Below are 144,179 nucleotides of genomic sequence, written 5' to 3'. Positions count from 1 at the left end.
TGCAACCTCTTTCGAGACTAACGAACAGAGAGGTGGATGTCTGCAGTGGCTGAGCCATCATGAGTGTTACAGCACCAAACAGCTGCACTTCATTGTGGCACAGTTAGACAAGAATGCCCTCTTAGGGTCATTAGCCCCCTTGTGCCCAGATGCTACATCAGCAACTGGGTGCCAGGTGTGAAAAGATTAATAATGCATCTTTCAAAATGCAAATAATAAAGGATCTGTCTCTGCAAGAGCACGGCATTATCATGAAATTGATCAGTTTGTGCTGTTTGTGTTCTTTCTTTGTGCTGCCTGCTCTGCCCTGAAAATCGGCCTTCATGCAAGTGAGCACCAGGGCATGACAGAGGGAGGTGTGTGCTAAGTATTATCTTGTGGCACAGTCAGGCCCATTCTATGTTCCAGTAAGAGATTTTGAACTATTCTGCTAACCGTACAATAGGCTATCAAAGTATTGCATTCACTGAAGAAGGAGGATGAGAAGGGAGTAGTTCCAGACCTGGAATATTATTGTATTCCATATCTATCTGTACCCAAAATTGTTACCATCTCTTAAGACCTGGCGGCCGGAAACAGAACCACAATGTCAGCAAGGGGTTGATGCTCTTTTAATGTCAGTGTCACTCAGGCAGGAGCTCTCTTGCCTTTCCCTCTCGTTCTTGCCAGGAGAGCTGAGACAGAGCATGGCAGACAAGCAGCTGCAGCACCAAGTAGAGGAAAATGAAAGAGTCCCGCTCCATACAGCCACCCCAGCCCACCAGCAGTGCCCAGTTGAAGCGGGAGGGCAGGGAGTCCAAGTTACCCCAGCCAGCTGCATGCCGCTCTTGCCGAGGAGAAAATGAAGTCCCTCCAAAAGTTCCAGCTGCTGACCCAGCTCAGGCTGCCAGAGAGATAAGAGGGGCATTTGGCTGGTTTTGGACTCCAGGTTTTCTTTTTGTTTTGTCCTTGTTCACCAAGGTTGGTTGTTTTTAGAGGAGAAGAATGAGTTTTTGTAATTGTGGAGGTTCACGGGTTGTGTTGTTTTTCTCTCTTTGTTCTCTCCACTCTACACAGCCACATGTGGAGGGCACCATCTTCGGGGGAGTGTTTGTCCGTCATTTTTGTTTCTCTTTTTTCTGAGTCTGTGAGATTCAGGAGCTTTGTAGCTAGTGTTTACCACTTTTCTTTTTCTCCTGTTGCTATTCCTTTTTTTTACTAAACTGTTATTTTTTCATTTATATCTTCTCACATTTGTTTCTCCTTATTGGTGAAAAAGGAGGGGAGGTAACTCATTTGGGAGAGTCTGCCCCCTTAAATTTTCTTAAACCAAGACAGTCCAAAAGGTAAAAAAATATTTTAATTAACACTTTGCTTAAATACAGACCACATTCATGTTTCTCCTGGGTGTGATCACAGCCAAATAATACATATGTCACCATCTTCATTTCATGCCTCTGCATTATTAGATATTCCATGAAATTCTAGCCCAACAGGCAAGGATCACAAAAAAAAAGGTGAGAGCCTGGATACTGCTGTATCAAGCTTTGCAGTTAAATTCCTTACTATTGCCCTTGCCTGGCACTGACTTCTTTGGGGCAGTAGTATTTCATGTACCAAGTGGAACTATCTGCCAGCTGAAATACAACTTGTAATGCCTTGGGCCTTGATTGCTTTATATGCTATGAAAATATTAATTGTCTGGTAGCTATCTTCTTTCATTTTTTAATTAAACATTTTCCTAGGAACATTTTTATTCTTGCAGTGTGCCATGTATTGAATATTTTAAATAACCTTCTTCAACTAAAAGTAATTGTCTTTCTGGCTTTTTCCCTTTTCTCTTATTTCTAAATTTTATTTCTCTGTTCTGCAATCTAGATAACACTGATGAACAAAAAAGAATTGTTGTAATGCTTTTCGGTCCAGCATGATTTTTGGCTGAACCTTATTATGATGTTTAGAATGTTCATTCTTGTTCTAGTTATGTGAATATCTTCATATAGGCAAATTTTAATGAAAGCAAGACTGTTTCCAGTATCTCCATGAAGTCTTTGTTCTTTTATTCATTACCCTGAGAGAAAAGAAAATGTTATCTAAAAAACCAAGTAAAGAGTGCAATGAACATGACAAAGTTTCCTGTGCAGGCTTTTCTGGTTTTGATAAGTGACACAAATAATTATAGAGTGCAGAACCCTCTCTACTCCCCTCAAAGTACAGGTGCTCCACTTTAACCAATTCAAATTTCAGAGAAGTCACTGCTGCTTTCAAGCTGCATGCAAAAATATAACCAAACCATACACATGTGCTCCAGGATGATTTTTGGTGTAACATATTCCTTTGGCATTTGGAAGTCTAATTATCCCAAGATTATGCACACAGACAATCATCCTGAAAAGTCAACTCATGCTACAGATGGAAAGAATTATGCCATCATGTTCCTATGCAATAACCTACCCCAGAACAGGACCTGCATAGAAGATGAAGAATGACTTGCACTGAAAACAAAGTTCAAGACAGGAATTGTCAATTTTCCTATGCCTTGCCCTTCCAGCAGCTCTCAAGAACTGCATTGAAAAATGTGTTCACTAACATGTCACAGAAGTGGGAAAGAAACTGACATCTCAAGATTATCCCTAACCGCAGTATGTAGCAACAACAGACCAGTTCAGTTCCACAGAATTAATGAGTTTAAGGAGAAAAGGCACTTTCCTCTTGTGTATAATTACAAAGACCTAACTTAATATCTTTGTGATCATATTGTAAGTTTTAATAAAGTAACAGAAGTAATTACAGCTGATTAGTGGTCTTGATGTAATGTTCTTAGACTACTGTAAGGCCTTTGACTTAATACATTTTGCTTACAAAATTAGATCAACAGAAAGCGAATATGAAATCTACCAAAGGATTAAAACTGATAATTTCACAAATGGGTATGAGCAGCTCCCACCTTCAGGAATCCACCTCACCTGCTAGTTGTTTGGTTCTCTTGGTTCCTTCTGTAGGTATCAGAGAAAATGAAAGAGAAACTTCTTCAGAGGGAAAAATGTGATTTACATGCTCAGAAATAGCCTTGGAAAGAATTACCTCAATTCCATTAGGAACTCTGGGAGATTGATAACTGAGATCACTAAAGATTCAATCCCCCAGACAGAGAAGGTAAAATAAATATCATTATTTGCTCAAGAGTGGACAGCAGCTATTATTTTAATATATGCTGCGTGATATATCTGTGATTACACAGAAGTAAGGACTTAGAGAGGACATAAAATAAGGTACTGTATTTCTAGAAGACATAACAGTGTGTGAAAGGCAAACAATAAGAACAGGTAACTAACACTAAGGGTAGATCACATGCTAAAATGAGCACCAGTGCAGACATTCAGTATGGCTTTGAGTATTTTTTAATGTATTTAGTACATCCAAATGTAGCCAGTGCTTGCAAAACAGAAGAATTTGTCTCTTATTTTTTATCTGAAGATATAGGTATTAAAAGACCTATTCAGCTAATAGCTAATTCAACCTCCAAATGCAACAGCAAGATCAAAACCAGTCACATAAATCCTGTTTCACTAAACAGGATATTTATCGGGAATAGATAAGGTATCTGTATTTCTGTACTTGGCAGTGGTGCAAGACCTTCCAGCTCCAAGGCCTGCAATATTAGAAGAGTGTTCATCGTGTAGAAAATGTTTATACAAGTTCTATTGATCAGAAACTACCTCTCACAATACATGTCCTTCAGTAGCTAATTCATTCAGTCTTCCTTAATAAAGGAAGGGTTGGGTTATTGCATGCCTTAAGTCTCTGTACCCACATGACAAACAGATACTTCATAATAGCAGATTCAGCAGTGCAGCAGGTAATTCTCTAATGAGATCAAATGATCTAGATGAAGTAAGCCAAATTTGGATCAACTGTAAAGCACTATAGACTAATAAAACATTAAAATAATTTGCTACTGATTATGGCAGACATCTCTGGAAACACTTTCAAGATTGGCTATTTTTCTAAATGGAACACTTTAGTTCATATGGGAATTAATTCAAAAATCTCCAGTGGACTGTGTTATGCAGGAGGTCACAGAAAATGGTCACAATGGTTCCTTCTGGCTTTTATGATCTATGAATCTCTGAACTTGGTTCAATAAAATGAGTACAGCTGCCTAGCTGCAGGCACACCAGATAATGGACTGAGCTTTCTCCTCACCACTGATACGTAAGCTCACATTTAGAACTCCCAGCAAGAAGTCCACTGAAATATATTAATATTCCTCTTGATACAGGTGGCTGGTGCATAATTCCAAAAAATATGTGTTGACTGTTTTATATTTAGACAACTTGGGCCTGAATTAAAAGAAAATTTAAGTACCTAGAAGAGGCAGTCTCCAGGGATGGGAAATGGTTCAGCAATGACTTGTAGTCAGTTCCAAACCCAAGAAATTCATGTAACCTTTCTCTATAATGAGATGAGAGGTGTAGGCAGCCCAGAGAGGTGACTCCAAATCCAAGTTAGATGTCCAGGAGAGTTGGAATGAGTGAGGCCTGATGGCACCTTTCTCCCTTGCTGACTATGGTGTACCACAAATGCCTTGCATAGACTAAATAGCCAACGTGCAGACAGCTAGGTAGGTGAAACCTGAGAATATGTGATTACAGGTAGAATTCTCTGTCCCACTCTCAGTGACTGCCTGACAACTGCAAATATGGGAGAGTGTATATATATGTACACACACCAGACATAAAATTAGAGATCACCATGACAGAAATATTTAAGGGACTGATAAGCCATGCCAGTTTCAAATTTCAAAACAAGGCTTGACTAGATTGCTGCTCATTAACAACACACAGTCACAGTGGTTGCTTCACAATCACTATGAATCATTATCAGGACATAGTCACAGCTTTCAATCCTTACCAATCATATCTTCAATTAACTGTGCCTACAGAGTGCAGCTGAACTGACACAGTACAGTTACCTGGCTGACAGCTATGGGCCTTGACAGCCCATCTGGCTGTCAGACCAGGATGGCCATATCTAAGAGCTCCTCAATAAATCATAGAATCACAGTCATAGAATGTTAAGGGTTGGAAGAGACTGTAAAGTTCTTCATGGACAGGGACACCTCTCCCTAGACCAGGTTGCCCAAGGCCTTATGCAACTTGGCCTTGAACACTTTTAGGGTTGGGGCAACCACAACATCCCTGCACAACCTGTTCTATACAGTATCTCACCACCCTCATAATGATGACTTATGGCTCTAAATAGTCAACAAGTATCTACTGAGATTTCAATATACATAAAATCTTGCAAAAAGCATTAAATTGGAAGCATTTAACCTAGAATTTATATAAAATAATAACTGCTATTTATTATAATTTCAGTTTTACTTATGTATAGTCAAAATATCCATATGAGCAAAAATGAGACATCCCTTGCACATGGAGGCAGAAATTTCTTTTTAGGCTAAATAAAATCTTAAGTTTGTTTGTGGTGACAGGGACTCCTTCTTCCTCAGATGTCCCAAGGTAGGTATAATTTTACCATTCCTAGTATATAACCAAGAGGTTATTTAAGCAGATGTTTCAGTTTTCTGCATTTACTACATGGTATTGCTTTATGTTGAACCACATAAGAAAAAGCTTTCCAAACAGATAGGTGGCTTCCGTGTACCAGCACAGATGCTATTGCCAATCCATTCTTGCTCACTGAAAGAGCTTGACTGTAGGGATGAAATTCCTTCTAGATACAGTTTGCTTGTCAGCAATCACGACAGCTCTCCTGCTGAACAGAAAGATGCTTCATTTCTTCAATACCTGTGAGAGTCAGGGAAGATAAACCTTAGAGAGCAATGAAAATTGTGGAGTACTAAACACTTTAAATCCAAACCCATAAAACTCCAATCAAAAGAGAACTCAAGAATGACTGTTTCAAGGTTGTGGAAGGACAACAGCGTATGAGTACAGATATGTGTGGCAACTTTTCTGCTGAGTTAAAAGAGAGCTGCTCACTGGCTTGATGAAGGAAAGGAGCAGGTGAGCTAGAGCAAAAGGAAGAATGCACTCAGTATTTAACATATCGACATCACAATGACAGCTCATACTGATAGACTCTGTATCTGCATCTGGTTATCACAAGAAACCAAGCATAACACCAGATAAGGAACATGGTAAAGACACATCCCCTCAAAATGGTACACCTTCAGTTATAACACTGAGGTTCAGTTTTGAGTACAAATGACCTGAGAAATCATAGAATCACTTTGGCAACCAGCTGAATAAACCCCTCTGGGCACTAATTCAAAATGTAAATAACATAGTGTGACTAATTCCTTTCAGTTTAATCACTTTTCCTATACTTACTTAATAAAGAAGCAAAATCAGCCTTTCACATTCACTTTTCTGATGCTCTTGGGTCACTGACGAGAAAAAGTTAAAGATGAAAACCTTGCAAGGTCTATTGTTTATCCTGTATTATAAGAAATTGCTCTTAAACTGGATGGGTGAATGGTTGTGTGGATGGATAAATGGAAGGAAGAATGGAAAGAGAAAGATGATGTATATGTGAACATACTTATGCGCACACTGCTTTCATGTGAATAGAAATGTGTGTGTACACATATACCAAAAAGTGAATTTGCTACAGACAAAGCTTAGTTCAGGCAGACCCTGAGGGAATGTATTCAAAAAGAAAAATATAAAAGGCTCTCAGTGAAGTTAGCTGACAAACATCCACTCCAAACAGATACAAACACTGTGGCAGACATTTGTGTAAAATAGAGCAGTTTTCAGTAGTATGAAAATCTGATGCTATGCAGTAGCTAAGGTAACACTTTTGAATTTAACAATCAAAAACAAAGAACTTAAAAAACCCAGAAGTTAAATAGATGCAGTACAGCATATACAGCTTATTAAGTCAGTCACAACATTTCTGGTTTGTGCTGCTGTTTTAACCACAGACTTCTGATTTTTAAACAAAGCTCCTGATCTCATGCAGGGTTAGCCTAGATTTTAAATTCTGATAGAAGCACTTTCATATGTTAGAGAACACTCATTGGATGGAAAATAGATTGTTTTTCTTCTGTGATTATTTTGTTCCACAGATCACGGAGTTGCTTAAGGCAGTGGGACGCTCCCCTGCGGTGCTTTTTGCTTGGTGTTTGTCAAATGAGTTGCAGAATTGTTCATCCGGTACTAATAAACAATCTCATTAATGCTGTCAGAACCCTGCTGCCTGTTCCAGCAAATCTGTCCAAACCTACATAGACTAGTCACCTTTACTGCAACACACTCTCTCCCTTGTGTGCAGGGAGAGCTCCTCCTCCCTGCTGCATTCCTTATCTCCCCAACTGTCTCTCTATGGTCTAGTGATTAAATTAAAATTTTAAAAAATGATGTAGCAAAACTAACGTACCAATTTAACAGGTGTGTATTGCTTTCACAGTTTACAATACAGTAAGGAATACAAACCATATGATCCAGGGGACTGATCATTTTTCATCCCTCTATTATTCATGGACCTTTTTTATTCACTGCAAACAGTCCATTAAAACTGTAGAGAAATACGATTAACCAGCAAAATTTCAAATCTCATTTAACGGTACCTTGGATCTCAGTCCTCCAGGAAAATCATATTCGTTTGCTCTGCTAGAGCTTAAAGTCCCTCAAAAAGCAAATAGGTGTCAGCATTCATTCCTATTGTCTGGTTAGACACTCTTCAAAATTCCTAAACTTTGCCCATGAGGACATTTGTGTGGTGGATCCCTGGGAATTTCCACAGGTAGAAGGAAGGTGAAATAATAAACTACACTTAACCACACAACTACCGAAGCATCCAAGGTTTTTTGTTTCACTAAATAAAGATGTGGGTAGATAGTTCTGTTTTTCTAAGAGCAACGTTTTTGAAAAGTTTAATTTGGGTTTTTCTTATTTGGTTATTGGTTTTGTCCCATGTAGAGTCTTTATATTGTATTTGTGCAATAGGCTTACAGTTCAAAAATATATTTCTCTGAGTTATGAGAAGAGGAACCATTAATGACAAAATGACAAGTCAGACTATCCTTATAAGAGAAGGTCTGCAGATGTAAAAGTATAGAAAAAAGATGTACAGAGCATCTATACAATGCAAATATGAGATCTGAAGGCTCTTAAGCCTCCAGAGTGAACAAACTCAATGGAAGAAACATGAAAATAACAAAAGGTCGTTACGAAGAATGTTTCTGAACTGCCAGAAATATCAGCTGCTGTACTGAGGGCAGACCTACTACACAAAACGTCCACATGACAGATTTCTTTGGGATCAGAGGAAAGCATTCATATGTGTACATGTCAATATCATCCTTCTGCTTAGTCCATTCAGGTAGTGAAACATCAGGACCTTGCTCTTACAAAATTTTGATGAGAGTCGTTCCTTTCTGACTATGCTAGAGTGAATTCACAAAAAGTGATAGTTCTTTCCAAAGGATCAGGAAAATAAATGCTTAATGAGCAGTCAGGTAGCCTAGTTTGCCCTTCAGAACTTGCTCAGAGCAATAAGGGCATCTGGATTTTTGCAGGCTGCCTCAGAATTATTCATGTACATTGAAAAATCTCATTTATTTTATTCTTGTAAAATACGCTTGGCAATTTACTCATGTCAGACTGGGGTAAGAAAAATGGTTCCTTACCTTTAGATTCAGATGCTGCTTCAGAACTGAAAAGCAGAGATTTAAAACTGGGCTGAGTTTCATTAATGATGTTTCATAAACTTTCCTCTTACGTTCTCATCTGAAACTGCATCCTGACTGGCACAGCAAACCAAGGAGCTGTCATAGGACACCTAGTCACTGCCATGCCTAGGTCCACCATGCAAGACGGATTATTACTGTCCCTGCCCGGCTCCGTGGGGTCCCGCGTGCCCCCACAGACGCACGGGTGGGTTCAGTGTTACAGTCGGTAGCAAAGAGTCGAGAAGGGCATTTGCCTGTGTTCTGCCAGGAGCATTTATTGCTGCTACACTGTCAAAGGGTGCAGAGGCAAATATGAACATGATCCCGAAACTCACAGTTTTATCTGGGGGCGGGGAAAAGGCAGGACCAGGGAACAGGGACCAGTGGGGCAGCTCTGGGGGAGTGACGAGGGGTAGAGGCTGACAGCCAACCAGGGAATCCAAACTGGGATAGATTAGCACAACAGAACAAGTATCCTGGGAGAAGCCTTTTTGGTCACCCTAACATGAAGTGGTTGTTGTGGTACTAGGGACTTGTCTTTCTGAGAACTCTCTGTCCCTTGTATGTTCACCAGCCACCACAATGGATGAAATAGGAAAGGCCTCATATCCTGCTGTCTCTGCTTTCTAACATGTTTTTTTTACTAAAAATATATTAAACATAGAGAGGTTTTCAATATTGCTATGTTTTAAAGGAGCGATAACAAGTGTAAACATTTTTACTAATTAGTGAATACGTCTCCTTGAGATAAGAGAGAGATTTTGACTAAACCTAAAATATTTCTTCAGTGCCTTCATGAGTGGAATTCATGAGGGGAATTCATCTGCATAAAAAGTCCATGAAACACAGGATGAACCCCAGGAAAACAATCCAATAAATCTTGTGTTCTTAACTGAATCAGATACTTCTGATATAATTTGGTGATTAGTTGATCGCCTTGTTTGCTACACACATGCAGTTTCTATCAGCTATCAGGATGAAATAATCCCAGTGCATGACTCTGCTGAATATTCACTCAGCTAAGCTATTTCAATACAGCCTAATACATAACAATTTACCAAAAGGAGTCAGAAATTAAGAAACAGACTTACCATCAAATAAAACCAATTTATCCCTCACCAATTTTCTTTTTATTGTCATTGTCCATGTTCTCTCTCACCATTCCTGCTCATTTTGCCAAATCCAATTTTGTTTTTTTAAATCTCTTCTTCCATTTCTATGTTTTGTCTTTTCTAGTTTTCACCCTTTTTACATCGTCTCTATTTTCTTTTTTGCCTTTGCAATTCTAGTTTAAAGGCCTTCCTACACGCTTCATTTCTTTTCTATATAGTGATTCATTCAATTTCTGCAATCTGCTGCCTAAATTTTCTACACAATCTTATGTTTTGACCATCCACTTCAAGTATTTATTTTTCACTTTTTTATACTGAAATACATTCACCCATGCTCATGCTACATTTTTATGCTTTCTACTTTTTAATTGCTATAGACATTAGCAATGTACTGCAGATTTGTTGTTAAGATCACACAATCACAGAATATTTTGAGTTGGAAAGGACTCACAAGGATCATCAAGTTCAACTCATAGGTAAATGGCCCATATGAGTATCAAACCCATGACCTTGGCATGATTAGCACAATGCCAACCATTTCATAACTAAAGAAAAAACCCAAAAACCAAACCAAACCAAAACATATTCAGATAAGGAAGTCTAATGTTTGATACGAATGTTTGGTAATTAATATTAATATTTTCAGCATAATTAAACAACAGAGGGGAAGACCTCAAACTTAACCTAATCATCACCTACAACTTAAAAAAAAGATTGCATTCTCTATTAATACACATGTGCAACTGCATTTCTTTCAGTTCTGGACTGCACACACATGGCCTTGACAACTTTGAAATATGCAGGACTCCACAGCATGTCAGAGCCCAGCACGAAGCTCTCTGCTTTTGCAGTGACTGCCACATTTCAGTGAGGGGACATGCAAATAAAACAGCCTAGGTCTGGAAGCAGTAAAACAACTGGTCGGTTCTTCATCTGACTAACTGAAACCCATCTGCCCTTGCATGACTGAGCTAGAGAATAATGCAGCTACACTTCACTCCTTCTGGGTCCCAGGATCCCCTTTTCCACACTGCCACAAGTCTTACCTAAGCCAAATGTCTCGGTACTCACAATGAAATTGGGCTCTTAAAAAGACAAGGGACATGCTCTACTATAGCAGTATGGCTGATGGCTTTTGTAACCTCAAAAGAAGAAAAGTTGAACCCATATCAATAGCATTGATGCAATTTTGCAATATTTTAATAATATATATTTAGGTGTTAGGTTTATTTATTTATTTATTTATTTATTTATTTATACCATTGAATTAATTTTGAGGGACCCTGAGAAATATGTCCCTAAATAAAGATGTTAGTGTGATGAGGAACATACCAGAACTGTATTGAATTCCACCTGGATAAATATCACTGAGGTGCCAAGGATTGGAAAATATCTTAAAATATCTGTCTCTGAAGAAAATTCACTAAGTTATCCTCATAAATACCTAAAAAGCTTTAGCTGCCTATGGAGGGTTATCCACAGCCAAGGCATCACAGCATATCACATTAACGCAAGCAGGAATCTTTGACAGCAAAACCAACTATTTTGACAGTGTAGATGAAATCACCTCTGAGTTGCATATGCAGGACTGTAGCAAACACTGGAGAAATTTGTAGGTACCCCTTCTCTTCAAAACTACTGTGCAGAATTGTTTATTGTTATGTGAGGTAGGGTACTGCTGCTTATGTTAGGTATTACCATATCATGGAGGGGAAATCTAAGTCTCATGTTTTGGTCTCCACTTTATGTTCAGTCAGTCTGATTCTGTCCTTGAGATTTAGACATAAAATTTTGATGCAGAAGATTGATCCATTTCTGGATAATATGTAAACTTCTGTGCCTCAGCCTCAAGACTCATCAACCCCATTCAAAAAAAGGCAGTATAATTTGCAACATCTTTCTATGTCAGGAAGCTACTCTAGCACATCAAGCACAGGACTACCTCCCAGGCTTGTGCTTCACCACAGTGCTGACTATCATGTAATGCCTATCCAAGCATAGTATGTATGTCAACACAGCACTGCCCCACGGGACAGGAGAATATCCCTAATTCAGCACTGACTCATATAACAGCTGTATCTTTATTCACATAGAAGAAGCACAATCACAGAAACATTCCTCTGTGTGGCAGACAACGGGCAGCCCTGATAGGAGTGTATCTGTGTGACTCCACCACTCCGGCACCTGCAGCACTTGGCAGCCTCTGCTGTGTTTTTGCAGTGGGCTGACCTTGTCCATCTGCTGCTCACTGCCCACCCAGCTGCACTCTCACTGCTCTCTCACTGCCTTTCCTCAACAGGATGGGGAGAAATAGGATGAGAATGCTCATAGGACGAGATAAATACAGGGAGGTCACTTACCAGTTACTGTCATGGGGAAAATAGACCTACCTTGGAGAAAACTAATTTAATTTATTGACAACTGAAATAGATTCGGAAGTGAGAAACAATGATTAAAACAACAACACCCCAGCCCTTGAGCAGCACCAGGGGACGGGCAATGGGGACTGTGGTCAGAACAGAACAGCTCCTTTCTGATGATCCTTCCTCCTCACGCTTCTCCCTTGGATTATTCCATGGGCTGCAGTCTTGCAGGATAAACCCCGCTCCAGCGGGGTCTCCCCAGCAGAGTGTCTGATTGAGCACCTGGGGCACCTCACCCTACTTCTTCTTGTCTGACCTTGCTGTGGCATGTCTTTCAGTGCTGAGGAATTGACCTTTGTGGCATTTCTTTGCCGTCCTTTAAACGCTTTTTCACCACGTGGCCGTGCCCTGGGGTGCGTGGGCCGGGACGAGCACCCGGCAGCCCGCGCAGGCCCGCCTGGGCACCGACAGCCGCCACGGGAGGCCTGAGGGGCCGCAATGGTGGCCATTTGCTGGCCTGTGGATCTGAACACTAAGGCACTGACAGGGTGAATGAGTTGTCCCAGCTCCTGACTTCGGCGTGTGACGGAGCAGCCTCAGCCGGGCTTTTGCCACTCGCTCTGTGCCTCTGCCAGAGGATGAGCAGCCACCACCGTAGCTCACGATTATGCACGAATGCAGCTGAGCAGAATTTTCTTAACATTTATTTAAGCATCTTTAGACGTTTTTGTCACTTTGTCCATGACCAGAGAGATATACTTATTTCATGAAATGTTGCATTTTTTACATTTTGATTCCTTTGATCTGTTTAGCTCGCTACAAGGTCAGCAGCATGTTTTAGCTCACTGTAGTGTCTTAGATCAGAAATACACCCTGGCGTATTCTGACAAATGTGCCACCAAAACTCTTGCAGCTTTCCTTACTGTAACAGCCAAAAGGCTTGCAGTAGTGATGGCATTTACACCATTTTATACTTTAGGCCATACAGATTTCTATGTTTTTAGGAGCTGTACTGTGTAGCTTCTGAAGGATCAGATCTGTACAGGTTAAGATGTATCTTTAGGGAGTCCATGCATATCAATGCATTCTTCAGCAGCTCTTCAGTAAGTGTTTTGCTTCATATGTTCCCATGAAGAATTAACATAATAAAGACAAAAAAAGTTACAGGAAAAAAATAAGAATGGAAATACATTTAAATGAGGGGAGGGGAGGGGAGGGGAGGGGAGGGGAGGGGAGGGGAGGGGAGGCGAGGCGAGGCGAGGCGAGGCGAGGCGAGGCGAGGCGAGGCAAAATATAAAATAGTTGCTGACTATGTCGGTAATTCACACAGATAAGGGAGAGCAATGCCCTCTTACCCAACCAGAAGAAAATCCTCACATTTTATCATATTTTTATATACTAAAAATAAAACATCATTCATTATTTATATTTACATCTGTTGTGTGTAGGTGTATCAGGTGAAAGGTGAGTTAGGTGTACAAGAGATGGCCACAGTGGTCCCTGGCCTTCAGTGAAGAAGGCAGGACCAGGATGGTTTTAGATCTCTGCAAGCCTCCTTAAGCAATGCTGCCCCAGGGACATGAAGAAGTTAATACAATGTAAAGCAATTTTAGCCCTAATTTCCACCATTTGGTGCCAGCCCATCCCCTGGATTGTAAGACCATAGCCCCCTCAACACAGCTTCTTTGTACTCCAGCAGATCACCTCTGCCACAGCAAACTCTTAGGTACTTGGAGAAGGAGGTATTTTGTCCCTTTGAACCACTCTGAGAGAAGATCAGAAACTAATCTAGACTATTCAAAAATGTGCATTTGTTTGCCCTCTGAAACTAGCTCCAGACACTTGAAGTCACTTAGCTGAGAGAGGTATTTCCATGGTACTAGAATGGTTCAGAAATGTATTGTAGTTGAAATAAGTCATAAACTGTTATTGAATATATTCAAGAATGATATGCTATGGATTCTTCAGTGAACTGTACTGATAATAACAATGATTTTGAATGTAGAAATTATAGCTTTCTGCAGATGTAGGAGTTATACTTTTCTGCATCTTTACAGATTTCAAATATTTTCATTTATTTTCCTCATCTAAGATTTACACAAATCCTCCAAAAACCCAAACAGAATCCTTGAGTTGGTTTTCCACTGCTGACATTCTTTGACTAAATCTGTATATTGGATAAGATGCCATTCACTGCCAAAGGATTGCAAAAGGTCTTCTCTGAATATAGCAACCTTCAAATGTCTGTATAATACTTTAACTGCCCTTAATTTAGTAGCTGGACTGAACTAATTATCATGAACATCAAAAGGTTTCCAGAAATACAGTCATTAAATATTTTTTCTTTTTCATAGCATTAAAGAGCAACTCCTGGCTTTATTAGCATAAGTTTTCTCTATAATTGGGTGCTAATGATGGTGCTTTTTCAAGGATTTTCACAGCTAGTACCTTGGGGTGAGTAAACATATAAATAGCTCTGGTAAGCTTAGGGGCTGAAATCTCAGGTTAACAGCATCATTATAGAGAGGATATACAATTACAACTAGAAGTACTTCCTGAAATTATTGCTGGGGCTTTACATTTCCAAATGACTCTTAACATGACTGAAGTCATTAATATATGCCCAACCACTAAAGAAATAAAAGTTATTTTCTTGCAGCTTCAGTAAAATTTTAAGTAACTATTTACTGAATTTCAGTTATCCTTTTTTTTTTCTTTACAGTGAACATAAAATTGGAAGGACTCCTCCAGCAGCAGCATCCTCTCAAACAATTGGAATGTGAAGAAACAGGATCTCAGAGGAACATTCTTAAATACACACTTTCGTTTTCCATGTGTTTAATTAAAGACCATTTGCTCACTATAGTCACAGCTGATATTGGTGTCTTGAGTCCTATAATTTACATTGCATTCTACTTTGTACCCAAAGATTTCAGGGAGGTGATCAAGCTCCTGCCCTTCTTCATGACTTAAATGCATTGAGGGTAAGGCTCTTTCTTGTGACTTTTCATTCTGGTAGTGCAGGAGGGTATGGAGGAGTGAGGGCTGTCATTGATGACATTTAATGTGCAAGGTTTGTCAGTGATGGACCACTGTAAGCACTGGTCCTACCCTCCCTCAGTCTAATGGTAACACCAGCCATTATTCTTTAGGAAACCCATAACAGCCTGCTGTCACCGACCTCCAGTGTGCAAAGCACTGTCTTACACCAGAGACCCTCTCTGTCCTTGTTCTCAAAACATAATGACTTCTGCTTTGAGATTTCGGGAGAAGAACAAATCAAAATGTTATTAATGTGTTTTATGCACTGACCTTAGCAGTGACTTCAGCTGGGAAAACATTACTTTTTAGTATACGTTCTTTCCTACAAAAATGCTTCATTCTCTATAGCAGACTTCCCCCCACTCAGATAAGGAAGAAAAGAAGCAGCAAGTGACCTACAATTCAGCTATTCTCCAGACATCATAGGTCAGATTTCCGTTTGTAATGGAATTTTAAATGCAAAATAACTGCCATTCATGTGAACTAGAAACTCTCTATTCTTCAGGAACTCTAACTTTTTTATCTAGATAGTTAACTGGTTAGCCTATGAAATAGGAACAGTGGAAAAAGTAAATTAGAAAAGTTAATACTTAAAAAGTTCACCTTCAAATTTTCTATCTGTTTAGAGCATTTTATAGTGTACTTAAAATTCTTAACATTTTCTTCATTAAATGAAAACCTGAGAATGATTCTTTTATTTCTCATCAAAAACATCACTGAAAGGAGTAAGTTCAAAGGAAACATCTGACAGGTGACTTGGTGACTTGTTTCTCAACACATCATGAGGTGTTGGCAGGTAGGGGAGTACTCAGCATGTACATGGACTGACATTAAGGCAGCCTTCACCAGAAAAGAAACAATGATACTTTCTTTGCACTGTGGAGTCTTGGCATTTCCAAGGTTGCTGCAGAATGTTTCCTGTGGTATTGAATCACAAATAAAGCATGCAAACTTACACTTAGTCCCATGCAACTGTTTTAATAAGCCATATAAATATATAATTTTTGCAGGTCATTTTCTTAACATTACCATGAAACTACTAACTTCTACCTCCCAATGCTGAAAATCTCACCATTCTAAAGCTTTTCTAGGGACCAAAAAAAAAAAAAAATCACAAATTTTAATTATTTTACTAAGCAAACTCATGTTGTGCTTTTTTTTTTTATTTTCAGTGTTTAAACAAAGCAACATTTCATTGTGACTGAAAAAAAAACCCTACTTCAAACCAATTGCCCTCTATCTTTGAATAAGGTGCAATGATAACAATTTGCCAGACTGAGACCTAAACCTCACTCTTTACAAAGGAAAAGTTTGCTCATTAGAGTCTTTGTGCTTTTAGCTATAGGAATGCATCACCTTCTTTAACAATGCCCTCTGGTCAGCTGGCTTTCTGCACAAGGCATTCTGCTCCAGACAGATGTGGGGAATATTAATCATGACAGTGTTTTACCTCCTACTGCCCTGACCTTCACTGGGCAAAATGAAGATCTCAGAAACAGAATAGCTGAAAAAGTAGATTAATTTGGGATGAGCCCTTACCATTTTGGGCCAGACCCCAAACCAGAATCAATCTAAAACCTCTGCTGAAGGCAACAGAATTGAATGTCTTCTGCCACAGCAGTCTCTGCAGGAGAAATTTACTTTTCAGTTGATTCTAGGATGCCTAAAGTATTAAAACCACTAAAGCAAGTGTATCAATATTATATGTAAATGTTACAATTTAGATTCTTTGGGAGTCAAACTATAACTCTCATGATTGGCACCTTGCAAATTTGTCTGTAAATAAGGATTAATTTGATTCTTGCAGGCTAGTTCTCAGATAATTTTGCAAACTCTCTTCTTCCTACAATTGCTGGATTTTTTCAGCACCGTACTAGTAAATATTGTGAATATATGAAAATATCCAGTCTTGATTTTTATTTTCAAGGAAGGTTCTAACTACAGCAAAAAGCACAAAAATATGTCTCTAATATTTAATGACATAAAAAATGTATACAGCAACTTAAAAAGAAAACAAAACCAAACCTACAAGAGTCCCCACAAAACCCCTGAATATTGAAAACAAACTAATGCTCTGGAATGCTCTTCATCATATTTCAGTTTTTGAGGCTGGCAATGCAGCTGCTAGTCCCATTTCACAAATGAAGAAACTGAAGCAGAGTTTTGGATTGATCGTGGTGAGGTGCTTTGAAAATGAGCCAAGTGTTAGGGTTCAGAGGCAGGAGGGACCACTGAGGTTCCCAAAAGCCCCAGATAAAAGTTCCAATTATATTCATTTACCTTTTAGACTTTATCATCATGTAATGAGCTATTGCATCAGAGAAAACTAATCAACTCTTGTCCTTTCAGGGTGAAAGGACAAGTAGTCACATTGTAGTGACAGGCTCTGTTTTGGAAAGCCAGAAACCCTCGCTCTAAGCCAGCATGCAGTTCTACATGCCTTGTAACTCAGTGGAAAATCTCAGCAACAGATGATTGGCCAAATTCACGTGAAAGTAATATAATTTATGCCAGTGTAAATAATACAACAAAATCTCACAGATTATTTAAATAAATATAGTACTGGAAGTTGGCAAGAAGCCTTTCAGACAGGAGAAAAGAAATTTAATTGGAAAGTGTATTAATGACCTCTATTTTTGACAAGGAATAAGTCTTCATAAGACTCATCTCATCAATAGTTTGTAACTTCCTCAAAAAGCAGCCATGGCTGGGGCAGGAGCAGAACAAGCTGCCTCACTAATGAGCCTGAGCTCCTATTTGAAGGAAGAGCGATGCCCGTGACAGGAGGTTCATGAAACTCTGACACAGAGGAGGAAAGAGGGGCTGCATGACTGACCAACTGTAGTCACTGCTCAAGACTGAGGAGCAGCTCCCCTCTGGGACACACTCCTGCATTGGCCATCAGGGGGTCTCCAGTGTGCCTGGGAGCTCAGGGCCCCAGATCAGCTCCCACCCTGCCTGGGAGCAAAAGGAGTGCCAGCTTCCATCCTCCCTGTCTGATGAGATCCTCTCACCAGATCCTGACTCCCCCATGGCCCTGAAAGCGAGATGCTCCACTCGTTTGTGTGCAGTGTACAAGTCACATTTACAATCTCCAGGTTTTGCTTATTGTAAGAAGCCGGAATCCCACACCTGTGTGGGAGTAAGGCAACTCTTCCCACAGGGGTGGTTCGCCTCTGCAGGACGAGGACAATTTCAGAAAACTTGGAAGACCAGAAGCACCACAGCCCCTCAAGGTGCACGTGCTGCCGTGGCTGCCACCATGGGGGACGAGGACCTTCCCAGCAAAATGGCACATGCACACAGTCCCTCTGTGCTCAGCTACTGCCCCAACTTCAAAAGAAAAAAAAAAATCTTTTGCTAAATGTTATTTTTTTCCCTTTCCTCCTTGTCTGCAGAAACCTCCCACAGTTTAACAGCAGGAACCAAGGCCCCGTATGGAAGAACTGCCAAGAGACTCTTTGGAGCAGCAGTGCAGGAGGAACATCCAACTGCACCCAACTCTGCATTTCCCTCAAAGTAAAACAAAGCGGTACTACTGTTTGGGTTTAGAAGAAAAAATGCTTTCCATGGTGTTGTTATACAAATCTCAGTTTGCAATACAATGGGTTTTTTACACAGTAATTCATTTTAGAAAACTGTTTTTAAATTATAGTACTTTTTATAATAGTTTCCCTGTGATAACCTAAAAATCCCAACAGTCAGTTTCATGCCCTCTGAAGTGATTTCTCTTTTAGTTTGCTTTTATTTTAAGCATAATTTATCTTGTACTTCTTAGTGTATGCAATAAATAAAGGATAATATTGATCATGCATGTTTTTACTGCAGAGAAACAGTCTCATTTTAATAATTCTGCAAATAATACAGCTTTAAATGTAGAAATATAAGCCAGCAGTGTATGCAAAGTTATAAGAAATGGTAAAAGAAGAGAAGAAACTGCTCATGTATACACACTATTATGTTTCTTCAGGCAGTTTGAACTAAAAAAGAGTTCCTGCTGGGGCTTTTTAAGAATAGAAGCAATTAACACAAATAATTCTTGACTGTTTACATTCTCAAGACCTTATCTCTCTCTCTTATTAAAAGCAATTGAAAAACTCCCCATTACATCACAAGACTTAAACAAGACCTTTAATTTTTCTATCAACTTTCTAGACTGTTATGTAGGTGTGTTGCTTTGCTGGCATTTGAGATAAAAAGAGAAATTACGTGGGTAGGTTTTCTCAGTATTTAGATTACCTTTTTTATGAACTTTTATATACACAGTTATGAGGATCAGGTCTCATCTTTCTATTAGCATTTCTGAATCAGACCTTTCTTTAATAAGATTGAGATACTAAGGGAAAATTATTGTAGCCTTCTCTAAATTTATCTCACAATCAGCTCTGTCAGTGGAAGACACTATAATTCAGTAATATTGCATTCTGGTAAGCTCTTCTTTTTTCCCAGAAATACTAGCTGAAATGTGCAAAATACAATTTTTCTTATACATTCTTAACCAAAAAATATTGCAGGTGATGAATAAAGGTAAGATATATTTATTAAAATGCTTTGTCTAATGTCTCATAAAATCTTAGTATCTCCAAAATTTATTTCAATTGGAATAGTAATAACCAAAATTGTACAAAGTGGAAACTATTCAAATAGCCATAAATACACAACAGTGATAAATATAAAGGTTTTGATTTGTGGGAAGAAGCATTGAAGATTCAGTTTTGTTTTAAGCTCCTCTGTCAAATCTGGAAAACAGAAGGAAATTTTGGAAAAAAAAAGATATCTTGAGAAATTTGGAGCTTGAAGTTTGAAATTTGATATCAAAAAGTGGTACAGTTTAAGGCACTTCAGTCTCATCCCTCTGCATAAGACTCATGTAGATCAAAACATGAAAAAAATATGAAACCAGGAAAGCATTTACATCAGAACAGGTCAGGCTGATGGCACTGTCCTGCCACCATGTGACAGTATCCACTCCTGCCAGTCTGCAACACCTCCTTTTTCTGGCAGTGCCAAGCCTACAGCTGCCCAGAGGAGCTCTTGGCTGTTTGCACAGAGGTCGAGCACGGGATCAAACCACGGCTTCAGCCTATACTGTTCTCTGTGGCTACTGTAGCTTTTGTCCCCTTTTCTGAAGGACATGGAAGAATGTGCTGGATTTCTTCATTTCTTTTCCACCAATCTTTATTCTTTTAACTAATCTTGGTGATACAAAAGTCACATGGCCTTGTCCACTTTATGCTTTAAGAAAGGTAATAGAGCCTCTTTTTGATGCTCAGAAGCCTTCAGTAACTCAGAAAATATAACCAAGATCTAATGCAAGAAAATATAAAACTATTAATCTTGGCTTTGTTGGCTTTCTTTCAGATAATTTCCCTTTTGTATCTAATTATTGAATTTTGACATTTTCATATCCCAAATTCAAGCCTTGGAAAGATGAGATGCCCTGAATAGTAATGGGTAGGTGCAGCTTGCTCACTGAATGACTACAGACAAATTACAATATTAGTTGTGATTTTTTTCCACTAAGACTAGCAAATGAGTGTTTGTCATTGTCCAGGTTTTGAAATAATATTTTAAGCTGGAGGAAACAACTAGACAACCAGAATTCCAGGGCTGATACATTGCTGCGACACTCATGCTCTGCATGTCGTCCTCCAAACACCTTCCCAGGGCCTCCTGCCACCCGTTTGTGAAACCAGTCACAGGAAGGGGAATTTATGCCCTAGGACTACACTACCAACTACACCCTGCCAAACAGACAATTTTGAATTAGCATAATGCCTTCAAATCTTGGAGAGCCCAGGAGAGAGACGAGCAACTCCTTCTGGGGTGTGTGTACACCACAGTAGTAATGCTGAGTTCAGTGGAGACAGACGACTTCTCAAAGCTGAGAAGCTGAAGCTGTGGTGGCTTCTTAATGCTGAAGATCACATATTAGGTCAATATTTTCAAAAAGATTATCATAGGTTTTATTGCTCTGGTGGGGACAGGGTAAGGTAATGTGTATACTGAACAGATAATGTGCAATATGTGGTTATGCGTGAGGCTTTTGTTTGAATTAAACAAACAGAAGCCATTAAGAGGTGTTCCTACTTCTAAATAGCCTCTATACTTTTAAAAAGATTGTCTCAAAACTAGCTGCCTGAATGATAGTAGCTGAGAACTGGTTATATCAAAGGAATGTGTTTCTGCACTACTGGAGCTGCCAGTTTTGAGGGTACTGGGGCCCATCAGAACATGCCTTAGGGTCGCTCACAGTGCAGCCCCAGACACGAGCACAGCACAACAGGCTTCAAACCTGCTCCCAAAGTTGGAAACAGCAGCAAAACTAGCAGAATAATTTGTGGAGACACTTTCAGTCCAAGATTGCCATCTTGTGGACAGCAATTGCAGAAAATTTTTAAAACCTCGACTTGCCATCCTGTCATCAGTGGTCACAAATTTGACAAATTTATTGCACTCTAAAAAAAATTAACTATTTTTCAGTGAATCTTTAAGATCAAAGTAAGGATGTTCAGCTCTCCCAAAACAATCAGAGAAATTTCAATTTACAAAAAATTAATAATATCTGATAATAAATATTTTGCAGCATCAACATTTTACAATTACAAGGAACAGTTTTACATGCAAGAATTATCAATCCATACAGGCTGGGGAATCAAGGGACTGAAAACAGCCCTGATAAGAATGACTTGGGGGTGCTGGTGGATGAGAGGCTGGACATGACCCAGCCATGTGCACTTGCAGCACAGAAAGCCAAACATGACTTTGGCTGTGTCCAAAGCAACATGACCAGCAGGGCGAGGGAGAGGGTTCTGCCCCTGCTCAGATGAGACCCCACTTGGAATACTGTGTCCAGTTCTGGGGTCCCCAGCACAGGAAGTACATGGACCTGTTGGAGCAAGTCCAGAGAGCCACAGAGATGGTCAGAGGGCAGAGAGCACCTCTGCTCTCAAGAAAAGGCTGAGAGAGTTGGGGTTGTTCAGCCTGGAGACCTGATGTCCCTGATCATTGCAGGAGATTTGGACTAGATGACCTTTAGTGGTCCCTTCCAACCCATAATATTCTATTCTAGGACTATGATTAATGGTTTATAAATTTAGACATAAAAATTTAATTAAACCTTTTAGAAGGTGACTTGGTAAAGTAATATTGTCTCTCAACAGACTTTAGCTAGCAAAGCAGCTTTAATACAGGGAAACTGCTCACCTACCAAGTTACACAGGTAACAGATTCCTTTAAAAAGGTTAGTGGGCAGAAATTATTTTATTTACTCAATATTTGGATCTAAAATATTTTAATATATCTGCATCCTACTTAAATATATTTTAGAATGCTGATTTTAAAAAACCCACAAATACAGTCTGTTCTCAAGGAAAGATGTGTGTAATAAGGAAAGATTTTAAACACAATTATCTGGACCAAACAGCATATATCCGATATACATGCATGATGCATATATGTGTGTTTGATTTACTTAGGTTTGCCATTGCCATGCTTTTGAAACTGCCCTCCTGGACTCAGATTGCTGGGCTTGGAAATCTCAGGCACGCAGACATTCCCTACAACAGGGCACATCTGGAGAATGCAGGTTCATTGTGGGGAGCGCTGAGCCCCGCTCCCTGCTCTGTCATCTGCTACCAACGAGACTATTTCATCCAAAGATAAAAGCTAAGAGCATTGTTTTCCTGTTTTCCAAGACCCTGCAGTGTGTGTGGCTCCTTCTTTGTACTGTTAATATGTAGCTTACAATGAGACCTCAAAATGCCACATTTCACTTGAGAAGCCAATGAGCCTGTGTTGAAAGGGACCCTTGGTCAATAATAACCATATATTGGGGATACATGATATAGAGGGTATCAAACCGGGACATTATTGAAGATATACTACTTTTCTTTAAACATTTTGCATTTTATTTCAGAACTACAAATGAGAAACAATAACAAGTTTGAAATTAATCACATTGTAGCAATCCAGTAACAATCAATTACTATCAGCCACATTTGCATTTCATTTACAGCTTCATTTTCGTAAATGGAAGCTTTCTTTTAATATTTTATACTGTACTGCAGTCACTTTAAACTGTGTGTTAAATATATAATATCAGCTGTTTAATTGTAAGAGATTTCTAGTGCAATTTTCCATAATATTTTATATAATGATCACTCATTCTCACTTAACTTTGTCTCAGCTCTATTTACTCTGTTATTTATTTGGTGTACTAATACACAGAGGAGATTCTAAGTAAACACACACAACTTCTATAGCAGAAGTTGAAAAACTGCAAATATATTCAACAATTTGTGTCCATAATAATCAGATTAATTTTAACAGTGAACATTCATTTTAACTTTCCAAGTTGAAATTATTCATACCTGATTTTCAGAAGCTTTAAAATTCCTCCTGTCTAAATTAAATGAAGAGAAATACTGTTCCACTTTTGAAAAAGAATCATGAATGTCTTGAATGGGCCATGTACCAAAGATTGTTGCATTTGAGAACATGCAACATAATGCCTCAGTGAACATCAATGCACATCTGAAAAGCTCAGGTCTGTAATACAGCACACGTGGCACAGTCTAGAGCAAAGAGTGTGGTAGAATATATCAGTCCTTTAAAACAAGAAAGGCAAGCAAACAGGCTGGCTCCCTTCCACCAGGCACTAAGGTGTGGATTTGGCTGAAAAAAGGCACTGCCATGCTAACACACTCACACCTCAGCAGAATGACAATCACAGACTCCATTCAGCTGTTATTAAGGCTGTAAACATAGAAGAATAGACTGCCAGAAGCAAAGACCAAGCAAAAAAATCCGTCTCTTCTTGGTATGTGCTGTTGCAGTAAGCTTTGTCAGTTTTATTACTTTATCTTATCAAAAGATTTTATAAGATAAAAACAAAATTATTGCTTTATCTTTATCTTTATCAAAATTTATTCAAATTTTGCAACTTTTCATTATTATAAAATTCTCATACAAAGCACATGAGTAGGAGCAGATGTTATGTCACAACAATAACAAATATACATAAACTCATGTGATGTGTTTTGACATGTTTACATTATCACCTTTTTGTTAAATCACAGTTTTGAAGAAAACATCAGATGTGACATCAAACATCATAAAACAGAAAATAAATTGTACCTATAGAGAATAACTTAATATGGATATCTAAAAAGGCCATCTGCTCTCACTGTCCCTGTATATATCAGCTGAGTAAATCCAAAATTCTGAAAGTGGCTTCTGACACTAAAGACACAATCATTTAATTTTCTCCGGTTCTAATTCCTATTGTATCCCAATGTTCCTTCCAGCATGAAACATTAAGTGGGTCTATTTTTAAAGAGCTATCTAATGCAATACTAATGGCATGAAGACCAGTGTTTCCACTGAAAACATAAAGGAATAAAACCAATGAGCTCCTGAGATAAGCTACTTGTAGATTGTACTTCATGTTATCACCCAGAGAGACATGTGGTGACAGAAAATTCCACACTAAATGGAAATTCCATTTCTGCCTGGTGCTGCAAAGAGAAATATGTAAAGAATCCTGCTGTGGACCACAGCTAATAATTCCTCAATGAAATTAATAGGAATATGAGGGCAGAATCACTGTTTGCACATTTGAGTAGTAATCTGCAAATGTCAAAATTTTAAACTCTTACTAGAAAACAACTTACGTGGAGTTTGCTCCTTTGGGAAACATGAAACATCATTAGAAATGTTTTGGACTTGTATCTTGGTCAGCAGCAACACCTTTTAAGCAAGGACTAAGCATCTTCAGACTGACTACAGCTAACACAATTTATTCATGCAAAGTAATTTTTTTAATTATTATTTTAGCACAGAATAGAACCTGATGCTTACTGGGAGTCATTTTCATCTATCAAAACGATAGAGATTTCTTGGGAGATTCTGTGTACACACATTAATCATCTTCTGGTCCATGTGTTTGCTGCAGGCACGTGCTGAAATTCACTTTAAAACCTCCATTGATTTAAAAATGTCACAGCTGTTTCTCAGAAATATGTTTTTCTGTAAAGACAAACATGATCTGCTTCACTCAGTTTAACAGAGCCTCTGTATTTATAAGGACACTAAACCATCATTGTGCAGAAGCTGACAGAGCAAAATTTCTTTGCAAACCAGCTCTAAGTTTTAGTGGGTCTAGAACAGGCTTGAAAAGACATTTCTATAGCAGAGTACAGGACTTAAGACCCAAAGGCTCAGATTATCCACTCTTGCCTGGGAAGGAACGCATTTTTAATCTCTCTGAATATTAAGCCTAGACATTTTTGTACACTCTACCTGTACAAGCAGATAATCTTGGCAGAAATACAGCAATAATTTTAAGCAGTGTCACAGCATGAGCCTTGCCTTTATCCCACAGGTCTATCACGTTATGGGAATTGTCTGTAACCCAAAGATGAAAATATATTAATACTGCATCACTACATATATTCTTCATACTTTTTATAGACATTTTTATGACTCACGTGCTGGGTTATTCGAGTGCAACAACATTCTGAGCTCCTCTCAGTTGCTAGTCAGTTCATGGAGGAAAAAAGTTAAAGCTGTGGGTGTTATCTTCCATGGTCATTTTGGGGCCAACAATACAAGCAAGTTGACCAGAACCCTATAGCAAATGCTTTCTGTCATAGCAATGATAGCAGCTGCATTCCACAGAACTGACCAGCACAGGCAGCCTTGGGCTGCTCCCACAGAGCCTGTTGCTGATGAAGGGAGCAGGTGAAGGATAAGAAGCTGCTGCAGTGACCACGAAAGGCTACATGACCCAGCACTGTGTGGTCACAGCAAGATGTGTGCTGCTGCCAGAGAAACACAGGTGACACAGAGGGATTCCCTGTCCCTGGGTCAGTGCTGCTGCGCAAGAGAGATGTCCTCTGTATTCTGTTCAGGATGGACAAATACCCAAATTATACACTGTCCTCAAACAGCAGCGACTTTGAAGGAGAACAAACGTACCCCAGTACCCCAGTTGTCTTAAAAAAAATTATGGCAATAGAGCATAATGCAATGTAATTAATCTCTGCTGTTTTATTCCTAAATAACCCATGTTCTGTCCTCAGTACTTTTGTATTTGTTTATTCATGAAAAGGAAATTAATTTCAAAGTCCCAAGTAAGCTATCTTTGAAAGGTGGATAGTGGTTTTGCGCCCAAAGAACCCATAGTTCCATCTTAGAATCATGTAAATATCTTAAATGAACATATTCAGGATCTCTGAGAAGAGCTGACCATCTGTCAGGAATAAGGAGAAATCCCTCCAGATCTTGTTTTGGACAGGAGGCTGCATTAACCACCTGTCTGTACATATGCCTTTAGGGACATTTGGGACCAGCTCAGTGTGACCTCTGTGCTCATTTAGATTTATTTTAACAGGCAATATGTTATGTTAAAACAAAACTGTCCCTGTGGCATCACCCATCAAAGAGAGTATCTGCAGCATAAAGAGCAGGCCTTCATGGGGGAAAACACACAATTCTTTTCAAAATTGTCAATATTCTTGAGGTTTTATTCAAATCATAGCTGGAATTTTCTCTGGGTAAAAGCTGGGTGAAATTAAAAAGGGCATGTTCATTGGAAAGATTAACATAGGATTTGGATGTGAAGTTAAATCAAGACTGACATAAGAAAATCCCCACAAAATACTATATTCTGCTAATTTCTGGTAGAAAACATAGGAATCTCCTGGGTTTAAGATAGAGATGTTCAGATGTAAGAAACTTTCTATGAAGAAAGAGGTTTGATAAGGTTTTAGTGACAGCTAAACTAGATTTGTAGGACATTTTGCCTTTCCTTTCTGTAAGCCGCCAAAATGTTTCCAGGCACATTTTTTATCAGATTGATAATAAGAATTACAGTGTCACGCTAGGGTAAAAGATTTATATTTCAACCACACACAGCTTTCCTGTTCAGGGTACATTTATCAGCTGATAGCAAATCCATAATAATGAAATAATTCCCTATTAAAATTATAATAAAGTGCTACACAATGTCATTGTAAGTATAAAGATGTTCTTAAAGTTTCCACTACTCTATTAATTTCAGTATTAATTCTAATACTGATGTTATTTTAAATGTCAGTACTATCAAGTATTTCACAATTAAAATACTAAGAAATATGATGAGACTTGTTATTTATATATATATATACCTATATCAACGTTATAAATATGGATAGCACCAGGAACATGAAAATAGTGTTCAAACTAAAACATATTTGTGTTTAATAGATCGTGAGAAATGCCTTGAGCATGAGTAAGTGCAGTTTCCATGGAGTAATTTAGCTTTGATATTTTCCTTTTTATAACACAAACAAAAACCCCAGCAGAAGTAAGAAAATTACTATCTGTGTCACTTGCCACTGATTGAAGTATTGATGGTAATTCCACCTCATAAAACAGTTTGTCTTTTTATTTGAAAATCTGAAAAACCTTGGCCCTTTTTTAATGTGTGCCTTTTTAGTTTTCCACTTGGAAACATTTTACTTCAGAAATGGCCTATCTTTATTTTTAACTCCCTGCAAGAGGGAAAAAGTTAAAATGGTTCACATCAGATGTAAAAGTTTTAACCATAATGACATTTACAGAAAAAGAGGATTGAAATATTATTATACAAAAAAAAAGGAAAAAACCCCAACATCCTGAAGTAGTTTAATTAATTACTCTGTTAAGATAGAAAATTATAAAATTCCACAAAATCTGTCAGCCATCTAAACCTGAGCTGTGAAGGTATCAGTATTACAGAGCTTTTTCCCTAATGTCAAACCTAAAACATCTTGACAGCAATTGAAGCCTGTTATTTCTTCTCCTACACGAAAGTTGTTGCAGAAAAGAGTTCTTTTTTTTTCTTTAATCTACTTTTTATATGCTGCAGGCTCATTTTGGCTTCTCAGAATTAAACACCACCAGCGGGATGGACTATCAGATGTTCCTCTTTCTGTTGAAAATGAAATCTTTCCTGTTGCCTGAGAACAGAGCCAGCTTCACACTGCATGAAGCCTCCAAACCGATGAAGATAGCAGGGCTGATGCTGCTTTGTCTTTTCCTGTTGCTACTGTTAGGAGAATTAAGAGCAAGAAAGGGACAGGAAAGAACTGACTAGAAGAGTAACCTCATGAGGAGAAAATGGTCTTTGAATGTTTCTCACCCAGTTGTTATTAAAAATGTACGTGCTAAGTATATATGGTCTCTTTTTCTGCAAACCTCATTTATATAAGCCTGAACCTTGCAGTCAGACTTCTGTAATCACACTGCAAGAGTAGGACACGGCCATCATCCAGACCAGCAGTGTCAAAAAGCTGCAGTTGTCACGTTTCTGCAAAACCAGTAGTAGAGCATAAATCAACTAAACTATTCCTTGCTGGCTTTTCTCTATAGCTTTATGTCTTACCACACTGCTTTGTTTTACATCAATGTACAAGGGGGATGGGGAACAGAAGCAATGCTTTGGCCTCTTTAAGGGTCTTGGGAAATGGCTAGAGATTGCCTGAACCATTTGTTAGTTTTGATCCACTTCAGATGTTTGTCCAACATAAAGAGCACTCAGAATGAAGGAAAAGTCCCTGTGTGAACCCATTACATCATATGGGTTTACCTATACATGTAGACAGACACATAGAAACTGCATTATACAGGTGGAACTTATCAGAACGATGTTTTCTGTAATTATTAGATACACTTTCTTATTCCTACCTCAGTGAACTTTTTAAGTCTTTGCTTCAGACTCATATCAACAACAGAGTTGCAAATAATTGCAAAAAATTATATGCATAGATTCATTTGGCATATACTCTCAAGATACCTGAAATTGCTGCTTGTTCTGTTCCCTTTGAAGTAGGAATCCTTTTTACTCAACATATGTCCATAGCCGTGTGATTCCAACTGACTATTTAAATATGAAAGCAAAGCTGTACTATTTTGAATCTGATAAAACAGTCACCACTAAGCCTTTGAGATCTGTTCACTTTAAAGTCTTCATTAACAGCAGAAGGGCAACTACCTTGAAATATCTGCTTTAGCATCAGATCCCTCTGAATTGTGCTGTGTTGGTCACGTGCTCCAGACAGATGGATCTACAGCCCATCAGTCCAGTAAATACTGATTTAATGGAAAGTCGCTCAATATTCTCAGTAAATTTCAGAAGAAAACAGCAAATTCATTTTGATCTATGGGGCAGGTAGTGATGAATTAGCATGCAGAAACAGCAGCCCTCAGAATCAGGAAAAGTACGAAGTAAGCTCTAGCTGGTTGGATTGTGGACAGTGGGAAATGATAGCACTCTGAAAATGGCCTAAACAAAACAAATTAGGATAACATAAATAAAAAGGTTAAAATGACATTCCCAAATTATGCTAATTCTGCAGCAGGAGTGATCCAGCAGTACATTTCAGCTCTACATTTAAAGTGTAACATCTTACAGCATTAGACTTCAATCCTTCCATGGGTAGACTTCTATGCTCATATGCTCATTCAGTAGATACCTGGATAGGACTTCTGTTGCAAGGAAATGGCAGTTAGGAAAACAACATTTTTCAAATAAATTATTTTATTTGTTTCAGAAGACTATTCAAATCTTTAATCTGAGATAAAAAATGCCTTTTAGTTATTTACTTGAAGACTGTAAAAGTAAGAGAAATGAAAACAATGAAAATATCTACATGGTATGTCTAATTTAAACCCAAGCTTTTCACCAAAAGTTCTTTAAAATCTATAGAGTCAATTGCTTAGCTGAGGGGCCCTTCACTCTGGAAAGTCTCAGAAGGTCTGCAAGGAAACATGTCCATTCTCAGCACACTTGAAGCCCTTCAGTACATAATATATTGCATAAAATATGGACTAAAAGACAGAAATGAACAGCCTTTGCCAGATGAGTACAAGATCTGTTTGGGTCAGCATAGTTTTCTTGTTCCAAAGCAAACTCGCAGAGATAAGCTTAAATCATCATGGTTAATTATTTTGCCTGTGATGAGAAAGGTCTTTATCACTGCTAAAGTTATTCCACTTTAAATAAGCAATTAAATATTTATCAAGCAATGAATTTAGACATTTTATATCTCGTGTTTGGCCTGCAGAGTGAGTCTTTGTGGAAACAGTTTAAAATTTGCCAGAGCTGAGCAGCTCCACCAGAAAATGAAACCATGAGTATCTGCTTGCACCGTAGACATGAGGGCAGCAGTGGAAATATTTGCCTGGCTGTGTTCGGATTCCTCGGCAAACTCAAGCAGGGCACAGAGTTGATCTCAGAGATCCATCCTGCATGGATACTGCCTACCAGAACCACAAGAGCTGCTTCCTTGAGAGGTGTGGGGGACTGACCCTGACTGGGAACAAGTGCCCACCAAAGCCACTCTGTCACTCACCTCCAGAACCGGACAGGAGAGAGAAAATGTAACAAAAGGCTCCTGGGTCGAAATAAAGACAGGGAGAGATCACTCAGCAGTTACAGGGAGAGATTACTCAGTTGTTTGGTCAGCAGATCCTGGGCAAAACAGACTCAGCTTGGAGAGATTAGTTTAGTTTCTTGTCAATCGAATCCAAGTAGGATCAGAAGAAATAAAATCTTTAAACACCTTCCCACCCTTCCCTTCTTCCCAGGCTCAATTTCACTCCCCATTACTCTACTTCCTCCCCACAGGCTGCACAGGAGGATGGGGAATGGGGGCTGTCATGTCAATCCATCACACATTGTCTCTTGTCACTCCTTCCTCCTCAGAGGGGGGGACTCCTCACACTCTGCCCCGGCTCCACCATGGGGTCCCTCCTCTGGGAGCCAGTCCTCCCTGCACTGCTCCAGCATAGACCCCTCACAAAGTCACAAGTCCTGCCCCCACACCTGCTCCAGCCTGGGCTCCTCTCCCCGTGAGCCTGCAGGTCCGGCCAGGAGCCTGCTCCAGTGTGGGCTTCCCACAGAACCACAGCCTCTTGTGGGCATCCACCTGCCCTGGCATCGGTCTCCTCCAGGGGCTGCAGGTAGATCTCTGCATCCCCACGGACTCCATGGGCTGCAGGGGCTCAGCTGCCTCACCATGGGCACCATGGGCTGCAGGGGAATCCCAGCTGCAGTTCCTGGAGCATCTCCTCCAACTCCTTTTGTACTGCAGGGCTCTTTGGGCTCTTTCACACATTCACACTCCTCTTTCCAGCTGTCATGCACCAGTTTTTCCCCCCCCACCCCCCTCTTAAATCTGTTATCCCAGAGGCACCACCACCATTACTGATGGGCTCAGCCTTGGCCAGCACCGGGTCTGTCTTGGAACCAGAGGGCATTGGCTTCATTAGACATGGGGGAACCTTCTGGAACCTTCTTACAGGAGATACCTCTGTAGCCCCTCTGCTACTAAAACCTTGCCACTCCAATCCAATGCAATGGATTAAATGGGCCCCAGAACATTCATTTTCAAAGCCAGTGTCAAAATTTCTCTATTTTATGCAAGCATGGGATTCATCAAGTGACCTTTTTGATAAAAGAAACTTTTTAAAACTGAAAAGTTGTTCAAAGCTTAATGACCTAGATTTATCCTTTGCCAGCAACTCTTCCTTAGAGAACAAGTCAGGATTTAATTATGTCCCACCCCAGAGATTGCCATGACCTTCTAAATAGTTAACTTTCATAATTTAGTCTTAGAACATTATAATCTTTCTCTGCCAAAGGCCTATTGATATTGCTATTGTCTACGTGATCCTGAGACATCACTAGCAGTAAGTCAACTCTGTGACTGCAGTTACAGTTGAAGCACACAGCAAACTCCATCTCAGTTGTGGACTGCATGAATCAAACCATGGCAAATAGTAAAAAATTGAGTGAAACCACTGATTTTATATATTATAATATTTTTTGTACAAGTGCTCTATACTAAAAAAAGAGGTTTTTATCTAAAAAGCATTTTTTTACCAAAATAAATTGGACATGAGTCAGTTCTACTCTGCAGAATGCAGGCATATTTACTGAAGAATAAACTGTTTTAATTACCTTTACATTGTTTGTATATATTTCTTTTGTTTGATCTACTAGTTGAAGAATATTGTCTGGAAATCAGGACCTTTGAAGACTTGTATTTGTCTGTAATGTATATTGTTTTGAAATAGGTAATACAAGAAATCCAACCAAGCAGCTAATTTAAAATTTCATATTGCATACGCATTGTCACAAGTGTAAATGCTAGTTGTCAAAAATCCAGACTGCTTACTTCAGCAGGCCTGTTTGGGTGCACAGACCAGGATCCAGCTACACTGGTTCTTGTGCACCTTCCTACTCTCACATTGTGCAATGGTAAAAGCCCCATGATGAAGATATCCTCAGTTAGTTCACCTCCTTCAGAGTTAACAATTTCATTTTCCCCCTCACAGCAGAGGAAGAGAAAGAAAATCAACTAAAGGGAAACCTGACAATGACTGTTAAAAACAGGCCCCTAAGAATTCTGAAAGATGAAGCAAGAGAGAAAATGGAAAGCAGGGCCACGTCCTCTTCATTTCTATCTCCAGGCAGTTACTTTTACAGTTCCGCCCTTGGGAAAGATTATCAGAAATTATAAGGGATGAGCAGAGAGAGGGGGAGCAACAAAACATGAACAAGTGAACAAGTAAGCAAACAACCTTAACAGAGTAGGAGAGTTAGGTTTAGATTTTTGTTGCAAAAATTTTGGTCCGTGGCTGTAATTTTTCACTGATGATATATGAATTTTAGCCCAAGCCTTAAGTTTGGGCAAAATTCAGCCCATTAAGGTATCTACACTTTGCTTCTGAAGGAAAACTATTTAACTAAGGTTGTACTCATTTAGTGAAAATGAATTCTGTTTGTGAAACATATATAAAGCAGTTTATGGTTTTACTGTGTTTTCACAATAAGCTGGTCTTCATGAGAAAAGTTTTCCACAAGAAAAATTATGCCTAAATTATGCCTAGTTCTCCTATCTCTTTGTAGTATATTTGTACTAAATGAGCAGCTCATCCATCAGAATGGAGTACTCAAATCCCTGAAAGACCTTGAGCTAATTCTGTGCTATCATTTGATTAAAACTCGGTGCCTCCACTTCTCCAAAATAAGGAATTTTTTTCTGTTTTAACTGCTCTAGCATGTATTTAGGGAATAATACTTAACAACCTTTTTGCCCAGAAATCTAGCAGTATGGAATTAACTTACATAAAGTGTTAAAACATTCATATCTTTATCAGCACATAAAGAAATGGAAATGGAGTTTCTAAATGAAGCAGAGACTGGTAAAACCCCATAACTTTAAAAACATTACAGATGAATTTAAATTCTTTAACTACACACACTATTTGCTTTGGTAGTCCCCAAATGCATTTCCAGGATGCACAGTAGAACTTCTATTTATTTCAATCCTGTCATGGCATACCCATATAGATTGGATACTGGGAACAACTGGTACCAGCAGTCAATATAGTAGTAAATAGATTAAGATCAATTAGTACCTGTTGTATAAGAAAAGGTTTTATATTGTGTTTCACATCTGCAGCACAGGAGTAGAAATTAGGTAGAATCAAGATTTATGGGTAGATGAGAGACCAAGATAAATAAATGTACTGAAGCAAAACTTTTTGATAAATTATTAATCTGGTTTTGGGAACAACTTTGATTTTCATTGAAGCATATTCATTTCAACAAGGCTTTTTTTAGAAGGCTTCCTATTTACAGAATGGATGGCTGGTTGGAGTAACAGCAGCCCAAGTTCAGTGTCCACAGGATGAAATGGGAATCTGAGTTTCCCATGTCCCATAGGGCTGCTCTGCCTACAGCACTATTGACTATTCTAACAAGTGGTTAGAGGATTACTGCCTTAAAATAAAAATTAAAAATTTACCATAACAAGACCATTGATGCTGATGCAAAATGAAAGCAAATTGAAAGAAATCTTAAACTTTTGTACTTTTTGCTGTCTAATCCCGACCCACAAGTTTTCTCCCTTTTGCTCTTCCTCTGCCCTCCCACATCCCACAGGCAGTGATGGAGTAGCTCTGCAGGTGCTTTGCTGCTAGCTGGGGTCAGCCCAACACACTCCTTTTCTAACAAAATTCACTGAGCAGCTAAGACGGTGATTAAATCCCAAATCTATCAACTGTCTAAAAAAGAAGATGTAATTTTGCCACTGAGGCAGGAATAAGTTCAGTTGGATTCCTAGGTCTGTCCCAGGCTTTCTCTGTGGCCCTGGACAATCTGAATTGCTACTGTCCTTGGTTAAGTCACTCAATTTCCAGCAACAGGAGTTTGACTGAAACTAATGTAATAGCAGCAGCAGCAGCACTAAGCCATGTACGGCTTTTGTCTGGATCTAGAACTGTTCTCCCTCTTGTTTGTAATCCAATTAATCAGTAAGAGGTTGTCTAAACTCATAGCCAAACAGCCTGTGGTTTTGTTACAGAAAATCCCACGAATATCAGAAAAGATAGTGGTAATTGGATTATGTGTGCTTGAGAGGATCAACATCTACTGCAAAGGTTTCCTGTGTTCTCTTGCTCCAAATGCAACAGCTAAGGAGGCTCAGCTTCAGCTTTGCAACTGTGTTTTTTCTGTAGCTGGTAATTGTACACACACAGCTGACATTAAAGAGACTTTTGAAAAAGCTAATACAAACTTCAGGCTGTCCCCAAAAGTAATTTTTAGAGAGACGGGTAATAAAACAGACTTGAGTAGTTCCTTAGCGACACCTAACCCGACTGAATGCGTCACTGTCAACTCTAGCAACCTTGGACACAGAAGACAGTGTCACACTAACCAAGATTAATGAAACTACTGAATATTAAATATAAAATAAGACCAGAGTTTTCAAAACTAAAACTTTTTGTTGCTGAGGTGTTAAAATGCTAATGGTTTATTTTTATGCAAGTACCTTATATGAAGCATGAGAGATTTGATAGACACTTTGGACAATTGCAGTAATAAGCAGCATGAACAGTCTCTGGCATACAAGGCTCTGGAGGAGGTGTCATGTGAATATCTGCTGCTGTTACTGTCTTTGACCTTATTTTTTTTTTTAATTCTAACTCTAAACTGAGAATCCTGCTCTCATTTTCTATGCAGCTTCCTTTTCCTTGCCTATAAATTAGGACTTTTAAAATAAAAACTATTTTCCTGTTGTCAGTTCTTTACCTCTTCCTTCAGTTTTCTTTACATTTTCCTTATATTTTCTGGTTGACAAGCATAATTTCTGATAAATCAAATAATTCAGTAACTTCTCTTAACTGCTAACAATTCTGTCTTAATCTTTATTTTGATGAGAAGTATTTTTCATTCCATTCCAGAAGGTCTTCTGAAAAACAGAAAAAAATTACAATATTGGATGACACATTTTATCTACATAAAATATCACTATCTTTATATAAACTAGAACTGTTATACCTTTTAATAATATGGCTTGTATAAACACCACCACAACAATTCAAAATATCATGAAGTAAATAATAAACAGAATGTGAGAGTAAGTAAACAAAAAGGAGAGCAAAAAACCACAGCGTGTTTGCTTTTCTCATCCTGGGAACCATTAATTCTGTTTACCTATTCTGACTTTATTTTAACATATGAACTGAGGGGAGAGAAAGGAAAATAATTCATAGTAGAATTAGACTTAAGGAAATGAGGCAAGAAGTTTACCTGTCATGAGGCAGCTTAACAATTAAGAAGTAACAACACAGCATTGAAGAGACTTCTGGGCCATCAATGACCTGCTATTGCATTATTGTGTGATTCCTGTTGCAAAATTATGAAGTTTTTTGTTTTGTTTTCAATGTTGCCTCTACCCCACTGCTTCAATGACCACGTGGGAGATCCATGCAGGAAGCTTGTTTGCTTGCTCCACCCATGTCCCTGCACTGTGCGATTCACGGAAGGGAGGCACTGATGCGCTGAGCACCTGAGTGGGGATTGTCCAAATGTCTCCTCTTGTCTGTGCAGCATCTTGGGATGTTTTCTGTTTTGTGCTTCCTAGCAAGTGTTGGTTTGCTGCCACTCGTTCTCAGTGCAAGAGGAACAGCTGAGGAACAACAGACTTTTATTTAAGCAGCATTAAAAATCAGAACTATTAGAAAAGAAAACCTTGTGGTAAATTAAGCTGATCTCTTTGGTCTACAACATAAAAGAATATTATCTTAATTATTTTAAGATTATTATTTTAAATATTATATCAATATTATAACGATTACATTATTAAATATTATTATGTTTCATGGTTATTTTTAATTAAGATAATTGTATTCTCTTATTTTCCTTATAAAATGGTTTCCTTATAAAATTTTCCTTGTAGAAATGCTAAACAGAAAAGCTTATGCAGCAACACTTCATGAACACCTTAATCTTAAATTATTCCTTAAATGAGTCCAAAGAAAAGAAGAAATGATTGGTTTTCTTACAACTAAAGTAATTTACAGTGTTACAATACCTTTGTGAACTCTGCACACTGAAAAATTAGTTTTCAAAGTCCCAAAATACTACTAGTTTCATGGTAGAAAATTGCTAATGTTTTTCAATAGTTCCCTATTAATTATTGACAAAAATTACTCATGTTCCTGTAGCTCTCCATCTACCTGAGCATGAGCATCAAGTTTCCATGGCCCTAAAGCAAAATTATGAAACAAGTGTATTATCAACTTTTTTTAACAAGGGCTAGGGGTCAGAAAAAACAAACTGTCACAATCCAAAAAACACTGACAAATAAAGGCCAAAAATCAATCAACACAACTCCAATCCTTCATCATCTTTGTACCATCTATTAGCAACTCTGTTTTCCCATTAAAATGACAGGTGTAGGTTCTTCTTTGTCCTCCTTGTACTTTCCATGTATTTAGATAAGCTTTTTCTGTGGTATTTTGGGTTTTTTTTATAAGGATGTAAAAATTCCTATCCTCATAAAGCCAGGTATGGAGGAGTGAAGGACCCAGTAACTGACCATAGGAGAGGAAGATGTGTGAGCATTCCTAACCCATCATCGTAGGCCAAACCTACCTGGGACTGTTGCCAGGGAAGCTGAGCAGAGAATACAGTTATATCTCCCTAGAATTCACAAAGTGAAGCCCTTCACAGCAGAGAATGGCTCCAGACAGCTGAGACAAGACCAAAAATGCAGTTTAATAGGGGAGATGAGAAAAGTAGTTATTAATACATAAAGCTTCATATAAAGAGGAGCAACCAAAGACTGGACATGGAAACTTCACATCAACCCACACTTCACTGTATAGCCAGACATCAGCCCAGTAAGCTGAGACCTCCCAAGTTTGCTGACAGTGCTGCAGTGAAGGCTTCAAAACAGATGATCAAAAACTGAGCTGAGCTTGGAGGAACTGTGAAAATAAAAAGGCAGCAGAGCAACACAAAGGCAGCAGAGCCGCAGTGTGATGAGAAGATACATGGTATCACAGGGATTAATTTTAAAAATTTAAAGAGTATTTTAAATTATTAAAAGAAAAATAAAATTCTTATTCTGTCATCTCTCTCCATGTAGTATAAGCAGAAAATAGAACAGGGTGACTACAATCACTGCAGTGTTAGTTTAACGTGGAAACAATTGAAAAAGCTCATGAATAAAGTACAGCTGCTGAGATCTTGTATTTTCTTTCCTGACCATCAGAAATTTGATAGCAGTTTCTGTGCACAGCCAATAAAGTTGAATAAGTAGGCAGGTAAAAAAAAAATTACAGCCCCTTCCCATCAAATGCCAATTCCCAAAAGTTTAAAAAGAGTTTATCATCTTCATGTTATTCCAAAATATTACTTTTCAAACTGTCATTACCTTGAATTTACTCTTTTTCTACATTAAAAGTTTTAGAGGACACAAATCTTCCAAGGAAGGATTGATAAAACAGGTAAGTCATAGCAACTGAATAATGTTAAACAAAAATCTAAACAAGGTAACCCAAAGGTGCAAAAGAGGATGTGGACAGCAAATGTGTCCTCCATTTACATTTCACTTCTGTATTTTTTGTTACAGACATACCAGGGGTGAGAAAGTTTATTCTCACATAGACAACATCCTTTACCCATGCGATCACACAACTGAAATGAATTTATTTGATTCCCTTACGCATATCCTCAAAACAATCTCCCCTTGCCAGCCCGCAGGACAGAGCAACTGTCTCATCTGGAACCTTCACCTCCTGGAGTATTTCTGTTAATTGACATGTTTGACTTGCACTGTGCTACCAGCAGCAACCACCTCTGAGTCCTCTTCTAGCACTACAGAAGGTAACTCCGAAAATAAAATCAACAATAAAAGTGTAAGAAGTTACTCATCTGTCATCTGCAATTAGACATGAGAGCCAGAAAATCCAGAGCTATCTGTCCTTTGTACTAGCTCTAGTTAAAACTAAGCATTCCCAAATCGCCCCGCTTGCAGCAAGAACAGAGAAAGCTACTTTTGATGGACTAGAAATACTAGAAGCAAAAAAACCTTTTTGTTAGCTGGAAGTTTTAATAGCAGGATTTTGAAAAGGAAAAACTGAGTACTTCATTTGTGGGTGTGATAGTCTGTGTGCATTGCTCCCTCTAGTGTAAAAGATAAAAAATCACAACAAACATTCCCCAAAAAATCACTGGGGTTGGTAACAAACTTTTTTAAAAAAACATTATTCTCTAGTCACATTTTTGCTCTAAATATTTATAACATAATTGCTCATATTTTGATACAAGAAAAGAAATTTTCACAACGTTTCAACTGATGATGTGGATCTCTCATGCTTCTATTAACAGGAAATGATCACACCAGAACTGAGCAGTGAATGTACAAACTTACACCTTATACTTACAACTGTAACACTCCCCAAGAAGTTGGCAAGCCAGAATGTGGTGTTCCTTTTTTTCTCTCCACTAGAATAGTGATTTCCACTCTATGTTGTTATTATTACTATCACAGAAGAACCTGGTCTAAAATATAGTGAAGCACACTCCGATGTGCACGTGTTCATCCCACTACTGTATCTGGTTAGGCCACAGAATTTGGAAATAAAGCAGCTTTGGAGCTCAGATTTCCTTTCCTGAGTAGGTATGAAATCCCTTAAAAGCACCCAAGTCACACCAAAGACTGGCAAGTCTGAGAAATTGTCTTAGACTTTAACGCAATCTCAAGAGCCACTGGATGACACTGGACTTCATCACAAGAGAATATGGGAACAGCAACTGACACTGCTGCAACCTCCTCTCAGACAGGATCTGGGAAGAATTCCTGGGACAGTTTCAATCACATTTCCAGAACAAAAATAAACTAGTCTTTCATGCCAGTTTAATCAGAAGAAGATGCAGTATGCTTTGTCAGGATACTTGACAGGCTTCTTTTAATCAGTAAAGTTTTCCAGCTTAAAATTCTCCTAGGTGCATGCAGTCCCCTGTAAGACAAAGGCAGAACATTTTCCTTCTCCAAGAACTGATGAAACAATCTCTGAACAGAAAAGCCATAAAATAAAACTTGGAAGTCTGAGCAAAATTCAAACTAAAGTGAAGATCACTGAAGAAGTGATTAAAAAAAATCATTCCAAAACAATTAAATTAATGCTGTGCTTTTGCTTACGAAAGATGAGCTCTTTCCTTTGACGTTGCTAGCGTGAGAAGAAACTGAGAATGTTGGAAGCCTTCTAAAGAATCATTTTGCAACTGTATGTATACTTTTACTGGCACTTCATGTTTCACAGGTACTAACATTCTTATCATACAGGTACCATCACCTTCCAACTTCTGTTGTAACTGCATTTCAGCTTTCCAAGGTCCAACACAGAGAAAACGTCCATTTCTCTGTGCGCCAAAATGAGGCTGTGAATCATTATCTAGTTTTACCCACACAAAATTTGAGTGTATTTTGTGGAATCAGCCTGAAATAAAATCTGATGCAGGGTACTTTTGTGAAAACCCTTTAACAGAGTCCTAACAACAACAAGTGGTTCTACTGTCTCAACATTGCCCCAGGTAAGCTCCACTGCCTTTAAAGAATGGTTATATGGCAGATCCTTGAAGTCATAATACTCATTAAGTTTTTACTTAATGCAAGTCATTAAGTTTTACTTAATGCAAGCAACCAGAGTTTTGTTTTTCTAACTGATGTGGCTGCTGTGGCCATGAGAGCAGCACACCTCAACAATGCTCTTTCCAGGGTACCTGCCATCACTATTCTCCCTAAAGCTGTGTTTGCTGTCAAGTCTGAGAAAACTATTTGCTTGACCATTTGTGAAATTTATCCAACTCATCCTTAATTACCAGAATCCATCACAGGCAACTGGTCTCAGCTAACTGGAATACCTCCTATGCCAAGGGGTCAGTAAGGACAATGCTGGGTGCCACAGGAGAACATTCAGCTTCTTGGCCTAGTGCCTCTGGAACAGCTCAGTCATGGAGTAAGAAAACGGGCACTGCAGCAAAATCCCAGGGGCTAAATTCAGGACAAAATTTACAGTTGAGAAAGAAATTTTATTTCAAGCTTCTACGGGGGTATTACAAACAATAGAGAATAAAAACATTAAAAACTATTTAAAAATTAATTGTCCCTTTAAAATAAAGATTCAAGCAGGTTTAACAATGAAGTATGCTATTCAATGAAGTTTAAAAAAAAAAAGATTTAAAAAGTATTGGTTTTGCTGTATTTGCTAATCCTTTATAAAAAAGCTGGGCATAAATACTTCGTGCATTCATATGCATTATTTGGTGTTTCATATTATATAACTTGGTACAGTATTTACGATATCACTGCAAAAGAGTTCAAACACAGTGCATTTATAAATAATGGAGCCATTATAAATCACATTGCAAACATACCTTGCCATTTTCATTGTTACAAATTCAGTATCTCAGTGAAGGTAGGAATAAAGTAGCTACAACAATCAATATCTTGACTTTATTTTTTTTCTTTTTAATATAAAAATGCAGTTCTGGAAACCCACCCTCCTTCTTCCCCCTGCCCAAACATAATGCTTTACTTCTTAAAAATAAAAATAAAGTACTAATTCTATATACATCACATGTACCATACAAAAATGTATCCAAAGTTTCTATTGCTACCAAAGTGTTCTAAATTAAAAGTTACATAAATCCCCTCATTGGAAACGAAAGATTACAAGTTACCAAAAAACCAAATTACACACAAACCATCGAGTTATTTTATACAATTTCCAATACATTTTTCTCCCAAAGCAAGTTGTCTTCTCATGTGCCTGTATAAAAATGCATATCAATATATTTGTCAATTTTATTTTTCATTATAAAGCAAATTAATACATTTTCTACAATAAATAAAACACAGGGAGGCACACATATCAACAAAATTAAACCAATGGGAGATAAATGGGATATGGTTTTGACAGAAAGAATGTGCTTGCAGGCTTTAAGCCAGGTTTGTTTAAAACAATAACAACCTTAATTCATTTTGGGCAACAATGGAGTGTTTTTGGTGATTTGCAAGTGATGTACATAGTATAATTTTTATTGATGTCTTTCTCACAAAGTACCCTCCAAAATAACTCAACTTCCTTTCTTAAAATACATATTTGTAATTGTAAATTTACATCAATCTTAAATATGTGGTACTTTGTGCAAAGAGCAACAATTTACACAAACATTCAGAAGTCTTTTTCAGAAGCTACAGACCACGGAAGAAATGATACAAGCAGCACCATACTGTATATGATTTAGGCAAACATATATTTGATGCCATTTTGATATTAGGCTTTAATATCCACTAAACACCTTAAGCTGGAAGATGGTGCTTAGGTAACTTAACCTCAGAAAGAAAGAAAGAAAAAAAAGTAAAAAGCATGGAAAGAAACAAAACCCAATTCCCTCCCCAGCAAAATTATAAAAGGAATTAAGGAGCTACTTCTAAAATCAGAATAAGTTAAGTGTTGAATATACATTTATGTACAATTATGAACACTATGAACAAGACATTTTAACAGGTTTAGTGGAAAATCCTCCATCTACAACACAATAAAATAATTAATCAATATGGCAATGGTGATTTAGAAGAATTGCTCAACCATTTCAAGTTTGCAGAACTCAGCCACTGAATCAACAAGTAAGGGGTTGTATCTTCAATACATTCTTTTAGACAAAGAGGTTCATTATTAGAGTTCAAATCTCTGTGGTATTTTTCATGCCTTGCTAGAGAATCTCTGTTAGTCAATATCACTGAAGTCACTGACTGGTTCTCCATGGACTCGACTCAGGTGATTCATAGCACGATCAAAAGCAATTCTTACTGCTTTTCGTATGCTCGAGTTACGTCCTTCCATCATTTTTAACTTGTCTATGGTCTCATCTATCCCAAGGGGAACCATTTTGGATTTGGGAAGCCACTGCCTGTAACAAAAGGGCAAAAAATAAATCTGTTAAATATAGATTAAAATCAAGAGGCTTGTCCAGAAATGTCAGGGCTACTATGTCATATTTCTCATATTGCAGATCAGTTTTACCATCTTGAACAAAACAATAAAACACCTTTTAAGGAGGTAGTGCTTACTTGCCTTAATTACTTAAAGAACATGAAATATTAAGAAAATCTCTTCCATAAAACAGAGGCTACATTCCAATTCAGTGGTATTTAGTGATTAAGTATCAACAGAAGAAAATTAGCCTGAAATACTGATGCAGTTAAATAGGCAGCAGCAACTAACAATGGGCATGGCTCAAGAGTCACCTGACACAGTATTGTTTGTCTTCATTCTTTCCCTTCCAGTACCACCAGGAGTTTTCAGATGATGGATTTTTGCCTTATACTTCAGGCATCTCAATTTGTTCTTTATGGGGAAAGCTGAACTGGCAAGGAAGTTCTGATTATTTTACCCTGCAGTATGAAATCCCACTAGCTCCATATTCAGGGTACTTTTCTGTTCTAAGCTCCATAAATATCTTCAAATTCTGGGCATAGAGGAGCGATAATGGAAAAATCTCTACATCCCATTCTAATTAAAGCATTCTAAATATTTACTTTAAAAGTATAAATTAAATTTACATTATTTTCATAAATGTTGATTGCAATCCTGTTTTCTTAAATTACACACACTAAGGAAAACAAAAATCACGTAAATTAATAAATATCTATCAAGGTATGTTACTGTTGTCTGCAATCCCAATCCTACAAAAGGCAGAAGCCCTCCTGTTCAAAAACATTAGTCTGGGAAACCATTTGGAACCGAACCAATAGGAAATCAGACAGTCAAATCTGCAAAAATTTTCTTTTAAATGAGTAAAATTGAAATATTGAAACATTTTCATTCTCTTAAAGCACTCTAAACTACAGCCCTATTGTATTGAGCATACACACTGAAATAAAATGTGAAGAGTCAGTACAAGGACAGAGACAGTATGGTAACAGCATGAAAAGCAGCAGTCTAACCACTATCAGTTTTACTACAGATCAGAGGAAGTTTTAAGAAGGTATTTTTAAAAGAAAGCTTTCCAAGTCCTCCAGATACAAGCGGTGAAGACAAAGAAACACATATGAAAATCCATAGATACTCGTATCACAGACTGAAGGTGACACACACCCTGCAAATGAATGAAAATCACAGACAGCAGTTCAAGACTGAAAGGGACACAACACAGGGAGAATTCTGAGTGCCAGAATAAAAGGATCATTACGAAAACAAGTTGGTGGGGTCAGGGTAGAGGGGAGGAAAGGGGATGGAAAAGGTACTGAGTTTTTTCCTGTCCATCTATGCAGAGCTCCCATTAGAGACAACTTTGCACAGTATTTACAAGATTTAGGACCACCTGCATATAGAGACTAATCTGAAAAGTTTAAGCTGCAGAGGACTCCCCAGATCAAGAAGCAATCACAGCAATTACTAAGAAAGTGGCCAGGAAGAACATGCATTACACTGGTGACACCAGTAAGAGAAAAAAATGAGAAACAGAACACTGAGTATGTTTAAATGCAGATGTTCTCTGCCAACAGAGGCAGAAGAAGGCAGGATCTTATGGAATTCTGTGCAACCTAACAAAGACAATTATGAAGTACCAATTAATTAAAAAATAACTGAAGAACACAGAAATTATGCTGAAAGATCTAAGGGGCAGAAGAGCAAACATCACTTATAAGATTTAGGCAGGAAGTTATGTAAGTGATAGTGTACTGGCACAGAGAGAGTCAGGAGAATGGCAGCATCACCAGACACCAAATACAATCATCTGAAGAGGAAACGGATACCTAAAAGTAAGCAAATTCAAGAGAAAAACTGAGATATGGACAGATTTACAGTTAGCTTGACCTGTATGGAAACTTGGAGAGGAGAGGGTCTACAGAGAACACAGAAAAGAAATACACAGATTGATGAGAGGTAGATGAGAAGCTTCCATGTCTAGGAAAAATCCACCAAAACCAAAAACTACTCTAACAAAGAAAAGAACACCAAAAAACCTAGTATGCCTCCCCATATTCCCCCAGGAAAACCCCACCAGCCCTAAAACCAAAGACCACCCGGGAGGGAAAGAGAATGTCTTTTTGGGTGAATTATCCTCCTTCAGGCTCTACAGAGCATATTGCTAATACCAAAAAGGGAAGGTTTCATGAAAAAATTTAGAAAAGGCTAAGAACTTCAAACAAAAATGTTAATAAAGCATTTAACTGAAGACAGGTTAAAAATTCAAAGAAAATGCACTGCAGTAGATTGGGGGGAGAAGTGTTGTAATTTGGAAAGCAACAATAAAGGATGATAGAGATATATGTTAGACTGTTACTTTTAAAAAACCTATGAAGCAATGAAGCAATTTTATCGGTCAATAAACAAAAGCAGCTTGCAAATAAAAAAGACTATTTAATGACTTCTATTATTTTCTTCCAAACTGACCATAAAAAGATATCTTTCAGTGATGGTATATACACCTTGGTCCAAAATGATATATACCTTGGTCCAAAACCAGACTCAAATATGAAATTTTAACCTTATAATTTATACTTCCATAGGAATGATATCCATGGAAAAATAATGTTTCAGTTTTCTTCTGGACCAAAGGTATGTTTTTAAAATTATAAGTCATTGCATCAAACAATACATTTCAGTAACATACCAACTTCTTTTATTGTCAAAAAATAGTACTAAGAATAGTTTCTCATCTGATTTGGTCTGCATTTGTTCTCCAATTTTCAGTACATCTAGAGGTGGCACTGGTATAGTAACACCATTGTGATGGCCAGCAACACGAGGCATCTTAGGGTCAATAATCTGTAAGAGAGAAGAAAGGACAGTTCCTCATATTTAAAATGATGCAATTTAAGAAGGTATTACAAATTAAGTTAACAAGAAAATAATAAAGTAAACAGCCACTGGATATAAACTGACTTCATGTTACACACAACTTTTTGACATAAGCTGAACAGGCATAGTGGAGACCTAGTGGCAGACTTCAATGAAAACACTGAAAAAAGCATTTTTCACCCATATCAGTTCTTCTTATAAGTCCCATCTGAATTTTACTTAATACAATTGACACTGACAAGCAGGTTTTAGAATGAAAAAGTCAAACCAGAATTTCTAAAAGTTGTAACTGACCTCAAATTTTGGGGTTTGAAATTCATATACCTTAAAGAAACAACCTATTTTGAGGTATAAGTATTTCTGTAAAATACATGCTCCATACTCAAACTCTGCAGCAAAAATCTTAAAAGGAAAAAAAAAAGGGTATCACTTTCAAATATCTTGCATATCCAATTTAATAACTCAGTCTTCAGCAAAACATGCAGTTACAGTCACAAAGTCTTTCTAAACAGAACTTGAGGGAGAGAGGGAATATGCTGCTAACATTAAACTCACCACCCTGATGGAAAAATTCCTTGGTAGGCAGATCACAGCATTATGAAGTGCTTAGCTTCCACCCAAAGAAGGGTCTTTACTCCATGCCTGTTCTACCCATCTCCTACTCTACAAACTCCTGTTGTTTTTCTAGCATCCACACTGGCACCAATCTTAATCCACAGTAAACTGACTTTGGGAATTGAACACAAAGCTAATACGGTGGGGAGTTTGTAGAAATCAGAACAATTTTCTTCTCTTGATGAAGGTTTAACTCCTCAATCAACTTATCCCACTCTCAGAAACACCAATGCTGACATAAAAAAGAAGGCAGAAAAAGAACCCTTTGGTCTTCATCAGCTTATATCTAGTGCTAACACCTTTCATGAGACAATCAAATCATCAAATTTTCAGCATCTGAGCCAAGTAAGCCACTGAGAGCACTCAAGTGCTCTGAATGTCACCTCCAGAGGTTTTAACCTGACTCCGTATGATTACATTTCATGTTGTCCTTAGAACACACATATTAAAAGTCAGGATTGACCAGACTCATATATTAATCAAGCCAGTGTATGAACTGTTCATATAACCCCAAAGGCCTAAAGCCAAACACCTTATCAACATTTTCTCTTGCAAGCCTTGATGTAAGTAGAACTGCATCTATTTCTCCCATATTAACAGAAGCATATACATCTCCTATATTAACAACAGCTTTAAGTTTCCAGTACATCACTCACAATTGTCTGCAATCAGTCAGTTCATTTCAACTATTGAGTTTTTTGTTTCTTTAATGAGTTGTAGAATCAGAAGTATTTTTATACTCATCTTGCAGCAGAAATAATATATAATGCAGAAACAAAGACTACTGAGACAAGTATGCTGGTTTTAGCAGGGATAGAGGCAATTTTCTTTGCAGTAGGTGGTATGGCTATTTTATGGTATAGGTGGCATGGGGCTATGTTTTGGATTTGGGCTGAAAACTGCACTGACAATATAGAGATGTTTTTGTTAACGCTGAGCCATGCTTACACAGAGTCAAAGCCTCTTCCCCTTCTCATACTGCCCCACCAGTGAGGAGGCTGGGGGTGGACAAGGAGTTGGAGGTGACACAGCTGACCCCAACTGACCCTAGGGATATTCCATCCCATATGGCATCATGCTCATTCTACAGAGCTGGGGGAAGAAGGTGGGGACATTCAGCATGATGGTGTTTGTCTTCCCAAGCCACATATGACGGAGCCCTGTGTTCCTGGGGATGACTGAACACCTGCTGCCCATGGGAAGTGGTTGGGAATGAATTTGCTTTGCTTGTATGCACAGCTTTTACTTTCCCTATTAAACTGTCTTTATCTCAACCCATGAGTTTCCTCACTTCCAACTCTCCCCCACCCATGGGGAGTGAGGAAGCAGCTGCAGGAAGCTTAGCTGCCATCAGGGGTTAAACCATGACACAGGAGTATAGCACATCTCCAAGGACAGGCAGGGTAGCAGAGATTATTGACTTAAAATCTGATATTGCAGTAATTTTACAAATTCAATGCACAGTAAAGAAGGCAGAATAAGCTACCTTTATTCAACCTGAATGGGAAATTACCAATTACCTTAAGTTTGCACATGGTGTTTTCAGACCAGAAACAGTATCATTACTCTACTTCTGGGAAGGTGGGCACTTACCAGAGCTGGGTAAGAGGGATATCCACTGCATTTGGCCCATACTACTTTTAGAGGCTCAAGAACAGATGTTGCAGCATCGGTTGAAATCCACATACTGCTATGCCCAACTTCTAAGAACAAAGAAATACAAAATTAAAATGTTCCAGAATGAAACCTCAGACAAATCTTCTGCAGTTCTTGGTTTCCTAATCAATAGCTCATGATCATTAGAATCCAAATATTAATACCAACTTTCACACACATACCAATAGAAAACAGGTAGTGTTCATAACAGCTCTTTACATGACACTACTACTTTATTCCAAGCCTACTGATAAAGAACAAGGGTTTAGACACTTCTAGAAATAGTGTATCTTAGAACACCTTAGTTCTTAGGAAGTATTTGCCAAATTCCAATAATTCTTTCCCTTTGAAAAAGCTCCAAAGAAAACATAAAATTATGGTACTTCAAATAATAGTTTCTTTTACAACTGTGATGACAATCCTGTCAAATAGGTGATTTTGAAGATGCAAGTTGCATGGCATATGTTTCCACCTGCTGGATACCTGGATACTCATATAGCACCTGGTAACTCAACAATATTTGTTTGGTACACCTTTCTATTTTTATGCCTAAGTTCTAACCTGCATTTTCATTTCTATTTATTTTTAACAAGTTCTCTTGGTCTCTCTGCCCTGCCCTTTCCTGCAGTCAAGTTCAAAAACATCAGCAGGTTTCCAGGGAGCAGCAGTAATGTTTTATTCTTCTCAGAACAAATATTTGAGTTTATGTTACTGTGCACTTATGTTGCAGTGCACGAGACAGTGGCCACCGCAGCAGAGCATTCAGAGGACTGGTGGCCAGGCCTCCAGAATACCACGGTCTAATCCTCACCCCTTGGTTACGGTGAGTTCCCATGTTCCTAGTGGTTCGTAGTTTACATGTTTTAAGTTTATTGGTTCAGGAATTCGCCACCCAGTTTTATGTATAAGTTCATGTTTATGTATTTCCCTTAACTGCCTATGTATTAGTTCTGGAAAGTTCTCCCTTCTTTGACACCCCATTGGTCTACTCATGTAATTCCCTCCCTTAAGTTATCCCTATTGGTTATTCCCCTGTTATCTCCTCCTCCTCAGTCGATCCCCATTGGTTGTTTCCCTTTGTTCCACCCCCATATAAAATACTTTGTTCTCGCTCACTCCCTTGTCTTTTGTCCCTGGACCCTCCACAAGCAATAAAGCAGCTGGAACCTACACAGAGACCCCTCTCTCATCCTTTGCCTCTGCTGACGCTTTTGCACCACCTTTGTTTGGGACTCACTCCTTGGGAAGGAGCCAGCTTTCTCTGCAAGCTGCAGCTGACAGCTTTCCCTGCAGGCTGCAGCCAACCCCTGCCTGTTGCAGCTGACAGCTTTCCCTGTCTGCTGCAGCTGACACCAAGGACTTCTGCAGCTGGATGCTGTGCTGCCTCGGGCAGCCCCAACAGTGTCACACTTCTACCAGAATCCTCCATTTTCTTCTCTGTTGCTGACCAATGGATTGAAGCCTGAGACAGGTTTAAACCTTTCAGTCGACCAAAACCACAACTGGTCCCCTAGATAAAGTCCACAGACTGGTCAGAATACAGTGAGTTATACCCTCAAGATGGAACTGCGGGTGGTGATTGAAGGGGGAAAAGTTATCCGAGTTCATATTTGGTAAAGGTGAGGCAGCATTTCTTGTATGAGGAAATGTGGTACCAAAATACAGTTCAGGGGCTGCAGCTGCACTTTCTCTCAGCAGTAAGGCAATACTTGATAGAAGTAGCTCACTGCTTGCCAAAATACAACTTAACTCCTCAATTATTCTCAGTCCACTCCCATTTCAAATGGGCACTGCTTATTTATAATAAAAGGTTCTATCTCAACATTACAAAAACATACTAGGGGAAAGAAGTGGTTTAAGACATTTTAAAAGTAGAAATAGCAAGCAAAAAGTGTTTAAAGTGATCACATAAAAAAAATTAGTTCAATCATTCTGCACAGTAAGTTCTATTTCTCAGCTCTGTTAATAACAGTTTGTAAAGTATTCACATGCCAGTTAGAAAGAGCCATGAGGGTTTCAATTAAAGCATCCTTCCTTTACAGACTGTTTCTAAAAATATGTACATAGAACTGTATCTGGTACATAAAAACAGTACAAGTCCTCTTGTTCAGGGCAGCTATCAAGAAAGAAACCTATACTATTCTCAGCCACAAAGAAAATGGTATTTTAATCCTGAATAAAAAGTCATACACAAGCTGACAGGATGCATGCAGCCAGACTCAGAGACTTCACAGGTGTATATACAAATAAGAGCCTCGGAATTCTTCCTAGTCAGAATTCATTCCACATGGGAGTAAGGGGGTTACTAGTCTAGCACATATGACTACTAATTTTCTTTTACAAGATCTGTAAAAGAAAACTTATTTTCTCTTTTTCTTTCAAAACATCTTTATTTCGTCAAGCTAGGACGAAATCCGAGTCAGATACTATTCTTTTAAAAGTCTTTAAATCATCAAAAGCAGAATCCAGTAGTTTCTCAAAGGATATCAACAACTTCAGAACGCTTAATGTATTTAAGCAGTTAAAATAAGAATGTTAGAACCTGTCAAATAAATGGACAAAATTATAGTTATACAATACTATTAAGAATACAATTATTTATAGTTACCAGCTGCAATTCTTGCTGCTTTGGCATAGTTTCCATTTTCAATGCATGATATCAATTCACTTCGGTCTTCCAGTGTGTGTCTCCGTATGAGGGCAGGTTTACCTTTACCACACTTCGGTAGACTGAAACTACGAAAGTATTAATATTAAAACCATTACTTGATAATTTACATTGTTCACTATAAATCAAAACTTTGGACAAGAATGTAAATTTCATCAGTATAGAGTAAAATCAGTAGAGCAAACTCTAAAACTATTTTGTGTAATGAATACAAACAACAACATAAAAGCCAAACCCCTGATTATTTTCATGCACAGAATTGCCTGGTTATCAGCAGAAGACAGTTCCACTGCTCCAACACTAATACTACATAGAAAACACAACTATTCTCTCTTTAATTTTTTACTACAAATTCCAGTCTTTCAATTGTGAAATGACTATACTCAAAATGGGAACTTAGTTGTCTGCACACTTTTCTTCAAGAAATCATAGAATCTGAACAACAATTGCATTAACAATTTGATTTAGAATATCACATTTAAAACTGATGCAATATTAAATCTCTTTGTTTCTGAAAGCCTGTTTGACATGAGTACATTAACACCATTCCCTTAACGTGAACACATGAATAAAGTCCTCTTTTTTTTTTGTTAACAGATTCATCCTATACTCTCCTGTATGCCTCATCCTAGCCCAGGACTGGAGACAGCTACCTTTTACCCAGAGATCAGTGTTCTTTCAGAAGATACACCATTGGTGATGGAGACATACTTATCAAAGGTGGCAGAGGTGTTCATTCTGATGGTCCTACCTTTAACAACAGACTCCATGGAGAGAAAGTCAATAGCTGGTACACAGTTACTATCATCACTGTAGGACCTAGACACCAATCCATAGACTGACAACCTACAGTTCCAAACCCATTGAACTACTACCTTTTCTGTATACAAGACTCTGCTTTTTAAGTTGCTTCTCTCTCGCCCTCACAAAAATAAACACACACATTTTTAGTGTTCCAGATTAGGAAGGTAATTAAACCAAGATACTATATGCACAAACATATCTGTATCTTTACAGAGCAAGAGAAGAACAGTCAGTTTGAAAGTGTAACTGCCTGGATATACAATAATCTGAATTCAACAGAAGAATGCCAGCAATCCTGAAAGGTATCTCAGATCTGACATAAATGAGAAAATTAAAATACACACTTTTTTCCAAAATTTATGCAATCCTTCAATGTGCGTCACAAGCAGTATAGAAAACTGATATATGCAGTCTCAAATTTGTATTTCAGATTTACAGTTTTACCTTGAGTTACACAAGAGACTGTTACTAGATGAAATACTAGATTCTGATGCACAGCGACGACGAGGTTCAACTTTTCTTCCTGGAGTATCATCTAATGCTCTCTCTTTACTTTCATCTCCAAAACCATTTGATAGACCTGCAGCATAACACAAAAAATACACGGCATCAAACTGGAAACCACACCATTTTCATTAACAACTTTTTGTATTCACACAATGTATCATTATTGTTTTGGTCTTCAAGTATTTTAGTGTGATGAAAAAGAACATGAATATTAACAAAATATTTCATTTCAAAAAAGTATTATAAATAGAAAGTTCCTGTTGTCCAGATTTTAAAGAGAGGATGAACATTTAGGTAAGGTACAAAAAAATGAAAGCAGGGGTTGTAACATGCAAAATTCCAAATGGAGTATAAATCAGTTTTTGCATGTAATGTTTCCAACTATTAAAATAATCAGCCTGCAGAGGCTGAGTAGAAAAAAACCCCAAGAAAATAAAAAGTTACAAATCAGGCAGATTACCAAGGTAACAAAAGACTCATGTGAATGCAAAGCTGTAATCATTAAAATCCTTTTCAAACACTGGAAGTAAGATTGGTATGGATTTCTTTGTGACACTATAGAGTTCTTCCTGGTAGTCCTTCTATTTTAGTGCATTCAGACTGATTGACATGATGATGACTGTTTTCTGTCACCAGTAATCAATAATATACATGTTACTGTTTTTAATACTGTTTTGTAACACAAGTTTATATACATCGAAGAAAGTTACATTTTAATTCCACAATTGTAATGAAAACAGTAAAAAGGCTTTTTTATTACAAGCTACTTATTTGATTGGCTGTTGCAAATCCTGCTCTGGGTTTGCTATACAAACAGTATTGTCCTTATTAAACCATTTCTGTACTTGATTAAAGAGACAAATGAAGAGTTTTAAGATAGCATTCTGAAGACTTTCCAGGGTGTGTGGGAGTGTGGGGGGGGGTGTGGACATTAGGACTAACAAGGAAAGAACCCAACAGAGACCCTACAATACTATCAGAAATGCACTCACTGAAGGCAATGGTACCAGCCTGCAGTCAGCTACCGCAAACTGTAGGCTACAAAGAGAACAAAATTTTAATACAAATTCTATTCTGAGCATGCCGCTCACAACACAAGGAAAAGCTACCCATCTCAGCCATCCTACCACTACCAGAGACTTGAAGGCCATCATGATCATTGTACATTCAGACACAGTCAAACTAGGTTATGTAACTATGTAACTTCACATGCCCCTCCACAGAGCAGTGTAGTATAAAACAACCATGGCAGAACTCCTTTTATTAAGTTTAATTCTTCCAGTCTGTTTGCTATGAAGACCTCTGCCAAGAAGGCTGACAACTAAGGAACTTGAGCTAAACAAGTTACTTTGTACAATCCAGTAATTTGTCAAGCATTTCCATACAGTGACTTATGGGATTTTTCCCTCCACCCCAGGAGACCTTCCATTTGGAGTATCAAAACAATTTAGATTTTGAAGAGAAAAAGGAGAATTTACTCAATGTTCTGAAAGATTTACATATAAGCATTCTCTTTCATTGTCATTTAGTTGACACTGTAAATATTCATGAGTGTTTGCTTTTTAACTCCTATATTTGTCTTTGATTTCCTACAGAAGAAAAATGATAAAGGTAGCATTGTCAGCACCAAGCTATTGAACAGTGCTATTGATTAATATTGTCATTCTCAGCATGTTGATAAAAATATCTGCAGATTAAGGAGGAGCTGGGTCCTAGACTGTGCTGAAACAGAGCATGCTTTACGAGAAAGTATACAGGGGAATTTAAGTTATCACAGTACACTTCACTTGGCATTTGAAATGAAAAGCTGAAAAAAACATTCTGCAAAGGACATCTCCTAGGCCTCTGCAAAAACTATTTTTTATATCCTGTCAGACTTATCTTTCAAGTGAGGTGTATAAACTGTTTTGTTTTTATCTTGCCACAAGCCGGAGACACATTACTCAAGTTATCGCTCAGGCATCTAGCTAATGTGAATCAGCCCTCAGCAGAAACAAGTCAGATCACAGACTGAATTTTAAACAGAAAGACAGATCAAGTAATGATTGCTGCCAGAACAAGACCACAGGTTCAGGTTTCCCAATGGACTGTGAAAGTGGAAAGAAGTACCTGTATTATAAGAGCATGTGTAAAAACATTTAACCATGTATGAGCCAAATGTGACTTGGGTACTTATCTCTGCATACACTGGTTTTGTACATATATGCACACCCAGGGGAAAAGGGCTTCATATTTTTATTACTTCCATCAGTTTATGACTGTGCTGTCACCAAAATGGACATTTTGGCACTCTCAGTCCCTGGCAATGATGTCTTCTCATTGTCACCATGTCAGTACCAAGAAATATGTGGTCATGGTAAGGAGCCAGTTTTCAGCAATGCACTGGACAAAGCAACCATGTGATCGCCTGATTGCTGATGCTAAGAAACAAGGGATACAACAGAAACATGCAACTACAGCAATGGAGACAGCTCTGTGCAGTGGCAGTCCAGCTTTATTCTAGTTTAAATATAACTTGAGAGTTTAATGACTCATTTAATTCACTTACAATTACAGTAACAATGTTTTATCAATCTGTAGAATTGGTTACTAACAGTGGTGTTCTGGTTTCTACTGAGATAGAGCAAATTTTGTTCCAAGTAGCTGGTACAGTGCTGTATTTTGATTTAGTATAATGTTGATAACACACTAATGTTTGAGTTGATGACTGTGCAGACAGTAAGTCAAGGACTTTTCAGTGTCTCATGCTCTGCCAGTGAGCAGCTGCACAAGAAGCTAGGAGGGAGCACGGCCAGGACAGCTGATCCAAACTGGCCAAAAGGATATTCTGTACCATGGAGTGCCACGCCCCATAGATAAACTGAAGGCAGTTGGCTGGGAGGCGCTGATCACTGCTGGGGGATGGGGCTGGGCATTGGTCAGTGGGTGCAAAGCAACAATATTGTGCATCACTTGTTTCTCTTGCGTTTTATTCCTCTTTTTCCTATTATTATGACTATTATATTTTACTTTGTTTCAATTATTAAACTGTTCTTATCTCAACCCACAGGTTGCACCTTTTTTGATTCTCATCCTCATCCTACTGCGGGGAGGGAGGAGCGGGAAAGTGAGGGGGTGGCTGGGTGGTACTTGGTTGTCAGCTGGGGTTAAACTACAGTAAGTGGGAAAAAACCCCAAAACAATTTTGACAAATTAGGAATACTAACATGCAAAAGAATTTAGAGCTTCCTTTAGACATATTTCTCTCTTGCTTGTGGAAGTATGAAAAACAAAGAACTTGCAAGCTATCAGCAGTAGTTTTCCTGACCATCAAGCCCCAAATGACAGGAGCTTACACAATCCATGACACTCAACTTTATACAATTCACATTTCAGAAGTTATAGGGAATAGGCATTATTTTAAGAAAGGAAAACCTCAATGCTTAGTTTAAACAAAACACACTCATATCTAGTCATAGATGCAGCAGTTTTCAAGTGACCTTGTAACTTACCAGAAAAAACCTAGGCAATAAAATCTAAGTGCTTTATGGCAGTAGCACTGATACGCAAAAAAAAGAAATTGCATATACTACAGAATTTGGTTTCTGTTCTATCATTACAAAACTATTTTCTACCATGAATCGTGAAACACACAATGTCCTGTAGCTGCTAGAATAAGTGAAATTAAAGATCTCCATTTGCATTGAGGAACTTGCATTTCATTGCATCAGTAGATGTAACTAAGAAGGTCAAATAAAGAACATCCGTGAGAGACGTAACTCATCCTGCTTGCAACTTTCCAAAAGCTCATTATTTTGTTAGATCAAATGAGCTTTCTCTACAGTCAGGAGTGAAACTTTTATGTCAGGTACTGATCTTACACATACTGCCTCACCAACACCACTGAATGACAACCCTCCCCTTCCTGCCAAAAGTCCTAAAGATCAAACTTAAAGCCTTTCATTAGTGGTTCATTTCTTTCACTTTTCCCCTCTGTTCTTGAGTTTCTTCAAAAAAGCAGTCCACTCTCAAGAGGCAGAACTTAACCTTTTTCTCTTAAAAAGGGAATTCTCAACAAAGTCTGCTATCAATCTTAAATGCAGGGTTACTGCCATTTCTAATCTTCAGCTCAACTTCAAATTACATGGAAAATTTACTGCTTTTCAATCATAGCATACAACACAACCATTTTGAAAATAAAGAAATGCTAACTAAGAAGAAAAAAAAGTAAGGCAAAGATGTTCAGCCTGATACTTTTCCACAGGTCTCTCACTGCACTGAAAATTTTATTTATCAGGCAAAGTTTTAACTTTTTCTCAACACTGCCAATTTGTTCTTAAGCTGCAATTAAAACTTTCATTGACTACCTGCATCAAGCAAGTTAGAATCTTGTTGCCCATAGCAAATTAATGGAAGGAGGAACAGGTAATTACCAAAAGAGAGCAGAAGTTTGGAAAAAAGGTAGAGGAACAAAGCTCAGTATAGTCTGAAAAGCAGCACAGCATGTCCATGAATGTAAAAAATGCTGCCCCAGAATACAGAACTGTGCATTTCAGACTGTAATCACATCTTACAGTTCTGCTGAAACAAAAAGAAAGAAGCAGAACTCATGCAAAATTACTCTAAAGCACTTAAAACTGTACTATGAATAGCTTGATGCAAAACCAAGCACATCCAAATGTAAGATGAAGTGCTCTGCTAAAACTAGACCTGAAGGGCTGAGATTCAACCCGGGAGCTAAAAAAACTGGGAGCATTCAAAAAGTGACTGCACATAGTGCACTTATATAATACTATTTAGTCTCATTTTCAGTCGCGACTTGGGCACTTACCCAGAACCAGTGACGTTACTCTTCATTAAAATATATATACATCTTTTTCTTGGTAGGTCTCATTTCTCCAAGGAAGATGAGACTTTTTTGGGGGAGGGGGGAAGGGAAAAGGATGGAGATGTAGCATTTTTAACTAATCTGCTCTCACAGAACATGTTCTGGGAATAAGAATGCTGGGACTGGTAAAACTCTGCGACCAATCTGTGTCACATATACTACAACACGTACAACTTTGTAACTTACGGAAATGGGGCAATATATTGAATGAAGAGCATATTTTCATATATGTCAAAGACTTCCTCCAAGAGTGTTCATTTCTATTTGTTTTTTGTTTTAAGGATGGCTGGTGTCTCCAACATGATCCAAATTAATTACTTCAAATGTAATTGTCTTTCTGCGTTCCAAAATGATCATTTAATTGAATTCCATTCCATGTTGAGGATAATAGAAAATAATTAGGATCCAAAGAGATAAATACCCAGCATGATATTAGTTAATATGAGAACCTGGAAGACAGTGAAAAAGCCATTAAGTCTCTCTGAAAGGAAACAGAGCTTTCAAATAAATAAGCCATCCTTACAGCAGCGTCCAGAGACAGTGAGAATGACAGAAGTGTCCCACATATTCTATCACTAATAACTAAGGTTTCTAAATGGACAATCTAAATAAATTTCACTTTGCTTCAGGCCTTTTTCTTGAAAAAGAAAATACTGAAAGTCATTGAGAGCACAGAATACAACCCCACGTGCATGATATGCATCAAGAACACAGTTTAGAAACATATCTAAAAATACCTCCAGTAAGAGTAAGAAAGGGGATGTCACTGATTTAGGGGAATTTATAGATACAGGTATGCACACACAGGATAAAGGAATACTTTAAGGCAATAAATCATCAAAAGTTACTGTATTCTTAAAAATGTGAAACTTGAAAATGGGCAGACTGCAGAAATAGGAAGGTATCTACTAAGTCTTTTTTTAAGAGTGACCCTAAGAGTAACCCTTTAAATGTTACTTCAAACAGTAAATTCTGGAGTGCAGTAGGTGTATTAAACACAATTCTTCTTTTCCGAATACACAGATGAATATCAGAGCACATCAAAGTTTCCAGTGCTTAAAACAGTCTTCAGTATGCAGACGAAATGGAAGCCAGTTACCCAAAGACTACAAAGCCTGGTGTGAAGAATCCCCTTTGAAATAAAGCTTTTAAAACTTGCTTAAAACTTGGACATGGCTAAAGATAGCAAAGACAGCTCAGTATGAGCCCATGATGTGGCACCTACACACCAAACAGCGGCACCTTTGAAGATCCTAACCAGAAAATTTTAACCTTTAAAGGTTTAAGTGACACAGAACAAATACAGTTTGGTGACTCAATGAGTAGCCTACTTGATGGGTTCCAAAAGAATGCCAAAGAATTCATCTTGTAACTACTAATTTTCTTCAAATCCGAGAATTAAGATGCGTCTCTGGCTAATCAGATGAGACTCTGCTACAAGAGCAAAATCTGATTTGCACAACAGAAAGGAAAACTAACCAACATTTAGTAACTACAGCTTCCATAAGAGAAGGATTGTATGTTGCTCTGCACTACAACAGGATCTCTATACTGTACGATGATTGTTCAAGGCATTTTAAAATATGCAAGTGGGAGGCAACCTTAGTGGAGGAGTTTGAAAACACTCCAGAAAACTCTGAAATGAAAAAAGAGCATACAAGCAGAAACATTTCTCAAAAAAAAAAAAAGTTACGACTTCTCCTAAGACAGTATCAGCTGTTCCACTGGTACAGACTGATGAAGCAGTAGAGTAGAAAATGTCATTAAAAAGTGCATACACAAAATCTGAAAAATTCAAAACTAACTTTACAAACTGAATTCTTGAATCAGCTTTGGTTTATGTAATTTATGACACGTGAAACACACAGAGATGATCGTAAAATACAAGCTTTAAATGCCTGAATCACATACAGACCAATGGTATGTCATTCAGGATCCAAGAAATTACTACAGAAATATAGTAATATTTAGGACCATTTACTTCTAGTTACCTTGGCAAAAACTACTTAAGAGGATTTAAGATCAGAATCTTTTTTCCAAACAGTAAAGATTCCTTAGAAAGGAACAAATTTTTTTACACATTTTCCATTTGAAGATTTTTACTTTCTCGCCTACAAAATCCTGATATAAATGAAAAAAAACTTTAGAGATTTCTTAAATACTTCAATTAATTAAGATGATTTTAATTCTGAACTTATATAATGAAAAAGCATGATAATTATTTATCAACATACTGAAATGAAAATTCTAGTGCCTAGCAGTCTTTCAGAGTAGCCCAGCAGGACGGACCTACACGTACAAAGCGAGGCTATTTCATTCCTGAATCAAGCTGTTCCTAAATGGAACTAACTTTTGCAAATTAGTATCTACAGGATTTTATACAGAACTTTTATCAACACTTTTTTTTTCTTCATTTAAAGTAAGAGTTTCCCTGTAATTCTGAAAACACAACTTTTGGATATGGTATCCAAAGAAAAGAAAACACATGGACAGAGAACTCCAGAGCTCTCATACGTAAGCAGCTCCAGCAATCCTGTTCTATTAAAAATAAGTAATTTAGCATTTATTTGCCTTCTACAGCTATTTAGGAAAACTGGTCCTTAATTTGTACCTCTTTCTAGGACAGGGATCAGAAAACAAAACTGAAGTTGCTACTTGAAAGAAAGATCAAGGCAGAGATCTGCCACTCCTGAGATAACACACAGGACACCACAGTAAACTGCAAATCTTTGAATTACTTCAGTAAGTTACACAGCTGTATTCCCAGCCCTAATTTTCCAGGCCTTTTTTACCTTGAGAGGTACCTCATGCAGGGAGATTAAAACTTCATGTGATTCAGTATAAAAGATCCAGTGCTTTACAGCCTCCTTCTATGATAGCCTGCAGCATACTTGAGGAAGTGCATGACCTGAAACCTTTGAGACTGAAACATCATACTAAAAAATTATTCCAGCCTAGCAAAAATTAACAGTGCTTCCTATCCTAAGATTGTCTTCCTGGCTTCATCAACAGGAGCTGCAAAGACCAAATGAGATGTTTCACTGCTCATGCAGTTAACCTGACAGTGCTTGAAGCATCGTCAAGAGAAAATAATCAAGAGCTATTAAATACCAGCTCAGCTTTGCTATTTTTAGGCAACACTGAACAAATGAGTTAAAATAAGGCTGACTTGCATGTTCATATCTGTGTCTACTCAGATGAATCTGTAGTTGCTTTTTTCCCCTCAGACCTAAAGTACTTTTATCGTCAACACAGAATTTTTTTAGAGAACTCAGGAGTTAGCCATGCATATCAGATGAAGGTTAGTTCTCAGCATCTGCTTTTCTCTCCACTTTTTTCCAGTGACATGGTGTTAGGAAGTAATTTCTGAGCATTATTACAACTTTGGAGGGAAGGGAAAAAGGAAAAGTCAAGGAAGGAAATAAAAATAAAAGGAAGGAGAAGAGAAAACAAAATCAAAGTGGGAGCATTACCACATTAGGATAGCATGGCCTGTCAAAGTGACAGCATGACCAATGACTGCTGTTTTGGTAGCAACAAGAAAAAGCAACTTTGCTTCAATTTTACCCATTCTTGAGTACTACACGTTTCTTTGTATGGGATAGCTTCTTAATGTGCACACTTCCCCTGTGCATGCCAAAGGACCTACATCTGGGTACTACAATGGGAAACATAGAAGAGAGCTATTCAATTGAAACCATCCCAAAATACTAGACTGCGTCTATGATACAGTGAACGAGTACATGATACCATAATTACCCTTCATGGAGGACATCCTTTGTGCATGCAAATACATAATCTAATCTCTTCTCACTGAGTGGAAAAGGGGAAAAGAAAAAAACCCCACAAACCACAAATCCACACACAAACCTTCTCTGAGAGACATTAATTTGCACTCAACCATACTGTGTAACCTGTACCACTCTCTCCACTCACAGCAGAATGGGCCTTAAGTGACTGGTACTTTCACCTGCCAGGTTCAGTGCCTGACACTACTGTTGGAGTCACTGCATTAACCTTTTCTATTGTCCACCTCTTAAATCAGACCTGTAGGTCAGTATGTGGGGTTTGGACTAGATAACCTTTGAAGGCCCCTTCCAACCCAAACTATTCTACGATGTTCCAAACAGTCAGCTGACTTGATCCACTTTGGTACCTTCTGTGTCTGGTACAAGGGGACTTCACGATATCTAAGCCTGTGAATTTGAAGGTAGATCATCTATACTCAGCCCCAACACCATGGCAAGTGTCTTCTTAAATAAATTAAGAACACACTTATAAAAAGCATGTGTGAATCTCCAAATTCACTAGCTTTTTAAATATCTTCAATAAACCCCACAGTTCTGTTTACCATCTGCACCACACAGAAAAAAATAGTCTTAAATGTCACAGATGAAGCACATAGGGGACTATGACATTTAATTTTTTAGAAAGCCAAACCTGGGCCAAGAAATGAGCTAAGTATTAAAAAAAAAAAAAAAAAAGGCAATACCCAAACACAGCAAAATGCTCCACAATTCCTACAGCATCAAGAAAAACAGAGGGGCTTCTATAAATATTTATTGTAGAAGATTTGGTTATAATCATCTTAGAAAACACAGCAATTGTTGGGTTAATAATTAAGTTAACTGGGTTAGTGATGTCCAAGAACTTTAAGTTGGGTGTTAATAATTAATATCTTAAAAATACCCCAAAAGACAACACTTTCAAAGAAATTAAGATGTTTAAGACCCAAGAAAAATTTCGAGAATACTAGTGTATAATGTACCTTACACATGCGTACATGTCACAAGCCTTGAAAAAAGCACAAACTTGCCATTTATCCAAGTGTTCATCAATCCCCACCATTCTCAACTATGTTGCTCAAACTCCCTCTGTTTTAGTAATATAAATCAAGAAATAAGAAAAGGATTTTTCACAGTCAGGAAGTTAACACTACGATTATTTATATGAAATAAAACCAAAAGGAACATTTATTTTCTTAAAAGTCATTGTGAGTTTTGATTGGCATAAATAGTTTCCTACCCCTTCTTTCTGCCTCATGCACTTATTTTATTCGACGTGTGTTACAAAAACCCTCCCCTATCTCCCAAAATGTTCCCAGAAATTCAATTGGCAGAAATTTTCCTAAGGGTGCCAGAACTCCTGTCCAAACTTTGAGTGAGTAAAAAACAAATGAAGAAATGCAGCAGGGTTCTTTTTTTTTTCCTCCTAATTTCTCTCTTTAATTTGCTTTATTTTCTGAGCAAATGGTCCTACGTTTCCCAGTGGCCTATCAACCCGTTAGAAAACCAATCAATCAAACTCATCCTGCCAACTCAGCAGTCAGACTCCTGTAGTTCCCATATCTCAACACTGACAAATTTAACAATCCTGGGAATAATTCCTTTTAGGCCTTCCCAATCTCTAATACTTTGTTTGCTTGCAAATGCACCTTAAAATATTTTATGTTTTCAAACCTCCTGAAGTCAGGCAGCTAAGGTTCTTAGACATCACTAAGTGCTCAAATAACTAAATTTCACATCAGACTTCACATGAAACAATCACTATGCACTTAAAGACAACAAATCAGGACTGTGGATCTGTCAATAGATCGAGTGAAATTGCTGCACTTGACTCATGAATAGAGATGATAGATAGATAGATAAACATGCACATGTACTATCATTCCTGTCTAGGCTAACCAGAAGAGCAACTATACCAATTTGTTTGGGTTTTTTGGCTGAGGAACCTTGATTTTAGTTTTTTAATTTATTTCAAGGACGTAAATTTCTTAGATGTGCATGGTTTAGTTTCACTTCCTCCATTTAGTGAATGGTAACTGAATGCTGTGCACATAAAGCCTGACTTTTAGCCAAATTGGGCTGTGTTCCAGAGAGGCAAAGATTTATTAGAAATCAAGTACTCAAGAATTAAAAAAATAAACTGTGTTCCATTTCACTCCAGGCATAATCTCTACTCTTATATCAAATTAAGTAATAGTGGTCATCACTACATTACATCATATCATTAAATTCTATCAAATGCAAATAGAATTCATATTCAGGTTATTTGCAGGCAGTTCTTAAGTGCCATCATTTTGTAGTAGTCAAGCAGAAACAAAGTCAGCCCAACATTTACTAATAGACTTAATAAGGAATCTTTGTTGTATACTGATAACTGTATGTGAAGTATATATTAAGAAATGATAAATTCCCCCACTCTATGCTTTTCACTGTGTGAAGTATTCTGTTTCAGTGATCCATATTCTAGATATTTATTTACATCTGCTTCAGTACCTTGAGAAAATCTGTATAGCTGGAAGCAAGAATATGAAGTAAATTACAAACTTCACTGAAATCTTCTATTACTGCTATTTGGCCAAGAAATAATAGAAACACAACATACTGCATGATAATAATCACTATTTGAAATCCTGATTCTGTGATAAGTTACAGTGGTTGTTTTAGGATAGTGTATTTTAAATACTTAGTTTCTAATTAAAACAGTTATTATTATAACAGTTAACTCTGAATTATTAACCTAAATTTACGAAAGCTTAGAGATGATTGATAACACCAAATACACATGCAAATTTCATCTGATCATAATCTAGCATTTTACAATGTTAAAAAAGGTTTCTTAAAACAATACTTTGTTCCATCTGCTATCTTACATAACTGATACAGGCAGATTTTTTAATGGCCAGTAAATCTGTCTTCTATTCATTAATCAGTTTCATTTTTCTCTGATGTAATAACTGCACCAACTATTTCCCTGACAAAAACGATTTAAGTATACAATGGCTATTTAGAAAAGGTCATTGAACTTGGTCACAGTTGACTTGACATGCCCAACCTTCAAGAATCACACATCAATCTCTGATGTCACCAAAATTTCCTAAGTAAAACCAACAATTTTTTTTTTTGAAATTGTTGCTAGATACCATGTGAAGCAAACCCAAAATACATCAAGTATGTATGGGAAATTTTTAAACACGTTTCCACTATGTAGCTGTCAGCTTCCACAAAGCAACTACGAAGACAGATGTGCTCTGTGATAATTCCCTAGCAGAGCACTAGAAAATTTAAATTTAAGATTACACTACACTACTGCTTCATGTATTTTAAACATTCAAATATAAAAGGTCAGAGTATTGAAAGGAACTGTTTTCAGTCCTCTTTGAAGGTTAAGTCATATTGTTCAATATGACTGAAAAAGAGCTGGCATTTCAGTAATCTTGTGTATGAAAACCAACAACATATGGGACACCACACTTACAAAGGAGTGTGTCAGTGGATCCTGTGTGTGTCCTTGAAAATAACTGGCAAAAACGCCAACCCCAAATGTAAGTCAAAAGAGCACAATAAAAGCACTCTATAATAGTAGTGAAACAACATAGTAGGTATGGTTTTACTCAACTAAATAAACTTTAGAGTCTTCCTTTGAACTTCATCATGTAAGAATACAGGAGTGACAAGAAAGGAGCAAACACTGAAGAGATTGTACAGTACAGGACAGAAAAGACAAGACATCCTTAAATAATGTCAAAAACCCTCACACTGGCTATGAGTAGGTAAGAAGGAAAAGAAGATGTGACAGTGCTGTTCTCGACCACTTGAAATTTCAATGCTTTGCATATTAAGCAAAGTTCTTTTTAATGACTTTTTCTATATCCAGTAAAATTAAGGATATTAACATTCACACCATTCAAAAAACTGTGCAACAGTAGTTCATTTTCAACTGCAGGGACTTCCCACAAAGCTGCTAACTCGTGTCAACGCACATAAGAAGCCTGTGGCATGCCTTTTCCTATGATTGGGTGGCTTTGGAAAAAGCTCTGCTGGATTCTACTGAATAAAAACATTTTTACCTACAGCATGAGATTAAATTTTGTAAAAAATAAACAAATAGAAAGAATGTATTACTGTATACATGATCTGATGCATTTTTATCATAATACAGACATCTGCATGAATCAACATCAGCTGCATACACAAAAAATCTTAACTGTTTTTAAATTTTGGTAAGTATCTGACATTTGTGCTAGTTTCCTGCTGAACTGTAGCTCAAGATAGCTGCCAACTGCAAATTGCTTGAATTAGTATGGAGACACAAATTTGAAAATAACATGATAAATAACATGAATAAAATTTCCTTTGTGAAAGCAAAATGTTTGGTTGCAAACAGGAAACCTAATAAAAGGAATAAGATCTGATAAGCTGCCACACCTGTATGAACCATATATGTTTAAAAACAAGATGCTATTAAAGAATAACTAGAACATTTTCAGGTGAATATTAACTGGCTAAATTGTTTCAATTCATTCTTCTTGAACAAGTAGAAATTCTAACTATGAATGCCCCCTAAGTATTTGTTCTACATAGATTTAATTCTGTTTATATCTTTACTAGCTTCAGGAAGAGACTACATAATTTAGTTTTAAAATAACAACAGAAAAATCTCAGAGCTTCTGGATTTTATTCCTGGAACTGGGTTGTTTGTTTTGAAGCTAATCAAAAGCATATTTGCTCCACATACACCTAACTCCAAGAGAAAAAGAAGCAAAATAGCTGAATTTAAACATATTCAGAAATCTGGTGGGTTTTGGTTTTGTTGCTGCCTTTTTTTTCCCCTTTAAGAATTAAGTTAGCTTTCTTACAAAATGAAAACCTTTTCTTTCCCCCAAAGAAAAAATTCACAATGTTCAATATAAAAATTTCAAGGAATTAGTACTAATTCCTGGTGTAATCTAGCACAAAGTGATTCACTGTGTGTGATAAAATGCAATCTATATACAGGTACGTAATGAAATTATCTAGATTATAAACTGGCAAATTAGGATATTTGGAAACCAAAGCTTTTTATATTATTAATAAACATTAACTCATTTCTATAATCACACTACCTTCACTTGGCTCTTACTTCTGAACCAAAGTACCAGACCAGATCTGCATGCTCTTTCCAAGGTGTCAGGAAAAGAAATGGAATTTGAGGCTTTCCAAAGAAGAAAACCAAACAGAACCCCAAAAATACAAATGAAAGAGACTTCCCTCCACTAAATCTTACATAACATCTTCTCATGCCATGATTCCAGCATTAGAATCATTAGTGTCTCCACCTGATCATTCAAAAAACCCCAGCTAACCAACTAACTAAAAAAAAAAGCACCACCCCACACCCCAAAAAATCCCACAATTCAAAACAAAAAAATTCCCACCAAACAAACAAAAAAGAAACAACATAAAAATCGACAATGCTCCCCTTTTCCCTCCAGATATAAGCCCCTCTCCTTCCCCAGCTTTTGCAGCACATCTTCACACAATGTTAAACTCCTATCTCTTTCATTCAAAGACAACTCCCCACACGCTGTTTTCATACCTGCTAAGGGTTCCCAACATGACAATGAAAGAGTATTTATTTCATCCATAGCAATAGCCACAGATGACATTAGGGAGATATCCTAGTAATTTCCTTATGCTCCTTTTATTCCTCAAAGGTTTTATACAAACTTCTCAAATTAGTAGAACTAAGGTGTGCTAAGTAAAAGATGTGATTAATGTCTTGAGCTGTTCTGCACTAATGTATCAAGATAACATTTTCTTTAAAATATCCTTTAGAGAAGTCTCTTTAAGAGCATAATCTTCCACTCAGATCCTTCAACTTCACTTAAAGTGAATAGACTAAAGAAAAAAAAAAACATATGAAGTGTCATTTTACTTTGGGATTTTAACACTTCCATAAAATACATAGATATATAAAGTGCCTCATACACAGTCATCAGTTTCATAATGTTAAAATATGCTTGGAGTAACACTTGGCAAAATGAAATCATACATGGCACAAGTATTTTTCATGCTCCTGCTTACAAGCCTTCTCTTTTTGGCACCATATGTCAAGTTTCCATGGAATTTAACAGGAAAAAAAGCAGCTGATTAATCTTTCCTACAGGTTTCAACTAAAGAAAAAAAAAAATCACGCACCCGTATGTGTAATCTTAAAAACTGCATCATGAAACCAAAGAACCCAAACTTGGTTCAGTAGGTGTTACTGTCAAGGGCCAACACAAAAATGAGTAACCATTTTCTCAACTATAACTACTCAACTGTGAGGACAGCCTGTTTCAAGTCCTAAAATCCGAAGATCAACAACCACACGTACGTAAAAATTAACAGGTATATTAACTTTCCAGATGCATCCATTCAAATAAGTTTTGTAAACATTTACCTGTATCCAAGCGCTTTACAGGGGACTCATCATCAACCTCAGAATCTCCACATGCACTCCTTGATCTTTTCCTTGGGTGCAGAAGTGTCTCCAACCTTGGAAGGACTACAGACAAAAAGGTTTTGGTCCCTAGCTGTGGAGAAGTTGGCTGGGTTTCAGTGTTCTTTGCAGACTTTTGGGGGCTTATACTTTTCGATTTGCAGAAGAGAATGGATGTACGTCTGTTTACATCAGTTGATGACTCAGCTACAGCAGAAACAGTCGACTCATTGAGATTACTGTCAAGTAAATGTTCTGGAGTGTGTCCATTTATTTCTTTCTGAATGGAAGTGCTATATAATTCATTATCAAATTTTACTCTTTTGTAAAGCTTACTCTGCTCTGGATTGAGTTCTACTGGTTTGAGGGTTGGTGGTTCTGAATTAGTCTCCAAGTTTGAAGGAAGAGGTAATGCATCTGATGGTTCAAGTTTAGGGGGAGATTTATCTCCTGAAAAAATTATAAATAGAGTGTGATTTTTGAAAACCTGTAGTTATAAAGTCTATTATAAAACTCACTATAAATGTGCAGCCCACCAAATAAATTGTTGTCTGGAAACAAAGCATAACATTTTAAAAACAAAACTTGTCTAGCAACAATCTGTCCTAGTTAGTAGTTCCTACTTTTATACTGGGAATGTAACAGGGGTAGAGAAGAAGATGTTTATAGTTGGTGTTAACAATTTATACCTGGATAAGTACTTTTTTCCTCTCATGCAGTTATGTTAGTTTCATTAACTAAAAACTACAAAACTTATTTTTTCATTAGAAGTTGGGGTGGTGGATCATTATCTGTTAAATGCAATTATACTGCCATTCAAGTAAAATTTTTGATAATATACATTTTAATCTATTTCACCTTATCAATATTCACCTTATCTGCCTATGAAAAATTTTATCAGATAACCAGTAAAAAAAAATAAAAATTTTGTAACCTATTCTACTTCAGTGAACTAAAATGTGTTACAAAATCTACACAAGGGTATGATTTGTAAAGCTATTTTACAGTTGTGACCAGAAGTTTTATCTACCAAAAGGAAAAAGTAATAAAAAATGGGGGAGAAAAACCCAACACCCCCAAAACCTTGCATCTTGATTAGCCACTAGTTGACAAGTAACACACTTCACAATGCAGACTTGATAGGAGAAATCAGAAAAACCACCCTCTAACGTTTCTCTCCAGGCCCCTTCCCCCTGCCCCATATTTTAATTTTTTTTAATATGACCATGTCCCACTGAGTTTCCCTAAATCCATGCTGGGAAAAGACAATAGAGATATGACAGTGGGTGTATAAAAGTAGTTTCAGTTTTTCATTGCAAGTAATTGGAAAGAAAATAAACATTCTACCATTGCAGCATACCCTGATACGAACAGAAGGATGTCCTAACCCATAATTATCAACTCAAAAAGATGTTAAAACCCTTCTAGCTTCCAAAATAGAAGACAATACTTATTCTAGAGTAACTGTATAATACCAATGTACTATTTATGTTATCACATAAAATATTTAAACTTAGTTAAATTTTCTATGCCACCTGAAGAAAGGCATAAAATCCCCAAGCATTTAAAGTTCTCTATTTGCCGTCTGTTGTTTGGTTTTGGCCCAGCAATGTTCACTTGGAAATCAATGACTTCTAAGCGCAGAAAAATCTCTACCCTGTTGTTTAAGGTTTAATCAAATAATAGCATAGTTCATGTTAAAAATACCTATTTTTACAATACAGTGGGACTTTGCTCACATCATTTGAAGGCACGCAGGTATTAGAATTGGTAACTAATATTTCAGGAAAACAGAAGAATGAAATGTACAGTCAGATAAGCACATTTAAACTACCAGCAATCAAAAAATGCTATAGTTTAGAATCTCCAAGGTGACTTTCTTTGTGAACAAATTCTGATTTTCTTACAAGTAATTAGAAAATATTCAAAAAAATATTTAAGAACATAAAACCACTTGAGAATTATTTAGAAATAAAACCTAAATTTCATGGGGTTATTCTGGTACCATATTTTTCAGATGATCCGAGACTGGAAACTGACTTGCCAGGAGGGGTAGTTCACAGCTCTACCAAAGTCACCTCCTGTAGAGATCCTGGGCACAGGATTCTAATACTTTTCTTATCTTTTTTTGGGCAATTTGTTTTCTTTACTCGTCTATGTACCTTCCATTTGAGAACTGAAATTTGAACTAATTATTATTACTCTTCACTAGATCAGAACCGTAACAACAATACCAATCAGCCCTGGATCATGTCTTTCATTACGTTTTATTTAAAAAGCTGTAATATACTGTAAATATAAGAAAACAGCTACTGCTCACTTTGGACTATTTTTTTCACAAAAAATAGCTGAAGTGAAAGGCTGTGGCATAAAAAGGTTAAGCTACAAATAAGTTGTGGATTCATTCACTGCCAAAACTCACATTCCTAAAGGACTATTTTAATACCATCATCACTTGAAAATTAAAAACAACACCCAAATTAAAAAAACCCAATCCATTAAACATTTTGAGAACACTTAAAAGCCTCATAACAAGATAATGTGCTGATTCATGTATGCTTTCTCTAACAATGCTCAAATCTCCAGCAAGTTCTATGTTTGCAATTAAACACTAAGTTGCTGTTTGAATGGCAGTTAAGGACAATCATTTTATTGACTTCACCTTCCAAAAATTTTGAGAGCATCAAGCTGCAAGAGAGAGACCATTTTATTTATTACCGTGCTTCCACTTTCCCTTGAGCTCTTTCCTCCTCCTATTCAATGCACTTATTCAAAAATGAAACCCATCTCTAACTGTCCTAAAGAAAAAGTTTAGTTTCTTAGAGCTAATCATGAAACAAAGTCAACAGAATTCTTATTTGAGTGACAGATTTTTTTTGCATCATTTAAAAATGAGCAATAAAAACCTCCAAAACTCATTTAAAAGTTAAAAATGCAAATATGATATTCAAATATGAAATACGAAGTTAGTCCTAGCACACTGCTCTCACTGAAATCAATGGCAATTAGCCAAGAGGAGATGCAGTTCTGAGACAAATGTTTTGAGGAGGAAGAGAAGAAAAAGGGGAAGAGCTGGGTAGATACAGCTGACTTGATTCTACATGAAATTCGTTAGGTCTTATCAATAGTTAGCTTTATTTAAAATAAATAAATAAATAAATAAATAAACAACCCCAAAACCTACCCATCCTCCTCCCCAGAGTCTAGAGCAGAGAATAAAAAAGGCTAAAAACACAGTACAACAGCCAGAGTCCTCATTACCATTGACCAAGGCTCACATGATCCCTAATACATATTTCGACATTTAAGTGTATTTCCAAAAGTACAAAGAAATTTTCCACTCAGCCATTTCCAACTGCTTTTCCTATAAGATTGTTTCCACTTTCACTTTGTAACACTTAAGTTTTTAAAGCCTTGCTACCATGAAAAATAATGGACGGAGGTTTTTTTAAGAAGATCATTCTACTCTTAAAATATTTGTTGTGATTAAGCAGCTATTTGCATATTTCAAAACTAATATTTTAGTTTTAAAATCATTATTTTAAACATAACGAATATTAATTTATCAAACTCTTTAATTCCTATTATTATTCACATTACAGCACCTGACTGAAATGGTTCAGAACAGTACTCATTTAAACATGGTTTACAATCTTACCTTCTTCTTCTCCGTCTTGTTCTAATGCTGCACTTTCTTCTTCGAAACTTCCAATACCTGATTCTATTTGGGGAGCCTGGTTGTGTTGCTGACTTAGTTTGTTGCGAATAACGCTGATTTCTTTCTTTAACAGCTTTGCTCTTTTGCTCCTTGACCCACTGGATTTCATTGCACAGGTGAGATCAAGTTTTTCTAGCAGCTCTCTCAGCTGTTCTTCCAAGGACATATGTGCTCTGTTTGCAGGATTCAGTAACCTATCCACTGAAGTCAAAACACGTACAATTGAAAACATGTTAGCATTTCCCAGAATATTTCTCAGAATAATAATACCAAGAGGAGGAAAAAAAAATCACATGCGAAAATAAAAAAATACTGTCAAAAACCTGTTTAGATTAGTCAGAAATGTTGAAATATTTCCTACTATATATTTACTATTTTTCTTAACCAGTATTTTGCTCAAAAAAATTACATAGTAGAGCAAAGAAGTAAAAAGTCAGAAGGAAGACATAATTAATCATTCCAACTCTAATAGATTAATTCCTTCTTGCTAAAGAAAAGGACAAAATTACAGTTATAAAAGAAATGTGTTAATGATTCTCCTCCACTGCCTAACCTTAGAAAACTCACGTGTATGTCAAAAGAATAAATTTTAATTCCTAGCATTACAAACGTGCTGAATTTTTTAATACAGTAGGTTATTTAAAAATATACTGAGCTTTATGAACACTGGTAGTCATTTTCCATGTCTTACATCATGTGAAAGAAAGCAATCAACTTAAAAACCTTTTCTGTGTAAGTTGTTACATTAGGCTCTGACTGTGCCAAAATCAGAATCCAGATGGCACTGATGTCTAACGACAGATCTGGTAGAACAGAAACACCATAATCTTTCAAGCAGTGTTTTTAATGGGGGATGGGGAATCTAGTTAGCAAACTGAACAGCAACAATCCTAAACATCTGTATGGAACATACGCTCTGTGCACAATGAAAAATGCAACTTCCAAAAATAATCGAAAAACATCTTACCATCTTCCCAGGAGAAAGGCTGGGGTGACTCAAGTTTAGGCCTTTCTGGTAAGTGCATTCCAGTTTCATTGTTATAGCCAATTCCTTCAGCATCTCGCCTGGCTTGCCTGAGAACTACACCTCCTTGATCTCGTAACCGCACTGCAGCTCTATAAAATATTGTATCTTTTGCATTGTATTTCATACAGTTATCTATGATAAGATTGAAGTCTTCTTCAAACTCAGCGAGGTTTTTATAGCCTTGAGCTTCTAACCGTTTTCGCATGGTAGAGAAATCCATAGGATGTTTAATATGATCCAAATAGTCTGGAACCTTTGAATAAATATTTAAAACACAAATGGGTAAAACTGTCTTGTTACAGCCAAAGCAGCATTAGTTACTAACTGATCCACTTAAATGTATTTTGTAACACCTCAATACAAGAAATTCAAAATGTAACTTAGAATTGCACACCTTGATGTTGCAAACATTTGCCGGCCAACAGAAGTTTACATATTACAATATTCTGCATCTTGGATAACAAGTTGGAGCTCTACTGAGAGATGCTGAAACTACTTTTTTTTTTTTTTTTTTTTTTTTTTTTTTTAGTTCTGTGGTTTTGTGTACTCCTACTTCCAGGCAACTAGTGACAGGACAAGGGGACATGGCCTCAAGTTGTGCCAGGAGCAGTTCAGGTTGAATATCAGGAAAAATTTCTACACTGAAAGAGGGTGGTTAAGAATTGAACAGGCTCCCCAGGAAGTGGTGGAGTTGCCATTCATGAAGTGTTCAAAACAAATGGATGTGGCACTTTGTGATATGGTTTAGTTGGCATAGTGGTATTAGGTTGAAGACTGGACTTGATGATCTTGGAGATCTTTTTCAATCTTAATGATTCTATGTATAATAAACAGATGTGCATGCAGTATATGCACACACACACACACACGCACGTATAGCTAAGTCTGTCTAGTTTCACCTTCAAGCACGAACATAGTATCTGCATTTCAATTTTTGATACCCTTCAAATTTGCTTTACCAAAATCATCTTGTTGAAAAATATCAATATGTACCAAACATTCCATAGAAGTATTTCCCAGAAACTATTATGGTATGTAAACATGCAAAGGCTTTCACAGCAGTAAACTGTAACTCATAATGTTAATTATCAGAATAAAGATTAAAAGGTAACACTGTTTCTAACTCTGCATGTAATGACTCATTTCTTGTACTTAAGTGCCACCAAGCCATACATAAACACCAGGAAACACAGCTGCAAACGTACCTCTTTAAGGTTCACTGGCTGAGCAAATATTCGAGCAGAATCCTTTTCCTGCAGCTGATCCAGAACCGATCGCAGAAGGACAGTGAATGGAATAAGCTGAAGTTCCATAGTAACCTGCTCAATCTTGACCTAAAGAAGTAACAGTTATCCAATTGAGCATTTTTCATTAACAATCTGTATTAAAGTTGTTTTGCAGCAATAGTATAGTATTTTAGATAAGAAATAAAATATAAATACATTTAAATAAATTAGTTCAGTACTACTTTCAGTATCATCAGCTGGCATTTGTCTGACATAGGTTTTCAGCTAATGATTTTATAAGAAAAAAATCATTCTCATTCCTACAACTCCAGCTTCCCAGAACTCAAATTTGTATTTTATAGGTAAGAATTCTGTTACACTTTTACATGTATTTTTTTTGAAAAGATGTTACAAAATAACAGCTTCACAATTCACCAACAATGTGAAAATAGTAAGAATTTAAAAGTAACATGTTTCAAATTAAATTTCAGTTATACTGCTAAGTTCAAAGTTTAAAAAGAGAATCTGATTTACAGGCTACATAGGACCAAAACAAAGAGTAATTGGAAAGACAATGTTCTACATAAATTCCAAGAAAATAATTTCAAAAAACAGAATCAACATCTTCAAATAGTTGAACGTCCTTCAGAATTTTCATTATTTTTGACACTATTTCAATTCCTCTGTAGCTTAATTTTCAGGCCATCTAAAGAGTCATCAGTAATGCAACAGTCTTGCTATGACAAAAGTAAATTAATGAAAAACTAAAGCTGTGTGTATATACATATAAAAAGTCAATGAAGTATAAGCAAACACACATACAGAAAATACATGCATATAAATAATAATACATGTGTATAGCAAGCAATATGTGAATGAACATGAATGATGCATAGAATTCCAGAAAACCCTCCAGAATGACAAATTTTATAAGCTTGAAATGAATGTTCACAGTTTGCGAAAGTCAAAACAAAATGGTGTTTTCATAAATAAGGACCATTAAAAACTCCTAAGTGCAAACATTTTGCTTTCACAGTTTCATATAAAAGTTTATCTTTCTGCATTACCATTTCTTCAAATCTCTTCTCCTGGCAGTGTTAACTGTAGAATGTCGTAGGACTTCAGATACAGCTTCTTTTTTTTTTTTTTTTTTGGGACAGAAGGATAAAGTACATGGATCTGTATTGGGAAAACCTGAATAGATCAAATCTTCTACAGTTCTTCAGAAACCAATCGTTTTTCCAAGTCTAACAGAATGTCTTGTTAAATAATTTCTCTATACCAATGCACACAGCATGTGCAACAAACGGAAGGAGCTAGAGGTCACAGTGCTGCTCAAGAGCTCTGCCCTAATTTCCATTACTGAAATTTGGTGGGATGAATACCATGACTAGAGTGTGACTATGGATGGCTACAAGCTGGTCAGAAGGGCAAAGAGGGGAGAAAGGAGTAGCGGGGTTGCCCTTTACATTGAGAAACTAATATATTGTGAAGAGCTGTCTCAAAAAAAGCCATGAGCAGGTTGAAAGCCTAAACACTGAGGTGAGTGAGGGAACTATATTGTTGGCATTTATTTCAGATCTAGGGGAGCCTACTGACAAAGCCTTCTTGCTCCAGCTACAGCAGGCATTACTTTCACAGGCTATTGTCCTACTGGGGATTTCAACCACTCTGACATCTGGAAAAGTAGCATGACAAGCTGTAGGAATGCATTATACAGATAATTTTGCATGGCAAGTAATAGACAGCCCTACCAGATGGAATGTGATAGAGGATCTGGTGGTCACCAATGCAAGTGAGCTAATCTGAGACGTCAGGACTGGAGGCAGCCAGGGCTGCAGTTATCACACATGGATGGAGTTCATACTCCTCAGAGATACGGGTCAGGTGAAGAGTAAAATTAGCATCCTTAATTTTAGGAAAGCAAACTTCCAGCTGTACAAGGCATTTGGCCATAGGATGCCATGGGAGACTGCCCTCAGAGAGAAAGGAGCAAAACAGAGCTGGCAGCAGATCTTGAATGTGTCTTAAATAAAACACAAAAGCTCTTGATACCTAGGTTTAAGAAATCAGGAAAGTAAGGCAAGAGACTGGCAGGGATAAGTTGAAACTTGACTGATCAAACTAACAGGCAAGAAGTGCACAGGCAGTGAAAGCAGGGACAGGTACTCTGGAAAGACTAGAGGGATGCTGTCTGGTAGCCAAGCCACCCTGCGTGATACTTGCAAAGTCATGGCAATGAAGTGAAGACCCAGGTGACTGGAAAAAGAGAAACATTGCACCCACTTTTCAAAAGGCTAAAAGGATGACCGTGGGAACTACCAACCTGTCAACCTCACATCTGCTCCTGCAAACATCATGGAACAGACCCTCCTAGAAGCTATGCAAAGCTTCCATGTGGGGGACAAGGAGATGATTTGAGACAACCTGCACAACTTTACCAAGGGCAAGTCCTGCCTAACCAACCTAGTGGCTTTCTATGATGGGGTAACTCTATCAGCAGACAATGGAAGAGCTATGGTTGTCATCTATCTGGACTTCTCTAAGGCCTCTCACATGGTCCCCAACAACATCCTTCTCTCTAAACTGAAGAGAGATGAAGATTCTCTAAACTGAAACTGATGAAGATTCAATGGGTGGACTGTTCCATAGGTAAGGAATTGGCTGGATGGCTGCATCCAGAGAGCAGTGATCAACAGCTCAGACTTAGGATGGAGATCAGTAATGACTGGTGTCCCTCAGGGGTCTGTACTGGAACCAGAAGTGTTTAAGACCACAGGATCAAGTGCACCCCCAACAAATCTGCAGATGACACCAAGCTGAATTGTGCAGTTGACACATCTGAAGGACAGGATGCCATCCAGATGGACCTGAACAAGCTCAAGAAGTGGGCCCCATGGGAATCTCATGGGGGTCAACACTGTCGAGTTCCAGGTCCTCCTGCACCTGGGTTGTGGCAACCCCAAGTATCAATCCCGACTGGGGAATGAACAGATCCAGCCCTGTCAAGAACTTGAGAGCAACGGTGGATGAAATCCTCAATATGAGCCAGCAGTGTGCGCCTGCAGCCCAGAAAGTCAAAGGTATCCAGGGCTATATCAAAAGAAGTGTGCCCAGCAGGTCAAGGGAGGTGATTCTGTCCTTCTATTCTGCCCTCGTTTGACCCCACCTGGACTGCTGCATCCAGCTCTGCAGCCCCCAACATAAGGGCATAAAGCTGTTGGAGTGAATCCAGAGGAGGGCCACAAATATGATCAGAGGACTGGAGCTCTCTTCTGAAGAAAGGCTGAGAGAAATGGGGTTGTTCAGCCTGGAGAAGAGAAAGCCCAAAGGAGACTTTATTGCAGCTTCTCAGTAGTTAAAGGGGGTTTATAAGACAGATGGGGACAAACTGATTAGTAAGGCCTGTAGTGACAGGACAAGGAGTAATAGTTTTAAACTAAAAGAGGGTAGATTCAGACTACATATAAGGAATAATTTTTTTAAAGTGAGGGCGAAGCATTGGAACCACAGGTTGCCCAGAGAGGTGGTAGATGCCTCATTCCTGGAAAAATTAAAGGTTAAGTTGGATGGGGCTTTGAACAACCTCATATAGTTGAAGATGTCCCTGTTCATTGAAGAGGAGTTGGACTACATGATCCTTAATGTTCCTTTGAACTCAAGCCATTCTATGATTCTATGAAAATTTTACATATTTTCAATAGTTTGAATGCACAGCATGCATGTATATTACTTGACCCTATGTGAGGATTAAAATACAGCAGTCCTTCTACTGAAAAAACTGTGTGTGAGAATACTTAAATTATCTTTCCTTCAGAAAAGTTTCACCAAATTAAAAGGTGCGCCATTTACCTGTTCTCTTTTTAATTTTTCACGTTTACGTATAAGTTCTATCAATAAACGTGCTCTTTCAAGATCGTGGCGCAGCCTTTGCCAGTACTTCAATTTTTCTTTTAAGGCTTGCATTTCTTCATCATCTTCTCTCTAAGAAAAGAATCAAAATGTTTTCATGAAATGAAAAATGCATACCTCTTTTTATACAATACATACAATATATTATATTATACAATATAATACAATATACAATATATATACAATATATATATTATATACAATAATATACAATATTATACAATTGTTCTGTACAATTACAGAACGTATGCATGTGAAGGGAAAAACTACCGTCTTGTAGTTATGGCACTTGGTCATAAGCTTCATGCTGCAAGAAGAGAAAACTTGTGGTCAGGGTATTTTCCAGAGTTACTCAAGGGTCTAATTGAAAATAAAATCTAAACTGGACAGCAATCCTGTGGCAAAGGCTACTGACATCAGAAGAAGCAACATAGCAAACAGCAACCTAGAAATCCAACAAGCTGCAAACTACAATACAACATTTTTGCATCAAAATCCAAACTAGGTGAACACCATCAGTTTCTTCAGGAACTCCAGCCTGGTAGAAACAAATTATTCATGTGGTCATCACAGTCCATGTCCCCCACACCCAGCAGAACTAGGACACACTTGTAACAAAACAAAGTAATTATGGCTTGTGAGGACGGGAGATGAAAAGCTGTTTATTAGATAATACAGTAACTTCAAATGGTACTGCAGGTGAATAATGTAGCAATACACCCTTTTGGAAAATGGATGGAAGAATTTAATTTACGCATTTTTCAGAGTAAGTAATGTTTGAACATTTGCATTATTTAGATTGATTTGTACATACAAAACCCAGTGATTGTTTCCCTTTACTATTTTTCATATAGAAAAGGGAGGATACTGGAATTCTACTTATAGGATTCAAATGGTATTCGTAATTCACCAGGAAAGAGGACATAAAGAAACAGAAGTCCTGATATTAGCACCAAGTACACAAAAGAAACATCTGCTTTGGAAAATTATTACATTTGAAAAATGAGTATTTTATAAAAGCATCTCTGAGAGATATCCAAAACTTTGCATGCTTGCCCGTAACTAGCATAATGCAATATACACTTGATAAGTCATCTTGGAGGGAGGGTGTTCTAAAAGCTAAAATTAAAACAGTAAATTCCATAAGCTATAAAATATAGAAGACAGAGGTATTAAGCAAAGTGCCTAAGCAGATGAACAACAAACAACACCACAAATTATTACACTGAAAGCCATAAATTCCTTAAGAAAAGGATAATTTAGAAGTACCACAGGTCCACTAAAAGAAGCTTGTCCAGTTTTTCAGACAGCTGGCTCTAAAAAGAAAACTACAAAACCTGGAAGTTTAAAAACATTATCTAATAGATTTGCCAGTGCTATAATTCTATCATCTGCGTTTTATTTTATTGCTTTATATACTTTGCAGAGATAAAGCTTAGTTCATTTGAATCTCTGACTTCACTGAAGTTGGAAATACTTAAAATATCAACTATCTCTGTACTAGAATATACCAGTCTGGAGATAGCAGTTTGTTCCTCTTTTCTATGAGAAAAAAAAAACCAAACCAAAAAGAAAAACAACCTAAAAACTAGAGCTAGAAACTTCTAGTTCCCTTTCCCAATGACTATTACAACTGACAGTCATAATTTCTTTTAAAGAGTTAAATCTTGACATAAACAGAACATAATTTAACTGCTGGGGTCAAATAGTTCAAAGTAAACTCTGACAAAAAAGAATATTAATATTTTCAATTCCATAAAATTCTCAAGAGACTAACTGAAATAAGAAGTCTACACTGCCACTAATTGCTGCTCTTCTACACCCCTTCATCTCTGAGTATAGACCCCATGTGTGGAAAAGCAACCTAACTCTTAACTGACTTAGCTGTACTATTTTTTCACTTCTACTGTTTTTCAGAACCAAAATTAAATTGTGGTGACTGCCAGAAGTAGAAGGCTTGTCATCCCTTTGGTTGCAACCATTCAGAGTCTGCTCTTTTGCCCTATGTAACTGTGCAATTTAAGAAACTGGAGAACCGAGCCTGATGAAAGCTAAGTCAACAAAGCCATACTAGTTTTAGGGTGGGTCAGGAAACTTAAATACAGCAAGAAAAACTGATGGTACAGCAGGCTTTAGGGTAGTTTATTAGAGACTTAAGTATTTGGCTAAACCTCAAGGTGCAGTTGCACTCAAATAAAATAAAAATCTTTTACCTGAATCAGTTGTTTCACCAATTTCATTCCACAGAATAGGTATATACTTGTCAATATGCGGATGTGACTCAAAATATCAAGAGCACCCTGTTTGCCCTTTATTTTTTTTGTACACATACACTACCTTTCTAAATGGCACTTTGGCTTGGGGATCAATAGCAAGCCTCCAATCTTTTGACACTTCTGTGCAAAGTAATGTTGGCAGTTTACAGCTTAATAGCTAAGATAACCCTCCTCTGCCCTAATCTATTTACTATGTGACATACAATAGATACCTTAATTAGATTAAAAGATCCAGGCAAGCTGAAGACAGTGTGATGGAGTGGTTTTCAACAACCAACCAGTAAAAACTTAAGACAGAAAGAGTTCCTTTCAAAATTTTATTAACTTTCTGGTAGGAAAGTTCTTCTTCTTCCACGTCTTTCTTTCTCTGTAACTGTCCTGAGAGCCACCAAGTTTCATTTGGCTGATGACACAAGAAAATTTCATAAAGAAACTCTTGTTTGGAGAGGGACTCTTCATCAGGAACTGTACTAATAGGACAAGGAGCAATGAGTTCAAACTGAAAGAAGGGGAATTTAGATTAGATATTAGGAAGAAATTCTTTACTCTGAGGGTGGTGAGACACTGAAACAGGTTATCCAGAGCAGCTGTGAATGCCCCATCCCTGACAGTGTTCAAGGCCAGGTTGGGTGGGGCATTGAGCAACCTGGTCTAGTGGAAGCTGTCCCTGCCCATGGCAGCAGGGTGGGAACTAGATGATCTTTAAGGCCCCTTCCACTCCAAACCGTTCTGTAAGTCTATGATTTTCCAATGTACTTAGTTCTTGCCGAACATAGTATTACCTGGAAAAGCTAAAACTTACACATTTATTATGATGCCATGATGATTTTTCACCTTTTCTTCAATATACCTTTTATTTATCCTCAGTGCTCTTAGCATGCATACTTGTAATTCCGTAAGTCCGATAACTTAGCATAGTCCTAGTATTCTGTTAAGCCAGGAGACCAAACATCCTGGAAGCGTCACAGATGGAGGCTGGAAAGCCCTAGACTGTCCTGAGAAACCAAGGTCCTCTCTAGAACACATCCTGTAAACTAAGATTAGGCCCATCCAGGGGGGAATTCCTTGGGATGGGGGGATACCACACTAATCACTCAAGCCTCTCATTAGAGAATCTTTGACAGATATGCTCATTTGCAAGGTCTATAAATTGTATACACGATCTATCGAGTGGGTGCATGTCGGTGCATTCCACCTTGGCAAAGTGGTGTACCATAAGGATCCTTATTAAATACCGAGCTAAAAACCCTTTTTTCCCTTAACCGTGTCTGGCTCTCAATTTTTAAGACCAGGGAAAGGCATCAATCAATACTGAGGGAAGAGGGAAACATTTTTAAGTCTACACAAAGAACATGCAGCAACTGAGAACTAGTCTCACCATTAGCATGCTACCAGTCTCTCCATATTAGCAGGAACACTGCCAGTGTAGCACCATATCCCTCCTTATTCTGGATGTGAATGTGTGAGAACAGCCTCACTCCTTACACAGACTGTAACTTAATAGGACACAAACAAAAATAGAATGACAGTGATGAAATTGGAACTTGAGCAATACAAGTAAGTTTTATTAGCATGCTCTGCTGGACTTGTATGACAGTCAGACAAAGCCATTTAGTGGCTGCAACTTGTGTTCTTAATGAAACCTTCAGTGCAGGTGTGACCTTAAGTCATCGGCACCTTCTTCTGTATTTCTTCTAACAGGGGCTTTAAACTAACTTCACTACAGCAGCGACAAGCTTCTACATTTAAATTTCACACCTTATTTTCATTCAAGCGTTCTTAAAGTTCAGGGAAAAAAACTAAAATAATGAGGATGTAAATTTATTAGAATATTCCAATAACCTTCCTTAATTTCTAAGTGGAGAGAGAAGTGAGAGTATAAACCATTCTCTTAGACAGTTCCTTGTTCCTGCAGATTGTGAGGCAGTCCAGGTCTTTTTGCCTCATTTAGAACTCTTGGACCTTCAAAATCATACCATAACTGAACTCTGAAACACATTTATTAGGAAGTAAATCTAGGTCATGAAGACCTCTCCCTTTGCCAAATTTGTTCTAGTAACCAGAGAGGGATCAAAATCACATTCTACTACGCATCCTGAAACCATTTTCAGGGTTTTGGTTCCTCCTTATAACAGTTCTTTTCTGTTTAAGTAACAATAAAAAAAAAATCTGAATCTGCATTACATCACTGTTTATGCTTCTTTGACTAACTGAAAAATCTATGTAGGTTTCTTGATATTCTGACCCCCTCACATAAAATAAAAATAATTTTCCTATCTGGACTGAAATTAACAAAATAATCATGCCTATCTAAAAATTTTTGTGAGATTTTTCTCACAACAGCTATGCCATAGCTGTTTATTAATGTCTTGATCATAATTTGGTTTATACTTGGGAGTAACAAAATACATTAAATACCATGCAGTTATGACTACTTTAATAAATAGATATTGAAGGTGCTATGGAGAAGACACAATGTCATACACAGGACACTTGCTACTCACTGAAAAGCACTAACTACACATTTTTCATCAACAGAATCATTTAATACTCAGCCTGCCTTGAAACCAGATTTTACTTTTCAAAGAACAAACGTTTTAACAGACCAATATAAATAGCTTCCAATTTATTTAGAACATATTTTTATTATTTCCTTATTTAAGAATCATTCTCAAATTAGAAAAGAAAATTAAGAAATACTGTTTGTACCAAAGTGTAAATAGGCAATTGAATTTTAAAATGCTGATATCAAAGGGCCTATTTTATTTAAATCAAACATCAGTTACAATTATAGTTTTATTGTCACAGTCATTATTTAAATACATAGAAATGTTGCAGCCTTATCATGCCATCCCAGAAGAAAACTGGCACGTTAATTTTTCAGACACTAACAGTGGTCTAGTTCTATACTGCCACAATAGCATCACACTTCTGTGCTTCACTTCAGTATTTCATAAGGACTCAAGCTCATTTAAGAAAAAAGTTTATTATCTGAATAAATGAATTTCAATTACTATTAGGTAACACTAATTAGATACACTGCCAGGCATCACTCTTCAGAACTTCTGAGGCAAAAGTAAAAGATTAATCAAATTTCAAAATGGAGCAATATAGAAACAATAAAAACAAGATGAACAAGTGGTCAATTTATATTCAAAGCTGACTCCACCTGAAAGGAATCCTGTAACTGGAATTTGAGAATCTCAGCTATGAGAAAAGGCTGAGAGAGCTCCAACTGTTTAGCCTGGAGGAGAAAAGGCTCAGGTGCAGAAGTCTCACCCATGAACATAAATACCTGAAGGGAGGAGGCAAGAAAGTAAGAGGCAGGCTCCTTTCAGTGGTGCCCAGTGACAGTAAAAGAGGCAATGGGCACAAAGTAAGAATGCACATCAGAAGAATGCTGGGGTTTTTTTAAATTGTAAGGGTGACCAAGCACTGGCACAGGCTGCCCAGAGGGGCTGCAGTTTCCACCATTGGAGGTATTCAATAGCCAATTGGACATGGTGCTGGACAACCTGTTCTAAGTGGCCCTGCTTGAGCAGTGGGGTTGTACCAGGTAACCTCCAGAGGTCCTTTCCAATCTCAATTATTCTGGAAATTATTAATTATTTTTCCAGAGGAAAAGCTAAAAAAATAAACACACACACATGACAGAACAAATAATTAGGAAGCAGTGTTGACCGTGGTATTTTTATGACTACTTCAATCAATGACTTAATTCACCAAACAGAAATACAACTCTAACAAAAATAATAGTTCCACTTTAGAGGGGAAAAAAAAAATCAATTTAATACAAGTAAATTATTATAAAATTAATTCCTAAGTTTTAGAGGCTGTTTTATAGGAAGTCAAACATCTGGGGAATGGAAAGAACACAGCCAACTACTTATTCCGTTCAATTAAAAAAGGTAATTGGGATGCAGTAAGAATTTCCACATCATGCATTTCAAAGTCTGTACACATGGATCCACACAACTCAGAAGTTTTAATTATTTATCCATTAACTTGAAGCCAAAACAGACCATGTGGAGTCACTGTTTCGATGTTTTTCAGCAACTTACTCGTAGGAGTGTACAACTTAACTTAGGCATGTCTACAATCCCACTTAACTGTGTCAAAAGCGAAACCAGAAGTTGAAACAGGTCTTTGAACTTCATCAACAACTTGCCTTTTGTTTTGTTATTACTTAACAAGGTGGGAAATACAGATCTGAATCTGAAAACTGTAAACTAGCTGTCTTATCCTTTACCCAGTTAGAATCTACTTTTTTTTCAAGTGTCAAATAAGACATCTGCTTTGCATCTTTTGATCAATTCAAAAAATTTTTATTTTTTATCTAACTCACAGAACACTGAAGAAAGAGTTCCCAAAAACTCCAACACTAATCAAAGAAAAATGGCATTATATTTGTGATGATAGTATTTTTGTGAAGCATTTAAGCAAAACAAAAGAAAAAGATGCAGAATTTTTTTTTTTAGTATCTCACATATTAAAAAGTATTAGATAATTCCCAACTGCCAGTATAGGTAATATCACTTCAGAATATGATAAAGAATTTATTCAGTCCTGAGTAAAAGAAAGTTTTTATTTTGTGCTAGGTTTCCTAGTTTATTTTTTACTCAATAAAATAGAAAATTTCTGATTTCTTCTTGTAAGTAAAAAGTGTATCACGTACCTGTTGTGTGTTTCTTTGTGACTGTAAACTGGACTGCAGCCTTCTCAACAGTGGAACACCATTCCTAGACAGTCTTTTAAGCAACCAGTAACTGTGCACTCGTTCAACAAAATGCTTCTTTCGCTGAATGGCCACCTGATTCATAATCTTATTTAATCTAAAACATGGAAAAACTGATATTGTATTTTGCACAGCAAAGCATACAACATATTTATCTATGGAAGTTAAACATCACATATATATGAATGCATACTGTAAAAACAAAAGTAATCACTATGTTACAAATTTCTTTCAGTAAGATCCCTTCCAGTACAAGTATTTCTGAGCAGTAAATTACAACCAAATACATCTGCTTGACACTGCAGTTTCTACTAAATACATTTAAATACTTTATAAAGCTAAAGGGAATAAATTTTTTCATAATCATTATTGGAAGAGCAATCCCAGATTAGGGCCAAAAATAAAGCTTTATGTGCACTTCATAATAATTTTCCTATTGAAAATGAAATCAGATAAAAAGCTCCAAATCACTTTGAAAATCATCAGATCATTTGTTGCCATCTACATAATCAGTAGTTTATTTTACAGACAATACATCTTCAAACTTTTTGCATAAAAGCATGCAATGGAAGCCTTGTATTACCCTATTAATATTAAACTTTTGACAAATAAACCAAACAAAAAATATAAAACACAGGAACAATTATTATTTTACCCCAGACATATAATGAAAATAACCAAACAGAGAAGATACAAGTGAGGATGATATAAACAGTTAAACAAACTCTCTCAACCAAAATCAAACAGTATTTTCTCCAAAGTTACTATTTAACAAATGCAAATACTCTATGCATACACTCATTTGCAAATACTCTAGGAAAGTGCTGCATGAATATCATACACAACAATACTGATTCCTATTTTTCAAATAATGACATGTTAGATAGATGTCCAAGTCTCAAACACAACACTGGCCTCTCAAAATTTATATTCAAAAGGAAGTTTATCTGAAACAAATCTTCAGCTCTCTGAGCCTACAGTTTGAAATTACAGCAAAATAAAAGTTAGAAGAAGTTAATGGTTATAGAATTAAAAGATTTTCTCTTTGCATGATAATGCTGGTATTTTTAACTGGTGGCAGCCCTTGTATACTTAACACAAGATGCCCCAAGGTACCAACCACCTGTATTGCTAGAGAGATTGTTCCTTCATTTGGGGGCAGGGGTAAATTGAAAAGAGAGCTGGATGTAAAACAGTTACAGAAAGGTTAATAACAAGGAAAAGAACTCTGTTAATTCTTCACTCAGAATATTACTACCCATAGCAAAACTCTACAATCGATAGTAGGGGGTTTATCAGATATTCTCCAAAATTTAATACTAAACCAGGCAGATATTTATCCAAGAAGTGTCTGATTTGTAGAGCAGTACCATGAGACATTTAAACAAAAATCATGACTGTATATACATACTAATATTTTTCTGCTTTTTCCCTTTTAGAATTAGGAAGAAAGCAGTTTTGCAGTTAAGTGATAAAAGCTAAGTAGTCAAAACACCTAAAGAAAATCTAAAGTTAGAAGTAAGCCTTGGGTAAAATTATTTTTAAGAATATCTGGGAAAAATAAATATTTTTCAGACTAACATACAGGCAAATGTACCCTGAGTTCACCAAAGGTCATCTATCCCTGGGGTTTTTTTGGGATGTGAAGAAGATAAGCTGCAATACTACTCAGTGCTACAGTAACTATAGCTAAAGTTTTCAATCATCACCAGGCAAAGGCAGAGCAAACCCAGCTTTTCTTCAAAATACAGCACCATTGTGTCCTTTGGTTCCTCAATGACACTTTTTAAAATAAATAACTTAAGCTAGTTAGGCATTCTTGAAGAATTCTAGCTTAACCTAAAGCTTAGAAGGTCTGCAGATGGACTTCAGACTGTCTTGTACATCTTTCACTGGAGGGCAGACACAGGCTCCAAAAACATTTACTCAATGCAGAACAGATGTGACCCTACTAAACTTCAAACAACCTAATTACAAATAATTATAGAACACAATCAAAATCAAATAATTACTCTCACAAATCTCTTGGAAACAGTAAAACCTACTGAACCAAGTCAAAAAAAGCACAGCCAAATACACACCTATTTGGAAAGACCAGAGAATCATAACATGAAGAAAGGTGCCTTGGCTTCATGCCCATCAGATGTGGCAAGACTAGGCAAACAACTTTAACTACAGCTTTAAGTACATTTGCCAATTCACATAACAAACCATTCTATTAATATATAATTATAATAGTAAAGTGCTAAAATAAGCTCAAGAAAAATGTTCACAGAAGACATTCTTCAACTTCCAAAATAGAAATAAACAGACGGTAATTTGTGTGCAGAAACTACTTAACAAGGGGTTGGGAACTACTCATCTCTGCTTTCCCCTCCAAATTAAACCAAGTATTTAATTTAAACACCACACATGGGTAGCAGCAATATACTTCTCAAAATACAGAGGTCTGAAATGCTTCATGTGGCAGGTATCTACAGAGCCTCTACACTAAGAACTTAGTGCTAGGAGGATGTTACATCTGCTGTTAGACTCTAACAACCCACAACCTGTATCACAGCTCTTTAACCATCCTTTTGCTTAGTCTGATACTTCCAGGTAGACTTTTACTGTCCCAAACACTTTAAATTTTGACAGGCAATACAACCATTTTGGGGAAATGAGACAACACTGCTGTAGAACCCCAGAAGTCGCACAGACCGGGTACTGATTTAGAAGCTCCCACCACTTAAAGAAATTTGCCATGGATTCCACTTTCCTTCTTTTATTTTTTTTCCCCAACAAAGATATTATAAAAAAATACTGAAGAATAAAAAAAAAGGGATGCATTTGGGCCACGTAAGGGAGAGCCGTTTAAAGACTTCATCATTTTGCAATGCAGGATCTGACTTGGACATGACAGGATTAATTGCTACACTGCACTGACAAATCCCCAGCGCAGAGGCAAGGCTTACAGAACTTAAGGCACCTCCCACAACAACAGAAAACAGCTCAATGAAGGCATTTTTTTGCTAAGGTATCTGTCCACACTATAACTTTTTCCAGTATAAGCACATCAAAAAAGAACAGCTTTCTGTATCATTTTCTAATGGCAAGTCAACCATACCAACTACTGGGAGAAAAAATCATAATTTTCCCTCAACTTACCAGTTATTGAAAACAAAGTACATTGATAGAGGAATTTGAAAATTCCTTAAAAGGCGCCTGTGTTCCAATGATATTCAGTGACTGCTGCTATCTAACTGGTTTCATAAAAGAAGCATTACGTTTCAAGCTGACGACCACTGCAGCCTTTTGGCACCAGCAGTCATACTGATTCTTGGTTTTGTTTTTTTAGAGCTACATGCCAAAACTACACAGATGACAAAAACATTTTTTAGAACTGTTTTAATTGTGTCACAGCCAACTGAGTGAGCCAGTACTACTTCCTTTCCCCAGCCCCACACTGTAAAACACTGTGCACTACAAACAGGGGTATCATATAACTCCCAGCTTGTCCTTAAATAAGGAAAGGTCCCTTTTGAACTGAACCTTTGAAGCAACACCTACAGTCTCGTCCTGACATGGAGACATGTGATGGATATCTACTCTGTAAAGGGTGATACACTTAATTCACTGGTCAATGCATTCAGAGAGCTGAGTGTGTTGCTCCGTCCTTGTTTCCTCACCTTTTAGATGCATTTTAAATGCATAAAATAAACTTTGTCAATGTAAGAGATGTGCTTTTAACATATTGGAAAATCTCACAGCTACCTTCTTTGACTCATGACTTCCTTCCTTTCCCAGTTTCAGTTACATATCACTGTGGCAACTATGGCAACTGGTTACAGGGAAAAGTGAAACCAGTATTTTTGGTAACCAACAATGTGGCAGTTTAACCTAAGAAAGCCAATGAGAGATAATCAGCCACTTTTTTATCAGTCATCACTAACCACTGCACAGACACTTTTTTTTTAACCCCACAGGTATTATTTTCGTATTACAATACCTCAAGATTCTTAAGTTTTTGAAATATAAACTAGAAAGAACATTTTCTTAAGTATGTCATTTTGACAACATTACTAGAGTAACTCGAGCACAAAGAACTTATTATAAAAATCTGTATTAATCAAATACCCAAAGGAAGATCAAATACCCATTAAAACGAAGGAATTTTTAAACATGAACAAACGCTAGTATTTTAATTACCATACTTCTCCTGAGTCCCCAGTTTTATCAGTTTATTATTTTGCATCGTCCTTTATCCAGCACAGCAGTACTAAAGGTACACACAACACAGGAAAACTGTATTATACTCTGTAAAATTTCATTCAGTATCGCTAACATACGAGTTTCTCTTGACCTATGGTAATATCCATTAACAATCAAATTATGTTCCACTTTACTGAGCAAATAAAATACCCCTATTTTCCCACACAAAGATTGCAGATATGTTTCTAAAACCTATCAGAAGAAAACGTAAAAAAATCTGTATTGAACAAGTCAAAACAAAGTAAACCAAGTTTCCAGAACACTTGAATTTTCACGCCTTGTTAGCGAACTTCCACAAAATATACTGAGACTTGTAGGAAGCAGGAAAGACACAAGACTTCCCTACAGATAATTATAGTAATTCCAATGACACTTACTAGAAGACAATTCGCATAGAACTAGAATAAAAGCTATGGAAGAATTTATGTGGGGAATTGGAATTAATTCTGGAGGCTTACCAACTATTCCTCCTAGCTCCATATAAAAAAATTTAAGCTTTTGAAGATCAGAATGCCCACCTGGACAGATGAAACTCTCCCTACTCTTCCCATGGAAAACCTTTGGCAGCAGCTGTTTATCAAAGTGTTTGTAAAACTCGTCTTTCAATATACTTTTTTTTTTTAAACAGTGAAGAAACACAACTTTGTTATCCCATTCCTCAATGAAAGATAAAACTTACTACATGACTTATTAACTTAAAATTTAAAAAAACCACCTCAAACTGTTCTGACTTGAAAAACAACACAGGTAAATGAATAACTATGTAAAAATCAGAATCCATCTGCTTGTCTTTACTTCCTTTTGAAAAAGGGTAACATTCCTTTAATACCAAGCAGAAGTCAGCTACATGCCTAACAGAGTACATACCAAATCCTGGAAAGACTGAAAAGGATTTCATTTAAGCTTCTCTGCAACACAAATCTGCAGAATCCCCACGTAATAAATACATACTTTCCTAATTAGGACTGCTTTCCAGATTTTATTCCTTTTTGTCTGTTATGTTCTAAAAGTCTAGCTACTGAATTTCCCTTTCCTAGGTTGAGAGTCCAACAGTATATATTTTATCTACTGTTAAATAGATAAATTTTCTGAAGCCTGAAAGTCTCTCCAGGTTCCTATTCTTTATTCAACATTTACTGGTATTTAAACAGTATTTCATTTTGAATGCACATGTAGGAAGCACTTTGTGTTGCCTACATGACTGTGAAATTCCCATTTTTCTATTCGAGCAAACAGCTTGTAAAATTTTGCTTTGACAAAGTACAACTGTGAACTTAAGAGGCAAGAAAACACTATTATGCCAGCTAATTCTCTGTTAGCTATAACAGGTTATCTTCTTCCTATTCTAACAACTAAGTCTGTGATATTCCAAAACTTCGGTTAAGGAAAAAAACCCAAAACAATAAATAAAATAAGAAAACAAATCCAAAACCAAACCAAACAATGAAAACCCCCCACTTTGGCTGCCACACTGGAAAAACTCTTCTCAGATAAATCATATGCACACATTTACTTCTGCCAGCTCCTATACATATGTAATGACCACATGACTTTGAAATCTAATATCAAAAGGCTAAATTCACATCAGATTAATCAAAAATCACCTTTCAATCTGTAATAAGAAGAAATCTCAGTATTTATCTTCTAATCTTTTGTACACTCTGTAACTAGATCATTGAATTAAAAAAAAACTGCCAGGAGACAATTCTTCAGACAATGCATTCTTTAGATGTTTTGCTATGGCACAAGTCACAACACCCCTCTAATTGCCACAAAAGCAAAAAAAATTAATGGAAGTTCACATAACTGGTGAAACTCGGAAGTTCTGAAAAACAAAATCACACAAATCTTGGTCTTCATAATTGTGTTATCACATATATTATCATTATGGACCAAACCCCTTAGAAAGCACACAGAATACTAATGATATGCCTTACAGAGGCAACATGTTAATTTGTTTTAAGCTTCTTTGCCTTGTACACATAAAATACACAAAAGAAAAAAAGTATTATTTTTATTCAAAATCTACTTTTACAATTTACTAAGTAAGTTACACTTCTTCAAACACATTAATTAATCCTTATTTAATCAGCCAACCAATGTCAAGATGAACTACCTTCAAAATAAGGCTCTAAAGTTGCCTTTACTTTTTTAAAATACTGCTGAGGCAAAACTAGTGAACACCACAGTAGCTTTTGTTTTTAATTTAGGGAAAATTACTTTTTTTATTTAAGCAAAATGATCAGGATGACATCAGCAGTAGTTTCTACATGTAACAGAAAGGTTTCAAACTCAAACAATGTGACAAGAAACATCAGAGGTCGATGACTTCTGGCATCACCTTCACTTAGGTGATTCTGTGATCCAAGTATTAGGTACAGTCACAAGGCACACCTACATAATGCTCCCTTGGAATTAAAAGAAGCATTTTCACATAATTCTGTGAATTATACATACATGTATATTCAAGGATAAAGAGCTAACACACATTAGTCTGGATTTATTAAGCTCCCAAGTTCTTTGCAATGCCGGCCCTAGCAGTATTTTTCAACGGCTTTTTTATATTGAATTTTAAGCCAAATTTCTTATTCTTTCCCCCCACCTTAAAAACTTTCTGAATGTATTAAAAAAAAACCCCACAGGACCCTAAAAAACATTTTTAAAAATTCCCAGAAGAATTCCACAAGCTACATATATGAATAAGAAGCATTATCTGTGAATGCAGGCTAACAGTGTCTCAAAGGCTTTGTAAATGTTCCTTTCCCCTTAATATTGCATTTCAACACTTTCTGTTTATTTATTATTTATTTTTCTGCTCCATACTTCCTTTCAGAGACAACAAGATTCCTATGTTAAGATAACAAGATTACATTTAATTACTTGGCAAGAAAGTTCAGGATAGCTCAAGTGGGTAAATTATAAACCAAAAGAAAATATTGGTTCTGCCCTGAGACACAGTAACAGAAATCCAGCTTTACTTCCAGGCACAGTATTCTTCCTAATAAAAGCAAAGATCAACATAGAGAAATCAGTTAATGTGGGGCACATAAATGCTGATCCATAAGAAGAACTGAAAACGCTTTTGTAAGAGTCTCAGCAATTTTTGCTCTCAGTTGTTGGCTACTACTCACCTACTTTCACAACGATCTTTTAATATTAATGACACAACACACCTCATGCAGCAACAGTGTTCCTACTTCTAATAAAAGTGGGGCTTTTTTATTTATTCTTTGCTCTCTATACAAGTGTGCCATTTTAAATGTTTTCTTAATTTCAGACATAACAAACATGCCATGTTTGTAGAAAAAGAAACTGAAGTTGAAAGCAAATATTTATATACTTTTAATGTCAGCTTCCATTTAATAGAGTAGTACTTGAATGAATGGCATTTTAATAAAGCGGATTACACTGTATCTCAGTGCATACTTTAAAAATACTGAAGATTAAATATTTTATATCACATTATATTTCCCTCCAAGTATATAGCTACAATATCATAGTTTCACAGCATTTTTAAAGAACATAAATATTGACACCATGCAAACAAGCAAACATATTTTAAATGCCTCTTTTGCCACGTAAGATCAAGAGACTACACAAAAACAATGTTATTTGTACTAAAGAATCAAGCACTCAAAAAAAAGTGAAACCATGTAGTTTTCCCAGCTAACATTGTAACGCTTCTGCTTCACGTACTCATCCTGCTTGCTGAATAAGGCAACAGTTATAAAGGACAAGGACATACAGCAGCAGATAAAAAAAAATCCACAAGGAATTGAGGAGAGTCAACACAAGATAACTAACAGAAAGAAGCACCTAGATTTAGATTGCCAAGCTAACCCTAAAAGTTAGGATTTCTTAACTTGAAAATTCTGGACCTGCAGTCTAAATAAAATCCTTCTAGTACTTTTTTAGGGCAGGGGGCAAATCTCTCTACCATTACACATCCCCAGTGGCAATACTACACTTCAAGAACAAATTTGCCATTTTCTTCAGCCAAACTAGCTGGTGGCAGTGGGAGGCTACTTTTTGACTACCATTTGACAAGAGGAGCAGTTACTGTCTGTCCCTCCCATACAGTGGGACGGTTTTAGAGTGTCCTTTCCCACTCCCCTCCCCACACAGCACAGCTGCTCTGGCAATTCCCAGAAACACAACTTTTAGATGAAGCTCATTTCTACTTTTAAACAATCAAAAAATGCAAAAAACAAACAAACAAAAAAACCTCATCAAAAACAGACAAACAAAAAAAGCTGATGAGTACAAACAGTACAGTGTAAGCAAGCACATTCAGGAGTTTTGTATTTCAATAAAAAAATGAATGGAATTTCCTACTCAAGAAACAACGTATCTCTATAGCCAGAAGGTCTGACGTACATCCTCCACGCATAAGAGTTCCCTGGTGGTCCCATACATTACTACAAGTGCTAAGCAAGTTACAAGTCAGCATCCACAGCACTGAAAACTGAAACCACCTTAAGGCTCTAAGATGAACTACTGCACCTTTGGAAGTAGATACCCAGGTATAGACTTTCCAAAATACCTAGGCAACAGGACAGATATAGGCCCAGCATTAAAAATAAATAACAAAACAAAACAAAACAAAAAAACCCAAAACAAACAAACAAAAAAAAAAAACAAAGGAAAGAAAAAGAAAAAGAAAAGAGACGGGAGGTAAGCATTCATCCCTATCATCACTGGATCAATGGTTAGCAACTTCTGATCCCTCACCCTCAAATCAGTAGTTCACGGATGAAAGTCTGAGATGTCATACAATTAGATTATAAACAACCTAGAGAATGACACTATCTACATAAGTTAACAGCAAAAAGCTCAGAGTATGACATCTGTGTAAGAAATTCTGGTCATGGTCATGCAAGGAAGTAGCATAGAAACCTGACCTAAGGTAAGCTGATCCAGAAATTGATGAGCTACAAAAGTTGTGCAGAAATTGTGAAGTATGCTGTTCCACACCCAGTCTTTTAAAAATATTATGAATGTTAAGATAATTGTTTTGGAAAACAGAATGATCAAAAACTGTGTTATTAAAATGCTCAGTCCTTCACATACTCTCACCATCCATGAAAGGATATAAATCCTTCCCCCTAAACAGAATGTAAATTGCAAGATGCTTTTCAACTCAAGCTTCACCAGATGAACTCAGGGGCTGCATCTATCAAGTACTTTCCTCCTCACTATGATCTTCATATTTATACACTCTTCCAACTACTAACTCTGAAGAGCCAGCAATATGTCAAGGAGGTGTATTGTCTAGTTATTAAGAAAGCAATCCAAACCAAGCATCTTCACGTGTGCCTCAATTTCCAGAGATGTTAAAAACACATTAAAATGAAATTCTTCAGGTAAAAAGGCACTAGTGTTTAAACACAGAGTGTATGTATTTATTCAACTTAAATAGCTTAATTGCTCTTCCTCAAGAACTTCGAAAAATCATGCTTCAGCTCCAAGGGAATAAAAGCATACAAAAAAAACAGATGAGAGAAAAAGAATAATTTAAATGAAGGTTGCTGTGAAATGATCCAAATAATTTTTTAATACTTTATGGGTATGTACTTAACTCCTACAGAAACATGAGAGCATTTCCGGAACAGAAAAAAACCTGAAGAATAGCCAAAGACAACTAGACAATTTTTGGTCTAAAACTAGAGATTTGGGTCTGCAGTGTAACCACTTTTCCTTTCAATATGCCCGTTTCTGTTTCACTTTTAATTCAGGGATCAGTTTTCTAGGACTGAACACGTTCACATTACAAAGAGTACTTAAGCAAGGGTCTCCCTCAGCTGACAACAGGCAATTTATAATAAAGCCCAACCTTAAAATAGCTTTACACTGTGCACATTTTTTACATTTATGATATATAGTACAGGAACTGTACTTGTTTCTTCTGAAAAGAAGCATAAATAGAAGCAAGCTGAATTTCTCTGCAGTCTTGAAAAGAAATTCAATCATTAACGCAAAAAAAAAGAAAGAAGAAAATGTCTTTTGTATTTTTGCTCCTGGTATCTAATGACTATTAAAAAAACCGCCATCTGATGATAACATCTTTTTAGGATCTGGCTTTTTTTAAAGTTGCCAATGGAATGAGCTACCAGAGGGACAACTGAGAACATACTTACTTATCCTCAACTCTTAGTTCATGTTCTTTCTTACACGGTCTTAAAAAAAGCAAAACAAAACCACACTACACTACCAACTGGGATTGTCCTAACTAACTCAAAGCCAAATTATTTTACATCAACTTCCCCCTTCCACGGACATGCTCCCATTTAAATAGCAGTATTAGTTGCCTGCTGTCAACTTAAGTTTTTCTGCAGTGCATCACTAAACAAAAATACCATTTTACCAAGGAAATCGTAACAGAGAACAGAGCAATTAATCTGATGTTTGTAAACACCACATGGGAGCTGAAGGCTGTTTGTCAAAGTCAGTCAATAAGTAGCTTCTTACATTAACAAAACTTATTACAGGAAAGAACTGCAGTCTCAAAACACGTATTTATTTAGGTTAATTTAACCAGCTTTAATTGCTCACTACCTGAGACTTGTGAGTCAGCTATTTAAAAGGCATCCTATTATTTTAAAAGCCCTCACTTGTTTGTGCAGTCTGAGTTCACTCACAGTACAGGCAATGAACCTGCACATGGAAGTGGTGCCTGTTGAGAAACTTTCCAAACTACTGCTCTTAAATTAGTAAGAATTTAAGTCAAGGGGTAAACGAACATATTGGTGTTGAAAACACACAAATATAAATTTTGGAAATAGCTCCTGAGAAGTTATTCTGCCCCATAAGGAAAACACTTCCTTGAAGGTTTTTTGTTAAACTTACATAGATCTTACAATACAAGTTTATTCTTAATTTAAAAAAGGTGAGATGAACGAGATTCAAAACTTATATAAACAAACGTAATTTTCATCCTGGATCTCTTAAAATTAGAAAAAGAATCCAAAATTACAAATAAAGTTAACTTTTAGCTTGGCTTTTTTTTTTTTAGTATGAAGATCAACTGCAGCTACTATTCCAAATTCAGCAGTTAATTCTCAAAAGTACAGTGAATGACAAATGAACACACAACATAACTTAGTCTGACAAAAAAACCCCAAACCAAATGTTCTGAGGACAAGACAGACCACTTGATCACTTCATAATTTCTCTGAAGTAGTTACTGCATTTTTAATGCAACTCCACAAAAGTACAATGTACATAATTAACAGTAATTCTCTGAGAAAGGCCTTCAAAGAAAGCATGTAAAAAACAAAGAACTTGAAGGAGGCATCTAAAAGCACTGGTTTAAAATTAAACAGGTAATAAAGTAAAGATTTCTCACACTTCGATGGTTTGCTTACCTCTGGGGGGGAATATAAGGAGCAGATACTGTTGGCATAACTGTACAGGGTTCAACCACTGTTTTCTTGGCTTTTTTTGTCTTTTTTCTGATTTTTGATGTAGACCTAGCAGTTCTGACTGATCCCTCCTTTCTACAAACACCGTTTTTGATTTCAGCTTCTCCATATATATTCAGAGGTCTCCGTGTGCAACCTGGTGGAGTATGTACATCGCAATAGGCAGTCTTTTTCACAGAGAATGTTGTTCCACTGCCAGTTAGTTCTTTCACAGGTTCCATTTTCATATATAGACCAGCCTTTTGAGCACATGTCACATGGAATGCAGTATAGCAGTTTGCTTTGTGGCACTGGATGCAGGCACCAACACCTTTCTGTTTACAGAGGTAGCATGTTAACTTCCATCTGGCTGGGGGAATGTTCCTGACACCATCAATTGGCTCAATAAAAACCGTATTGGCAAATCCAACTTCTGGAATCCACAAAGCACACACCACGTGTCCCCAACGATCATCATCTGTCTTTTTAAAGGCACCTCCCTTGTTTGGGCACAGCACACAGTCTACAGGCCGAGAGCGGGACTGCAAACAGTGTCTGCAGAGCCACTGGCCCTCAGGTATATATGGCACCCCATAGCATTCCTGATGTACTGCTAAATTACACATATCACAAAACAGGATCACATTGCTGTTCTGACATTCACCATCCATGCATATACAACACACTGCATCTTCATCAATTAAAGACTGATGATCACCCTGTTTTTGGTTCTCACAATAAGACTCTTTTTCAAACCTATCCATAAGGAATTCAAACATATTCTGTGAAACAACTGACACTCCATCACTTTTCCGCTTATCATTTATCAATTCTAACCACGCATAATCTTCTTCATCCATGTCATACTCAACTTCATTATCAAGTTCTTCTGCTGACTTCTCAATGAATTTGTAATAAATTGGAGGTCTCCGAGGAGCTGAAGGGGGACTGTATTCAACAATCCGTACTTTTGGTTCTGGAAGAGGAGCTGTTGTAGCAGGTATACCATGTGAGCTCGGAAGAGCTTCATTTTTCTTTTTCACTTTGTTATTTTTATGGCGTTTGCTTCTTAGACAAACTGGTGGTCTTTCACTGTTTTCTTTATTGCTGTTGCATTCACTCATTTCCTGGGCAGTAAGATCATCTTCTAATATAATTTCTAAAGGATCAAAGATACTGATCCTATGCAGGCGACCTTCAATTTCTATTTCAACCATCCTTTGAGCTTGAGCGTATGTCAAGGTTTCTCGTGTCGGGGAGTGCTTAATACTGCATGGGGACGAAGAATGCCTTGCTGCCGATACTCGATGGCATCTTCCTTTTCTCCTCATTTGGTAATGTTTACCTAAAATTAGAGCAACAGTTAATACTATGAACTCCCAACAATCGTATTAAAATATTAGTTTTTAAAATACTGCAGTAAGGAAAAAACCCTTCAATTCTACTGCCCTCTATGTATATATTTAACTAAAAATAAACAAAACCTGTCACTCTTACTCAACAGGACTGCTCAGTTTCGTACAAGTTTAACCTAAAGATCAATAGATCTTCTAAGTAACAGCTTCACTGAGTAAATACAGCTATACAAAATCCTTGCTACAAAAACCCTCTAGAAGCACTTTTTGCAAGACCACTGCATGAGAACAAAAACTCTTCAGAAGTGTCACAGATTAAAAAAACTTCATTTGTTACCTTGTAAGAAAACCTTTAATAGAATACTTCGTAACACATTAGGGGCGCCTGCAGTTTGAAAATCTTTGCAACAGCTACAGATTATGCCCTCTAGACCTCTCTTCAGAAGAACTAACGCAATTTTGAGAGAAAAACAAGTTTTCCCTGAATTTTTTTCCAGCACTCACATTTTCAACTCAATTACTATAGCTATATTTAAAAGCTAGAAAAGCACACATACTTCCACATTTGGCAAGTGGGCAGTTTGACAGCCCCTACTTTTTTTACTTTCCTCAATCCTTAGTGAGCCCATTATTCTTCACAACATGACAAGAAAAAACAGAACTCGCAGTACCCAATATGGTGCAGTACAGACTGCAACTAGTAAATATTCCACCTGTAAAGTAGGTTTGACTTAGAGCCAAAACATGTTCCCTGCTTTTAAGTATGCATGTACACACACCCTTCTCCTTCAACAGATTCTTCAGGAGCTGATAGATAAAAATCTCACTGGTTTTAAACCCAGTCCCAAGCTCTTTAAAACAATTTTTAAGTTTACCACCTACTGCAAAAAGATCACATACCACATAAAAAGATAGCTTTCTTCCCACCATTCCAAAGCGCCAGGGCTAGGATGAGCATGCATTTTGGTCACAAAATTTCTAAGTTAAAAGCTTCCATACATACTTATGCCTTTTGATATCTTCATGCTGGGTAGGGCTTTTGTCCCATAAGGGTTGAAAATATTAGAAACCTGACTGACATTGTCAAGTTTAAAATTCTATTCCCCTCCTTCCTTCTTCCCAATAAATCATTAATAAATTTCATCATTCAACCTCAGCTACATAAAAACCCCTCTATCTTTAATCACTGCTTAAAGTATTATTAGGACCTCACCATTTCAACTCCGTATTTCTAGTCAGTGTTGCTCACTATAACACAACTAGTGTTAGCATGTATTGCCAAAATAGCAGAGAAATAGAGAGATCAAAGCACAACTACTGTTAAAGACCAGTATATCTATTTCAGGACGAAAACAGCAAGCACTGAACAACTACATTAACTACTCCATGCCACTTGCCTTTTCCATAAGTCTATGACAACTTCTAAATGCACACCCTCAGAGTACTCTGAAGGAACTCCTTTTACAGGAAGACTAAATCACTCAGGCAACTAACCCTAAGACTAGCTCCTGAAAGGCTCTGATCTGTCTGCTCTCACAAACTGACCCTGCTTTCATAATCTAAACTAATTTTATTATTCATGTGAGAATTGTGCTTCTCACAGATCTTTCACACAACTTATTTTTAACTCTTATTACTTGTTTCTATACCGTATAACCAGATAACAGTCAGTGTTTAATCATGACAGATCTCTGATCTGCTCTTTATAAACAACAGAATAATATAAAAGGTTCCAACTCTTCAAACAACTTTGGATGAAGCATTTAATAATTTAATTCTGTAAAACAACACAGGATTCGATCACACTAGTTTCTTAACTGCAGAAAACTGTTTAAACAACTAATACTGCCACAGAAGGTCCAACGACTAAAACAAAAAACATACCAGTAATATAACCAAAATGAAGTTAGTTCCCAGTTTCAATACAGATTTTGTAATTCAGAGGCCCAAAGGTAATACAGTAGTCCTGATTTCTGTTTATTATTTTGAACAAGTAATGATGGATTCTTCAGCTAAAACACACTGACGTGTCAATGTACAGCACTTATTACAGATCAGAATGGACTCAATTTACTCATCAATGAAGAAACACAATTTACAACATGTTTACCTCATATAATTGTATTTCAATTCTGCCTATATGTAAAAGTCTGTTTAGGTATTTTTAATGCCCCTTCCTACACTTTAGCTGGTTGTGTATCTGTTCATATTGGCTCCTGAGGACAGAGACTGTTTCAGAAAAAATACAGAGGGAGAGATGAGAGGCGACCTTCAGAAATCAAAAACATGTGTAACCTGTCCACACTACCTTAACCCAGTACCACAGTAAAACACATTAATGCTGTTTCCAAGCTCTCCATCCCACTCCATTCCCAAGATTCTCGAGCATGGCTTCAGGCAGGCATAAGAATAGGAAGAAAATACTCAAAAGCACAAGATCTTTAATCTTGCTTAAAGATTTAGGATGGCTGTTGCAAAAGTCAAATGAACTGTATGAACCAGAGTGATAAAAAAATTACTGAGTTGACATCTAAGTATACTGTAATACTCAACAGTAAATACAGCTGAATTAGGAAGGAAGTTAGTCTCAAACACAGAATGGACGCCCTATAAATACAATGTAATGCACACAGAATCGACATGGGTAGTACTCTGGCCTAATTTCATGCAAATTTAGCGTGAATAACTTAAATGCCCCAGAGGACAAAGCAGTGTTTTGTTTCTCCAAGATTCTTCTATTTGCAAGTGTTCTATAAATACTCCGGATGAAGACCAGATTTCTGCATAGCAAATTCATGATCTACAACTGGTTTGCTTTTCCTAGGCAACTATCAGCTAGCTTTTTTCCCTGCCACTCCTCCAACTCCCCTTCCCAGTATCCTGTAGATCGATAGAAATGAGGATCAAGACCTAAATTTGAAAAACAGTAAACTAAGACAAGTTTCCATTCAATGCTCACAAAGATACTGCACTAACCGCACACGAAATTATTTTAATGTACTTCTCTTAGCACTGTCCTGCCCTCAAAGACTGCGGGATATAAACCAGGAAAGTCATCCACAGCTCTCCTCTCCCAGAATTGCATCAGCTACTTAGGAAGAAAATCACCGGCAGACGTTTTTCCTCACCACAACAGAAGTACACGGAGACAGCTGTTTCTGTGAAATACACGATATGAGGCAAAAAAAAAAAAAAAAAAAAAAAAAAAGCTATTTATCAAGGTGTAGGATAGCTAAAACCAATACGAAAAGTACAATAGCATATAGTTCTAAATTACTATCTCTGCCCTAGTTACCTTCCTCCTCTTCAAATAAACTGCCTCTGGTCCCTGGATTCCCTGCCCAATAGACTACGGAATTCCATTCTCAATGGCACTTTCGTGTAGACCATTAAAAAGAGAAAGACACAGGAATCCTCTTTAGTCCTAGACAATGAGGGACGGTAAGCAAACAGTGCTTACACGCTCACGGGGCGGACACCACCCGCCGCTTCAGCCGCACAGCAGGAGAGATCCCCTCGGGGGACGGCCCAGAGCGGGGGCTCACGGAGCCCAGCGAACGGGCGCGGGCACGGCCGAGACACGCGAGACCACCAGAGCCGCTCTCCGCCGGCCCAGCGGAAAGAGCCCACCGACGCCAGATCCCGCACGCCGCCAGATCCGGCAGCCATCCCGGGATCCTGCCTCCCGCGCGCGGCTGCCCACGCCCCCGGGCCCGCCCCCGCCGGTGCCGCGCCAACACTTCCTGCCCACGCCCAGGGAGCCTCCAACGCGCTCCCTCCCCTCCCGCCGATGGTTCCTGCCCGGCGCGGCGCTCCCCCCTCCCGGCCCCCGGCAGGATGGTTCCTGCCCGGGCCCATCATCTCCAGCCCTTCCCAACAGTCACTCCCTCCCCGCCGCGAAAATACTCGGCCCACAAATATGGCGGCTGACAAAACAGCTCCAGCGGCGCCCTCCCTCCCCCAGACCTCCGCGCTCGCCTCGCTTCCCCGCTCGCCCGCTGCTGCCCCCTCCCCCGCAGGCTGCCGTGCCCGGTCCGCCCTGCTCTTTCCCCCATGCCGCTCTCCCGTCCCGCTGCGGCGGGACCAGCCGGCTCCCGGCCCTGCAGCCCCCGCCCGCCCGCCCCCGCCGCCCGCCCGGCCGTACTCACGCTGTGGGAGCCGCCGAGGAGCGGCTGACAGACCTCCCGCTCCGCCGCTGCGGCCGACGCTCGGCCGGGTTAATGGCGGAGGCCCCGCCGGTGCTGCCGCTTGGCCCCGCGTCCGGCAGCCGCGGGCAGGCGAGCGGGCGCTACGAGGGCCGCGCTGCCCGCGGCGGTCACCCGGCGTTGGGTGCGGGGCTGCTGCTGCCGCCGGGCGCGGCGCATTCGTGAAGCGCGGCGCGCGTCGCCGTCCGGCTGCGGGCTCGGCGCTCGGCTCCCGGGGCTGAGCGGCTCCCCTCCCCCCGTGGCACAAACAATGCGGCTTCACCACAGCGCTGCGCCGACGGGGGGGAGGAGGAGAGGCGGGCGGGGAGGGAGGGAGCGAGCGAAGGAAGGGACGTGAGGGCGCCAGGCACCGCCCAGCCCCGCCGCTGCCACCGCCGCGGGGCGGGGCCTGCGCGCCGCCGCTCCCCGCGCCCCGGGCCGGCACCGGCCGCGCTCGGGGCGGGAACGCGCTGCCCCTGCGACCGACGCGCTCCCGGCCCGGACCGGCCGGGCCCGAGCCCGAGCCGGCCACCCGTCCTTGGTAGAAAGTTCGACCGGCCCAGCGCGGGCTCCAGGGAACGGACGGGGGCGGGACGCGGCTCGTTACAAAACCGAGGCTCAAAAGTTGAAGCGAGTGGTATTTATTATCTCTTTGGGGGGAAGTCCAAGCTCAAGAGTCCTTACGTAGAAAATGTGCTTGAAAGTCGGCTCTTGCGTGGTCTCCAGGTCAAGCTGGTGCTTGTGGATTAACTGGTAATAGCCTTACATTTTGACAGAGCAAAAGCAGGTTATTTCTGGCTCCCTCTGCGAAGGACACCCTTTGTTAGGTATTATTTTTAGACAGCCATTACAGCCATATTCAAGAACTGAAGGATTTTACTGCAATACATTTCTGCAAGGCAGCTGAACCCACATCCTTGAAAGACAACGTTTAGCTGGCCCAGCCTTACACAAACATTTGCCTGTGCCGATCATCCAGAACAAGTCCTGCATATAGTAAAAAGCAAGTGGTTGAGAGTAGGTGTGATTCTCTTTACCCAATCATTATTTAGCATCCGCTCAGCTAAACTGCTGCAAAACAATTCATTTTTATGTTTTCTCTAGCAGTAAGATGTCTGCTTGCCTCAAAAGCCAGTTGGTCCTACAATAAATAAATGACATGGGAAACAGAAATAGATACACCTGCTATTACTTGCAGAAAGTTAATTAAGGTCCAGAAAGTTTAAGCGACTTGGCTAAGGAAATCTCGTAGAATAGGGAAAGTACTTTCCAAATCCTTTTTTCCTCATCAGGGACCATTCAGCACACTGATCTCTGAACAAAACACAAGCTATTAAAGCAGCTAACACTTGTGCAGAGCACTCAGTGTAGGAATAGATCCTTAGGCTCAGACAGACATTCAATTTCCAATATAAGAAAGTTTGTATGAACTATGGGGGCCATCTGGTCATTTGTGTACTTGCCTGTGAGGAACTACTCTCCAGTTAAACTGTTTCAGTGATCCGACCATCAGACTCAGAAGTCTCACAACATGCTGATATAAGTTAATGTTGTTGGACTGGAATCCAACCTGTGATAGAAAGATATTAAAGAGGGGGCATCATACCAAATCATATACATTAGTGTGCAGAGTATAAAAATGAATAGAAACAATGTTGTCAAGAGCCTAATAATATTATGATAAGGAAATACGTTGGTTTATCTTTTAAGGGATAATTCACATGTGTATATGCTGTGCAGCTGGACAAATGTTTTTTAAGTGGAGACAAGCTTTCCACAGAAACCTTGATGATGTTCACATTCTAATGTGTCTGACACACAGCAAGTCTGGCTTTTTTCCAGTTTCTTTTTTCTGCCAGGTGGACTACAGCCTTCCACAGTCCCTGGACATCCCTTTGATAATGTGGTATTCCTTATTGGTATTTGCACCATTTGACCACTTTTCTGTAATTTAAACTCATGCTTCTAGATTCTCCCAATTACTCTCAGTAAGATGGCATGTGGAGTTTTTCACTCTGGACCATCCAGGTAAGGACACGGAACTCATGTCATTCCTTGATATGGTATTTCAGAGCAATGGTACAAAGATCAGGGCACGCTCAACACAAAACTCTGTGTTAGGAGTCTTAGACTTTGAAATAATTTCTCATTGACCTTATGACAGGCTACCAGAGCAGGATCCTCAAGCCTTCCATTGTAAGTATTAGTACATTAGCCCACGTATTTCAAAATAGAACAGTATGCAGTATTGTCTGGGGCATCCGACCCAGATGGGGCATGTCCTCAGCACATCTCCCTATAATCTCGAAGATCTGTTACCTTTGTCTTTTCCACCTCACCAGTGAGACTTGGTTACTCAAAAGAATACAATTCTATTAGCATACGGTTCAATTTCAAACAAAAAATAAGAGGCCCTCTGATCTACAGTTTAATGACAACAGACCCCTCACCACCTTTTTTCACACCAGTTCAACATGTGCAAGGGGCTCCAGTCCCAGTCCTTCAGAATCCTCACACCCCTACCTGGCAGCATCAAGTTGTTAACCAAGTTGCCAATGCCGACTCACTCTGCAGGAAAAACTTCACAGGAGGAGGATCTTCTGCCTACCAGCTTTCACCTCCACTAGTCAAATTCTCAACAGTATCACTGAAAGAAAGATCACGTAAAGAAACACAGTCACTATTTATCTGCCTCAGCATCCTCCTCTCTTTCCTTCTTGGAAACTTCATGACACATTTCTATGTTTCTAAAGTGTATCACCTTTGTTTTCCAGATTAATAAAAGTCAACTCAGACTAGCTGCAGCACTAAATACTGGCAGGGGTACTGATCTTCCTTGGATGCAACTCTGTATCCCTCTCCTGGCCTGGACAGCTGGCTGGTGAAGAGACAAGCAAGAATCAGAACTCCACACCTTCTTTAGAACCCGCAAGAACCTGCATTTTGAGAAAGATTTTAGACTGCCAAAACATACATGTGCGGGTCTTCTTCCTATCATGACAAATCTGCCTAACCTTGCATGTGATGCTTCTGTATGATGCCAGAAGGCAATCTACCACTAGTAAGTTTTCAAGTTTGGTTTATTATACCATTTACACCTTCACACTCATCTATGATATACAACATTACCATGGTCCTCTCATCCTACATGGGAATGCTTTTAGATCTCACTTACTTCATCAATCATGGTATGTAGCACTGGTAGAATACTCATGGACACAACTTTGCAAGTTCACAAGAGAAAGGTTGTTCCCAAACCTCACAGAAGCCAGAACAGCGTTCACTGTGGAAAAGATGCTGTAACCTTACCAATAGACAATTACAGCAGTGTGCTGACAAAATTTCAGCTGTTTATTTTCAGTCTGTGGGGTGGTGCAGGATCACTCCACATCTTCTGGGTGATCTTTGCAAATTATTGTATTTACAGAAAAACACATGTATCACTGATCCATCTCCTAGTTATCATTGATACCTTGTCAGAAAGACTGACGTATCATACTAGACTGAGTGGGATATATGGTCCAAAGTCCTCAATGACCATTCTAGAATGAGGATCAAATTTTTGGCTTCAAATATACAAGGAAAGTATTGGTCCATTTTACTCCTACATGTTTACTGAATATATTCCTTGTTCTCTAGTTAGGAAGAATTCTCCTTCTCATTCCTCTATCTGGAAGTTTTAGCTGTATTATGACAAAAGGGTGAGGAAAAATGACATAATATTGGTGTTCATAATGTTCACTAACTGCTATGGAATCAAAGATCTTTTGTTTCTTACAGCCTCAGTAACTCTTACTTCCTGCATGTACCACCCTTCTCATTCTCACAGTCGAAGTGGCCCTCTGTTTATAAAATTGGTAAGACCCTTAGTCTGACCGTTCAGAACAGTTCATGTCAATCCAAATGAACAGTCTTCACCAAAATACAAGTTTAAAACAGACTGGGAGCTGTGTCAGTGCCTTTTATGGTATTGATGAAGGTCCAGAGCCCTTTTATCATCAGAGCTCTGGCAGAATTCACACTTGATCAGTGTGCTTGCTAAGAAATATCTCTGTGAGCTGCATCTGCTAAGCAGTCTTATGGAATGTTATCTATAGATAAGCTTGAAGATCATTTGACAGAGTGGTCTTCAAGTAGTAAAGCAGCTATGCAAAGGCCCTCACCCCACTTCCATTTAAGCATTTTTTGGAACTACTGCTTGGGGTCACCTACTGCAAGAAGAGGTATGTGTCCTGTCACTTGCTGACAGAGAGATACACCAAGCACTTTGCTGAGATACACAACTGACAGGGAAACCTATTGCCTGCTTTACTTATCCACTATCTTGAATCCTTTAACATCATGCACCTTTAGGATTTTGCAGTTTTTAAGATGCTCTCTACAATATGTGCTCATAACCTTTGCATGGTGGACGGTGAGGATTGAGCTCATTCCTCTGGACACTGCAAAGATGCAAAACCAAACTTCCCAATCAGGATATACATGAAAACATATGTAAACTATGCCTCAATAATACAAAATAAAAAACCACACCCAAATTACAACATGCACAAGCACAAAGCTTGCCCGTGTACTGACCTGTACGTCTGCCAAACAGCAAAACTACCATCTACTATTTTAGAGACTATTTTATCAAGAACAAACCCTTGGAACAAAGCACTCTTACGTATAATGATATTGCTGTTTCCAAGAGTAGACAGAGCCATAATCAAGAGAATAATATTCCCCTTCTCTTTCGTCATTGTCTCTTTGGCATTAATTATTCAGTTCCTAGTGTTTATGTAGTGGTTTGGTCCAAAATACTCATTACTTCCTTATTTACCTTCTGTGAGATAAGTTTGCAGTCTGGCACCTTTACTATGTTCTGCATAGTAACTCCCCCTGCAAAGGTCTATATGGGAAGCTATTCCTGCCACAGGATAACTGCCATCAGAACAACCCCTTCATAAACAAGTCACCTATTTTCTGTTTAGCTCCCAGGAGTGCCTCCCTTCGTGACCAGATGAAAATGATTTCCAGCACAAGAGAGCAGCAGTGAAGTAAATCCAGGATTTGGGAATGCCCCTTCAGCACCCCCAGTTAATTAGCCATCATTAGTTTAGCTTACAAAAGCAACTGCACGTTTAGAATTGGAGCGTCCGTCAATTCACATAGCATAACTAACTGAGCCAAGTTATGGGCAAAGACAGAACGTCAGTGGTAATGGGTAGGAATCAAAAAAACAAAACAGTAATTGCTACGCAAAAAGTTCTAAAAATATCATACTTGCACAGCAAAGAATTACAAAACAGCATGGCTAAACAATCTACATTGAATTTTGACCTCTTTTTTTTTTGCAAGATACACTGAGGAAACCTCAGTAGCAGATATAAGACAGAATTTATAGAAAGTTAACACAAAAAAAAAGGACCTATTTGAATTGAACAGTTTTGTCAAATGCAGCCATAGCAAAGGGAAAACAAAGTGTGCTCCATACCTATATGTTATATACAATGATTTTTGAGAAATACAATTTCTTTTACTTCTAATTTCTGTGGTTGTTCTCCTGATCAGGTTCGGATTTCATAACATACCCGATTTTGTGATAAATGAAGTAACTTCTTAAGATAGCATAACCCATGTAAACAATATTAATGCAAACACATTGTTACCTTCTCCCTTTCCTACTTCCTGATCCTTTCCTCTAGACTGGAAAGGATTCTCTATACAGCATACATCCAAGCAAAGACAAGTTGTTCACTGCCTTCATAAAGTTTAATAATACATAAAGTTTATTTTATTTATTGAAGCCCTTATCCTTAGTGACTTCCCTATTCTTGCTTCCTCTGGTGTCAGTATGAAAACTTGCAAATGTAATACAAGATGAGATATAAGCTCTGAGGGAAGTTCTTTTCCTAGTTAGGTCACTCACAAACATGTATCTCTAAGAAACAATCTCCAATGTTTACAATGAGCTAATACTTCAGCCTTACCATAATTAAGTTAAAATTCAATTAGCAATGAGACCCAAATCCAGTCTTAATTACTTTACTATCTCTTCCTCATTCATTCTAGAGGACAAACCTGGTCTGCACATGATTAAGATGGTTTGCAATGGAGGAAGCTTGACTGTCAGAATCCCTAGTCATTTGTCCCAGAAGAAACCCAAAAACAGATGGGCTCATTCAGAATTAATACCTTGCCTCCTCGTTTACATGGGGAAGGACTACAAGAAGGTGACATCAAAATCAGGGAAGGAAAAATTAAGTGAAAAATAAGTCAGACTCAACATGTAACATCCACAAAAAAAACATGAACCACCAAGAGCAACCAACATGGCCTGTAGCTTCCTCTGTTCAGAGAAATGCAACCCATGCGTATTATTTAACAAGTAGTCATCGAGTCCTACACAACTTTGTCCCAGACTTGCTACTGCCTCAGCCAGGGCCTGATGCTGACTAATAAAGAGAGTTTCCAAACTCATGTATATATAAATCAGTTTTGATAGTGATGGCTTCATGATGCAGACAAAATCTCCACAGGTCCAATAAAAATGCTAGAACAGGAACTTCAAACTGAGCACTCCTGAAAGACATACTCTAGCACCATGCTCACTTCACATAAAGGGTAAGTATGAGTAAATCCTGTCCATATGCTCAACTCCAAGTCAAAAATCAGTGACATACACCTCTGATGTGCTATAGAATGAGGATGATAGTGATTAAACAGTTGTGTTTGTAAAAAATGAGGTAATTAATATAAATGCACAAGGGCACCATGGTTTGGGCAGTGAATGCTTGCTCATAACTACTGTGTGATTGCTCATTCCTTATTTCCTGAGTACCCACCTTGACACCTTGGATCTCATGAGCAGAGCCAAGTGCCCACTGAAATAAATGGGCACGTACGCTAAATATATAAGTACTTTCCTGTGTTACATGTTCTTAGAAATCATACCCTTGTGATAGATACTAAATTGGACATCCAAATTTAGTACTTCTGACCTCTATTTTAAGGTTTTGATCATTAAGTTGACTTTGCCTAGATAGGTTCCTGGAACAGGCTGGAGTCTATACAAGGAGGAAAGGAGATAATTTTATTAAATGCATTACCTCAGTGCATACAAAAATCCTCAATTCTTTGTGCTTTATTTAAGAACTATTATGGTTTGATGTAGTTTTAGCCGTCATGACTTCATATGGAAACTGCATCACTGATGCAGAAGTTACTAGAGGTGAAGCCAAAGATTTGAATGAAAATAAGCTTATCATAGCAGGTTTGGAGATAAATATTAGCTACTCAATTTTGCTAAAACAAGGTAATGGCATCAAAATGGTTACTACTCACTACACAGTTATTACCAACATTTAGTGTTTCCAAATGTATACAAATGCAGAAAGACAGAACTACATCAATTATCACTGCAGTATCAACATTATGTTTACTGCCAAGAAAGAAATGGAAGGAAGGAAACAATAAAACTAGATTAAGATGAACAGCCCAGTGACTGCAGAGACCCTGGGACCACAAATCACAAAACTGTCTGCAGCACTAAACATCCACATTTGGCTAATAACATAATATTGAAGTAGGTGTATTTAAGGCATATTTTAAGTTCTGTCACAGTAGGATAGGATGTAAGAATTTAATTTAGTTTCTGACTGGTATTAGGCTCTTGCTATAGCCTCCCTGAAAGCCTTCCAAGTTCAAGGTGCACCCCAGTACTGACAATGACAGAGAGCTGGTTACTTACAGCTACATCAATGATGTTTCCTTCTTCTCTCAACCTGTAATACCTATCTTCCAGAGAACCCGAATTATTTATTTGGGAGCATGGTCTCCTGGCTTTCCACTATTCTACAGAACATAATGGGGAGCCAGCTACTTGCAGTTTGCTTCAGGGACTAGAGTGAGAAATTACTTTTTAATATTCATTTAATAAGATATCACTTTTAATTCATGCCAGGTTCAGTTAACCATGCAAATAAAGATGTTTATTCACAATATCTGAAACAGATAACAAGATTATAAACGCATAAATAGAGAAAAAAATCAAAGAAAAAAATTACTCTTCTGAAGTTAAATACTAGAAGCTTTGGGTTCTTCCTGTCAGGATGCCTTGCAGATTTTCCTAATTATCTGTCTTCCTAAATGACTACGTTCTTTCAGATGTTTACACCTCAGACTGAAACCTTCATGGAAAATCTGTATCTTTAGACTATCACCACACCAGTACTGCTACATTCACCACAAGCCGGCAGTCTGGAGCCTTCTCTAGGAATTGTAGTTACTCTTTCTTTTGCCTGTTGCCAGCTCACCATCTCTTTGTTTTATTCATCACATTACTTGGGTGTTTGTGAGAAAACTTTCCGGATCCAGCTTTGCCCAGATTTTTAAGACCTAATTTCTTGAGTTTCCAGTGTATTTTTGTAAAACAACAAGAACAGAGAAATTCCAGCTATTTCACTCAATCTGTGATGCACACCTGTAGATTATATACAGAATCACTGATTGGTTCTCAAGCCACCTAAAAGATAATTTAAAGAAATAATTAACTTTCATTAATCTCAACTTCCCTAACCCTCAAGGAAGTTTTCGGAATAGGACATAGGATAAAATGAAGAAGTACAGAGAGGTGATTACAGAAAGAGCAACATTAGTACAAAAATGCAAAATTAACTTCCAGTCTTTTTTAATTTACTGTAAAATTTTCAACTATGAATTGTGAAACTCTCCAAAATCACAGCTGCTAAAAAAGGCAGTTAACAAAGCCACATACTCTAATATTAAATCTTTCCATATTGTGATAAGCATAACTATGTCATTCCAACTGTTGCAATTTCATAGTTCTCTAGAAGACGCTTCATGAGATGACATATTTCAATACTACTACTACTACTAATAGTTGTTGTTATCATCACCACCATAATTTCCTGTCAACAGACTGGTGATAGAGACTTCTTAACCAAGCTCTCATACCTCTATTACTGTGTCTAGTTGGCAGATCTAGCCAAGACCAAACTTCATTTTTAAGCAGTTCTATTCATATAACTGCACTTTGTAACAATGGAAACAGAGCAACTCCAAGATTCACCTCAAATCACTTCAGCTTCATTTGCTTGGCCTCAATACCCTATAGTAACTGACATATACAGAATATATATATAATCTTGTCTGTATATACATATATACACACACCAATACAGTTGAAGTCTATCAATAAAAAGAAATTGTAAATTAAAAAGTAATAAGAAACAAAGGACTGCCTGCACACAGTGTAATAACTACTTTGTTGGGACTTTGAGTAGTGCATGAATTAAAAAAAAAACAACTTAACGTGAGCTTTCCAAAGGAAGTATTAACCATAACAGATCATTTACTGTATGTTGACTGGCAGAATCCATTTAGAAAAAATCACACCAGTACTTAAGTACAAACATACAACTATTATGGAAGAATACTGAAGGCCTCCAATACTTCAAATCAAAAAGCTATCAACTGATTTCTTCATATACTGTCATAAAGCCAACCAAAACATTATTTACTAAATCTGTTAAAATTAAAAAGAATATTAACTGATGAAAATAACTCAGATCAAAAAACAAGGACTTGCTTAAGCACCGTCTCTCTAAACACTGTCTTAATCTAAAATTTAACACTGTTTTGAAACCAGTACTGTTTACAGTACTCGAAATGTTTTTCTCCTGTTTTCACTCCCAAAGGTAAGCAGCGAGTTATGACTAGCAACACTTAAGGCAAAGAAGGTGAAACCTATGACTGCCACTGGGAATTTGACAACAAATGTCACAATCATACCAGATCATATCTCACATAGAAATTACATACATCAAAAGGACCCAACAAACCACCCTTCTTCACCCTCACCCCCCCCATCCCCCGAAAGGCCAGGATCATTCGGCCCATTGATGACCTCAGCTAAGGTTTCTCAATCAGAGAAGACAATCACCGACCTACAGCCGAACACCGGAACCTTATCCGGAGGAGCTTTATCCATGTAGATTTAAGCATATAGCGGGCCACTGTTTCTCTGAACCGGCGCAGTGCATTCCCTTCAGCCCTAAACATCCTTCCCTGGGATGGCTGCTCAGATAAGACTCAAACGCCACACCAAGGGCTCCTCCCGAGGCAGACTGAGTATATTAAAACAGCGCCCAGAACCAAACCCGCTGTGCATTAGAAAACGAATACAGATCAAGGTGGGTTTCTTTAACTGCGGATACGAACAATGGAGGTTAAATTCCTGACAAGGCGAGGGCTGAGCTCGGAACAGCAGGTCCGTGCCCGCTCCAGCGGAACGATGCCCAGGAAGGCCTCTCCGCGGCCGGCGCACGGGGAATGCGAGGCGCCCGCCCGCGGCCTCCCGGGAAAGCGCAGCCGACCAGGCAGAGGCCCCGGCGGTCCCCCCAGGCCTGAAACTCCGCAGGAACCGCCCCGACCCAGGCTGGCCGCCCCCAGAACCACCGCAGCCACCGCCCTTAGCCCCCCCAGGAACGAAGTGCGGTGCAGTGACCAGCGGCCGCGCCCTTGCGGAGAAGGCCGGTGTCGGGGCACCGCCCGGACACGGATGCGAAAGGACCGCGCAGCCCCCGAGCACCGCAGCCCAGAGCGGCCATTTTGCGGCCCGGCGCGCTGACATGTGGCGCGCCGTGCGTGGCACCGCCCCCCGCGCCTGCGCCCCGCGCCCCGCGGCGGCCGAGCCGGGGCAGCTGCTCAGCGCCGCGGCGGCGGCGGAGACAAAGCGCCGGGTAATGAATGGGACGGGCCCGCCCGCCCCTTCCTCTTAACTCCTTCGGGCCCGGCCGGGTGGCGGCAGCGGCGATCTCTGGTTTCCCCCGCGGCGGCCGCCCGGGGAGGTGAGTAGCACCGTTCCGGCACCGGGAGGGCGCCGGGCTGGGCGGTCCGGCTCTCTGCTCCTATGGTCCCTCACCCCTCTCGCCCCCCCAACCCCCCTCCCCCCCACCCCGTGCCCGCCACCGCGGCGTTTGGCCTCAGCGGCCTCGGTGCCTTGTGCGGCCGGGGACCTGCGTCCCGGGCCCGGCGGCGCCCTGTCCCTCCCGGGAGCGCCCGCGGGACAGCGTTGCTAGGCCGGGGAGGGGGCGTGTGGCGGCGGGGCAGTGCAGGAAGCCGGGAACCAGGCCCGCGGTGCTGGCTCTATTGTCTGCGGGGCCCCGCGGGGGGCCCAGACGGCCCGGTGAACGGAGGTCGACGGTGCCTAGGGGTTTGGTGCTGTCCCGGGCCGCCCGGCGGGCCCCACCGCCCCCCGCCCGGGGAGGGGTGTCCGCCGCGGCGCTGGGCGCGCCTCGAGCACCCCCGGCATTGTGCGCAGCGCGGCCGGGCCGGGCCGGTGGCACCCGCCGGGGCTGAGCGCCCGCGCCCACCTGGCGGGGCCGCAGGAGCCGGGCCCGCGGAGGGAGCGGTGACCATGTGGCCGCTGCCATCCCTGGGACCCAAGATGGCCCAGGCAGCCCCGGGGTGGAGAGCCCGCTGCCCCCCTCAGGGTGCGAACCGGGGACCGCCTTGGGTACAGGCTCCCGAGTCGGGTGCCGGGACCGGAAAGCCCGGGAAATCCTAAAAAGCGTTTCCCCCCGAGAAACAGGACACGAGGTGGGCAGGCGCCCGCCAGTGGCTTCGGCCGCGGCGTAAGCACCGCGTCTGTGCTTGTTTGCGGTGAAGTTTCAGCCATCCCTCCTGGGCAGAGTCGCTCAAGAAAAGTGTCTCGGAAAAGCGCAGAATTTAGTTTCCATGTAGTGCTGCTCTCGTTTTCTACTCGGGGCGAGGTAATTTTGCTTAAAAATGTCTTCTGTAGCTTCTAGGTCTACACTGAGACAGCTGCTGTTATTAGAGTGGTTGTGTTAGAATGCTTACCGGATTTCTCAGGGTGTCCAGTACACTTAAAGTTGTCTGCTGTGTATACAGCCTACTAAAAGTGTAAAAACATTTATTATCATATTGAAAGGTTAAAGCCTCTTTTGCATTAATAATGTTTCTATTTATCATTGCTAACTTTACTAGGGTTGGGCTTTGCAGTGTAAAGACTTTTCTCCCTAGTGCTTATGTGTTAGAAGCAGTCCTGTCTTGTTTCTGGGGGGTTCATTTGAGAAATTTCAGTAATTTAGCATGAGCTGTCATATAATACTCAGCAGAGAAAACTTTTCAAGCCCCTGTAACATGAATGTACTTTCCAGACTTTTCCTCACGTGTTGTTGACTTTATGGCCCGCTATACATGTGTATCTGTTTTGCCTTTCAAGAGCATGAGCACAGCACTTTTCTTCTAAAGGTTATCTTCAGTAATGCAGTGTTTCACTTTAAGAGCAGACGAACACCCTTGGGAGGACATTTGTGGAGTACATACTGGGGGGAGTGAAGTCTGGAAGACTTTATCAACTATCCTCAAGATACTATGCTGCTACTAGGAAGCTGTGTTTGTGCAAATACTGGGCAGGGGCATTCTAGTTATTATTCAGTATGGAGACAGGTCTTGCAGAGGAAAAAATTCTGTTAGAAACAACATAAATTCTTTTTTGGACTATTAGAAATTTGAGTGCTGTCCACTAGATATAAGACCAAAGGCAAGATGCTGACAGTTTTTGTACAGTTGGATGTGTGTCGACTTTGGTACTTTATGTTGCTAGTACCTTGCAGCTATTGAGGAATTTATTCCATAAGAGTTCTCCAGAGCAGTCATATGTAAGAATTGATTGAGAATAAGTAAAACGAAATACCTAAACTAAGCATCTCAGAGAAGAGTTTTCTGAACGTTCGTACTGTTGTGTAACAACAACTCTTTTACTTCTGGCGATGTAACACCCCCCATCCTTGTGACTGCTCTGCCTTCTTGGAAGCTCCTGGTAAGCGTCACCAAACCAGCTGAGTGCTGAAGTGTCCCTTGACTGTACCACTTAGGCCATGAGGCAGTCCCTGATCGTACCAGGAGCTCTGGCGTGGTAAAGGTGGGAAACAAAGGATAAGCAATTACCTCTTGTAGCCTTGGTAAACCATTTACCTGCATGTAGCCCGAGTGGAACGGTACCATTGTTACTGCACTTTGGGGAAAAATGCTTAGTAGTTACTGACTTGATTTATGGTCAGGAAGGAAGCCTACTGATGATCAAAGTCAATCAATGATCTTCTGACCCTATAAACAGCAATCCTACGTGAGGCTGTTTGAGCTTGCCTGGACCGCAGCAGGCTGTGCCGGCGCCTCCCAGAGCTCACAAACCCTCAAGCTGGTGGATGACTGTCAGCCCCTCACCCTCCATCTCCATGTTCCTCAAGGTGCAAACATTGCCTATTGGGAAATGCAAAGGGATTTGACATATTTTAGTGAATTTGAGGGGAGTTTTTCATAGGTACCTTGACACACATAGAAATAGGTGTACACATCGTTTTACCTGTGCGTATGTTGACTGTGGTACAAATGTTACTATTTTGAATCCACAGTTAAATCATTGTTACAATTGTTGTGAAAACTATCAAATCACTTTGTATATGTTAAAGTACTCAAGTATTAAGTGCTGCTAAACCCTTCTACACTGTTATCTTTCCACCCATATCCTTCACAGTCTTATTGCTTTGGCATTCACAGCTTTTGTGTAAATCATTCCAGATTTTTTCCAAATTCCATGCTTATTTGATCTTCCTTTGTATGCTTTAGTATGTGCAGTAAGTAGTAAAGTGAACCTCGCCACTGAACTCTGTAAAGTTGCATTTTCACATATCCATATTAAACCCTGCTTTTGCCAGTACCATTGACAGTTTCTTTAAGCAGCCAAACCACTCATTCATTACATCTACATAAGGCAAAATTGTGACAGGTACAGCATCCTCGTTGATAATGTGAGAGGCAAAGTATAGAACAGCAGAAGGCTAGACAGGTGATGAGCTTAGAGTAATGTTTGCTATCTTTCTGTTACCTTGTCTCCTGCAGCTTCTCTCTCTGGTGTTTCCACCATCTATGGCTTGTTTTAAACCAACATGCTAAATGTCCAAAGCAAGAATTGTGTTTGTAGAGCAGCCAGTGTAACAGGTGCTTAGTGCAGAGGGGGTCTTCTTCAATAAACATAACACATCACTAAAACTTATAACAGGGCCTTGGAAAATACAGGAGGGCAACAGAATTTTACACATTTATTTAAAATTGTCCATCCATTAAAGTAGACTATCCTACCAAATACTTGTAAAAACTAGGTATTACAGAAGGAAGTGGCCTTTGAACCTGCTGGGTTTTTCTGTTTTCTTGGAATTTGTCTTCTTCGAGTTTTTAGAATACTAAATACATTAACTTCTGAGAGATTTAGTTTTTCCTCTGCAAAAGTTTGAGTTAAAGAATGTGCATGTTGTGTTTTCCAACAGCTTGCTTCATTTTGCTGCCATTCACAGTGAAGAATATATACAGGGGGTTTTGTAAGTCCTGTTTTTTGCAGCTTGCTTTTAATTTTTAGGAGTTTCATCTTCAAAGTGAGCAGGTTTTGCTATGGGGTTGCCACTGTAATGAACAGTTAAAATAATCAGCCTTATGCAAATAGCATGATGATACATGTATATTGCCTTAGTGTTATATAGAAAAGAATATTGTAGTTTAGTGGGGAATTTTGCACCATATAGAGCAGACTGTTTAACTCATCATGACTGACATTTTTTCCTGAAGTAGGGATGATCTACGTATTTTAGTAGTATCAACATAAATTAATGTAATTTACATAATACCTGTTGTAGTGTATACTTTCAAAACAGACTTCACAAAGAAAGTGTTCTTATATGGCAGATGTGCCTTGTTTTCTGCACATCTTTGGCTGTTTATTTTGTATTTGTTACTGGCATCCTCAGTATTATTCAATTTACAACTATGGCATTGTTTGATTTCACCCAATTAGTGAAAAAATTGAGTAGTTTCTGTGGCCTAATGGTAGCTTTCAAGTGAAATCTAGAGTTTAAAGCTCTCTGGTCAAGAAGTAAGAAAAACTAAAGTTTTTATTGTAATTTTTAGGTGTTTTTTTGGTTTTTTGGGCTTTTTGTTTTTTTCTGAAGCAAAGGAACTTCTGTCCTAAATTAGTGTGATGCATAGTTTAACCATGGTAGTATTGGTTTAGGTTTGGGGTTGTGGTTTGGTTTTGGGGCTTTTTTTGTGATGAGATAGAACTCAATATGATGGGTTGTTAAAGCAACAACAGGGAAATAGCTTGATTTTTAAGGCCCTTATTTTCATTCAAGTGTGATGATTCAGAATAAATAGTGATTTTTTTTATATTGGACAACATACTGGAAAGTGAGGTATGAGTCTTTTCTATAGTGTGACTGGTTTCCAGTGGATGTTGACATAAGAAATATTATTATATTACTATAATCTTTATGTAAACTCAAAACCTGTGTGCTCTCTTTAGCAATTACCACGCAGTTGCGTCCCCTCCATCTCTCACCTCTTTCCCTTCCTCCTTTGTTGTTTAAGGACATGTAGATTGGGACGATCCGTCTCTAAACGTTTAGAAGGTTACTAGTTTGTTGTTACAGCTGTGTGAAAGGTTGTTGGATTTTTTTTTTTAATGTCATGTTTTTTAGTTTGCATTCACTAGTGTTATACAGATATGTTTTTCCTGTGATGTGTTAGTGTAAGTTTTGCAGTGACTGTTCACATTTTCTGTATATTTAATATAAAAGCCAGGTCTGGGGTTCAGCACTCACTAGCTTGAAAATCATGGCTGAAAATACGCTTTTTTTAACAGCTGAACATTTTAGCAATACTTTTTTGCAATTATTTGCAAACTATATGGGAAAATATATTTAATAATAGATTTCTCTTGTGTGACAATGGTCAAAGAATTTGTGCCTATTTCAGCCCAAATAAGTTAAGTGGCTTTTCAATAATTATGCTGCTTACCTGTTGCTGTAATTCTGTATGCTATTTTCTGAATCAGTGTTTACCTCTAAAGAAAATAATCTGCAATCCAGCTAAAATTACTTTTTCTTTGTTATTCTTCTCACAAAAATAAACAATCAAGAAAACCCAAACATTAATTTGAATTGAACAAAATGTTTGGCCTGGCTTGAAACTATAGTCATCTTTAACAAATCAGAGAGGGGGGAAAATGGGAATGGAAGGGTTGAGGGGTTCTGGTGGGGTGTTTTTTTTTAAAGATATCAGGGAGTGTAAAGATGCATATTTGTACTTTATCTTGCCTGTAGTCTGATGGCTCTGGCACTTGCAAGGAATGTGGGAGAGCCAGGTTCACTTCCCTGCTTTGCCTGAGGAGCTTAATCCACATCTGAGGAGAGTTCCCTAACTGCTCCACTGAGCACCCTGCTTCGGGTGGGTCTGTGTCTCCTTGGCTGACACCTTCCTCTCTGCATACATTATTTAAATGTTGCTTTAATAGGGATAGCTAAAGTATCTCAGCAGTCAAATTAGCCAGCAGCACAGCTCTGGAGGTGTTTCAATTGCTTAAGAGGCACTATAGGGATGTTTTTAAGTATAAAATGTTGGTAAGAAAAGTGATATGTAGTTTATTTCATAATGCACACTAAGCCAGTTATCAGAACTGTCTGCCCTCTAAGAGGTGATCTCCTTCCTAAGGAAAAAAACACTAAGTGTGGGTATATGTGTGTGTGTGCGCGCATATATACATATATGTATATACAGTTAAACATCTCAGTCTGTTTAAGAAGAGTAATCACTGCAATATAAGAGGGAATGCTTTGCAGCTTATGGATTTTCTAAGATGGCAAAATGTTTTCTTGGTTTGTTGGGTTGGGTTTTTTTCAGTGTGCTGGGGCAGTGTCACAGCTATGGCCTCTGCACAATGACACTCATGTCTGTATAATGGTCAGTGGGACTGAAGTTGCAAAACTCAAAAAATGTGTCCTGCAATAGACTGTTTTGTTGCTAAGTCAAAATATGTGATCTAATATGCTCCACTTGCAATCGCTCCTTTCTCATACATGAGAAATGATAATCTTGTGTTGATCCTATGCTATTGCATGTTGATTAATAAACATGGTTGGTGCAGTGTGTAAGCAATATGTTTAGCTTATGAAGAGAAAGTGTAACAAGGTGAGTCCTGTAGTGCATGGAAAGGTGTCAGCAACCTTCTTTCAAATCTTGCATGTAATGTAGACTCTGTTTCATTCAGCATAAGCATAAAAAAATGGAGCAGTGCTAAAATAAGTACAAAAATTTGACTTTTAAATTTTATTTTAGCAATCATCTGAGGAGCATATACTGGTTTTTTTATTATTAGTTTTATTTGAAGTGAAAATGTCTAATTTTTCTTGATAATTGTGAGGGCTGGAGATTTGAAAAAAGGTGAGAGTTACTCATGTAAGTGCAACTCCTGGAGCTGTCACCTAAAGAGAAATTTGAAACATCTCGAGTTGCCACTGTGACAGTTAATGTGTTTAAAACATATTAAAAGTAATTACTTTCTTCTTTTCCTTAGATACAATCATCTCATTAAGTTTGAGTAGCAAGTATTTAACCTCAAATGAAGCCGCCTGCCTGCAGTGGAACAGATGTGTAAGTTTGTTTGGTTTTCTCAATAAACTAGTGGGCAGCTTGTTTGGTTTGGGTCTTGTATCATTGTTTTTATTAATTTAAAGGAAGACAATGGATAAAAGTAATGAATAATTGTATGCCTGTGCATTGACTTGTATGGAGCTTAATAATTTAGCAGGAGGTTTGTATGAGTGCCTGACCCTTAAAAATTAAGTTTGGAAGCCTGGATATCTTTAGAGTGGTACAGAAATAGTAACTATTTTATGATTTATGGGGCATCTCTTACTCTGTGGTATCAGCTGGCATATATACATCCTTAGCTTGAATTATACTGCTTAAATAGGGGAAGTAACTTAGATGCTGCGTTTGTCCTGTACTCAAGTTACAGGTGTCTTAATCAGATTTCATGTCTTCACTGAGAGACTTAGTTTTAATAGTTTCTTTTAGGATTTTTGTCTGAAAATATTAAAACTTTATATATTCTGTTTGAGCTTTCGAGTACAGGTGTTATGGAAGCCTGAAATTCCTGAGTAAGATGCACTAGAAAAAAAATTCTTCATGTGAAGATTAGCACTTACATGTAGAGTAACAATAAATGTTGTTCTTGTACAGTATTTCAGAGCTTTGTGATTATTTCTTATCCCATCCCCTCTGTGCCCTGAATAAAATAGTTAAATTTTTAAGCTGTCTGTATTATTGGTTAACTTGCATGTTAGCAACAGATGGACAAAATGTTTAAGACAGAGAAAATATTGAGCTAGGAAATCATGGTGGGGGTCATAGAATCAGAAGAAGGGACCTCTAAAGGCCACCTAGTCAAACCCCTTGCCATGAGGAGGGACATGTTAAACTAGACCGTATCTCTCAGAGCCCCATCCAGCCTGGCCTTGAATGTTTCCAGAGATGGGGCATCTACCACATCTGTGGAAAACCTGTTTCAGCATTTCACCATCCTCATTGTAAAAAATCTATTCCTTATATCTAGTTTGGCTCTACCCTCTTTTTGTTTAAAACATTACCCCTTTTCCTATCATTACAGGCCCTACTAAAAAGTTTGTCCCCATCCTTCTTTACAAACTCCTCTTCCTGAAAGGCTAGTCTAAAGTCTTGCTGGAGCCTTCTCTTCTGAAAAACCCCAACTTTCACAGCCTTTCCCTGTAAGACTGTGGTCTCTGTAGGAAGAGGAAATTAAAAGCATGATTCAGATTTATTCCTCGAAGAAAAGTTTTCCTAGGTGACACTTACAGAAGATGTGTGAGATTTTGTCACATACTAAATCTGTCTGTGGATTGTTCTTCTTCAGAGTCTTAAGCAAAAATGAACTGCTAGTGCTTTGCAAACCCAGAGCAGAGCTGAAGAGCAGGAGCGAGTAGCTGTCATTTGCACCAACCTCTCAGGTCAGTTTTAGACCACTATAAAGAAATCTGATAAAAGGGACAATGTTGTTTTTCCAGAATATCCAGAAGAAGTTCACTCTCCATGTAGTTAATGCTGTATTTTAATATACTCATCTCAAGGTCACTGAATGCTTTGCACGGTTTCATTACATGATGTCAAGCACTGTGGTATATTATACTTAAAGTGCCTTTCTATTGTGACTCTCAAGGTTAAAAGCCTTCAATAAAAATAATCCACTTAGTACTGCCTGTCTAATGAAAGTGAGTATTTGGTCTTGGTACTTTCAAGAACTATTTCTTGATTTATAGTCCCATATGAAATAATTGTTGACTGCAAGCTCACTGTTCTGCTTGATGCTTTCTTCATTTTTGATTAAGGCAGCTCTCTTGATAGTGGGTACCCTAAAAACAGATACTTATAAAGAGCTGCTGTCTCCTGAGAACAAAGATTCTGCTGTCCAGATGTTACCTTCTCTGTTAAAATTTTTTATTTTGGTAGGTCAGCAGTTGTTACAGGTCTACATTCTTTAGCATCCATTGTAAGAGTTCATCTTCCAGTGCATATGCTATACAGTAATTTTTGTGTAGTTTAGATCATTGAAGAAAATCTAGTTCCTGATTAAAAGGATCTAGTTGTGTTAGATGTGCCATGAGAAGGTGGGAGAGAACAAAGCAATGTGAAAGCTGCTGCCTGTTTATGTCTCACACCCAACTACTGGCTTCTAGCTCATGACAGCTTTTCTTAAATTAAGATTTGAGACTGAAAATCCCAGTGCTACAATGTGGCATACCTCATGGCAATCATATAATATTTTCTGGTTTTTACTCTGTGGTTCCCTTTCTTTATTCTGCATTAAAGGTGGAAACATGATATGCATGATATGGGAGCATGTGTACCGATGGGAGAAAAAAAAACAACCAAAAGACAACAGTGTAAAACTCATTTCATGGGAGGTTGTCACTTGCTGTGACTTGCATTAATAGATGCTGAAACAGTGAGAAGAGTGGGTCAGCTTTCAGGGAGCCAAACAGTGTGCAGACCGTGCTGTCAGCAGCATCCTTGCTTTTGATACTGGGAAATGGGAGGAATTGAGGTAATGTTTGTTTCCTTTCCAAGTGATTTTGAGTTGTCTTCTGTGGCTTACTGAACTGTATGGGCGGACCATAATCCATTTATGACAGGAAATAAAATGATGCTCATAAAGAGCAGGAAGATTCCTCTTCCTTTTCTCTAAATGTTTTTATTTCCCTTTTCTATATCTCACAAAAGATTAGGTTTATTAAAATAATTATTTATAATAATAAAAATCAAGTGAATGGAAAGGGTTATCCATTTCTTTACCTGTTCTTTACTAATAGTGCTGTTCTGAATAGGACACCCATGTAGTCATACTATGTGAAACTTATTTAAAAACCAAGTTGCATTATATGAATTAAAGCTCATGAACTGCATGGGTTGGAATACGTACTACAAAAAGCTTTATTCTTAATTTAAAATTTATTGTATTTTTTGCTCCTTGAGCAAAAACTTATTTGGTCAAATTAAGATCTGTTTATGGCAGTAGGATGGTTCTTTTGGGAGAAGAAGCTATTAGAAGGAGCTGTTTGTTTGCCTGGGGTGGGAGAGTTTTCTTTGTACTTCCTTCTAGTGCTCAGTGTGGTGCTGGTGGAAGCAGTGTCAGCTTCCTTTAGCTTAGTTATGAATCAGTTAAGTCTTTGCAAAGTCTCACCTTCCCTTGAAGAAGGCAAAGAGAATATACCCCTAAAAGAGGCTAAGAGGAAAATACCTCTTGTTATGGAGGCTAGGAACTGGCTGGTTGACAAGTGAATACAGAGATAAGCATGCTTCTTTCTCCCTCCCTCTCCCCTGTTCCATGAATAGGAAGGTTTGTTTTGAGAGGGACAGAGATGTGATCATTGTTTTTTAAACTGGGATTTCAGGTGAAAATGTCAGATGCTACTGATGAATGTACAATTGACTTTGAAAATACAGAATGACAAAAAATTCTTGAAAGAGGAATAAGAAGTTCACCCCTATCACGGGCATGTGCATTATGCCTGTATGTGATATGAAAGCTTGGTTTTAAAGTTACCTCTTTGTTTTTGTTACAGTTCAGGTACTCACTGGCACAGTGGTGAAACCGAGGGTTTCTGAACTCTAAAAATTACCTTGGATAGCATTATGAATTTTGCTTTCTGGTTTATTTAGTAGATTTAGTAAAGAGATGATCTTTTCCTTACTTCAAGAAAAATCTAGACATGCTTCTATATATTTATTACATAAGGAAGAAAGAAGATACCCTCAGTTGCAAATGATTCTCCAAAGAAATATTTCTTCTCCATACCAGGTGTTTTCTGACTTGAAATAAAGTTTTTGTGACAAAAGAATGATTAAGCTTAGGTTTAAAAAATCCCTATGAAGTATTTAGACTATGGTTTATACTCTTGAAAAAATTCTTTTGTCTTTTTGGGTACTATGAATTACATTTTCTTTCTAACCTTCCTTTAAGTTCACAAGCATTCCAGGACACAAATGTTTTAATACAAGCATAGTATTGTGTCATGTTACACATGTACAAATATAATGTATACAAATAATGAAAAACCTCTCAATAGCACTGTTGAAACTATCTGAGGACGTATGATCAACTGGCATCAATATGAGCACAGAACTGGGTTGATGGGTAGCTGTGAAGGGTTTTTAAAACAGACATCTTCAGACTTCATCTGGTTAGCAGGCAAATAAATACTACTATATGGTAGTCTTAGTTCAACAGATACAGTTCCGTTTTTTATATTAGAAAAGTTATGGTTGTAACAGGTTAATGTAATATATTCTGTAAAGGACTCCGTTTACATTCTGTGAGGTTTTTTCCCACTTTCTATTTACATGGATGTTTTCAGTAAGAGTTCCAAGAAGACTGACTACACAAAATATGGTGTGTCTTTCCTGGTTTTTTGTTCTTCATCATCCTGCCTATTCAGCTTTCTAAGCCTCAGCTTTCTTCTTTACAGGTGTCTCGTTTCTTACTGTTTGAAATCATCCTTAAAGTGCTTGAAGTTTCACTCTTTCTGGATTTAAAGATAGACATTTAACAAAAAAACCACAAAAGTGGGTTTTTATTATGTTGTAAGCTAGGAAGGTAGAGTAGTCAGTAGAAAAATCACCTGTACTAATCCTATCCAATTTATTTTGTCAGTTGTGGGCTGCATGGGAGGAGAAAGAGAAGAGTCTAATGGGCTATTCAGAGAATTGATCACTTGGAGAGAAGAGTTGTTAGAGGAGCTTTGCTTTGAATTTTCTGATGCTTTTCTGAAAGTGGGCTGCTGTTCTCTAGCAATATGGAGTAAATCTTTAGTTTTTTGCTTTTCATTCTTTTCTAACTTACCTATTGTTACTGTGGTTTTGGTTGTGTGCTTTTCCTGTTCTGTGATGATACTGATGCATCTTTCCTACTCTGTTCTTATTTTTATCTTCTCTATTTTACCCTTGTGTTGTGTTACTGCAATATTCATTCATCTCCTGTCAGCCCCAAATTGTACAGCATGTGAAACTAAAAGCAGCTTTGATGTCCTGGTCTAAAAGTGCTCTAAGCCAAACAATACATGGTTCAGCTGTGTAAAAAAAAATCTCTAAATTTTTTCTTAAGAAAACCATCTTATTTCTTGTAACATTAAAAATTTCCCCATCATATCAGCATATGATACTGGTTTGTCAAAAATTATAAAAGATAAAAATATCAAAATAAATGTATAATTTGCTGTAGCAACACTGAACTGATGTGTAAGACATGGGAAAGTCCTGCTTAAAGTTTTAATGAAACTATTGCTTAAAACATTGGCATTTTAACAAATGAAAGATCTGACATTTGGTAGGTGTGAACAACAGCTCAGAAACATATCCTGCAAGTATTGCATGGCTGATAATAAGAAGTAACACTTCAACACTTGAGACAGTTTGGATCCTAGACATGATTGACTTAGTGTGGTAGATCTGTTTTTTATGAGTAATTTCTTAGTAGAAGCTGGGACAGAAATTATTAGCATGTGTAGAACCTGCTTTTTTTGTCCTTCGTTACAGTGTGCTGCAATGGGAAGTTAGCAAAGGACATGTGAAAGGATATAGTCCCATTTGAGAACTGATGGTATTTTTAGTGCACTAAGGAAAAAAAATAGCAACAATTAAAGGCTTATCAGGTGGTTGTAGGTGTGAATAGTGCTACTAATTCTAGTGGTACATAATACTATGTATGGTGGTAATGCAACATGCTTCTTTTTTTACTAAAAGTTGGGAGTGTCATTGTTTTGACCAGGGTGATTGTTTTGTTGTTGTAGCTTTACATTTTTATTTTACTTATAAGATAAACGCTGTTCAAAACCGTGTGGAATGGGGATTTCTGTGCTATGGGCTTTAGCATATTTAAGGGTGTTACTTATAAAGTCTAGGTGGTGGAGGATGATGCTTCAAATAGATATATGCTTAATAAATTGGCAGATAAATTATGAAGATAGATTTCTCCAGAAATAAGGTTGAGCTTTGAACTTGATACCCTGTGTCAGACACCTTCTTTATTCTTACACATGCTGAACAGTTAGCCTGCATCACTGAGTCTGATGAAACATTTGGGTACTGAGCTTGTTTGCCAAATCCAGTGGGCAGAGTGGGAGCTTCAGACAAAGTTTGTTAAAGAAGCCCTCCTGTTCAGTCACAGGGTGCAGAAAGAACCTTCGTGCTTTCAAACTCCTTCTCAGAGAGGATCCAATCTTACCCCACACTTTGTCAATGGTTTTTGTTTAAAGGATTATACAGGTGTACTTGAACCTTTATACAACTTTATCCTGCAGGATTAAGGATGGCAAACCAGATATACTTATATAAATATATATGTGATGTCTTATGATTATCATTAGATGCAAATGATTTACAGAATTATTTACTACACAGTATAGGAACTGTAACAACTATTATATAGTATAGTGCACTATGAAGCGGTATTCAAGCAGTTTTATTAAAGCAATTTTATTAAAGCTGGCAAAACAATTAAGTAGATTGATGTTACTCATGCATAGGAACGACCTTGGGCAAATCTCTCTAGCTCAGCCTCAAGGAGTAAGAGGAGTAACCTTGAGGGATGTCTCCACTCAGGGAAGGAATCTCCATACATACACTGCAAGAAGGCTTATGGCAAAAGACCCTGCATTAAAATTTGGGACTCAGCTTTTATAGTGTAAAGTGACTGATGATGGTCAGATGTCTCCAGCTGTGTCAGCTCAGCAGCTTTGGATAAGTTATCAGTAGTATCACTTGTTTGTTCTTTTATCCAGGAACAGATCTACCAAACCTTCATCTCACTATCAGGATGTTTAATTTTGGGACTGATGAGTCAGACTGGTTTCAGCATTATTCAATGCCAAAAGCAGCATGATGCTCCCTTTTTTTCGTTTACCACTTGTAGGTTTGCAAATAGGGCATTGTTCAAGTTGGTTTTCACCCATTCCAGGCAGAGCATCCTGCTACACCACTAAACGGGGCTACCAGAACTAAATGTCAGCCCAGTGTAAATAATATACGTGCTAACATGAACATCCTTATTTATATCACGCTTTGATTAATACAAAATGTATAATATTGTGTAATAGTAATGTATCATATTTTAAAAGTATTATCTCAATTCTTTTAAGAAGTGTTATGATTGAGGATATGAGTGTAAGAACTCAAGAACTGGATCCCTTTTTTTAAAATAAATATTGCTTTAAAAATTACATCTTCATTTCCACTTTGTTCCAAAGTATTTTTTTAAATGGTGCTAATTTGGAAATCATATTGTTTCTCTTCACTTTGACCACTGTCATGAATTATTTTCAACCTTTTACACAATGGAGTAAGAGCCACTGTAGTTTTGTGTAGGGGGAGCTGGCATGCACACTGTGTTGCAGATGATTTAGGGTTTCAGATGGAGATACTGGTACAAAGCTGGAGCTTTTAGTTTTGAATCTTTTCTGAGGTTTCAGGGAATATCTGAAAATTATTAGTAAACAGCATCCCATTGACTTTTCATGTCATACAGCAGCAAGAGAAGAAAACAGCTGTACAAATAAAAATATCTTTGAAGAGTGAGAGGCTAAATTTGAAGAGTTTGAGTGTGTACAATGTTAGGTGTTTTCTGTGTGCTGGTTAGATTTTAACTCAATGCTGTCCATTTAACAATAGTCTATGACAAACTTTCACTTCTGAGCTGTTACCTTCTTGAATTAGTATTAATTTAGAGGTGGTAGGAAAAACAGAAAACATAGAGAAGAGTCCATTATACCAGGAAAATGTAACTTGACCCTAACAGATCTATTTTACTGCTTAAAATCATGTGTGTTCACAGTAAAATTATTTGATATTTTGTGGGGCAAGAGGCAAGAAAGAGGGGAATGTTTACATTTAGTGGCCATTTTTATCTTTTTTAGTCTCTGATTCAGGTAAATTCCTGCATTTGTAATTAGAGTTGAATACTCAGAGTGTAATGGTGACTGTAATACTCAGCTCTCTATGCCTTGGGTTTTTTTTTCTCTGCTTGCAATGACTGATTTAGACCCCAGCTTACACCAAGCCCTGAGTTTTCCAGCAACATGAAGGGGCATGAGCATCTTTATACTTCATCAAATTGGAGATCTCTGTGTTTTGTCCTGACAAGTAGCAGGAGCGCACCAGGGAGCTCACAGAAGACTATTCATGTCAACAAGGAGCAGTGTTCAATATTGGTGGTGCCGTTTCCACTCTTCATTCCTTTGTGTCCAGATGGAGCATATGGGGTTGCGAATGTGAGAGGGTGTTTTACAAGTTGGAGAGAAAACCTTTGGGAAACCACAGCAGTTACTGGTTTTCGTAAGGTCTGCCCTTCAGGTGACTAAAAAGTAATGGAAGAGTAAAGGTGTCACCTCTTTTTTCTTCCAGCAGTTCTCTACTAATCATACCTCCCATGGAGTCCAGAACAACTTTTTTCTTCTATTAAGTGTGGCTTTCTGTACTTTATTCAAGATTAAACTATTGCATACCCCTAGTTCATGCTTGTATATCTGTGCCAATTCGTGTGAGCTTCTGTGAGACTTGAGAGTAGGACCCACCTTATTTCAATGTAACTAACATGCCAGTTTTGCAGTTCTAATTCTGCATTTTGATTGATCAGTATCTTGCAGACCTCTGTAGTTCCTTATGGGTGAGCTAGTACTGATATTTTGTCACAGAAAATTTCTATAGAAAAAATGCACTCTTCTTAGTTTTCTTTCTTCAAGGGATTTACAACTTTGAAAATCACTAAGGTTCACCTGGACTATAAATTTATACGAATACATTCTGCTTATTTGTTTAGGATTTTGGATGTGTGTTCTGTGGATTTTTGGAGGGGTTTTTTTGTGTGTGTGTTTCTGTTTTGTTTTGTTCGATTGTTTTGCTTTAGCAAATATTTCATAATTAGCATAGTACCTGCCATTGCAGTTGAAGCAAATAATAATTTCTTAAAGTATGTGTTTCTTCTTGCTCATATTGTTTGCTCTTAGGGTTTTTCTTTTTATTCGGTATTCTTAATGATGCCTGTACATTTCCAAAAGTAAACAAGATTAATGATATTATAAAACTGACATTGGTTTATACAAATTACTTTTAATGAGCTTTTATGTACATCTTATGCTCAAAATCTGTCACTACTTTTGATTTTTTTTCAAACTAGTAAATGCTTTTACTGTCTCCACAGTTTGAATCTTTCTTGAAAAAACTTCTCTTGCATTTTGCAGGTGTATGTCTTTGAATTTACACTACTTCCTCTTCAATAATAATGTCAAGTTTTTTGTTTTTAGCTGCTTTTTCTAGACCCTTATTTGCACCAAGATTCTGTGATATAATCAAGTTCAGGATTATTGCCTGACTATTCAATCTAAAATTGTTTAAAGCTTATAGGCTACTCTCTACTTTACAAAAAATAATCAGCTTATGGTTCAGTGTTCTTGCATACTTTTCATACTTCTCTCTGTGTTAATGTATGTCTCTGCAATTCTGAGACACCAGTGTCTCACTTTGTACCTCCTTCCTTCAGCAGTGATTTCTTCTGGTCATGGCAGTTTGCTGCGGCACTCAGGACCAGTGACATTCTCCAGACGTTTCTTGTCAACCACTGTACTCTTTCAGTAATCCCATCTTGAATGGAAAATCCTATAAAATGTTTCTGCAGGCTTCTTACCACAGCAAGCCACTGACTGCAGCTGCTCAGGAGCTAATAGTCCAGAGTAGCGCATTTGAGTAGAGAGTTGTTCTTTAGTTACATTTATTTTCTTCGAAGTTTTTTTGTTGCAAGGTGACTCTGTATCTCATTGTGGAGATTTCAAAAGCATAAATCACTTTGAGCTGACTGCCTATAGCTTTTTATACCTTTGAGAATATTTTTCTTCTTGAATATTCTGTTCATTTAGCAGTAGTCCTTAATTTTGAGTTGCTTGGGTCCAAGAGTAAATAAGCTATGTAAACGTGGTCATAACCAAATTCATACTTTGTTCCAGGTGACTTTAAAATTTTAAATCACTCCCGTCTTTTTTTGTTTCTTATTAAGACAGATTGACTCTTATATAGAGTTGGCATGGGAGGAGGAGATGAAAAGCATATCTATGTTTCTAACCCTGAGTATTCTGGGGACTGTATTCTAAAGAAAATTCAGTTGAAAGTGCAAGGGTGTTTGAAGGGAAGTAGCTTGACTTAATTTTACAGCATCATGTAACATCATAACACAGAATCAGAGAATGATGGCGGTTGGAAGGGACCTCTGGAGATCATCTAGTCCAGCTCCCCTGCTAAAGCAGGTTCAGCTGGAGCAGGTTGGAAAAGATCTTTGTCCAGTTGGGTTTCGAATATCTGCAAAGGAGACTCCACAACCTCTCTGGGAGCCACTTCCAATGCTCTGTCACTGTCAAAAGAAAAGCTTTTCCTTGTATTCAGATGAACCCTCCTGTGTTTCAGGTTCGTTGTAGTTAGGTTTCCTCTAACTAGACTGCCCTGCTGATGGCAACCCTCTGAGCTCTGCCATTCCGGCACTTACCAAAGCAACAAAAATCATGCTTAGATGTTTGAAAGAAAATGGAAAAAAATACATTCAGAGTCTTCCATGGGGCATCCAACTTTGGGGATTTCCCAGGAAGTGATTGTCTCTTCTAATCTCAGCTATTTCTGCTAATTTCTTGAAGACAGCAAACAAGGCTGAGAAAAATACGTACTATGTAGCCAGAGACCTATAGCAGCCTTAAAGTGGGCAAGATAAAAATATTTTTTTCTTGTCTTACACTCAGTTATAAGTACACTAAAGTACTGTAACTGACCACAGTCTGTAAGTGCTTTCTAACGCTGCTAATAGCATAATAACCCTGTTAACAGCATGGAGGCATTTTCATAAATGCTAAGCATAGATATATAAATAACATGTAGCTGCAAAGGGAAACCAAGGTTTAATTGCACAAAAGGGGGACAAAGACCATGTGAATCAACAGTTCAAGCAGTAAAAACTGCAGTCAAAAACTAAGGATACAGAATAATCAGGAAAGATTTCTGGTGGACTGAGAAAAACTTTTGGTCCAGAAGAAATAAAGGTAATAGAATCAGGAGCAGGTGAGATTGCATCCCACATTTTTTGGTGGAGGAGAGTATGAATATTAAAAGCACAGTGACAGCAAGGAGAAATAGGGAAGGAAGAAGACTACCACCATGGTTCCTGCTTCAAAGTCCAAATAGCTCCCTCACCTCTTCACCTCAGCTTCAGTAACTCAGGACTGTCAAGGACCACAGCCATCAGTATTTAACTTACATGGCATCCGCTCAGTGGTATTGTGTACTCAAAGCTAATTTAGGATAAGGTGATTAGGGCCTAAGTGTTTGAATATGTAGTGATAATGGCAGATAATGATTAAGAACTTAACCACTGGCAGTGTGTTGTTAATGAATGTCAATCTAGTTAAATGTGGTTGTAAAGTTTGCAACTGGTCATATTTATCAAATTTTCAAATCTTCCCATCACAGCTACCTTAAGCTTCACTGTGTTAAGCAGTCACTGCTTATTGGGACAGAGGCACTTGAAGCATCTCTGCAGGTTTTTCTGTTTAAAGCCTAGAACTGGTTTTGCATAGTTGAGAAATTAGAGGAATTGAAGGATAAAGATGTGATTACCTGTTCTGAGCCAAAGAAATTGCACACAATTTCATGAGAACCCGATGCCAGTAGATATATGTGTTTATTTTGTGCAAATCTAGCTAGGATTCTGTAATGTCCTTACTGTAACTTGGCACTTCCATGCATAATTTATGTCCTGTAAGCTCTGCATCAAGTCACTTGCTTGTGAGCCTTTCTGTTCTGTGATCCTAAATCACAACAGCTTATTATATTTTCTTGCTTTTCCTGTTTGCAGTACAAGCTCCAAATTCACAGATTAGATCAAAGTAAAGATGAAACAAAAATCCTCTTGAATTGATTGCTATTAAAAAAGATTGGCTGTATTACACTCTCTCTTGTCCCAGATCCATGTACTTCCGTATCATCAGTATGTGTGTGATGACTAATTTCTCTTTCATTCAATTTTATACTGAGTCATGTAAATTTAGTCTGGCAGCCAGAATTGTTCTCACATGAGATTCCACAAGCCAGTGGAAAGTCCTTTGTACTGTAAATTTCTTCTAGAAATCTAAGGCTTTTCTTCAAGTCTTTCCCTTCATTGTTCTTCATGCTCAACCCTCATACCTTTTGGGATCTGAAAATATCTTTTTTTTTTCTCCCCCCAAGAATAAGAGAGAAAGGCACAAATACTAAAACTCACACAGAAAGAAAAGCAGACTTGCTCCCTACCTCTTAGCAAGTTCTGACTGCTCCATCTCCCTTTTCTTAAAATAGCTGCAGTAAGATCATTGTCTTTCTTTTTCCCTGCCGCTTCCCTTGCACTGGAAAAGAAAGGAAGTTATCACTATGCTAGGCTTTCCATAAATCAGAAGTTCACAGAAAGTGAGTGTTTCTAATTTCTCTTGTAAACAGACCTCAGAGAAAAATTAGTTAAAATAGGTTACAAAGCTAATATGACATTGATCTTGATACAGGGGGAAAATGTCGGTGTGAATAACAGCCTTTTTAATGTGTTTTGTGGCTATAGCTAATTTCACCATTGCTGAAATCATAGAATATGCTGATTTGGAAGGGACCCATGAGGATCATCAAGTCCAACTCCTGGCCCTGTGCAGGACACCCCAAGAATCAGCACAATTCTTCTTGTGTTTTAGTAACACGTAAAAGCTGTGAGAAGTTTTTTAAAATAATCATTTTAAATTTTTGTTTTGGCTTCAGCTGTGGAGAGTTTCATGAAATTTAGTTTGCAAAAATTGCAATGCATAGTGTAGTATCACTAGTGTGGCCAAAAATGTTTATCTTGAATGAAGGCACCAGTAACTGCATTAATGACACAAAATAATAAATTGGAAAGGGTTTGGCAAAATTTAAAATTCTAATATAATGGTGGGGAAAAAAGTGACCGATAAATGCAGACAGCTTCTTCATGTTTGTAAGGGACTACTGGGGGGTCCCAGTTTTTGAGGCTGCTGTTGCCCTTTTGTATGCAACTTTATATGCAACTTCAGAAACCTACTGCTTGTACTGGAATTGGTGACGAAGAATCTTTACTCAACTGAAATTAGCTGTCATGTTATAAATGGGCTTTTTAGTGTAACTTTTGGGTATGTGAGGGACTTGAGCTGGCAGTGCTGCACTAGGCACCAGCATATGCGACTGTGTGTGTCTTTGCTTCTGAGTGATGTTGCTATGCTTTTGGAAGACCTCTCTGTGTATACAGCATTTATGCAGCCCAGTTGTCCTAAATTAAACATTTCAATTTTTAATAATGAAACTCTTAAAAGTAGCTTGTGTGGGAGTGTTATGGCATGAATACAGATGTGTGACTATGGTCAGAGGAAGAATGATTAGTGTGACAATGCTGGACACCCTTACAGAGGTTTCTTGTTTTCTTTTTAAAGACTGCTGTCAGTAATGAGGGGCTCACATGTACAGGACTGTGAAATAACATTTGATTTTAAGTACATAGTTCTGTGCTAATGGGATTAAATGCCTGCTTGTGTTCACATATATTGGTAGATATAGACACCTATATAGTATATGGGGTTAGGTATGTATGTGTGTGCGTATTTCAGTACATGTGTGTGCATGCAGTGGTTGAATTATGATGTAGGATGAGGCATAGGTATGTGCAAGCAAATACAAAAGTGATGCTTGGACTCTAGATTTTGTCAAAGTTGAACCAGAGCTGTCTGTATTTGCCCACAATAAATGTATTGAGTAAATGTTGGGCTTTTTCTTTTTTTCAATAGTACATTGAATTGTTTTTATCTCAAAGGAGAAAAAATTCCAAATCTACAGAATACTTAGTGCCTGCTTTCATTTCGCCTTTACTGTAGTTCTTTAATGTGTGTTAGTCAACTTTCTCTTCTGATTTTTTTTTCTAGACGGTGTCAACGAATCTCAGTTGCCCAATCAAGATGAACAGAATGGCTTTCTTCAACAAGAAAATAGAACATTCATTTTTTAGGATTATATTTACAACATGAAGCATTTAGCAGTAGCTGTCTTTGAGAACATTCATCTATGACCTGAAATGTCCTGATCCTGGGAAAAAATGAGATTCCATTAATTAAGTTTATAATTTTTAAATGCATTTTCATGACTAATTATATTTGCTTATGCAGAACACGGATACAGAATTCATAAACCAGAGATTATTTTAGCACATGCACACATGTTGTTTTACATTCAGTATACAAGATACATAATTTTTATCAAATTTTAAATAATCTTTTAAATTATCTATATTTATTAATAAATGAAGTCTTGGCAAGAATTTATCATCCATGGACATGAGTAAAGCAGATTCCCCCGGAATGGATGATAATTTTGTATTAAGTAAAATCAATAACTTGAAAGTAGAGCAAGAAGACGACAGCATTAACTGTACTCTAGAAAGAACGGATATAAAGACAGAACAAGATGATTTCAAACATGCAGACAGCAGTGATGAACAGGAAGACAAAGAAAAGAACTTCATTACGAACAACCCTGGCAAATATTTGTCTACAGAAAATGAAGATGATTATGGATCTCTTTTTTCTCAGTATAGTAATACGCTGTACGATGTAGCAATGGAAGCTGTGACACAAAGCCTCCTTTCTAGCAGAAACATAAGCTCCAGAAAAAAGTCACCTGCTTGGAACCATTTTTTTATATCTCCTAGAGATAGCACTAAAGCAATATGTATGTACTGTATGAAAGAATTTAGCAGAGGTAAAAACGAAAAGGACCTGAGTACAAGTTGTCTCATGAGACATGTGAGGAGAGCACATCCCACTGTACTAATTCAAGAAAATGGAACTATGCCAGGTATATCTTCGTTTTCTTCATCTACGTTATTGCTGCCACCTCAATCTGCAGATGTTGGAGATCTGAGTTCTATGTTATCCCCCATAAAACTGGTCAAGAAAATGGCTTCTAAAATACCATCTCCAGATCGAATAATGGAGGAATCTGTTTCTATTGTTTCTTCTGAAGAAATACCAGATCTCTCAGTTTCTGAGAAGTGCAGCAAAGAAGAAGTCATGGTTGGTTCATCTCCACAGCAAGCAAACAACCAATATGATGACACTGTTGAGAATGTAGCAGAAAAAACAGTTGTAATTCCAAAGAGTGCATCAGGTTCTAGAAGGAGATCTGCTGTCTGGAAACACTTTTATTTGTCACCTCTAGATAATTCTAAAGCTGTTTGTATCCACTGCATGAATGAATTCAGTAGAGGAAAAAATGGAAAAGACCTAGGAACGAGTTGTTTAATAAGACACATGTGGAGAGCCCATCGTTCCATTGTCCTGCAAGAGAATGGGGGTGGTACCAGCATACCACCTCTCTACACCGCACCTCCTACTCTCTTGCCTTCTTTATTACCATCAGATAGTGATCTGAATTCTATGTCATCCTCTCCTGGAAAACTAATGAAAGAACCAACTTCTGTTTCCTCTTCTCCAGACAGAATCTCTGAGGAGATCCATACTAATATCACTTCTGGAGATGCTCTAGTGGAAGACTCAATGCTGTCATCTTCTGAAGATATAGGTGAAGTCTCCTTTGTTTCGTCTCCTGAAAAACAGTGTGAGGGATTAGGTCCACTAATATTTGAACCTACTGCTGTGTTTCAGCAAAATAAAAGGATTATGAAAAGGCTTAAGTCAGAAGTCTGGCACCACTTTTCACTCTCACCTGCAGACAGTCTAAAAGCAGTATGTAGATACTGCAGTTGTATGATAAGTCGTGGTAAGAAAGGAGATGTGGGCACAAGCTGCTTAATGAGACATCTATATAGACGCCATCCTGATGTAATTGGAAACCAAAAAAGCTTTCTTGACGTGAGTTTGGCAAATTCTCCTTATGCCACTTTGGCTTCTGCAGAATGCTCATCCTCAAAGTTGACTGACTTGCCTACAATGGTTACACACGATAATCAAATTATATTTCCTGTTAATAGTAAGAAGACCTCAAAACTGTGGAATCACTTTTCAATTTGTTCTGCAGATTCAACAAAAGTAATATGTACACACTGTGGACGTATAATAAGTAGGGGGAAAAAGCCAACAAACCTAGGCACAAGTTGCCTTCTAAGACATTTGCAGCGGTTTCATAACAATGTATTGAAAACTGATGTCCCAGAGACAGTATTATCCTCATCTACGGATAATCACATGCCACTCCGCACAGAATTACTAGGATCTTCAAATTTTGATGAAACCAATGACAAGTTTTGTGACTCTCACCCAGTTGCCAAAAAAATCACAAGTCTTGTAGCCGAAATGATTGCACTTGACCTTCAGCCATATTCTTTTGTAGACAACATTGGCTTTAACAGGCTGCTTGAATATTTGCAACCTCAGTACTCTTTACCTTCTCCATCTTACTTTTCTAGGACAGCAATTCCAGATATGTATGATAATGTAAAACAAATAATTATTTCACATCTTAAAGAAGCCGAAAGTGGGGTGATCCATTTTACATCTGGAATATGGATGAGTAACCAAACACGAGAGTATCTAACCCTGACTGCTCACTGGGTAACATTTGAGTCTTCATTTAGACCACAGTGTGAGGATTACCATTGTTCAGCACTATTAAATGTATCACAGATTGATTGCGACTACAATGGAATCAGCATTCAAAAGCAGTTAGAATACTGGTGGGAAACATGGATTACTTCCATTGGACTTCAGATTGGGATTACTGTTACTGATAATCAGAGTATAGAGAAAACTTTAAATGAAGGTGATCATTCAAGTGTACAATGTTTTAGTCACACTGTTAATGTAATTGTAAATGAGGCCATTAAAAGCCAGAGAATGGTTCAGAATTTGCTTAGTATTGCAAGGAAGATCTGTGAACGTGTCCATCGGTCAGCAAAAGCAAAAGAGAAGTTAGCTGAGTTGCAAAAGGAGTATGAGTTGCCTCAGCATCAGCTAATACAAGATGTTCCATCCAAGTGGAATACGTCATTTCATATGCTTGAACGTCTTATTGAACAGAAAAGAGCAATTGATGAAATGTCAATAGAGTGCAGCTTTCGGGAGCTGATAAGTTGTGATCAGTGGGAAGTCATGCAGTCAGTGTGTCACGCTCTCAAACCTTTCGAAGCTGCAAGTAGGGAGATGAGTACACACATGTCTACTCTAAGCCAAGTGATTCCAATGATTCATATACTTAACAGAAAAATAGAAATGCTGTTTGAGGAAACTATGGGCATAGATACTATGCTGAAATCTTTGAAAGAAGCTATGGTGAGTAGATTGTCCTCCACACTTCATGATCCAAGGTACATTTTTGCTACACTTCTGGATCCCCGGTATAAAACGTCATTATTTACAGAAGAGGAGGCTGAACAATATAAACAAGACTTAATCAGGGAGCTGGAAATAATGAGTTCTACCTCAGATGATGATAAACCTGTTTCCAATGGATGTGATATAGGTTCACCATCTACAAATTCGTATGGGGAAGATAATCTTTGGTCACTCATGGGTGACATGAAGAAAACAAAAGACCTGAAAGAGAGAGCAAAGTTACCAGAAGAAATGGTGCTTTCTTACTTGGAGGAAGAAGTGCTTGAGCATAACTGTGATCCTCTAACTTACTGGAACTTTAAGAAGTCATCTTGGCCAGTACTGTCAAAATTGGCTGTCAGGTTCTTGGGTTGTCCACCAAGCATTGTTCCTTCAGAGAGATTGTTCAGTACATCCAATGAAAGCAACAATTTTAGTCAGTCAAGGTTAATGATTGAACACTTTGAAAAGCTTATCTTTTTGAAAGTGAATCTTCCTTTAATATACTTCCAGTATTGAAACTAATGAACAAACCGCTAGACTAAATCTATTGTTGCTCACTGGATATTAACTATCTATAACTCAGATTTTTAAATTGCTCCAGTAGGGGCCATGTATGACATCTAATCAGTGACTATAATTCCAAATTTTAGGTTCATTTTTTCAGCTTTCAATATGTCTACATGTGCCTTATTCATAGTACTTCAGGCCAGATATTGTATATATGTTTTTTAAAAGTTCACACTAGAGATAGCCTGTCTCGTCAAATTATACAAAATTATGTAGGTTTTAATCCATAATTGTAAATGAACTTTAAAAAGCTCAGTCATTTGTTTTAATAGAATGGCAAAAAAAAAAAGAAAAAAAAGATGTAAACAGTTCTATTCTGTAGTTTTTTATTCAATTATGTAAAAACCATAAACCAGGTACTGTATTTTAGTTGAACATTGCTTTAATTGCAAGAAAACAGGTTTTGTAGTTGTCAAAAGAAAGCTGTACATGAAAGATGGGGTTCAAGCTGTCTTTTTATCATATGGTGTTTTTAACTGCAAGCCCTAAAGTACTTAAAGGATTAAGAAGAGTTATTGAGGACGCTGTGTTTACAGGAGAATGTTGACTTAATAGCTGAAAATAAATCTTAAATTTAAGATGAGATGGAATGTGAGTTATACAGCAATCGGTAGTAAAACTTCCCGTTCTGGGTTCTCCTGTTCAGGTTTTACATTTTAAATGAATTACAGAAATATTCTGGGTATTTATAAAAGATGTTTGGAAGTTCTCTCAAAGTTTGTGAATTAATGCTTGTTATTTAATGCCGTGTACAAAAAAGGCAAGAAACTTACCACAAAGACTCTGATGTCATTTTGAAGCCTTTTTTAATCTTTAGTGCATCAAAACTATAAGGTCCCTATTGTAAAAATTGAGCCCTTACTCCTAATGTAATTTCAATTGTGTAGAACAGCCTGTCTTAAAGCTCCTAGTACAGAAATAACTGATCTTCTGGTTTTCAGTAATAGCCTTATGGATATATATGGTGCACTGCTTAGAACTTTATGTAGTAAGGTTGATTCTTAACTGTTGGTGTCCATCAGGCAAATGGGATATAGAGCCCTTAAAACTTCAAATAAGATGGAAAAATAGCCAGCATTTTAATTTGAAAGGAACATTCTCCTTAGTTTAACTCTAGAAAGGTTCATCTTTTCATTTCAGTTTTCATTGAATACATTTTTGGGAAACAAGTCATCATTTGCCTATGACCTTTTAGAAAAGTTGTAGCTTTGTTAAAATACTCTACCTATGCCTAATCTAATTTTGCATTTATTATGTTTTAGTGTATTTATAAATGGTGAACTCCGTTTCTGAAATTAAACATTTTATTTGCAATTTTCCAGTGGTAGTCAACACTGCCTTTTATTTTCAGATGGATTTAAGACAACCATTGAATAAAAATTAATTCAAACAATTGTAATCATAAATATACCACAGAACAAGCTATGTGAAAATATGGGTTTTCCATTTGGCTCTTTGGACTTGAGCCTGGATTCTGGTTCTTTTCATTTTCCAAAAGCTGTTTTAACCTCAGGAAAATTTGTTGAATTACTTGCCAAGTGGCTCTGGTTTCCATGTTCCGTTTCTCTAAACATTTTACGGTTTCAGGTATTTCAAGTGTTATTCCATCATATTATGTTTATACCTGTACTATTTAAGTAAATCACTACATAATATACTTGGGAAAGACGAATACTGCTTTTTTCCCCACAGTATTTTAAAATACAATGTTTACTTCTATCAACAGTCAGGATCTCTTTGTTCTTCTAGGGTTAAATGAGAATGGCGCACATTTTTTCTGCAGTAATAAAACAATGTTCTAGTTTATATATAGCTGGAAGTGAGTTTGAAGCAGCTTATTGGGAAACATGTTTAAATGGTTACTGGTTAATTATTATCTCAATTTTTTCCCCTACATTTTAACTGTGAATATAACCTTGACCCTTGTAAAGGAGATTTTTAATCTCCAAACCAGGGGAGAGGAGAGAGCATAAAAAAATATTTTCTTTTTAAACAAGTGATACAATTTTCACTCAAGGCTTGAATGTAAATACAGCCTGTGACTTAAAGCATTGTGGAGTCACATCAAATGAGGAGGAATGCTGGCAGTGAACAAGCTTACCTGAAAATCACGGTTCTCTGGACGCAAGCATCTTGGCTCCTCTGAAGGGAGTCTTTGCTGTAGCTCCTATCAAACTCTCTGTGTGGAAAGTGGGATGTGGGTAGTGATGGCATTTTGTAGCCCCAAATCTGCTTCTTACTCAAACAGATAACTAATTGTATAGCCATACTTTTTGTCAAAACTTCCTGAGAACACAAAAACTAGTCACTATTTTCAAAAGCAAAATTTTATCAGTTGAAGTTACTCTACTTTATTTATACATGCAATTTCCCTTGTTTGGTTTGGTTTTTTTAAGGGCTTAGTTCTTAGGACCACACTGTTTCAGTGTCAGCTTGGTTAAGAATTAATTAAAGGCAGATGTTAAAACTTTTTTAAAGATAATATGCAGGCCCAAAAGACCTTAAAATTGAAACACTTAATTCTTAAATAAAAATAAGGGAAACTGAGAACATAAAGACACTATTTTCAGTTGTAAACCTTGATCCTTCTGTAGGAGTTACAGGAGCATCTCCTTCAGTTCAGGCACTGCTGCCTGTGAAAAAAGAATGACTCCAAAAGAAGGGCTGAAAACTTTCATTGAAGCTTAAGGTAAGTTATTGAGTGACTGTGTTTTGTGTTAGGTTTGCTTTATTATTTTTAATGTAAATTCTCAGTGATTGCTAAAATTTTAGGTTTTTACAAATTTTTACAAATTTTAGGTTTTTACAACCCTTCTCATATTTGTAATAGATAGGATCTCCCCTATTTTTACAGTGCTTTCCCTCAGACTAATAAAGCTGTAAACAGTGGGAGTTCTCATTAACCCGAGTTTGTGCTGCACCAATCCCCATGGCAGCAGACAGTTCCCTAATGCATATTATGGTGACCCTGTAACAGTGATACTTAAACAGATAATTTCAGTACATTAGCAACTTCAGAAATAAATTTAGTAAGCAGAGTTTTTTTCAGTGTTAGCATAGAAGGTAAAGTGTGGATGATAATTGGTCATCATAAAAATCTTAAAGCTTTTGCTTCTTTTAAAAGTAGGCAGGTGTAACAACTATAAACTGCAGCAAGAAATAGTTTGTAGTAATAAAGGTAGGAAGGGGAAGAAGTTGAGATCTGCAACAGCCTTTTCAAAGAACTCAGGTCTTGTGAAGGGTATATAATGGAAAGTATCTATTGAGATGTATATTATGCTCCAGAAACCTGAGATAATGCTTCCCCCATATTTGCCTCTTTATATGTGGTCTCTTTCCCTACCCACCAAGTCCAAGTCAGAGAAATGTGTTTGCAGAATTTAGTCAGTGAGCATTTACTAGGAATACTCATAGTTTCCCCTTGCTCCCCAAAAGTAGCTTCTGAATTTATAAAGAACTGAAATCTCAACTAGAGCAATTTCAACACCAGCATAAGGATGTAATTGATTAAATTGATGACAGCTCAGAGTAGGTGTTTATAGTTGTTGAGATCTCTCCCTTAAAGTAACTTTTTTCTGCCACTATGCAGAGCTGACAATATTAAACTTTCATTTTGGTACCTCCAATTTACGAAAACTAAATACACATATATATAATATACAATTAACAAATAACACTTTCTAGTTTCAGATTTAGATTTTATAAACTAAGCATTTTACTCTTTCACAAACATATTCATCTTTTGCTTCATTCTTAGCAACAAGAAAGTGATTCTTTACCTTCTTGGTTTCATTGCAAAGCTGACCCAAAAGTGATTTCATAAAATGAGTATGCCAACCAGAAATAGTAACCATGGTGATGTCCCCAACTCGAGTATCAGCTTAGGTTCTAAGGAGTGAATCTTTGTCTAAGCAGTCCCTGACTCTTAATTAATCTATGAAGCAATGCCTTCTTCCAGCTTCTTTAGTTGGCAGTTTTAAAGGAAAAGGGGGACTGCATTTCGGCAGCATTTTTACCTTACACTTGGCACAAACCAACAGATGACACCTTGGTACAGAACCAAGGGCAGTTGTAGCTGAAATAAAGCAGACTTGGTGAAAGACTGCCCATGACAGTAAGATGTAGAATTTCAGAGGAAACACTGACTGCCCTTTCTATCATAAACAAAAGTCTGAAATGAGCAACCAAAAGTAGTTGTAGTTGCTCATGTTTATCTAAAGATCTGATCTAAAATAAGTAGCTGCATACAAAATGGACCAGTTACACTTAGAAATCATACATATTTAAATAGGAAATGAAGAAAACCTTTGCAGAGGTATTTTTTATTTAGCTTAAGGATTTTTGCAAATGCCCTTTTAGTCTTTGGTGTCCCATGTTAAGCAGATAGTGATACATTTCATGTATCACTGTTCAACAGCCTCTTAACATTAGTCTTGGTATAGTTGAGACTAATGTAACCAGCTCACTGAGCTAGCTGTGGCTAAACCCTCTTGCTTAAATCAGTGATAAACTCAGCTGGTTGACAAGTTTTTTCTTGCAAACAGAAAGTGAAGTCACTTGTACAAGAAAGAGCCTTTGAACACTAAGAAGGAAAGCTCTTTGAGGGTGGTAGTAGAAAGGGAGTATTTAAGGTAGTAAAGGAAGGGGAGCAACACTAGGCTGTAATTTGTGGAATTTCTATATAAGGTATGAAAAAATGCTGTCAGATGCAAGGGAGACACTTTCTTGCATTGAAATTGATACAGCAAACCAATGCTAAGACCTTGTATCAGTTTTCAAGCTCCTTACCATTATGGGAAGAACTATAAGTATTCAGGAAAAAAAGAATGGTTCTGGAACAACTGTAACTGCAGGAGTAGCAGCACAATCTCAAGCTTGTTCTGTCTCACTAAGGGGATGTGTGAAATGGCCAGGGAGCAAGAAAAGAGAGTGTGCTCAGTGTTTCAGAATGTGTTGAAAAGATAGGTTGCACTGACGTGGTGTTCTGATGGACAGACAAGGGAAGAACCTGAGACATATTCTGGCTTTTCCTCAGTGGTAGCAGATAAATGTATTTGATGTCAGATCCAACACAACCATTCTCCATGTCTCCTCACCCCAGTTTAGCTCAAGAGAGAAGACCCATAGCAAGTACTTAGGCCAGGTATAAGGTAAATACACTCTGATTTTTTCCCAGCTCTTGATATTAGAGACTTTGTGAACTGGAGGTTGTTCCTTGATCTTTAGTTCTTTTGGTCCTTGATGCGAGAGCGATCAGTTTAACTTTATTTTGAAGCAGCTTTTACTTTCAGCATCTAGAAATGTCCTCTATGGGCCAAGTTCCACAACTTTTTTCCCATGCAGTTACTTTTAGTTTTATAACAAGAATGTCCTGTATCTCAGGCTGTAAGACCATGATTTTCACCTTCTCCATGTAAAATGACATGGTGATGTGTTTTTGACCAAATAATCTGTTGGACTTTTTACAGGAACAAGCATTGCTTGCAAGAAATTAAGTGAAACTTGAAAGAGCAATGGATGATGCTACACATTTGACCCTTGGAGATTTTAACAAGACACCCTAAAAAAAAAATCTCATTCTATAGCAGCATTATAGATGAACTGTACTATCTTTTTGCTTTACTCAGGTTAATTCAATCTTCAGTTAATTCAATATGCTCACCTTATTTCTGCTTTTGTTTAGAAAAGCTGAACTTTATGATAGGATTGTTTGTAATCATTCAAGTCAAAAGGTGTTTTTCTTTTAAGAACTTAAATAGGCATGAGAAATTTATTAAAGTCCCCTCAGAAATTCCCCCAAGTGTTCAGTTTCTGTCCTCCTACCTGTCCCATTCATTCTTCCTTCTATGTCCCCCAAATGCAGAAGAACTTTTAACACCCCACTTCAAGTTTGTAGGAGCAAGAGACTTCCTTCATGCCCCCTTATATCTAAGGGGACTTAAACTCACACTTCTTTCCTCCATGCAAGTACACTGCATATTAATTTATATTAAAGGAGAAAAGCTGTATTGTTTTTGTGGAGCTAAAGAAAGGCAGCACAAGATCTGGAGGTGACAAGATTCATTTAAGAAAAAGGAGAGATGGATTTAGTTTCTGTTCCAAGGATTGCTTGTTTTATTCAAAGCAGCCTTTAGGGAAAAACTGCAGTAATCTTCATCCCAATTCGCCAGCTGCCCCTTATTCCAAGTGTGGGCTACCATAATATTCATGGCCTGTGCTTGAGGTGGATACCCATCGAATCATAGTTGGAAAGGACACACAAACATCATCAAAAGTCAGCTCCTGGCCCTGCACAGGACATCTCCAAGAGTCACACCAGGTGCCTGAGCGTGTTGTCCAAACACTTCTTGAACTGTCAGGCTGGTGCTGTGACCACTTCCCTGGGGAGCTGTTCCAGTGTCCAACTGCCCTCTGGGTGAAGAACCTTTTCCTATTTTCCAGCTTAAACTTGCCCTAATACGTGCTGTTAGAGAGGCCATATAGCCACAGGTACTGTGGTGCTCCATGTATTGCTTTGGTCATAATCTAGCCCTTTTATCTACAAAACCAAAGTTGTAGATTTTCTAACTAAGCACTTTGAATACCCATATATGGAGAACAAATATAACAGGGCCCAAATAAACTTCAGACACTTCAGAACTACAGTATCTTTTTCCTGTCTCTTTGCATGTATTTTACTTTTCTCTACCCCAAATAGAGTAAAAGGCCAGTTTGAGCAGATGGTTTCTATTTCCATGGGTGATGAGGCTGTGAACAGTAGTACACTCAAGCTCCATAGCTGAACACCATCACCAGTGCAAGTCCCACAGGTAGTACCTACACACCAGAGTAAAAGTTTGTGGAAGGAAGGACCCTACGTGGTCCTCATACGATAACTCAGCAAGCTGAAACTCTTCAAGTGCCTCGTGTCTACATATTCTGTGCCACCTCAGACAGTAGCTTGAGATGCCTATTCTTCAAGCATAGTAGCCCTAGGTTTTCTCTATAGGTAACAGAAGCAAGTTCCTGCAGAGGGATTCTGACAACTGGGGATTTGGAAAGCTGGAGTAACCACACTGACATTTTCCTGAGCTGTGGATTACAGTGTGGGGGAGTTACATAAAGTCCATGATTAGCCTTAACATGAAGGCCTACCTACATCCTTAAACAAGTTTCCCTTTGTGTGGTTCCAAATTTGCAGCTATTTGCACATGTATTTCCTTCTGTCTCTTGTGAATTGTTTGATGTTCAGACTGGCTTTGGAGGAAGGTAAGTTTTCTTCCAAAGACAAGTCAAATAGATAATACTTGAACGATTTAAATTTCAAGAGCGGCCAGAGACTGGACCAACAAGTTCTGCAGGTTGCCTTTGCCAGATCTGCTCAGGCTGAGGAAGCCTGGGCAACAACAGCCACCCACGAGGGAGCAGGCTCCACCCCACCAGATCAGTTCCTCTGATACATAATCTAGAGGATAAAAAGAAAACATGGTCCCAAAACCGGAAAGATACACAGGTAAAGGTAGTTCCTGAATCAAGCAAGTTTAAGAGTAAAAAGAAAACAAACAAATAAAACCTAAACCACTTTATTCCATAATTACATTTTACTCAAGTTTTCAGTCAGCAAGGAAAAGTTTTCTGCCCATGATAATTTCAGCAATTCAGGTATTTTAGGAGCTTCTATCATATTACAACTGGCCCTAACCAAAATTCTAACTTTTTTTCCTTGTTCCATTCAGCAATCTATGCAGACATCCTTAATAGGAACATCTAATAAAGAAACTACAGAGCATGCAATCTTATTCTAGTTTATAGAATGCAGCACATGGCACATTAGAGTACTCCTTTCCAAAGGGATTACTTAATAAAAAAAAGGAAAACAGCACCTATCTTGAAGTAAATATTTTCATAGGTAAATTTTTGCACTGCAAATTAAGGTATCATTACAGCAGAAGAGGGGAAACATCATTTTAAAAATTCATTT

General features: G+C 38.0%; 2 protein-coding genes across 7 annotated transcripts; one reads left to right on the top strand and one right to left on the bottom strand.

Annotated features, from left to right (window-relative positions):
• Positions 1-40,634: 40,634 nt before the first annotated feature.
• Positions 40,635-101,132, bottom strand: BRD1 (bromodomain containing 1). 4 transcript variants are annotated; one of them, XM_082280566.1, is made up of 13 exons: positions 100,809-101,132; positions 95,270-96,650; positions 83,595-83,751; positions 76,584-76,715; positions 72,711-72,839; positions 71,446-71,758; positions 70,419-70,679; positions 66,722-67,210; positions 51,586-51,721; positions 50,278-50,405; positions 47,607-47,716; positions 45,211-45,365; positions 40,635-42,501 (listed from the first exon to the last, which is right to left on the bottom strand). In XM_082280566.1, the coding sequence occupies exons 2-13, from the start codon at positions 96,634-96,636 to the stop codon at positions 42,318-42,320; spliced, it is 3,561 nt and encodes a 1,186-aa protein (XP_082136692.1). In that variant the 5' UTR covers positions 96,637-96,650; positions 100,809-101,132; the 3' UTR covers positions 40,635-42,317. The 4 variants fall into 4 exon arrangements, with proteins under 4 accessions (XP_082136692.1, XP_082136693.1, XP_082136694.1 ...); XM_082280567.1 differs by having other exon boundaries at positions 66,722-66,826; positions 100,809-100,933; XM_082280568.1 differs by lacking the exon at positions 66,722-67,210 and having other exon boundaries at positions 100,809-100,933.
• A 10,469-nt stretch (positions 101,133-111,601) lies between these two features.
• On the top strand, positions 111,602-137,535 carry ZBED4 (zinc finger BED-type containing 4). 3 transcript variants are annotated; one of them, XM_082279979.1, is made up of 3 exons: positions 111,602-111,697; positions 118,276-118,352; positions 132,248-137,535. In XM_082279979.1, exon 3 carries the CDS (start codon positions 132,650-132,652, stop codon positions 136,166-136,168), a length of 3,519 nt encoding a protein of 1,172 aa, XP_082136105.1. In that variant the 5' UTR covers positions 111,602-111,697; positions 118,276-118,352; positions 132,248-132,649; the 3' UTR covers positions 136,169-137,535. The 3 variants fall into 3 exon arrangements, with proteins under 3 accessions (XP_082136105.1, XP_082136104.1, XP_082136106.1); XM_082279978.1 differs by lacking the exon at positions 111,602-111,697 and adding an exon at positions 112,486-112,621; XM_082279980.1 differs by lacking the exons at positions 111,602-111,697; positions 118,276-118,352 and adding an exon at positions 119,644-119,728.
• The last annotated feature ends 6,644 nt before the right edge of the window (positions 137,536-144,179 follow it).

This window comes from Coloeus monedula (assembly GCF_965178545.1).
Source record: "Coloeus monedula genome assembly, chromosome: 4".
In the NCBI taxonomy this organism is placed as follows: domain Eukaryota; kingdom Metazoa; phylum Chordata; class Aves; order Passeriformes; family Corvidae; genus Coloeus; species Coloeus monedula.
Note: the sequence above shows the minus strand (reverse complement) of the source record. Positions and strands in the feature narration are given on the sequence as shown.

Coding starts and splice junctions, on each gene's coding strand:
- BRD1 (XM_082280566.1), bottom strand. CDS start 96,636: ATGAGGAGAAAAGGAAGATGCCATCGAGTATCGGCAGCAAGGCATTCT. Junction 70,680..71,445: donor GCCTTTCTCCTGGGAAGATG/GTAAGATGTTTT, acceptor TTTTGACTTCAG/TGGATAGGTTACTGAATCCT. Junction 47,717..50,277: donor AGCAGCAAGAATTGCAGCTG/GTAACTATAAAT, acceptor CTTTGTTCTTAG/AAGTTGGGCATAGCAGTATG.
- ZBED4 (XM_082279979.1), top strand. CDS start 132,650: ATGGACATGAGTAAAGCAGATTCCCCCGGAATGGATGATAATTTTGTA.